Genomic DNA, 144,179 nt, shown 5'->3' on the forward strand with positions numbered 1-144,179 from the left:
TATTTTATATAGAACCCACAAATCGGGATCCGCTTTTTTGGTAAATCATCTATAGTATAGAAAACTAAGAAACACTCCTATAATGAGGACGATCTATTAAGAAAAGCTATCAATAGTACGTTTAATGTCAAGTCACTTGCAAGTTATTTTTCGATCCCTTCATTAAGAATGATAACACTTGCATATCTCTGAGTACTGCAAATAGTATCAGACATTTAAGGTGGTTATGGGACTCTATTTTATGTCACGAGGAGAAATTGCAACGTGCAGAATAGTGCCCTGGAGCTGTGGGGACCAATACAAGTTTTCGTCTTTTTCGAATTTATACCAGTGGACAATGTGTTTAGCGTTCTTTTATTAATAATACATGTTGGTGTAGCAAACCATAGTTTTGTTTATCATTACTGGGAAATACACAAGTTGCTCCCTAAACTTGTCCCATAGATTTGTTCATACATAGCTTTACAGCTAATTTTTTACCTCCTACGTATTTTTGGCCGTATTGAATTTAATACCCTTCTGAAAATGGTGAATCAATCTTCTGAGGGCCGATGTATTACATACGCCACCATCGCCATGTCATATGTCACCTCAATTATTTTTTTCCACTCCATTTTCCTTTCTTTTCAGAATGGAAGTATTTGAAAGTCACAAAGTTTACTAGAGTTAATGGCCATACACCAACTATATATTGTAATATCTAGTACTTATTAGTTTACCATCCAAATGCAGACAAACTCTGCTGACTCAACTTCCAATATAAGCTTACTCATAGTAAAGAAAACTGACAAAAATAGGCACGAGGTTACTATATGAGAGCTACATGCAGTAAGTTGCTTGTTAATGAACAAGGGATAAGCATCCAGTATCCTCTCGAACTATGATCAAAGTTGTTACGATATACTTCAACTTCACACAGGGCCTATTATCCTCTGAACTTAATTTAAAGTATTTTTGTCACCATTTTATACTGACGCGACACTTTTTTTACATAAAAAGGGTCTCATGTTAAAGGTGTCACCCAAGTTAAAAAGGTTTACATAAGGTGTCATGTTATTACAAAAGAATGACAACAGTACACTAAAATTGAATTCAGGGGTGAAGAGACCCCCTTGAAGTTGAAGTGTATCGTAGCAAATTTGGTCATAGTTCAAGAGGGTACTAGATGCTTTACTCAATGAACAACCACTCGATCAAAAGGATAAAGGATTGTTCAATTAAAATAAGCATATGAAATCTTACTCAAAACGCCAATAAGAATAGTGAAAGTGTGCATTATAACTATGAATTTCGATCACATGATATCAAACGCACATTTAGTAGAAAGAACTTATGAAGATGCAAGAGAGAATTTTTATTTTATGGATCATACAACATACAGAAGAAGGAAAATCAACCAACAATCGATTAGTACTACTACTGCTTGGTTTTGGAGGAGAGTAGAATTTCATTGATCAATTTATCTATGTCAACATAAGATGATCCTGCTGGTTTTTTACCAGCTTCCTCAGCCAAATTCTGCCATGTTGGGTTCAAGGTGTATATGTGAATGAAAAATGGAGGGAAAGAGAGACACCAAATTAGAAAGTGTACTCTTAAATTGGAAAGTTCACTAATTTTCCCACACTGGTGGGAGAAGGAAACTTTGGAGTGTTTTTAATAAGGAACACTAACTCCACATGGATAGTGAGGCAAGAACAAGGTGGTGCCTCACGCTGTTGTCGTCATTGCTTGCTCAGCTCGGATTCGGATTTGGAGTTGGCAATCAATCCGTGAGATCTACCTTTTTAGATGAATTTTATTTGAAACTTGTGTTACAAGTGAAAAAATTATTCCAAAAAATCTGATATAATTATTTTTTCTCCAAGTGCGGGCGCATTTTTGACGCCATGCAAACGCATACGCAAATGCGACCCCTCGAGGGAAAATGCACACTGTTTCGTGTTGTAGGGTGACCTGCGGGCGCAGATGCTTTGCAAGTACGCGACTTGTGGGTGCAGATGTAGCTCAGAAGCTACTGAAATTTGCAAAACATCACCTGCGACCGCAGATCAAGCATAGGTCCAGCGCAGACTGTGCGCAGGGACGTGACTGCTACTGAATAGGTGCCTTTCTGCTGAACCAATGCATCCTTTCTGAAAGAACACATTAAAGGCTATAAATACCTATATATCCCTCAGGTATAGACATGATTTTTGATAGAAAAAACACTCTTCTTTTATACAAAAATTCTGTGTGATCATTAAGTTGTTGAGTGAGTTCGAAGAATCCAACAATTTGAGGTACCATTATTGCTCGGATTGAAAGCCATTTTATCCTGGGAGGAAGATTCCACAACCTCGGGTACAGTGAGGAGAATTATTCCTTAAGGACACTCTGTGAAGTCGGGAAACTTGGCTTTACATTTCTGTTTTATCTCTTTTGTGAAAAATTAACACATTTCTTGGATAGATTACTTTTAATCTTGTTTTGAAAGTGTTAAGGAACTTCATAAGTGTTCTTTTCTTAGACATAAACTTGTGTTGAAGTTGTTGTTGCCTGTATACAGATTGTACCCAAGAACATTGAAAATAACAATCTTAAGGAATAACCTTTCAGAATCTGTATTGCTTGTTTTCTAGAGATTAAAGCTTTAAGCTTTCTACTCCGTTTGAACTTAAATAGTGATTCAAACACATAAAATCTTCATCACAAGTTAAAGATCTCTTTGTTGACAATTGGAAGTAATAAAAACTTCATCATTAAACTAGAAACAAGAGGTGTTTAAAGTTGCTGCAACTTTTTAATACGTATTTCGATATACTAAAGGTACTGTCTTGTGGTGATAGGAAAATGACAACTGATAGTCAAATGTATGGTGTTGAAACAACTATGGCGGCAACTAGTATTGCCACGACGAGTTGTACTAATGCTCCGCAAGCTATGGCACCGACGGAGAAACCCAAAAAGTTCGTGGGTATTGACTTCAAGAGATGGTAGCAGAAAATATTTTTCTACCTCACAACTCTCTGTCTTCAAAGGTTCACATTTGAGGAAGCTCCGGAGGTGCCCGAGGAAACCTCTGAATAAGAGCGCTTTGTGAATGTGGAGGCTTGGAAACACTTAGATTTTCTTTGCAGAAATTACATCTTGAGTGGTCTCTAAGATGACCTTTACAACATGTATAGTGTAACAAAGACTACAAAAAAGTTATGGGGAGCGCTAGAACGAAAGTAGAAGACAGGGTATGCCGGAACTAAAAAGTTCTTCGTTGCAAAATTTCTGGAGTACAAAATGATAAACAACAAGTTTGTTGTTTCCCAAGTGCAGGAACTGCAACTGATCATCCATGATCTCCTTGCAGAAGGTATGATTTTGACAAATACCTTTATTGAATAATTTAAAAATGTTCTTAGTATTCACATGAACTTTCTTGTAAGTTTGATTGTGAATAAAGCATTTCAAGTAGCAGAAATAATAGAGAAGTTGTCACCTATGTGGAAAGACTTCAAGAACTATTTGAAAAACAAATGTAAAAAGATGTCAGTCGAAGATCTAATTGTACGACTACGCATTGAAGAAGATAATAAGGCTGCAGAAAGAAGGTCAAGAGGCAACTCTGCAATAAATGGAGCAAACATTGTAGAAGATGACCAAAACAACTCTAAAAAGCAAAAGAAAGTTGGAAATGAAAGCAATCAACCCAAGAAGAAATTCAAGGGAAAGTTCTTCAACAGTGGCAAGATTGGCCACAAGTCTACGGATTGTCATGCCCCGAAGAAAGGAAATAAGAAAAACCAAGCAAATCTGGCTGAGTCTAAGAAAGAAATGGATGATCTGTGTTCTATGCTTTCCGAATGCAACTTGATGGGAAATCCTCACGAATGGTTGATGGATTCTAGTGCCACCCACCAAGTTTGTGCCAATAAGGAGTTGTTTTCGACATTCACTCTGACTCAAGTAGAAGAAAAGATCTACATGGCAAACTTCGCTACTGCAAAAGTAGAAGGAACAGGAAAAGTATGCTTGAAGATGACTTCCGGCAAAGTGTTGACACTTAACAATGTCTTGTATGTTCCAGAGTTATGGAAGAACTTCATTTTAGTTTCACTTCTAGACAAAAATGAATTCAAACGTGTATTTGTTTCCGAAAAAATTATACTTAGTAAAGGAGAAGTGTATGTTGGAAAAGGCTACCTCAATGAGGGCCTATTCAAAATGAATGTAATGAATATTGAAATCAATAAAATTTTAAATTCTTATTACTTGCTTGAGTCTTACGATTTGTGACATGAATGATTAGGCCATTTCAAGTACAAAACATTATGAAAACTGATTAACTTAGAAGTTTTTTCAAACTTTGAGTTCAATAAATCAAAATGTCAAACTTGTGTGGAATCAAAGTATGATAAGCATTCTCATAAGTCTGTTGAAAGGAATTCCAGTCTCTTAGACTTAATCCACACTGACATTTGTGATATGAAGTCAACACCATCTCATGGTAGAAAAAAGTATTTCATAACTTTTATTAACGATTGCATTAGATATTGTTATGTCTACTTGCTAAATAGTAAGGATGAAGCAATAGATACGTTTAGGCAATAAAAAAATAAAATTAAAAAATTAGTTAGAGAAAAAGATCAAAAATATAAGAAGTGATAAGTGCGGAGAATATGAATCTCCCTTCACCAAATTATGTGTAGAGAATGGAATTTTCTATCAATCTACGACCTCGTATTCACCTCAATCTAATGGAATTACGGAAAGAAAAAATCGAACTTTGAAGGAAATGATGAATGTCTTACTTATAAGTTCAGGTTTACCGCAAAACTTATGGGGGGAAGCTATCCTTACGGCTAACCAAATACTCAATAGAGTGCTCCATAGTAAGACACAATCAATTCCATATGAAAAATGGAAAGGAAGGAAAGCCAACTTGAAATATTTCAAAGTGTGGGGGTGTCTAGCGAAGTTCCAAGTTCTATGCCTAAAAGGGTTAAGATAGGACTTAAGATGGTGGACTGTGTGTTCATAGGATATTCTAAAAGTAGTAAAGTATGTCGGTTTTTGGTTCATAAGTCCGAGTATCCGGATATCAATGAAAATATGGTAATTAAACTAGATAATGCTAAATTCTTTGATCACATTTATCTGTATAAAACTAGACATGAACAGTCTAGTGGAGGATCTAAATGACCTCGAGATGAACTAAGTGAGGATGTACATAATGATGTGAATCCGAAACGTAGTACACGTCAAAGAATGTTAACTTTATTTGGATCAGATTTTGTAACATTTTTCTTAGAAAATGAGCCTCAAACATTTAAGGAAATGATGGCATCTTTGAACTCATTCTTTTGGACAGAGGCAATCAATAGTGAGATTGACTCAATCTTAAGCAATCATACGTGAGAGTTGGTTGATATTCCTCCGGAAAACAAACCTTTAGGATCTAAATGGATCTTCAAAAGAAAAATAAAAGTGGATGGTACTATTGGCAAATACAAGGTGAGACTTATAGTAAAAGGCATCAAACAGAAAGAAGGCCTTGATTACTTTGATACATACTCTCCAGTAACAAGGATAACATCGATTAAAATATTAATTGCCTTGGCAGCGGTATATGGTCTTGAAATCCATCAAATGGATGTGTAAACTACATTCCTAAATGGAGAATAGGAGGAATAAATTTACATGGAATAGCCTGAGGGTTTTGTGGTTTCAGAAAAATAAAATAAGGTATGTAAACTTGTTAAGTCACTTTATGGACTAAAACAAGAACCTAAACAATGGCATGAAAAGTTTGACCAAACTATGTTGGCAAACGGGTTCAAGATTAATGAATGCGATAAATATGTCTATATTAAAAACACTCCAAATCACCAAGTCATTGTGTGTTTATATGTGGATGATATGTTGATCATCAGTGGAGACATTTCAGACATAAATGTAATGAAATGAATGCTCGAGAGTGTAACACCCCTTATTCAAGTACGTGTATTGGCATATTCAAGTACGTGTATTGGTCTTATTTATATAGAATTAATTTATTTTATTTTATTTTATTTATACCAGAATTTGCCCATCGATGATTTCATGCGAAGGTTATTGAAGAAGCTTTCCAACGATATAAAGATTTCCAAAAATGGATAGGTTTTGAATATAATCGAGCATGTTCGAAAATATAAAATGGTGGCCGGGATATTTAGGAATAGTAAATGTGCAGGAAAATTTCTTGCACACAAACTACTGAGGCCAGCCGAATTTTTGGGTCAACTTCAAATGATCATAACTCCCTTAATATAATGAACTGGGAGAGCTGTGACCTATGAAAAGAAATATCTTTGAGTCTTATTTCCAATGCAATTGGTTTCATCCAAATACAACGTCTGAGTAAGGAGTTATACTCGTTTTACTTCAGCCTATCAAAACAAATTTTTAGGGTCAACTTCAAATGACCATAACTCCTTGTACAGTACGAACTGGGTGGCCTACTTTATATGAAATAAAATCCCTTTGAATTATCCTTCCAACGATACCAATTTTACCCAAATTCGATATTGGATAAAAGAGTTATGCTCAATCTACTTTAGCTTATCAAAACAGTCCACCAAAGGACAGATTTGACATTATTTAAATTTTAAAGGCATTTTGGTCATTTCCTATTATATTAGGGACGGGAATATGTGTATATATACATGTATATGATTTCAAAAACTCATTTTCATCATCAATTATTAAGAAAAAACAAACCCTAGCCAAATTTGACCTTTAAATTACTTTTGATTCACCCGTAGAAATTCCAAAGTAATCCGATAACTGCGTTTTCATCTCGAGAGCTTCAAACGACACCTATTATTTGTACAAACAGGATTGCATAATCAACAGGTGAATTCTAAGGTATGAATATTGTTTGCCTCTTTTCTTTTCCATAGGTATATGTGTGATAGAGGATTATATGTATTAGTTGTTATTGAAAGGTGATGGAAATAGGGTTTTGAACTATTTTGCATGGTTTGGTTGTATTGAATTGTGGAAGGTGAATATGGTAATTGAGTTATGGAAGGTGGATATGCTAATTGAGTTAAGGAAGGTGGATATGGTGATATACTATTGAATTGATGATTATTTATGTGTATGGCTCAATTTGGATTAATGGATTGGTTGGAAGAATAAATGAATCCAAACTTGATATTGGAGGATGTTGTATGAATATACATGGCATGTGAATGTAATTGGAGTATAAGAGGGTTAAAGTGACACCCTTTATGGTGTAATTAAGGCTTACTACTTAACCACTAGTCTGGTGAATTCAAATAATTGAATTGTGACGTTTGGTTGCTAATACTAGATTGCTATATATGTTCATTGTAGATAAGTAATCCGAAAAGACGGGAAGTCCATTTGGGACTAGTATTGAAGGTTGACAGTCAGGTATGTAAAGCATACTCTATACCATATCTTTGGCATGAAAGTAAACAATTGTTCTATTAAGAAAGTTTCCAAAGTTATTCAATAACATGTGATCCATAATGGTTTTGTATGATGTCCTACGTTACAAATGAACTTGTTTCCACCCTACAAGATGTCAAGACATTCCAATACTTACTTGTTTTCCAAATCTTACATGTTTATTGCACTAATGAATGTCAGAAGGTATCCGGTTACTCAAACAAGATCCATGTGCTATTAATGACTCCAAAACGTTTCATTGATATACCAATAAGTTCCTACTTCATTGTTATGGCATTGATGACTCCAAAATACTTCATTGATGTGCTAATGAGTTCTTACTTCATCGTCATTGCATTGATGGTCTATTTATATGTCTCTTATTGATGTATCATTGTTTCAAAGTATCAAAAATGCGGTGGCGACCAAAATAACAATCTTAAAGATTAATTGAACTAAGTGATGGAAGTTCTCTCTTATCGGGTGGTATCCCAGGGGCATAAGCCTACCATGGGTCAATCCCTATTTATGTGTTTATGGGTGGTATCCCAGGGGCATAAGCCTATCATGGGTCGATCCCAGTTGATATGTACTGGAGGCAGCCTAATGGTCATAATATAGTACAGTAATGATTACAAAGAAGATAAGAACGAAGGTAAAGTGATTGAATAAATACAATGTACAGGTTGTCACAAGTTCTAGTAAGTATGGTCCACTCCTATTACGATTTATTCACTTGTTTTTGATTTCTATTGAGATCCTATATCATATGTGATTATCTACAGCTTTACATACTCAGTACATATTTTGTACTGAAGTCCCCCACGGGGGACCTGGATTTCATGCTGTAGGCACAGGTACCTTACCTCATACACCGCACAAGTAGGAGCCAGGATGTCCAGCTGGTTTTGGTGAGCTCCAGTTTTCTTCGGGGCTTTTCGTGTCATATCCAGTAACTTTTGGTATTGTATAGAAGTTAGTTATATGGCGGGGTGTGTCCCGACCTTAGTTAAACTCTGTGTATTTTCTAGAGGCTTTGTAGACCTAATGTACAGTCAAGGTGGTGTTTTGTTAATAGACGTGATGGCTCCAACGGCCAAGTATTATATATACATATATATGTGTGCTCGAGCTTATACAGGTGATTATTTCCTTTTATATGCGACATGATGCTGTCCGAATTTCGGGTTGTCATAGAGGTATGCATGAGAAGTATAAGGTTATGAGCTGGTTCTCCCGGGCCTCCTCGGTTACGGGTGCCAGTCCACCCCAATAGGATTTGAGGCGTGATAGAGAGCAAGTTCGATATGAAAGACCTTGGAGTTGCGGATGTGATCTTAGGAATAAGAATCCATAGAACTCCACAAGAGTTGGAATTTTCTCAGTCTCATTAAATCAAAAAGTACTTGAAAAATTCAAGTATATGGAATTCTATATTGCCAAGACTCCACTGGATGTGTGCTTTGCACTTCAAAAGAATAAAGGTGAAAGTGACTCACAATTAGAGTATGCAAGAGTATTGGGATGTTTAATGTATATAATGAACTGTACATGACCAAACATAACATGCGCTATAAGTAAGTTGAGTCGGTACACGAGTAATCCTAATAAAACTCATTGGATGGCAATAAAAAGAGTTTTGGGGTATCTTAAATACACTCAAGACTACATGTTGCATTATAATAAATATCTCATGGTACTTGAAGGATATAGTGATGCAAATTGGATCACCGGATTGAACGAAGTAAAATCACGAGTGGATATGTATTTACTATTGGTGGAGGAGCGGTCTCTTGGAAATCATCTAAACAAACATGTATTGCCTGCTCAACAATGGAATATCAATTTATCGCATTGGATAAAGCCGGTGAAGAAGCAGAATGGCTCCAGAATTTCTTTGAAGATATTCTTTATTGGCCCAAACCAGTGGCACCAATACGTATACACTGTGATAGCCAAGCGGCAATAGGTAGGGTAGGGAGCATGATGTACAACGGTAAATCTAGTCATATAAGATAGAGATATAATACCATTAGAGAACTTCTTTCTAGTGGAATTATCACTATTGACTATATAAAGTCAAAAGATAATGCGTCGGATCCACTTACAAAAGGCCTATCTAGAGAAGGAGTTGAGAGGACATCCAAGGAAATGGGTTTAAGTCCTAGGACAAGTCAGCATGGTGGTAACTATAACCTAGCAGACTGGAGATTCCAAGAGCTAGGTTCACGGAGATCAAACAAAGTTGTGTCTGACAGGTTCAACATTCTCAATATACCAACCCATTCTCATGATGTAGAAAATGTTTAGTAAATAAGGATAAGAATTAAGGTGAAAAGTCTTTTAATGATTATCTAAAGTTGGCAGATTTGACCAAATAGTTTAATCTGTAGGATTGAACATTTAGAAATCACCTATGTGAGGGCAAAATGGAAGCCGTTTCAAGGAGAATGTTAGTAAAGTCCTATTTTCTAAGCTCTCATAAAAATGGGACGTGTTCATGGATGAAAAGAACAAAACCATGAGAACCATAAACAATAAAAGACTAGTTATGTGATATGTGTTGTCTAGGTGTATATCAAAGCTCAACGGTTCAAATATATCAAATCTATCGATTGATCGAGTGCATCCGATGCATGTTCACTACGAAAAGTTCAAAGGGAAACCTATCTATCTAGATGCAATCACTCTTTGCTGAATGATCATATGCTTGTCCGTATCTTTCTTCAAAATATAGCCATTTCCCATTCATATAGGGGATTGTTGGGTTCAAGGTGTATATATGAATGGAAAATAATGGAGAAAATGAGAGACACCAAATTAGAAAGTGTACTCTTAAATTGGAAAGATCACTAATTCTCCCATATTGATGGGATAAGGCTACTTTGAAGTGTTTTTAATAAGGAACACTAACTCCACATGGATAGTGAGGCAAGAACAAGGTGGTGCCTCACGCTGTCGTCGTTGTCACTCGCTCGGCTTGGATTTGGATTTGGCAATCGATCGATGAGATCTATCCTTTTAGACAAATTTTATTTGAAACTTCTGTTTTAAGAGAAAAACTTAATCCAAAAATCTGATATAATTATTTTTTCTCCAAGTGCGAGCACATTTTTGACACCATGCAAATTCATACGCAATGCATCACGAAGGGATGTGACCCTTCGAGGAAAAAGGCACATTTTTTTGCACTGTAGGGTGACCTGCGGGCGCAGATGCAGTGCGGGTACGCAACCTATGGGCACAAATATAGCGCAGAAGCTACTAGAATTTGCAAAACATCACCTGCGGATGCAGATCAGGCACAGGTCTAGCATAGACTATCGCAGGGACGTGACTGCTACTGTATAGGTGTCTTTCTACTGAACCAATGAATACTCTCTGAAAGGACATATTAAAGGCTATAAATACCTAATATATATCCCTCAGGTATAGACATGATTTTTTACAGCAAAAACACTCTTGTTCTATTCAAAAACTCTGTGTGATTATTAAGTTGTTGAGTGAGTTTGCAGAATCCAACATTTTGAGGTACCGCTATTATTCGGATTGAAAGCCATTTTATCCTGGGAGGAAGACTCCACAACCTCAGGTATAGTGAGGAGAATTTTCCTTAAGGACACTCCATGAAGTCAGGGGACTTGGCTTTACATTTCTGTTTCATCTCTTTTTTTAAAAAATAACACACTTCTTGGATAGATTACTTTTAATCTTGTGTTGAAGGGGTTAAGGAACTTTATAAGTGTTCTTGTCTTAGACTTGAACTTGTGTTGAAGTTGTTGTTTCATATATACAGATTCTTGTGCCCGAAAACATTGAAAATAACATTCCATTCCAAACCTTTTTTCTTCATCTCTTTGCCTTTCTTCCCTGTCTCTCAAGATTTTCAGGGCTAGTATGCCAAAAGGACACTTTTGAAAACTATTTTGCCAAAGTGACACAAATCTTGAAAAATTTTCCAAAAAGACAATTCCACCTCACCACCAACTTTTCTAAGTTAACAATTCACCCACAAATTTTATAATAATTTACTTTAACCCAATACTTCCAACTTAATAAATTAATCCACAAGTTTTAAATAATACACTTCAAACCACTGCATCATCCACCATTATATATACAAGAATATCTAGGTTTTTAAAAATATTAAATAAAAAAAAATCAAAAGCTAAAAATAGAAGGTTGTTGTTTTTCCCTCCAAAAGGCTCTGATTTCGGCCACTTTTTTGGTGTTATTTTTTGGCAATAAGCTCGAAATCAGTCCACAAACATCATAAACTTGTCCATTACATCCAATACCATCCTATTTGTTTGGTATCTTCGCAAACACACTTTCCACCATTGTTAAAAATCTTGAAACCACTCACATTACTCAAAACTACTTTAGAAAGTACATTACAGCAGCTTAGGCGACTACAAGTTCATTTTTCTATTTCATAAACCCAACGATCATTGATTAGAAGCAATATTTGCAATTTTAAGGTTTTCGTACGGATAGCTGCCCAGTCATCGACCACTGATCGTCATTCATCGACCGTGAATATAACCCGACCTAGACCATAAGCATAATCTACCATCAATCAAAGCCTAATTCTAGGATATCTATTGTAGAATTTGTTCGATTTTTTGATGATTTCATGGGAGAATGGGTGGAGACTCCGAAATGTTGAAAGTGGAGATCTTTTACCAAGGTGACAATGCGCATTGTTGTTCGCCACAACAGTTCGTACGATGACTTGGTTGCAAGCGTAATGTAGAGCGAGGATCTAGATTGCACGTCGGGCGATGTGGTGATTAGTTATCTAATGCATTTGGGAGAAAAGGTGAATCCTACGATCATAAATAGTGATGTAAATGTGTGAATGTTCATTATGGATGTTGATGCAGATGGCTTTAGACCTATTTTGAGGATAAATGTAGTTGAGAGGTCTTTCGAAGGACCGGTAAATTCATCAGAACCCCCACCTCCACGCCTGCATGTCGATGATAATTTCAGTGATTATGAGAACAATGATGATTATCCTATTAATATAGAAAAAGATTCTATGCATTTTGAAGATATTTCATCGGACTCGTAAGACGATGAAGAAGACCGTGGAATAGGATCATAACCAGGACATTTCTTCCTCGATGGAGTCAATTTCTATATTGATCAAACATTCGCCGACAAGAAAGAGCTCAAAATGCTACTAGACGCAGCAGTGATGAGGTAGTATTTTGATTATTGTTTCGAGTTCTGCCTCTTCACTATGATTTTTTGCTGCTGCGTAATGACCTTAATCAGCTTTTCTAAAGCCTGGAGAAAATTGAACATACTTGGAGCGTGAGCTCTGATGTATTGCTCATTTCCTCCGAGCAATTCTGTAGAGGCTTGGCATGAACGGCAATGACTACATCACCCCCCCCCCCCCAGCATCCCCCTAATTTAGTTTAGGTTTTTATTTTACTTTATGTTTTAAAGTTTTTTTGTATTGTTCATTGCTGAAGAAGCTTTCGTCATAGAATTTTGTTACAATCAATTTTTTTGCTTAAAATCCATGTAATGAAATGAACAAGTTCAATCAATATAAGTATTTTCAGTTTGTACATTATGTTTTTCCTCTTTTTTGTGACTGTTATTTTTTTGTGGTTATTCTTTTGTACAGACAATATTTCAAAAATTTTTGCATTGTTAGATCGTATAGTCTATTTAGTCTATCATCGATCGTATACTCCATCAGTCCTCGACCTAACATAGTAGTCGATTGTCGACTATGTGAATCGATGGGCCATGTTTTGGGACTGGTGGAATAAAATAATTAAATTAAAAATGATATAAGCAGATAATAACATATTTTTGGACTGATGGAATAAAATAATTAAATTAAAAATGATATAAATAGATAATAACATGTTTTGGGGTTGGTGGAGTAAACTAATTAAATTAAAATGGATTTAAACTGATAATAACATGATTTGGGGCTGGTGAAGTAAAATAATTAAATTAAAAATGATCTAAACTGATAATAACATGTTTTGGGACTGGTGGAAGAAAATAATTAAATTAAAATAGATTTAAATAGACAATCTTGAGGACGTCACACATGGACTCAAATCCAGGTTGCAAATTTTATAACTGTGCAATTACGAAGGTGAGCCTTGTATGTCTTTTGTATAATGTTAAGTTAATAATTATGAAATTATAATTTATTTTCTAGGATAATGGCGCATGCTCGGCTCAATGAGCTATCACTTCCAAGCAATCCATCAACATTGAGTCCGGGACTCGAGACATCAAAATTTTGTCGCTTGGTAAAATTTAATCTAATACATAGGCTCCAAGAATGCGAAGAAAATAGAGATTTTCTTATGACTTTTTTCAAAGAAGCGGAAGAACAAAGGGATCACCTTAAAGTATTGCTACATGACACCCAAATAGATAGGGATCAACTAAAACAAAAATTAATTTTGGCCGAAAAAGGGAAATGGCCTAAAAATGATGTTATGTTCTATAATGCTAGTATTCATTCTTTGAAAAAGTGTAACATGGATGTAGTGATATTGAATAAATAATAATACTTCTATTTTTCTACAATGCTAATACTATTTTTGATACAATCATAGTCGATCAATCAACACCTCAACTTAAAATCGAGCAGCAATGTAATGATAGACTATGCAAGCAGTATATAAAAGATTAAATATTAATTCTATGAAATAAAAGAATGTTTCAAATATCCTACCAACAGATCATTCAACACATTAACAATATTAACATTCAAACATTTTTTTTTTCCATTTTCTTCATCATCTACATAGGTATTGTTGATTTCATCAACGATATCCATGAACCTAACTTTTTTGTCTTCTCCTCCTTCTTTGTCTGTTATTTCTTCCATTACATCTTCAACTTTATTTCCTTCATTTTCAGCATCTGTTGCTGCTGCTTCTTTCTAAACTTCTTTTTCTTCCTCAGTTTCTTTTTTTTTCTTCACCTTCAACAACTGATTCTTTCTCACCTTCCTTTTTTTCCTCAGAATGGATGATTTTCTTACCCATTTTCAACATAATCTACACCTGTTTCATAGACCATAAGTTTATCAACAAAAATAACTCAATGCTCAAATGAAACCTCCCCCTCCCCTATAAAAAAATAAAGAAATACCCCATCAAAATCCAACATACAGTATCATAATCAAACTAGTGCACCTAACCAAACTAATTAGCTATTAATTTTTTAATTTTCGTTATTTCATCCATCATATTTTAAAAAAATTTCATACGTCTAAAAATTGATTTCAATTTAGGGCATTCTCATTTCATAGACCACGGGTCTACGGACAGAAACAGGTCACTGTTCGAATCAAAAAGCTAAAATAAGTCTTCCACCATCAAACAGTTCACTACACACATCAATAACTGAACTAAAATCTAACATGCAGTATCAAAACACACCAATTGCTAAAAATCAAACTAGTGCACCTAATCAAACTAATTAGCTATTGATCTTTCAATTTCTACTATTTCAGCAACCATATTTTAAAAGAATTTCATACATCTAAAAATTAATTTCAATCTAGGGCATTCTTATTTCATAGATCCCGAGTCGATTTCATAGACCACGAGTCTATGGACATAAAAAGTTCACTGTTCGAATCAAAATACCAAATAACTCTTCAAATAATGATTATCCCACCATTCAACACTTTTTTGCTAAAAAAATTTGGAACTAAACCAAAACTCCTTAATCAACCAAATTTGAAAAAAAAATCTTACATCACTACGAATCGATTAGCAAAGAAACTTGTTTAAATGAATCTACAAATGATTGAAACATGATTTTAACTAACCTTATGAAGCAACAATGAGCCCTTAGTAGCTGGAGAAGAAGGAGAAACAAAAATAGCATTTGGGAAGAAAAGTTCTTGAAAGCGGGAGTTGGGAGACAATTTAAGAGGAGAGAGAAGGGTTTTTTTTATATTGGAAGCAGATGGATGTTAGTGTATTATGTTAAATTTGTAAATTTAGAAAAATGATACAATGGTCCCTTGGCCCATATACGTCCCTACTTTTTCAACTTTTCTGCACTTTTTACACTCTAACCCTAAAAAATAATTCAAAAAGAAATTTAGTGTCCATTTGGCAAAATAGTTTTGAGAAAGTGAGGTTTTGCCAATTTTTCCCAGGTTTTCAACTTTGTCCCTCTTCATATTACTGTCAATCTCCATTCCAACTCCCCATTGCCTACAACAGAACCAACAATTTGTCTGTTGTTCTACAAAGAATGGCCAACAAATCATTGGCACCCCACTACTAAGGCTTTTAAGTATTGAATTCCATCCACAATGAGTCAAGAACCCTCCAATAGCAGGGTGACTAAGGACTTGTTCTCGTAGACACCAACTTGCTAGCATCCCTCTTTCTTTGGTTTCTTCAAGGAATTTAAGTGAAAAAACTATTTTTTCGCCCGATACCATATCAGGCCTAATTATCCATAAAAAATCTAGTTGGCTATTGGAAAGTCCCCAGGCGAATTCTATAAGTTGGTTTGGAGTGATGGGAGTGATACTTCTAAAATTGACATAGACAACAAAATTTCATTTCTTGGAATTAAGCCAGTCTAGACACTTTGCTTCTTCTTTCCAAAGATTTGATCCTAAGTCCTCCATATTCTTGTCCTCAACATATTTCACAAGAAAATGCAATGGCCCAACAACGTAGATTGGAGGAAGAAGGGCCTGGAGTCATTCAAGAATTTCCCTCTCTAATGGTTCAAATGTATTAAGAATAATAGCTGAAACCTTTTTGCTTCTCTCGGTTTCTTGGAAAACGTACTTGATCATATATTCATCAGGATTTGTAGTTCTAATGAAAGTTGGAAGATCCCTCAAATGTATTCCTTTCATGCCCGATATCCAGTCCAAGGTTGTATCCAAATACCTATTTTTCAAGTAACTTTCATCTATAATTATCCAAAAAGATTAACCAAAGATATTATAAACCAAATTTAAAGCCCCAACAAACTTTAAAAGAATAACATAGGGAGATGGAGGTCATTTTAATATGGGAAAAATATGTATACCTTTAAGTGGAGTGTATCCTTTCTCAAAAAGATCGTGGTAACTGGCAATGCATGTAACTTAATAAACGACAAGAACTTGGGGTCCACAAGAAATCTTGAGGGATGCCCAAATCTTGATCAACAAAGAAAGTGGAGCTCATTGAACCATCGAAAATGATGCGTGAGATGCATGGCACATTAGTATTTTTGAGCTTTGTAAACAACTCTTCGAAAGGACCTAAACAAGAAGTGGTGGTAGACTCATAAAGAGAAGGAATGTATTGGGTGGAATTTAGGTCACATGGTGAGAGGCTATCAGGAATGGTCTCAAATCGAAAAGATGGTAAGCCATTGAGGCCATCAGGGCCACGAGACTTAAAGAGACGCTGATGGTTTTATTCATTGTTGACAAAGGTGATATGAAAGCCTTTATGGTGCAAGATTTTATCCAACGTCACCATTGGGTTAATGTGGCCTTAGGCAGAAAATGGTATGCAAACTGCATGAGGTTTGTCTAAATTTATTGCAGTAATGGAACACACCTATTTTATGATTTCTTTATCGAGCGTCTCTCAAATAGAATTCGTATAGTATTTTCATGAGGTTTAGAAATGCATACATCTTTATAGACGATCTAATTAAGAAAAAGTCAAATATTAATAAATATTTTAACATGAGAGGTTAAATTTAGTACTATGAATAGTGGCCTAATTACTATTGATTTTGTTCAGATCTGCAATGACTTATGTTGAGATTGTACAAATTAGCATTAGTTAAATAGTTAACAGTTAACATTTTTTCTGTTTCATTGTATTGGTTTCTGTTGCATTGCCTAACCGATTGGATGAGCTGGTTGAAGTTAGTTGTAACAACTTGCCAGCTCAGCTAGCTAAGAGGATGTCAACTAGGTAGCTTCTAGATGATTCTAGAAGGATTAGTTATACTCTATAAATAGTTCCTAAGTCACTCATATGAGAGATTGAATAACTGTATTTTCCTTCTACATCAATAAAGATTTCTGATTTCTCTCTTATTCTTCCCTCTTCTCTTAAACTGTAAGAACCATATATACGATGGTAGTGTAGTTTTCAACATGGTATCAGAGAATCTAGGTGATTTTAGGTGCAAGGAGATTGAGATTCAACTGAAGAAGAGTTTAGATCTCTGAATTCTTAGCTGAAGCATCAAGTGGTTAGATCTCTGTTTCGTTTATGTTCATCTGAGTTATTTTGTCTGCAATTATATGGATAGCTTAGGCTATTGAGAGAATAGATTTGATTAGTGTGGAATTCAGCCATTTTTTTTTAAGAATGACAATGGCAACTAAGATAGACTCTAGTGATCCATTGTACATAGGGCATCAGAAGTTTCTGGTGCTATATTGATCCCAATCAAACTTACTGGTTTAGAAAATTATGGAGTATGGAGTTGTTTAATGCAAATTGCTTTGTTAGGAAAGAGGAAATTTGGCTTTTTAACTGGAGCATATATTAAGGATAACTATAGAGAAGAACTACATGAGAAGTGGGAAACTTGTAAACAATTGTGCTCTCTTGGTTGATGAGCTCTGTTAGTATAGAATTATTATCTAGGATTGTGTGTTCAACAAGTGCATTCGAAGTGTAAAAGGATTTGGAGAGATTTGACAAAGTGAATCATATGAGGTTACATTAACTACATAGGGAAACCAGTACTTTAGCACAAGGAACTGATTCTGTCGCAACATACTTCACAAGGCTGAAGAACCTATAGAATGAGTATGATCCAATGGTTCCAGCACCATCATGTAATTGTCCAAAATTGAGAGACTATGCAGATTACCTATATGAATTAAGGCGGATTCAATTTATAAGTGGTTTAAATAATTTATATGGCTCAGCCCGGAGACAGATTTTGCTGAAGGGTGTTACACCAATACTTAATCAGGCATATGCCATGATAATGGAGGATGAAATGCAACACTTGAATTGTGGAGATACTTCTTTGAGAAGACAGATCCTATATCAATGTAGGTAAAATAGGACAGAACTCAATAAGCACAAGTCATGGACATCAAGGATACAATGGAAGGAAATATGACTACTGCCATTTTACTGGACATACAAGACAAAATTGCTATAAGATGATAGGCTATCCAAATGACTGGAAGCAAAAGAGAAAGAACAATTACAATAATAGAGGATCAAGATGATATAATCAGGGATTTGGAAGAAACAATGGACATGAAAATCAGTATACAGGTCAGTTTAATTCACAAACTAACTTTACTGATGCAGGATATCATGATTCACCAGATCATGAACGTAGCAAAGAAATCAAAAATACTCCTTTAGTCAAGGGACGGGCTTTCACTGATGAAGAATTTAAGTAGATTATGAATATATTGAACAAAGATTCCCTAGATGTAAAGGAAGCAAACGTGTCAGGTATAGATGCATGTTCATTATCTTATATTACATTACAACACTCGATAGTAGACTCTGGTGCTACTCATCATATAGATGCAAATGAGGTTGTGTTGTCAACTAGAAAAGTAGCTAGAACAGGAATGGACAAGGTGAACTTACCTAATGGTGCTAAATATGAGATTTCACATACTAAAAATGCTATGATTTTTCAGAATGCAACCTTGAAATATGTGTTGTGTGTTCCTAATATCAAGCTTAATTTATTGTTAGTATCCAAGATCACTAGACAGTTGTCTTGTTTTATATCCTTTTACCCTAACTTTTGTGTGTTCCAAGACCTCTACAGTGGCAGGGTGAGAGGGATTGGTAGAGAAAGAGGAGGCTTATACATCTTGAGAAGTGAATGTGAAGGTGGAGACTTATCAGAGGGACAAAGAAAGAAAGGAAATCTAGTAGCAGAGGTTGTTATGAAGGACATCAACCTTTGGCATAGAAGACTTAGACATCCATTTATTCAGGTACTGAAATCCTTAGATCTTGTGCATCATAATAAGGACATAGAGTTGCTGAATAAGTGTCACATATGTCCATAGGTTAAACAAACCAGGTTGACATTTCCTATTAGTGATTCTAAATCTACTGCATATTTTGACATTGTATATATGGATCTTTAGGGACCTTATAAAACTCCAACTTTTGATAAGAAGTTCTATTTCTTAACAATTATGGATGATTATAGTAGATACACTTGGGTACATTTGTTGCAATTGAAATTTGAGACTATCATGGATCTTAAAGATATTGATAATGACTAGAACTCAGTTTGGGACTATTGTCAAGACCATAAGGTCAGACAATGGGACCGAGTTTTTTTAACTCAAAATGCCCAGACTTGTTCACTTCCTTTGGTATTTTGCATCAAAGTAGTTTTCCTCACATACCACAAAAAAATGGTGTGGTTAAGAAGAAACACAGATAAATTTTAAACATTGCTAGAGCCATTAGGTTTCAGTCTCATATACCTATCAGGTTTTGGGGAATACTTATTCAAAGTGCAGTATATTTGATGAACAAATTACCATTATCTTCTATTGATGGTAAGAGTCCTTATAAATTGTTGTTCTCCAAAGTTCCCTCCTTAATGCATTTAAGGGTATTGGTTGCCTATGTTATGCCTCAGTTTTACCCAAAGGAGACAAGTTTTCTAAAAGAGAAAGACCTACAGTGTTGATGGGATATTCTACCTTACAAAAGGGTTATTTGTTAATAGACTTAAACACCAACAAGTTATTTGTAAGTAGAGATATTGTATTTTAGGAGAGTATGTTCCCATTTTGCACTAAGCAAAGTGATGACAACATGTCAGATTTCCTTCAATCATATGAGGATGATACTAGTGAGACAGATTCAAATATATCTATAGCCCAAGGTGCAGAAGAATTAATTCAAAATGATACAAGGCCTAATCACTTTAGTGAAGTATCTCCACAAGTGCGGTTAGACATATCTATGCCAGTCATCACAGAAACTAGTGATTCCCATCCTCCACTTAGAAGAACAATAAGAGCCACTAAAGGGCCTATTTTGTTGAAAGACTATGCTACTGCTGGAAAGAAGAAAGGCACTAGATATCCTATTGAAAACTATATATCTTATGATAACACTTCACTCACATATCAATGTTATGTTAACAATTTTTCAGCTCTAGTAGAGCCATAAATGTTCAGTGAAGCTGCTACAGATGAGAGATGGATTCAAGCTATGAAGTTAGAAATTTAAGCTCTTAAAAACAATCATACCTGGGAGGTAGTTTACCTACCACCAGGGAAAAATTCCATAAGATCAAGATGGGTGTACAAAATCAAGTACAAAGAAAATGGGGATATTGAAAGGTTCAAAGCAAGACTAGTAGCAAATTATTATAGTCAATAGGAAGGTTTAGACTATAATGACACCTTTTCACATGTTTCCAAGATGGTAACTGTTAGGTGTGTAATAGCTTTGGGAGTATTAAAAGGATGATTTTTGTACTAGATGGATGTATACAATGTATTTTTGCAGGGTGATCTAGATGAGGAAGTCTATATACAGGTGCTAGAAGAATTCCAGCAAAAAGGGAAAACAAAGTATGAAGGGTGCTTAAGTCATTGTATGGGCTTAAACAAGCCTCAAGACAATGGAATATTAAGCTCACTTCATCCTTGTTGAAGGCTGGTTTTACCCAGAGTGCATATGACTACTCTCTTTTTACATTAAAGAAGACAGAAGGACTGGTGACCATCTTAGTTTATGTGGATGATTTGCTCATCACTGGTGATAATAAATCCATGATTAAGAAGCTAAGGAAGCACTACATAAGTAGTTCAAGCTCAAGGATTTGGGTAAGCTCAAATATTTTCTAGGAATTGAGATATTAAAATCAAAACAAGGAATTATCTTGAATCAGAGAAAGTACTTGCTTAAATTGATCTCAGAGACTGGTCGTGCTAGAGTCCAATATTAAGCTGACATCTACAAAGTTTGATAAAGCTGCAGGAATAACAAATGATGTAGTTTTAAAGGATGCTTCTCCTTATCAAAGATTGATTGGAAAACTCATGTATGCTACAATTACCAGACCTGATATTAGCTATGCAGTGCAACCTTAAGTCAATTTATGCAGATGCCTAAAAGATCACATTTGGAGGCTACACATAGAATTGTTAGATACTTGAAAGGCTCAATAGGACAAGGTATTTAGATGAAGACTTAGAATACTGTAGGGCTAACTTGTTGGTGTGACTCTGATTGGGCAGCATGCCCCAATACTAGAAGGTCTGTCACTGGTTATGTGGTACAATTTGGTGAAACTTTGGTGTTATGGAAATAAAAAAAACAATACACAGTTTCCAAAAGCTTGACTGAAGATGAATATAGAAGCATAGCTTCAGCAGTAGCTGAACTAACTTGGCTGGATGGTTTGTTCTCAGACTTAGGTGTTCCTATTTCCAAACCTATCATAGTGTTAAGTGATAGTAAGTCAACTATCCAATTGGCAGCCAATCCTATATTTCATAAGAGAATAAAACATATAAAGATTGATTGTCACTTCATTAGGGACAAGATCAAGACTGAACTAGTCAAGACTATGTATGTTCCTACACAACATCAGGCAGCAGATCTATTGACCAAGAGCCTGAGTCATGAGCAACATTCTCATCTTCTTGGCAAGCTTGGTATGTTTAACATTTTGCACCCTTCAGCTTGAGGGGCTGTATTGAGATTGTACAAATTAGCATCAGTTAGCATTAGTTAAAACAGTTAACATTTTTTCCGTTTCATTGTATTGGTTTCTGTTGCATTGCCTAACCGATTGGATGAACTGGTTGAAGTTAGTTGTAATAACTTACCAGCTCAGCTAGCTAAGAGGATGACAACTAGGTAGCTTCTAGATGAGTCTAGAAGGATTAGTTATACTCTATAAATAGCTCCTAAGTCACTCATATGAGAGATTGAATAACTGTATTTTCCTTCTACATCAATGAATATTTCTGATTTCTCTCTTATTCTCTCTTCTCTTCAACTGTTAGGACCATATGTAAGATGCTAGTGTAGTTTTCGACAACTTATTGATACAACATCATAATGTGACATATTTCTGACTCATACTGAATACATTTAACGAGATATCATGCTTTTGGCCAGAATCCCAACCCCACCACGTGTTGAGAACTACTTAGGAAATTGTCCACCCTGTTGCCAAACCCTAATGCTTCCCCAAAAATGTGAAATAGCAGTTTTACGGAGGCATCTCTTGTTTGGATAGCATTAGTGACAGATACATATGGCCTAAATACACGAGACTTCATAATGGACTCAACCAATCCGAAACATGGCACGGCCAACCATTACGTATGGTTAACTATGTTTAATTGGCCTTATTTCTGAAAGCATTTTTTTTAATTAGGTTATCATTCAGATTCTGTCCCTAGTTTTAAACTTATGTAAATATAACTTTTGAGACTGGACAAATTAAGTTAAAAACACTAGACTGTCATCTAACTTGGATTAATAGCATCAATGAAGGTCTTCCTCATCTGCATGTTAATACTTTTCACGAAATGAACAATTAAGTCCTCGATCACAAGCTTTATCTGTTTTGCCTAATTTTAAAGATTATCAACCTGGATACGAAGAACTAGACTTGTAAATCTTCATTAATGGAGAAGATTTGCAACTCTAATGAAGTTTCTTGGAGGTAATAGCGGTAAAGCAGGGGCGGATCTATCATATGAGGCTAGGGTTCTCGGGAGCCCCAAACATTTTCATAAATCTTGTCATTATATCAAAAAATCAAAATATGAATGTTTAGTTAGAAACCCATTAACAAAGTTGATGGTTGGTGCAGCAGCAAAAATGAGCCTTTCGAAGTGCTTCCCACATGGGAAACTGGGTTGTCCCCCTAAACGACCATTTTTAACTAATTAGTTTATATGAAACTCACAAGCTTAAAATCGTAGATTTGCCTTTGCGGTAAAGCATCTATAGTAGAGAAAACTAAGAAACACAAATGTAATGAGGACGATCGATCAAGAAAAGCTATCAAAAGTACGTTTGATGTCAAATTTAATGATAACACTTTGCATATCTCAGGTACTGCAAATGGTATCAGAACATTTAGGGTGGTTATGGAACTCTACTTTTTGTCACGAGGAGAAATTGCAAGGCGTGGAATAGTGCCCCGGAGGAGTAAATTTCGTTGTGTTCATTATCAAAATTCATTATAATTATTTTGTTATAAGGTTATTTAACTTTATCTCATCCTTCATAAAAGTCACTTTGACAAAATTTGATTAAAATATGTGATAGATAAATAAATAACTAAAAGATCCATTATATTTGACGGTAGGTTCAAAATAGATTCTCAAATATATTTTGAGTAGTTTTGATATTTTAAGCTTTCTAAATGTGAGTACATGACTTTTATAAAATACTTAATAGAATTTAATTGTTAAATTTTACAAAATTATGAAAAGATTAATATTATATTGAATCGCATTTAGAGATGTATTCTTTGCAATTTTTATTTTTTTGGTTTAATGGAGGATTTGGTGTTGTTTTCTAGATTAATTTATTTATTTGTAGAATAATTTCATAGACCTCTTCACAAGTTGCTTTTCAGAATGTTAGTCTCTCATGTTACATATGATATCATACCTTTGATTATTTTGATTTCTTTGTAACAATTTCTTCAATTTATTTATCACTGATACAAAAATGTAGAATTATATTGGTATAAATTTAAAATTTTCATCATACCCCAATTTTCAACTAATTTCAACTAATCTTTCAACTCTTTCCCTAGCCCCTCAAAAAATCCTAGCATCCAAAACTTTTTAACTTTCCTTTAAGTAACTCTATTTACTAAAAATATTACAGTTTACTCCGCATATTCAATGTATTGATAATAATATTCATAGAAATTACTATAAAATAATTTGAAAATCATAATTATTTACTTAATAATCTACTAAAATTATGTAACAAAAGTAAAGAAAAATGTCTATAAATTAATCAAAAAATAGTGTAATAGTAAAATAAAAATATAATTATTGCACATTTATGATAAATAAATTTTCAGATTTTTTGGTTTTACTTTTTTCCAATTTCGTTAAATTTGATCGGTAGACTTTGTCAAACAAACGTAAAGAAAAAGGCTTATTTTAACAATATAGTGAATCAAAATTGCTCAAAAGTATATTTGAGGAGCCATTTTGAATCTACCATCAAACATAAGAGTATCTTTTTTATTTCATCCCACATTTTAGATAGTTTTTTAACCATATTTTGTAAAGTGATTTTTGTGAAAGATGAGATAAATAACTTTTATGTAACAAAACAAAACAAAGAATAGTGACTTTTGGGTATTGAAGACAAGTTGGAAGACCACCCTGTGGAGATCAATACAAATTTTCTTTTTTTCAAATTTATACGACTAGATAAATTGTCGAGCGATCTTTTATTAATAATACACGTTGGTGTAGCAAAATATAGTTTTGTTCATCATTACTGGGGAAATACATAAGTTGCTCCCTAAACTTGTCCCATAAATTTGGTTATGTTATAAAACAATAAAGAACAAGAAGAAGAGTAGAGAGAATAGAGAGAGTGATTTTTATTTCTTCTCTTGAGGGATGATTTATAATGAAGAAAACCCTTCTATTTATAGGGGGAATTTGCCCCTAGTTTCACACTAAAAAACAAATACATCAAATCATGATAGACATCAAATAGATCTTGATAGACATTCACTATAATTGATATATATCATAACACTCCCCCTTGAATGTCTAACAATACGCATATAGGTTGCCTCATTAAAAATCTTACAAGGAAAACCCAGTGAGACAAAACCTCACAAGGGAAAAAGAGTACAACGCGTATTAGCTCCCCCTAATAAGAACTTTCTTGAACCTTTGCATTCCGATATTGTGCACCATCTTCTTGAAAGTTGCAGCTGGAAGAGACTTGTTGAATAAGTCAGTCACATTTTTACTTGAACGAATCTGTTTTACGTCAATATCACCCTTCTTTTGGAGCTCATGTGTATAGAAGAGCTTTGGCGAAATGTGCTTCTTTCTGTCTTCTTTTATGAATCCTCCTTTAAGTTGTGCTATGCATGCTGCATTATCTTCATATAAAATCGTGGGTAATTTGTCACATTTCAAGCCACATTTTTCTCGAATGAGATGTATTATGGACCTCAACCACACACACTCTCGGCTTGCTTCATGAATAGCTATAATCTCAGTGTAATTCGATAAAGTGGCTACGATAGACTGCTTTGTTGATCTCCAAGATATGGCAGTACCCCCATATATGAATACATAGCCTATTTGAGGCCGATCTTTATATGGTTCAAATAAGTACCCAGCATCCGCATAACCAACAAGATTGGAACTGCAATCTTTAGAATAAAATAAGCCCATATCGGTAGTCCCCTTTAGATACCATAATATGTATTTGATCCCATTCCAATGTCTCCTAGCAGGAGAAGAACTATACCTTGCTAGAAAATTTACTGAAAAGGCAATATCAGGCCTTGTAGTAATTTCAAGATATATTAGTGCACCAATTGCACTAAGATATTGTATTTCAGGACCAAGGAGTTCCTCATTCTTTTTTTGGGGTGAATGGATCCTTATTCACATCAAGTGATCAAACAACCATCGGAGTACTTAATGGATGTGCTCCATCCATATAGAATTGTTTCAACACCTTTTCTGTGTAGGGAGATTGATGGACAAAGATACCGTTTATCAAATGCTCAATTTGCAAACCAAGGTATAACTTTGCCTTTCCGAGATCTTTCATCTAAAATTATTTCTTTAAGTAATCAATTGCCTTTTGAAGCTCTATTGGCGTTCCAATAAGGTTTATGTCATCAACATAGATAGCAAGTATAACAAACTCCGACGTTGTTTTCTTTATAAAAACACATGGGCAAATTTCATCATTCGTATAACCTTCTTTAGACAAATATTCACTAAGATGGTTATACCACATTCGTCCAGATTGCTTCAAATCATATATCGATCTTTGCAATCTAATGGAATACATTTCTCGAGGCTTTGAACTATATGCTTTCGGCATTTTAAATCCTTCGGGAATCTTCATGTATATCTTATTATCAAGTGATCCATATAGATAGGCTGTTACCACATCCATCAAATGCATTTCAAGTCTCCCATGGATAGTGAAACTAATAAGATAACGCAAAGTTATTGCATCTATAACTGGTGAATATGTCTCATCATAATCGACACCAGGCCGTTGTAAAAATTATTGTGCAACAAGGCGTGCTTTATACCTTTGTATTTCATTTTTCTCATTTTTTTTCACACAAAGACCCATTTATAGCCAACAGGCTTTACACCATTAGGTGTTTGAGTTATAGGTCCAAAAACTTCACGTTTGGCAAGTGAATTCAATTCAGATTGAATTGTTTCTTGTCATTTTGGCCAGTCATTTCTTTATTGATATTCTGTGACAGATCGAGGTTCAAGATCCTCGCTATCTTGCATGATTTTTGTTGCAACATTATATGCAAAGACATGATCCATTACTATTTCAGATCGAATCAAATTAGTTTCAACATCACTTGAATTTATAGATAGTTCCTCATTTTATTGAGTCTCAGGCTCATTGATCCCTTCAGGGATATCAACATTGCTCAAATCTTGAGTTTCTATATAAGGATCTTTCGTAGTGTCATCTTGACCATTTGTTTTTGTTTTTCTAGGATTTTGATCCTTAGAACCTAATGGTCTGCCACGCTTCAAGCGTGCTTTAGATTTATTATCTATGACACTAGTGGATGGTATTTTAGAGACATCAATTTGAATTGGGACATTCTCTACAAGAATATGAGATTTGGTAATCCTTTTCAGGTCAGTAAATAAGTCCGGCATTTGATTTGTAATTTTCTACAGATGAATAATCTTTTGTACTTCTTGCTCACAAATAGAAGCATGTGGATCAAGATGAGATAGTGATGGATTTTTTTACAAAATTTCTCTTTTGATATCACTATCTTCTCTCTCTAATTTTGGAAAAAGTATCTCATCAAATCGATAATCTGCAAATCAAGCAGTGAATATATCTCTCATTAATGGTTCAAGATAGTGAATAATAGAGGGTGATTCAAACTTCAAGATAGAGAATAATGGAGGGTGATTCAAACCTAACATAAATTCCTAACCTTCTTTGGGGGCCCATCTTGGTGTGATTTGGTAGTGCTATAGGAACATATACACTGCACCCAAAAGTTCTCAAGTGAGATATATTAGGCTCTTAACCCAAAACCAACTGCAACGGAGAAAATTTATGATAATTTATCGATCTAAATCGAACAAGTGTTGCATCATGTAAAATTGCATGACCCCAAACAGAAGTGGGAAACTTAGTTTTCATAAGCAAAGGTCTTGCTATCAACTACAGACATTTAATTAATAACTCAGCAAGGCCATTTTGAGTGTGAACATAGGATACAGGATATTCCACTCTTATCCCAATTAATAAGCAATAGTCATTAAATGCTTGGGATGAAAATTGTGCAGCATTATCAAGGCAAATAGACTTAATCTGATTTTTAAGAAACTGTGCGCGTAATCATATTATTTGTGCCAATAATTTTTCAAATGCCAAGTTGCGAGATGACAATAGGCACAAATGAAACCATCTAGATGAAGCATCTATTAGGACCATAAAGTATCTAAATGACCTACTAGGTGGGTGAATGGGTCCACAAATATCTCCATGTATGCGTTCCAAGAATGCGGGGGACTCAATCCCAACTTTTGTTGGCGATGACCTCACAATCAGCTTGCCTTGATAACAAGCATTGCATGAAAATTCACCATTCAAAAGAACCTTCAAGTTCTTTAATGGATGCCCATTTGAATTTTCTATGATTCATCTCATCATTATTGATTCTGGATGTCCCAGGCGATCATGTCAAAGTACAAAAGTATTGGAATCAGTAAACTTCCAATTTACTATAGAATGTGCCTCGATTGCACAAATCTTTGTCCAATACAGGCCAAAAGATAAAGCAGGGAACGTTTCTATAACACATGTTTGTCCAGAGACATTCTTGGTGATACCAATACATTCAAGATTCGTCTCTTCAAATGTCTTTATATGATAACCATTTTCACGGATATCTTTAAAACTCATCAAGTTTCTCCGAGACTTGGGAGAGAACATAACATTATTTATTATAAGTTTAGTTTCCTTGGACAAGATTATCATGGTTTTTCCGAAGCCTTCAATCAAATTAGCACTACTAGAAATTGTAGTAACATTAATCTTGTCCATGTTTAGATGAAATATTTCTTGTCTTTGAATATCGTATGTGTAGTGCCAGAATCAATCAAATATATATCTTCATAATTGGACAGCTTATTTTGAAAATTATCCATATCTTCAAATAAAAAAAATATACACAAAATAAAAATATCCTTACACAAAGTAAAAATCATTAATAAATTAATAATTACCTTTTATTAAGTAATTAATTACATAATAGACATTTTTATATATTACGAGATAGTGCATACAAAACCTTTACTGCAATAACATAGTAATATAGCCTAATAGCCCCACAATATATTATACTATTATTATCATTGTAGGAAATATTCCAAACTAGAAGTTTTTGCAAAATATTAGATCTATGAAATTGTAATACCCCACAAAATCGCGTGTCAAATTCAGCTCGTAAAGCTCCATGAAAGATACCAAGACTTAGAAAAATTTGCTCCATGAAAGATACCAAGACTTAGAAAAATTTTTCTAAGTGTTCAAGATTCAACACTTAGTCTTATTTTAGACCTCCAAACTTCGAGGATTTATTCAGCGACCTTTCTGACATCCGTTTTTCAATTTTCAAGTTGTGTTACGATCGGGAAAGCTCATAGTAGATCCCGGGTGAGTTTTAGAATTTTTGGAGTAGCGTAAGGGCACGTTTGGGTGCCCAAAACAGAAGTCTCGGGCGATTAGCCCGCGCCGCCTGCTAACTCCAGTGCTTGCCCAATTTTTTTTCAGCATTTCAGGGTCAACTTCAAATGATCATAACTCCCTGTATATAATGAACTGTGAGGGCTGCTATATATCAAATGAAATCTATGAGAGTATTATTTCCAATACAATTGGTTTCATACAATTTGGGAATCTGAGTAAAAAGTTATGATCAATTTACTTCAGCCTGTCAGGCAGTCAATAGAGGGACAGTTGTGTCTTTTTTTCTTTTCTTAAGGGCATTTTGGTCATCTCCCACCCCATATATACCTATAAACACGGAATTAACCCCATTTTCAATCAAAATATACTCTTTTCTTCCATTTTCTCTCAAGAACAAGAAGATGGTTTTCAATTAGGGATTTAATTTCAAGAATTTTTCCATCAATCTTCCAAGAATCACGAACTAAAATATGTGTGTGTTGATTTATGGATTCCTTTCATCCATAAAGCTCAAAAAAATTATTTTCTAAATTATGTATTATGATATTTATGATGTTGATGGTTGATGATCATGTTTTTGAAATTTGATGATGCCCAAGATGAGATCTTAGTATGTCTGTATGAAATTATGGTGGTATATGATGTATAAACATGTGAAATTGGTGGTTGAATACTTGTAATCTTGATGAATCTACCTATGCTGAAGATTTGCATGTAAGGTGTTTGTGAAAATACCTAAGAGACTAGAAATCATGCTTTTATGACATAATAGGTCCTAAATGACTAGTCCATGTTCTATGCTTATGTTCAACATGATTTCCATGCAAATTGTTACGCATTGTTGTTGTAATATGGAATGCTCATGAAATTGAATTTATGCAAGTATTTACATGTTATATGCATTCCCTTTTCATGACCAAGAATATGATAGCCATGTCTAGTATGAAATTCCCTACTTATGATATTGTGAATTGTGGACTCTATTCTTATGATCAAGTCAGTCATGTGTGTCAATTTCCTTCCATCGAGTCCTGGGGGTACTTGTACCCAAAAAATATAGTTGTGTGCCTAGAGTCATATTATGTTGTTACGATATCCTCAGTCAAGCCACGCTCAGTAGAATTCAGTCAGTCATGTGACTCAGGAAATCGCAGTAATCTCATGAACTCAGTCAGTTACCAGACATCAGTAGTAATTCCGTCAGTCAATGGAAATTCAGTAAACTCAGTACCAGTCCAGTTCTACTCAGTACTCAGTAACTTCAATTCTCTCAGTCAGTCCTCAGATCTCAGTGGTATTCCGTTAGTCAATAAAACTCATTAAATTTAGCTTAGCTCAGCTAAGCAACACTATCTGTCCAGTTAATTAGTTTAGTCAGTCATACTCAGTGTCTATTTAGATGGGAGTAGAAGTTAGCACCGAGTGAACCCAAGGATGAGAACACACACTGTCAGATAAGGGTGTGATTCTTAGCAGTCATTCTTGCATTCCAGAACTATGTAGCCATCATAGGTTGAGACATCAACACTGCCAGCTTGAGGGTTGATGAGGCAGACATCCGCCGTTATCTTTTGGGGACACTGCCAGATTTGAGGGTCACTCATAACTTGTCTTTACCCGTGGCATGGTATTGACACCCTTCCAATCAGGGCAAGGATTGGACCCCAGTTCAGCTATATTAGCATATATAGGGCATGTCGGTTAAACTACTACCTCCCATAATTTCAGTCATTCAGTGTCAGTAAAAGAACTTAGATAGTTCTTTAGAATATCAGGACTGTCAGATACAATCAACTCAGATATAGTACGGAACTCAGATAGTTCCATCAGATTTAGGACTGTCAGCTACAGTCACCTATGTTATCAGTATCCAGTATCAAGGCTATCAGATATAGTCACTCATGTTATCAGCTATATCAGCTATCAAAAATCATTTTCTAGTCATATTAGATTTTAATAAACTCATGCTATCAGTACTCAGTTTCAGGACGGTCAAATACAGTCAATTAGACCAGTCTTTCATAATCAGGATTTCTAGAAATAATTATTCCTTTATCAGTAATAAAGTATCAGTCTCCTAGTATTCAGTAATACAGTATCAGTTCCTCACTTATTAGTGATTCATAGATCAATATCAGTAAATGTAGTCATTTAGTAGCTCAGAACCGGTAAACTCATGTTGTCAGTACTCAGACTCAGTAGTCAGTATCATCACGAGTTCAGTAGCAGTTACTTATGTATGTATGTGTTCTCATATTCATATCAGTCAGCATTGTTCATGCATACAAACCCTTTGCATTTAGCCTATCTCACTCGTATACTCAGTACTCTCAGTTGTACTGACGTATTCGCGCTATGGTGTTTTCTTTTATGTTACACCATAGGTTCAGATACATAATTTCTAGACCAACAGTAGCAGTAGCATTTCAACTGTCAGAGTTTCAGTAGTGAGTCCTCGTCTCTCGAGGGCATGATCAGTACTTATGTTATGGTTTATTTCAGTTCAGTTTTGCTGGTCAAAGTTAGTTGGGGACATGTCCCATCAACTCCCTATTTGGACAGTCATGTTAGAGGCTATTCAGATTAGTATGTTTAGACTTCAGATAGTATTACAGTTGTTTTGGGTATTCTATACCCCACTCTCATGTTATGATTATTCTGTTTTGAACCTTATGGCCTTACAGTATTACGTATTCCGCATTTATGTTCTATATTATGCAGTGTACAGGTACAGATATCAGCCATGGGTTAGTTTGTGGTCCCTCGGGGTCATGGGCACCGTGTAGCATTCCAGTTCAGCAAATTGGGGCGTTACAAACTTGGTATCAGAGCCTAAGGTTCAACAGTATCCCAGGAAGTCTGAAAGCCGCATCTAGTAGAGTCTTGTACATGCATGTGTTGTGCACCAAACTTATGTGCAGGAGGCTATGAGGTGTTTAAGAAATAGTTTCCCTTCTTTCATGTCTCAAATCATGCTAAAGAAAGGTTTTCTAAGAAAACTAATGTAGATTCTCATCATGCTCCACGCATGTCAACTCCACCTTATTTTTAAGGTAACAAAAATAGTGAACTTAAGGTCCTAAAGACAGGGCTTTCTCAGACAATCCCTACCGTCAGTTATGGGATTGGCTACAGACTCGGCAATGCCCTATCAGTCCAGTTCTATTCTAAAGTTATACAGATTTCCTTCATGATTATAAGAACTCCTTCTCGCACCTAAATTTAGATATGACATCAGATCCCTTCTCAGAATGCTATGATAGCATAGACCTAGAGTTAGAAGCTTAAACTCAGAAGCTTAGCAGTAGTAGAGTTAGGATAGTATTATTCAGATTATCAGAGCATGTATTCATGGGGATAGTTATACTAATCAGTAGGCTTGAATAGTGCAAGCAAAAATGTAAGTCTATTAACTTAAAATTAGGTATGAAAGTGTGGATGTGATATTAGTAGTATATGAGGAAATCGCAGCAGATGATGTGTTTAGTTAGACAGGCAGGTGTCGAACAGAATGTAAGTATGTAATAGTAGATCAAGTAACCAAGTCAGACTCTCAAATTCCAGTGATAGTGCCAGTATGAATAGAAAGCAGTAAGGGCAGACGATTCCTGACCCATTCTCATCTCAGTGCAGAGTTTTGCACCTCAGCTATCACAAAACCCACTCAGGAGTTGCATGTCAACTCTATGGTCACGAAATATGCTCATTCATTTTTTTCCCATAAATCATGTATGATTTCCATTCCCAGCATAAGGAGTCCCAGTTTACTCCACAGTACGAATCATGTTTCATGAACATAACTTACTTTCATGCACTTTCCACGGGATCATGACTACCTTTAGTTCCCAGAATAGGGGGTTCAATTCCAGCTCCCTCAGTGTTACGAATCATGTCCCATGAATGCAGAAACTCCAAACTCAGGTCATGCAGCTCATGACTCATGTACACATGTCACGCTTTATAGTATACTCAATTTTCATGACTCATGCTTTACCCCTATAGATTAGATAAATTCAGATTATGTCATGTATACTCTTAGTTCATACCTTCTTGGTAAAAAAATATGTTGTTGATATTCTATTTCTTAAAGTTTTAGTCATGTTTCAAGATCAGCTAGTATCCATTCATACTTCAGGTCCTCCTGATTTAATCCTTCAGAAACCTTTCCTTGTGAAACAGTGTAGTGATAAGTAGTTGCTTAGATGAAGGAGATTAAATGTTTCATGTTAAGAAAAGATTGTTGCATGCTTGTTTTACACGAGGGTATAGTTATGCAGATAGCCTTGAACTTCATGTTAGTATGCATGAAATTGGCTAACAAGGGGTTGTACTTAGAAGTTGTAAAAGTGTAGAGTATGATTGTACGTCCAGATCCTTAACTTATGTTAGGACCCCTCATGTAACTATCAATAATTTAGTTACCAGTTACTCAGCTATCAGTGCTTCAGCATCTCATTCTATAGAATGCTTAGTCCACGTGATCCATGTTACGCTCCTAACAATCACATAAATTCATAATGTGTCATACATACTCTTAGTTTAGATTCTTCGGTGAATTCATGGGGTAGATGTTCCATCCCCCAATCCTCAGATACAGTGTCAGCTCAGTAATCAATATTTAGTAAAGGACTCAGACGGTCCTACAAGACTATAACTATCAGTAATCAGTTACTCAGCCATCAAGATTCAGTACTTCAGTATTAGTCTAAACTTCAGTTATCAGTATTCAATTATTCAAACCCAGCACCAGTATGGGTTCCAGTTATAGCATTAGTTAGGATGTCAGCTTCAGATCAGTGCTTAGCTCAGAAACTCAGTTTGGTTTCAAACTTGCTTGACCACAGCGTACAGTTATCATCTACTCAGTTATAGGTATTTCTATACCTCAGTCTATGAAATGTTTTCAACTCATGTAATACGCTTGGTCTTGCATTTTCAAACAATATATCTTTTAAGAAATCTATGTTCAGTTACCTCATGTTACTCCGTCAGTCCCTTCTTATACCTATAATACTCTATGGCCTCAGCCTAGCTATTTAGATTAAGTACAATTCAGTCTTCCATACCCAGTATTGAGCAATCAGTCCTTCAGTTAATCAGATAAGTTAGTGTATTTATGCACTCGTGGTTAGCTCAATTCATGCATCATGTCTCAGTTTTAGATCTCAGATATTCAGTCACGACTCAATTTGTAAGTACCTTTTGCATCACCTCAGCATCTCAGTCAAGTCAGTATTCTTCAAGGTATATAGTGTCCCAAGGGGGAGATACACTATAGCCCTCGAGCTTTCATGATTTAAACATGTTATTTTCTTTGATGAATCTATCTTGGAGGAAGGGTTACTTATGAACCGACCTTCTAACTCCAAAACTCAGCAGTAAGCCATGTACTCAATGGCTCAGTTTAATCCACGATACGATACTCCATCCATGTCATGCATTACAGACTCAGTTCAGTTCATGTATCATGTTCCAGGCTCAGTTACATCCTCATGTTCCCGCTCTTGTATATTAAGTAATTGATCTCAGACTCATCGGTATTTTCAGTTCAAGGTAACAGTCTTTCTTGAACTTACTCGTTCCCATGTTTAGATTTTAGTACCAAACTTGGTATTTAGTTCTATGCCCAGTTTTTTGTTCAAACTTGGTGTCTTTTACCATTGCATGTTCAATCGCATGTTCAAGAGCCAGTTCAGTCATACATTCACATATCATATATGCGTGATCAACTTTCAGTGCTTTCAGTCATGCATTCACGTATCATGTCGGACACATAATCATGCATCAGATATGCATGGATTCAGCTTGTCAGTTATGCATCAGATATGCATTCTCATTTTGAGAAACTCAGTTCATCAGAGCACATAGTCCTGCATTCATAAACTATTAATATGCTCAGTTTTCAGTCATGTCAGTCATGAACTCATGTCTCAGTAGTGAATATCTTGTACGTACTCCAATTTATCATTTTTCCCCTCTCAGTCAGTCTCATTCGAGGACGAATATTCCCAAGGGGGAGATATTGTAATACCCCACAAAATCGCATGTCAAATTCATCTCGTAAAGCTCCATGAAAGATCCCAAGACTTAGAAAAATTTTGCTAAGTGTTCCAGATTCAACACTTAGTCTTATTTTAGACCTCCAAACTTCGGGGATTTATTCGGCGACCTTTCCGACATTCGTTTTTTAATTTTCAAGTTGTGTTACGATCGGGAAAGCTCGTAGTATACCTCGGGTGAGTTTCGAAATTTTTGGAGTAGCGTAAGGGCACGTTTGGGTGTCCAAAATAGAAGCCCCGGGCAATTAGCCCGCGCCGCCTGCTAACTCCAGTGCTTGCCCAATTTTTTTTCAGCATTTCAGGGTCAACTTCAAATGATCATAACTCCCTGTATATAATGAAATGGGAGATCTGATATATATCAAATGAAATCTATGAGAGTATTCTTTCTAATTCAATTGGTTTTATCCAATTTGGGCATCTGAGTAAAAAGTTATGATCAATTTACTTCATCCTGTCAAACAGTCAACAGAGGGACAACTGCGTCTTTTTCTCTTTTCTTAAGGGAATTTTGGTCATCTCCCACCCCATAAATACCCATAAACATGGAATTAACCCCATTTTCAACCAAAATACACTCTTTTCTTCCATTTTCTCTCAAGAACAAGAAGATGGTTTTCAATTGGGGATTTAATTTCAAGAATTTTTCAATCAATCTTCCAAGAATCACGAACTAAGGTATGCGTGTGTTGATTTATGGATTCGTTTCATCCATAAAGCTCAAAAAAATCTTCTAAATTATGTATTATGATATTTATGATGTTGATGGTTGATGATCATATTGTTGAAATTTGATGATGCCTAAGATGGGATCTTAGTATGTTTGTATGAAACTATGGTGGTATATGATGTATAAACATGTGAAATTGGTGGTTGAATACTTGTAATCTTGATGAATCCACCTATGCTGAAGATTTGCATGTAAGGTGTTTGTGAAAATACCTAAGAGACTAGAAATCATGCTTTTATGACATAATAGGCCCTAAATGACTAGTCCATGTTCTATGCTTATGTTCAACATGATTTCCATGCAAATTGTTACGCATTGTTGTTGTAATATGGAATGCTCATGAAATTGAATTTATGCAAGTATTTACATGTTATATGCATTCCCTTTTCATGACCAAGAATATGATAGCCATGTCTAGTATGAAATTCCTACTTATGATATTGTGAATTGTGGACTCTATTCTTATTATCAAGTCAGTCATGTGTGTCAGTTTCCTTTTATCGAGTCCTGGGGGTACTTGTACCCGAAAAATATAGTTGTGTGGCTAGAGCCATATTATGTTGTCACGATATCCTCAGTCAAGCCACGCTCAGTAGAATTCAGTCAGTCATGTGACTCAGGAAATCGCAGTAATCTCATGAACTCAGTCAGTTACCAGACATCAATAGTAATTCCGCCAGTCAATGGAAATTTAGTAAACTCAGTACAGGTCCAGTTCTACTCAGTACTTAGTAACTTCAGTTCTCCCAGTCAGTCCTCAGATCTCAGTAGTATTTCGTAAGTCAACGTAACTCATTAAATTTAGGTTAGCTAAGCTAAGCAACACTATCTGTCCAGTTAATCAGTTTAGTCAGTCATGCTCAGTGTCTATTCAAATGGGAGTAGAAGTTAGCACCGAGTGAACCCAAGGATGGGAACACACACTGTCAGATGAGGGTGTGATTCTTAGCAGTCATTCTTACATTCCAGAACTATATAGCCAGCATAGGTTGAGACATCAACACTGCCAGCTTGAGGGTTGATGAGGCGGACATCCGCCGTTCTCTTTTGGGGACACTGCCAGATTTGAGGGTCATTCACAGCTTGTCTTTACCCGTGGCACGATATTGACACCCTTCCAATCAGGGCAAGGATTGGACCCTTGTTCATCTACATTAGCATACATGAGGCATGTCAGTTAAACTACTACCTCCCACAGTTTTAGTCATTCAGTCTCAGTAAAAGAACTCAGATAGTTCTTTAGAATATCAGGACTGTCAGATACAGTCAACTCAAATATAGTACGAAACTCAGATAGTTCCATCAGATTTAGGGCTGTCAGCTACAGTCACCCCTGTTATCAGTATCCAGTATCAAGGTTATCAGATATAGTCACTCATGTTATCAGCTATATCAGCTATCAAAAATCATTTGCCAGTCATATTAGATTTCAGTAAACTCATGCTATCAGTACTCAGTTTCAAGACTGTCAGATACAATCAATTAGACCAGTCCTTCATAATCAGGACTGCCAGAAATAATCATTCCTTTATTAGTAATAAAGTTTCACCCTCCTAGTATTCAGTAATACAGTATCAGTTCCTCACTTATTAGTGATTCATAGATCAATATCAGTAAACGCAGTCATTTAGTATCTCGGAACTGGTAAACTCATGTTGTCAGTAGTCAGTATCGTCACGAGTTCAGTAGCAGTTACTTATGTATGTATGTGTTCTCACGTTCATATCAGTCGGCATTGTTCATGCATACAAACCCTTTGTATTTAGCCTACCTCACTCGTATACTCAGTACTCTCAGTTGTACTGACTCATTCGCGCTATGGTGCTTTCTTTTATGTTACACCATAGGTTCAGATACACAATTTCTAGGCCAGCAGTAATAGTAGCATTTCAACTGTCAGAGTTCCAGCTGTGAGTCCTTGTTTCTCAAGGGCATGATCATTACTTATGTTATGGTTTATTTCAGTTCAGTTTTGCTATTCGGAGTTAGTTGGAAACATGTCCCATCAACTCCCTATTTAGACAGTCATGTTAGAGGCTTTTCAGACTAGTATGTTCAGACTTCAGATAGTATTACAGTTGTTTTGGGTATTCTATACCCCACTCTCATGTTATGATTATTCCGTTTTGAACCTTATGGCCTTACAATATTATGTATTCTGCATTTATGTTCTATATTATGCAGTGTACTGGTACATATATCAGCCATGGGTTAGCTTGTGGTCCCTCGGGGTCATGGGCACCGTGTAGCATTTCGATTCAGCAAATCGGGGCGTTATAGGAATAGAAAGGATGAAGTAGTAATGATAATAATGTGTAAGACAGTGTGTTGGGTGTGCAACATACATACAATTTGCCTCAAATCGTTGCTTTTTCCTTTTGTTTTAATAAATAATGATAAAATTGAAATTCGTTTCTATTCAATAATAAATAACAATAATGTAATTAAACTTATTAATATTATCAAAAACTAATACTCATGCAAACAACTACTTTTACATGATTCTTTATTTACTAACTCTTAATAAAAATAAAATTAAATTAAAAATCATTCATTCTTTCATGTTTACGGAACCATCACCAATCAAGTGATCAATCTTTCCTTCGGGGTGCTCGTAAAAGTCTGCTACATCCAAGCATGTGATGTCAACATTATTTTCATAGAGAAAGTTAGCCTTGAAATTTCCCTCTTTCTTCTTTAATGATGCTTGATAAAGATCAACCAAGTGCTTGAGAGCACGACAATTACGTGAATAATGTCCTTTTCAACCACATTGAAAATAAGTAATTGTTTCACATTTCTCATCTTTTCTTCTTTTGTTAGATGAATGATTAACACTCGGAATAAGGTTATTTTCTTGGTCATCATGACCACGACTACGACCACGTCCACGACCAGGGCCGTGACCTTTTCCACGCCTAGCATGGTGAGCGTGCACATCATTCCCCTCAGGGAATAGTGCAGATCCAGTTGGTTGGTTCTTATGATTTTTAATCAACAAATTATTATTTTGTTCAGCCACGAGAAGATGAGAACTCAGTTCAGTATATTTCTTGAAACTTTTTTATCGATATTACTGTTGTAATAGCACATTCGAGACATGAAAAGTGGAGAGCGTATTTTCCATCATATCATTATCATTGACCTTCTCTCCACAAAGTTTCAATGTAGACGAAATTTTGAACATGGCAGAATTGTATTCATGAACAGACTTGTAATCTTGAAATCTTAGATACATCCACTCATATCGTACTTTCGGGAGGATGGTCATCTTTAAGTGGTCAAACCTTTCTTTTAGGCTATTCCACAATACGAATGGATCCTTAGTAGTAAGGTACTCAATTTTCAGAACTTCGTCAAGATGATGACGCAAGAAAATCATAGCCTTAGCACGATTTTGACTAAATGCTGTATTTTCATTCTTTATGGCGTTTCCAAGACCCATAGCATCTAGGTGGATTTCAGCATCCAACACCCATGAAATATAGTTCTTGCCCGAACTTTGAAGGGCAACGAACTCACACTTCGTAAGATAAATAGCCATATGGAAAAAGGAAGAAATAAAAAAAAATTCCTTAGCCTTACCCTTCAAATTTGAGACAGTCGAGTCTCGTGCTGATAATGTGTTATAAAATAATAAAGAACAAGAAGAAGAGTAGAGACAATAAAGAGAATGATTCTTATTTCTTCTCGCGAGGATGATTTACAATGAAGGAAGCTCTTTTATTTATAGGGGGAATTTGCCCCTAGTTTCACACTAAAAGACAAATACATCAAATCTTGATAGACATCAAATAGATCTTGATAGACATTTACTATAATTGATACATATCATAACAGATCACTCATTCTAACTTTATGGTCGATTTTTTACCTCCTATATATTTTTTTCCGTATTGAATTTAATACCCTCCTCAAAATGGAGAATCAATCTTATGAGGGCCGAATGATATTATTTTAAAAAGAAAAAATTTCAATCACCATCATCTCAGAATGATTTTATAATATTATTCCAGCAAAATATCTTTCAAAACTTTATAACACACTTGAACGCAGAAAAACATGAGAAAAAAAGTGATATCCTAATGGAAAAAATGGTGTTGGCAAATGCTAAGCCAAAACTTTCAATATTTAATACTCTCTCCATTTCGAATATCTACTTTGACTTGCACGGACTTTAAGCTAATAAAGAAGACTTTTGAATTTGTGGTTCTAAATTAAAGTTATGTCAAATGTATCAAAATGTCCTTTAATCTTGTGGTCTTAAACATGTTATGGGGAAAATTGAAAGTAAAATATTGCCAAAAAAGAAAAGAGATCATTTTTTTTAAAATAAATTAAAAAAGAAAGTAAGTCATTCTTTTTAAAACAGAGGGAGTAGAATTTAAGTTTTCTTCATGGCCAGTGTATTAAATACTCTATACTATCAGGTAAATTTATTCTAGAAATAGCAGGTTACCCAATTTTTTATTTATTTTTATATTAAAACTTGAGTAACATTGCAGGTTCAGTTTACCTGATAGTGTAAAATATTTTGTACACTGACAGTGAACAAACTCAAAATTAAAAAAAAAGGTAAAAAATATGAACTACTTAAAGAAGGGTTCAACATCAATTATTTATATAAAAAAAATAATTTTAACCATATATAAATAATATAATTTTTTTTGCAAAAGAGGATCCACAAGCTGGCTACTGAAAATTTTCCCTCAACCTCAATTTTATTCCTCCTGTTCTCATCCCATTCTGTTTTATACTTTTATACCAAACTACCAATGAATTTCTCTACAAAAATAAGGTGTATCATGTAGATTAATTGTTACATTGCCGGAAACTACTCGATCTGAATATGTTGTCTGTTTAGTGAGGAAAAGGTTACCGGTAAAAAGACGAATAAGAAAGAGGGAGGAAAAGCCCCAAAGGAAAAATGAAGAAAACGAATAAGAAAACCTAAAAAGAAAAATATATTTTAACACACGAATCTCTATTATATAATAATAAAGTTGAGTATAAACACGCTGATGTGGGATGCCTTATTGATTAGTATTACTATTTATTTTTTTCTCATAATTTTGATTTTTTTTTCTCTTTTTCTATCCAAAAATCTTCAAAGATAAAAGTTATCTCTTTTCGCATTAATTGTATTTATTAAATATGAACACGTTACCAAATGAGGAGTCTCTGAAGACAATGCAGAATTGGACTAATAAATCATCATAATAAAGAGTTTAGAGTCATTTTGAAACTGATCAAGAATTTAATTAATTTTCATAAATTTCCTTTCTTCCATTCTAACGTTTTCTTCTCCAACAGGAGATGCTTCTTTAACAAAAGTGGCAGGATAGACAATTGGTGCTTCCACGCAAGCTTCAGAACCTTGAATACAATTTTCCAATCCAAATATGCTTTCATGAAGAGCTTTCTCCTATCGGGAAATAGGCCTTAACAGTTTCCTTGCCTTTGTTTAGCACAGGTACCACAAGTATCTCTGTGTCAACTAAGAATTGCTCGTATGTAAAGCTATGTACATGTTCATCTTCTGGATAGAGAAGCAAGAGATGTCGACAAATTGTTAGCCCTTTCTGATAGGCTTGCTTTGTTGTCGTTGTTGTTTTGTTTGTTTGGTTCAATTTTCATTAATTTAAGTTGGAATGTTATGTTGTTGATCATTGTTTAATATTTTTACTAACTTAATTAGGGAAATATGACTATTAAATGTGCTTAGACTGTTGGTTGGTTTGATCTCGTGTTTCATTTTTGTAATTTTTTTCCTCATAATTTTTATGTTTTATTAATTTTAGGTTTGTTGATCTGTCACGATCCGAACCGAGACCCAGGCCGCGACGAGCATCCCGAATCATGAAGGCCCGGGCACCCTTTTACTTTCTGGCAATCATGCTCAATATTCAAACAATATAAAGAAATGCAGAAGTTTTAACATACAGAAATATGGTCAATTTCATAATTCAATTGGACAATACGAAAGGAAACTCTTAACATTCATAATATCTGACACCAATCTACGAAATCTCTACCAATTACAAGAATCAGCATCTTCCTAAAGCAAAACTGGGACAAGGGCCTTGGTCAGACCATGAATCAAAATAAATAACAATGCCTTATAAATCCGACTTTCTAGAATAGGGGAGGCTCACCAACTGCAAATCTCAGACACACCAATCTACTGCTTAGCAGGACTCTGGAACTGAGCCTTAGATCCTGAAATATAGGGGGTCAATAAAATTATACTGGTATGTGAAACAACACCAAATAACATGTTTTTATACAATATAATGAGAGCATTTTATAAAACAATGAGCATAATGCATAAGTGAAAACACATGGGCATACTGAAATGAACTTCAATAACTCTCGGAAATCGTGACTCATTCTCTATTTAATTCTGGGTTAGATGGTACGCCCTACAATCCTTATCATCCCACGGGCTATATAGGATTCCCCCTTAACTCGACGGCCAAGCCCCAATTCAAGTTTGCCGCAAGGATTGTTGTATTAGTAAGGGAGACACGCAAGACCAAACAAAATGGTGTCATATTCCCAATCAAATCAACATGTCATGTTAGTGCACTAGTCCACAAAGCAGGGCTCCTAACCTTAGTCCCAGGTTAGTAAGACATGAATCAAGGTACACTAGACCACGAAGCAGGGTACCGTAACCCCGTGTCGTCAAATCACAATTTTCAGCATTGATTCTCACTACTCGTGCTTTTTTCAGGTAACCATCTAACCCCCTCTTAGCCCAAATTTTCAATTCTTTAAAACCATGTTTTCATGCCTTCACAACACTCAACATTTATTTCATTAAGGGCACACTATCATCGGGTATCGTCATACCCAGACTTGCAAGTCATTCATATCAATTCCAGAGCCCATTCTCATTCCAAACATGTAAATAACCACCCAAAAGATTTATAACTTAAACATGTGGTGGCCATGTAAATTATTTAACCTTATGCAATTCTTTGTTTTCATGCAAGGATATAGCTAAAACAAAATGACCCCCCTCTCATCAATTTACAAACAATCTCAACCCAAGTATGGATAACTATCAATTGACAATGAAGTTCAAAACATGCAAGTGAATACCACATATCACATAAATCAAGAAAAATCCACATTGAGAGGGAGGTCTTATAAATCATGCTCTCTATTAAACCTTTCACTACAAACGAAATTATATATATATATATATATATATATATATATATATATATATATATATAAATAAATATAAATTTCACGAAAATCAATTCAAAACAACACATGCTTTCATTAAGACAATTCCATGATACAAGATTTTTGAAATATTCTCAGACATTCTTTGTAAACAAAATTATATGCCTTTGATCTTGATAAAAACAAGAAAACTTATGTCCATGGAGTTTAGGGTAGTTCCACATACCTTAGATTTCTTAGTTCAAAGAATAGGACCCGAATCTTGACTTGTTTCTTGAAATTCTTGGCTTAGAAGCTTGATTCTTGATCTTTGGGAAAGGGTTGGGGTTTTGATTTTGAGAAAAACTGATTACTTCCTTATAAACGTTTTAATCTTCAGTTTTCACGACTTGGGGCTGTAGGGATAAGACGAGACTGCCCCTCGATTTTAAAACTTTCAGCAGAAACCTGATTTGAGGCCCTACTGCAACGCGCCAAGTGGCTTACCGCCATAGACACCGCGACACGGTGCAATTGCGGTGACCTACTGGTTTGGGAATCCAATCACGTCTCAAACCTCGTTCGAAAAATTTGAAACTCCCCTGAGACATCCATGTTACACCCCCGAACATGAATCAATTAAAACATCTACGTCTCGGGGTCGGAAAGATCGATTTAGAAATTATTGAAGTTAAGGGCCTAAAATATGACTAAGTCCTTTTTAACACTTAGAAAAATTTCAAGATGCTAGCTCTTTAAGCATGCTACTAAGTGAGGTACTAAGTCGAGAATGTTACAGGTTGTTACATGATCATTGCAGGTTGTTCTATTGTAGATTGGCTGGTTTGAATTATTTTATTTATTAGAGTTATTCTTAAAGTTATTTTGCAAGTGAATATTTCAAGTTCATTCAAAGAAGGATAATTGTTGCATCACTCATTACCTTTTGAAAGGGCTAACTTGCTTTAGTCTTTCCATGGTGACATTCTTCACAAAACTGTACTATTCAGTGATTAAGCATATGCTACTAGCTAGACACATGACAAACAGGTAGCAAGGCTTCCAAACATATTTTGTAATTTGAAGTTGATGTTGTTAAATTTTAATTTCAAACAAATATTTGTTAGTTTTGTTTCGTTGTGCATTCTGCAAGTTACCTTGTAGTAAAGTATAACATGATTAGTAGGTCCTAATTCGAGCATTTATTTAAGATTTGAAATAAGTAATCAAAAATCATGTTGTGACAATCATGTAATATTGTAAACCTGAAAGGCATGTAATTCTTACTTTAGCGTTATATTATTTATAAATGATACTATCTTTCACTACCAAAAAAGATGAATTGTGAAGGTTAAAATTGCAATTTATGGAGGCTAAAAACCTACATTGTTTGCTGACAACATAGCAAAGGCTTATAACCTCCGCAATTGTAGTTTCAAGCTCCCACTATTTACCTTTTTCTTTTATAGTGTTCTTTGAAAGCTTAATTAGATTGACTTGGTTTTTATTGTTCTTTTATTTCCTATTTTATCCCGAACACAATGCTTTTTGAGAGCATACCTGGACAACATAGTGTAGAACTGGTCTTGTTTATTTTTAAAAAGATAAAATTATTAAAAGCTTTTCAAGTCAAACAAATTGAATTATTATTCTTTTATGACAATGATCTAAGACTATTTGTATGTCTGATATGAAAATAATATTGCAGGGATAAAAATTAAGCTTATGAAGAAGGAGACAAAGGGCAAATTAAGCTTATGAAGGAGAGGTCGGAAAGAGGTGCGGGAAGATTTCAAATTGCAGGTGTCTATAATACTAATCCTTCACGTGTTTATATTATGATGCCCTTTTGTGTTCTCTGTGTTAGTACTATCTGTAAACAAAATTTATCATAAATATGCAAATGAAACCTTAAAGTGTTAAATAAGAATAGTGAAAGTGTGCATTATAACGATGAATTTCGACCACATGGTATGAAAAGCACATTTAGTAGAAAGAACTTATGAGGAAACAAGAGAGCATTTTTGTTTTATTCATCGTATAACATACAGAAAAAGGAAAATCAACCAGCTATTGATTAGTACTACTATTGCTTGGGTATGGGGGAGAGTAGAATTTCATTGATCAATTGATCTATGTTAACATAAGATGATCCTGTTGGTTTTTTACCAGCTTCCTTGGCCAAATTCTTCCATTCCGATGCTTTTTTCCTCATCTCTTTGCCTTTCTCCCCTATCATCAATTCTCTCACAAGATTTTCAACTTCGTCCCTCTTCACATTACTGTCAATCTCCATTCCAATTCCCCATTTCTTACAACAGAACCAACAATTTGTCTGTTGTTCTGCGAAGAATGGCCAACAAATCATTGGCGCCCCACAACTAAGGCTTTCAAGTGTTGAATTCCATCCACAATGAGTCAAGAAACCTCCAATAGCAGGGTGACTAAGGACTTGTTCTTGTGGACACCAACTTGCTAGCATCCCTCTTTCTGTAGTTTCTTCCAGGAATTCAGGTGGTATAACTGCTTGTTCGCCTGATATAATATCAGGCCTAATAATCCACAAAAATACCATCTGGCTATTGGCAAGTCCCCAGGCGAATTCCATAAGTTGGTCCGGAGTCATGAGAGTGATGCTTCCAAAATTGACATAGACAACCGACTCTGATTTCTTGGAATCAAGCCAGTCTATACACTTGGTTTCTTCTTTCCATAGATTCGATCCCAAGTCCTCCAAGTTCTTGTCATCAACGTGTTCCATAAGAAGATGCAAGGGCCCAATGGAATAAATTCGTGGAAGAAGGCCCAGGAGTGATTCAAGAACTTCCCTCTCTAATGGTCCAAATGTATTAAGAACAATAGCTGAAGCCGTTTTGCTTCTCTGCATTTCTTGGATAATGAACTTGATCATATATTCATCTGGATTTGTAGTTCTAATGAAAGTTGGAAGATCCCTCAAACGTATTCCTTTCATGCCCGGTATCCAATCCAAAGTTGTCTCCAAATACCCATTTGTCAAGTAACTTTCATCTACAACCATCCAAGAAGATTAACCAAAGATATTATGGAGTATAAACCAAATTTAAGCCCCAAGAAACTTTAAAAGAATGATACAGGGAAACGGAGGTCATTTTAAAATGGGGAAAACATATATACCTTTAAGTGGTGTGTATCCTTTCTCAACAAGATCGCGGTAATGCATGTAACTTAATAAACCACAAGCACTTGGGGTCCAAAAGAAAACTTGAGGGATACCCAAACTTTGAGCAGCAGAGAGAGTGAAGCTCATTGAACCATCAGAAACGATGCACGAGACAAGTGGCACGTCAGTATTTTTGAGCTTTGCAAGTAACTCATTGAAAGGATCTAAACAAGTAGTGGTAGTTGATTCACAAAGAGAAGGAATGTGTTGGGTGGCCTCTGGGTCACATGGTGGGAGGCCATCCGGAATGGCCTCGAATCGAAAAGATGGCAAGCCCTTGAGGGCATCAGGGCCTCGAGACTTCAGGAGACGCTTATGGTTGTGTTCTGTGTTTACAAAGGTGATATGAAAGCCTCTGTGATGCAGGATTTTTGCCAACTTTAGCATTGGGCTAATGTGGCCTTGGGCTGGATATGGTACGCAAACTGCATGAGGCCTAGGTTTGTCTAAATTTTCACCACCAATGGAACACATTTTTACTTTGTTTTCTCTGAAACAGAATGCTTATGGTATTTGCAAGAAGAAGAGAATGAATACATTTAATGATGATCTAATTAAAAAGAGTCAAAATCTTAAGATAAGTATTTTAACACGGTTAGTTAAATTTAGTAGTATGACATTACTATGGCCAAACTATTGGTTTTGTCCAAGTCTGCATGTTGCTACATCATAATGACATATTACTAACGGCAAGGAATAAGGACAAAAGCATACTGAAATATATTAACGACGTATAATGCTTTGGACAAGAATCCTCACCTCACCACGTGTCGCAAATTACTGGGTAGATTGTCCCCAAAAGTTTGTAATAACTGTCAAATCATATTAGGCTAAAGCCATAAGCAGCCTCTTAAAACTTGATCGCATCTTTTATTTTGACAGTCCTATTTTTTTTTTTACCCACTTTGATCTTATAAATGCATTTAGGCTAAAATTATGAGCAACCTGTTACACTTGTTCGTATCTTTTACTTTAACAACTCAATTTACCTATTTTTCTATCATATATTATAATCTTAGCAAATATAAACATCTCATGCAAATGTGAAAGAGAAAGTGATTACTTATGGTTAAGTACGTGAATCAACTTTGTAAAATATTTTTTATTTTTGAATTATAAAATTGCTCTTTTTTCTTTTTCATTTCAATTTTCCCCCTTTCTTCTATCAGAATGGACTCCGCTTGCCACCACTCCACCATCGTAAGTCCACCATTTTCGATCTCCTTGAACTTCATATTATCGCTGTTCATCCACCAATTTATCCGGTCACATCCTAACAAACATCATATGAGTATCATAAGTTTTCATTTTGTCTGCTCTTGATTTCTTCGTAGAATGAAGATAAAATTTTGATTAAAGAAAATTTTTAGAGAGTTTATTCAAGAAGGGAGATTAAAAGAAAATTTAAAGGAACATGCTTTTAATTAGTTACTAGTTCCACCTAGGTCGTGCTAAGCCCGAGCCCAAATTCAAAATAAAAAATAAAACATTAATTTATATTATATTTTTATCTTATAATTAATCTTATTTAATGAAATATTAAACATATCTTTTTGATAAGTATTCATAATTATTTAAGTTCATAATCATATAATTGTATAATTTAAATTAGAATATTATTTTTGAGAAATAATTATATTTTCAGAGAATTAGATATATAAATAATTCTTGAAGATAAATAATTTTTTAAGATAAGTATAGAAATAATTATGATTCGACAAAAATAATAAATAAGAAAATACGGTACTTTTATGAATTTATTAGTATAGATAAAGTAATTTTATTAATGAATTTTTTTTCTTTTTATAGAATTATTTAATACAACAAATATTTTAATGACTTCAAGTTTATATTAAAATAATTAGAATATTAATTTAGAGTCTTAACACAAATTAACTTAACAATGATGAATAAGGACATTAAATAGTAATTGAATTATAGTAATACATTACCCATTACTTGTCATATTTATTTTCTTACATGCCTTTTAAAGAATAAGCTTTTCATCCCATTTTAATTATTAATTTACTTTTTTTAATTTTCACTAAGAAAAATAATAAATATAAGATATTATTTATTAAGTTGCCCTATTTAGTACTTATATTTTTTAAAAAAAATAAATAAGTTTTTAAAAATATTTCAACGGTGTAGTAAAAAATTATTGCAAACTTTAATTTCGTATTAAAAGTTATTTTGGCATAATTTTCTTCAAGTTAAAGTAATTTTTTTTAATAAATAAAAGAAGTTATAATTAAAAGGCAATCCAATAAGTAACAAAAAGAAACCAATTACGAAAGATCAAGTGGAGATGGTCTTAACAAAAAAAGAACAGGGAAAAAATAAAAATATACAAGAAAATAAAACCATTAATACACTACAAATTTGACATATATAGCAACTTTACTTTACAAAAAAAAAAAAGTGAAATATCTAAAAAGTCCTTGAGAGGACTACCAAAATTATGATTCTCCCTTATCTATAAGTATAACTAGTTTCATGAGGCCCGTGCTAAGCCCGGGACTAAACTCATGATATAAAATATAATAATTTAAATTCAAAAAATATAATTTATATTATATATTTTACTTTATAATTAACATAATCTAATGACCGGCGTATTAAATATATTATCATTATAATTTTTATAATTATTAAAGTTCTTAATCACATAATTGAATAATTTTAAATAAATTTTTATTTGTGCAGAAGAAAGTATTATTGGAGAATTAGAATATATCAAAAGGCCACAAGTAATTTAATATTTTATAAAATAACATGATGATATATTAATAATGACAATTCAATGATGATCATAATTAAAAAATATTGATATTTTAATGAGTTTGTGAGTATGTAATTTTTCAGTTATAAATAGAAATAAATTTGTTTTGATATTTATTTTTTTTATTTTCACCTATAATTTTATGTGACAAGAGTTTTTGCAAAATTTATTTTTTTTCAATCTAATAGAATAAAATATTTCAATGACTTTAAGTATATAAAAAATAGTTACAACCTTAATTTAGAAGATTTACATAAACCAACTTAATAGCGATCTATAAGAATATTAAATAATAATTAAATTAAATTAATAGATTGTTCTATTCGGTCCATTTACTTGTTGTCTTTATTATTCACGCGCCCTATAAAAAAATATTTTGTTCACCCTATTTTAATTATTGATTTATCTTTTTTCATATCCGCTAAAAAAATAATAAAGGCAATTTACTATTTATTATTTATTAAATTATCCTATTCATTATATATTTTTAAAGAATTGAACATTATTTACTATAAGGGTGTAGTTGAAAATTATTACTAACTTTGGTATTATATGAAAGTTATTTTTGAATAATTTTTTTGAGCAAAAGTGATTATTAATTTAAAATGAAGGTAGTTTTAATCAAAAGATAATTTATTAAGTGATAAGAAGAGACCAATTACAAATACACAAGTGGGAATAACCTTATCAAAAGGAATAAGGGAAAAAATGAAAATATTTACAATAGAAAACCATGAATTGCCATGTGTATTCTCTTAATTCACTTAGCCAAGGAAGTGAAATACCTAAAATGCCCTTGTGAGGACTACCAAAATTTGAGATTCTCCCTTATATATAATAGTAATATAGGTCGAAAAATAATATTTCCTTTTTTTAAAACTTAATTTTTTTTTAACGTTACGTGTCTTTATTTGATTCCCAATTTCACCACATTCGAATTGTCCTAAAAACAGCAACTCAAAAAACTTAATGTAAAGTTACTAAAATACCCTCAATTCATTTATTTTAAATGAAATTAATCAAATTCCAAAAATACTCCCATCACATTTATTTTAGACTACGTTTTTCAACCCTATGCAGTCACCTTGCAAAGTTACGAATAGACACCAACAAACACTTCCACCAAGCGCCTCAACAGTTGCATCATCTACTCTTTAAAATCCAGATTCCTATATGCCCTGTTACTTCTCAGTTATGAAAAATTCAAGCTTTTGCGATTAAAGATCTACTTCAAACAGTTTATTAACTATGAATATAAATAAATTTGGTTTTGCAGTAGTTCGAATATACACTAACAATGACTTCTGACCAGACTCTTCTAATAATCAGACCTCAATATATGCATAGAAACACGGTGACACTACCCCAAAAATTTCCCTCTTCTATGTTAACAAAACAGGTGTGCCTTATTTCTTCTCAAACACCATTCTTTCAATCTCTTGCTATTACTGGTCTATTTCAAATAATATGCCAATGTTATTTATGTTCAGATTTCTTCTCTGTTGTTAAAGTTGGGGCAGATTATTAGTGCAATTTATTCAAGAATTCAAGTTGTAAGTCTCTTTATGTGAAACTTCTGTAGTAAAGATAAGGTCTTTTCTCTCTCTCAACAGTCCTCATCGAGTTTATTCTCCTGACTATACAGTCTCTATGGTTTCTCCATATTCTAGTACATTCAAAAATTTAACTTCAATACTTTTGTGTTTTTTCTCTTCTCTAATTTTTGAATCCAAGTATTGGTCATAAGATCTTTATTTCATGCTAAGCTCTTAGAAAAACATGATTATCTGAATTAGATGTACTATCACACAACTGGCTTCTTGTAACACCAAGTATGAGAAAACATTGTTCAAGATAATGCAAAGAACACTAATATCCAAGGAACAATAAAGTTACTAGACCAACCTTGTTCCTTTTTATAAAGCATTGGAATGGTAGGTATGTATATGCGAATGATCATACACGGATTTCACATACTCTTAAAGGCAGTGAAATTTTCTTCTCCTCCCATCGAGTCTGCTATGCACTGAACACTCCCATCAATCATATGTGGCAACTGTAAAAACCCCAATTTCACAACACAACTGTAACACATATTACATTTCCAAATCAAAATTACAATTGAGAATTCGAGTAACAAAGTAATAATGAACAATACAAATTGGAAATTTAAGAATAGCAGAGGAAGAAGGTAACTAGTAGGAGATTAGAGGACTTAGAGTAAGTTGGTGACAGTGTTTGCCTAAACATAATCATAATTTGCATTTCTTTCTTTACCTTATACTCTGCTATTTATCTATTATTTCCATCTCACATCTCCATAGGAGCGAATACATCCACTTTGTTCAAAATAATACCTCCTTCCTAAAAAATAACCTTGTCCTCAAGGTTCGTGTAGGATAGTACTGAAATATTAGCAGAACCTTGTGTGTATCGTTTATTTTTCTTGGAATTAACTTGCAAGTTCAGAATTCCACCAGGATCAAAAGTAAATGTAGATGAATCCACAACAATGCTCAGGATATTTTTGTGTAGCTTAGCATGGTGAAATTGGTTGAGTACTTGCATCTGTAGGTTCTAGTAAGACTTCCTACGTTCCAACCCAGTACCGCATAAAAACATTCCCCCTAGATTAGCATTAAATACGAATAAGAGAAACTCTATTATAGACATTTCTGTACATTCAATGTACTCTATGGATAGAGGAATACATAGATTTAAACATATAAAATAAGAAATTAAAAGGTTTCATCGAAATTTAAAATTTCCTGAAAAGATTATAGTGACATGTTATTATGTTATGAATTTTCACCTCCTTCAACATGACATATCATTATGTTATGGGTCGTCACCTATTTTGGCATGACATCTTATTAAGTTATGTACCGTCACCTCTCTAGTGTACTCACCTTTCCTATTTCAGTTTCAAAGTAGAGAGTGCACAACATGTTGTTGTCCACTTGGTTCATAAAAGCAATTGATTAATCTCATTTATAAATCTATTAAGATCATATTCATACCTGCAATTTTATGTCATTTAAGAAATGCTGAAGTTAGTGACAGAGAGCTATTTAATATTCCCTAGCGGATATGGCTTGTCAATCTCACAAGAGATATTTGTATCTGTTGAAGAGATATACTAAGTATGTCAAGTGATCATCGATTAATACCCAAATCATGTTTGTCTTGAGAATATGGCCTGATAAAAGCCTCACATTTACTATTACTCAGAATCAAGGTAGATTTTAATTTTTACACAATCTCAATAATGGTGTCATGAGGTGAATATGAAAGATGTCAAGGTTCGCAAAAGGTATTGTATGTCCCATAAAATATATCTTGTGTACATGGCTGAGGTTCTTCTGTTCTATTACGTCGGACATTGAAATTAGATAAAAAAATCTTGAAGATTTGGAATTATTTTGATCGCCTTTTCAATATGAGATCCTTCCAAAAGGATTTCATTCATCCTCGATGGTTTAAGAAATCTTGCAGGAAATCCCAAGTTGGCTATGCCACATCTATGCTTACTTTTTATTGTGAATGACTAGATTTTCTCGTTCTTCTATAAACATATATATATATATATACCAGTGAGTAGGATTCGACAATGTGTTTTAGTCGGCGATTGTAAAACTTTCCTTTATTGATCTTGATTTACGAACAAATTCTAAAACTATGTACCTAGCTAAACCAGAGAGCTAGATAGTTTCTATGGAGATCGTGGTGGATGAACATAGCTTACGATCACCGGCTTTGATCATGCAACTTAGCAGATAAGGAAGAAGGACATTACTACGTGAACATACAACTTCTGGTAATTTCCCAAAAGATAGGTGGAATTTTATACCTCGGACTAGGAAATGAGGTAAGGCAAATAGTGACAAGAGCGCAAATGTTTGATTATGTGAAAAAAATAGTGGATGCATAATAAGAGATCATATTAATGAAAATATTGAGGCTAAAAGAACTGAAATCTAGAAAGAAAGAGGAAAACTCTAAAGAACAAAGATTATAAACTGAAACATCCAATTACTTCGTTTTGTCTTATGGATTATTCTTTGTTTTACATTGTTCTTCTTCACTTTTCATTGCACATGAAAGCATTTGTGAGAACTGTTTTAGACTCAAAATATGCCTTCAGCATCTTCAATGCCCCCCAAATGAATGGAAATTGTGGTGAACTAATTAATTTTATAGGTGATGTGATAGAGTTAAAGATTATATACACAGAGAAATAGAAAAGGCAAGACTTGAATAATTAATTAGAAAAGAACAATCAACTTTGAAAAGACAATTATACTTAGGAATGACTGATATTGTTGTTGATGAAGGATACCGACAAGGAAAGATCTTGCTTTCGATACATCTATTGGAGAAATCAGGTTCCAAAATTCAAATATAACAATTTTTAATCGTGTGAAGACTAAACAAATCGCCTAAGGAGAAAAACTTGAAAACAAATACAGAATTAATTATAAATAATGCATTTTAACTTATATCATAGAAAATGTTACTCTAGATGTTAGCGTTTTAGTATACTTAAGTTGCATCATACTTTATTAAATTTTCCCAATTATGTATGCATTAACTATTAAGCATATCTATTTAGTAAAAAAATATGAGACACACGTGCAACACACATGCTGAGAGACTGGTTGTAGACACCTAATTTTATCCCTCCCAAGTTTTATTTTATTCATTTTTAGCTCACATTACCACACACCCACATCCATGTGATTATACTCTCCATAAAATGACAAAAATAACAACCCTTAACAAATTTTACCTTATTTTAATCTTAACCTAACAACCTCTCCAATTAAAAGTGAACACCTCACACCTCACCACCCCATACCCCTACCCTCACCTACCCTACACCTACCCCCTCACCCCCCACTTACGTGTCCCACTGGAATCACACCAAAAGGAGAATCCATTTTTTCATTATCATCATCATCTCATCCTCTCCATAAGAAAACTGACCATCGGATTCTTTTTGGTCCATACACACGGCATCACAGAACACACTCCATCACGACAAAAAACATTCTTCTTCACACCATTCATAATCCTCATGCACAGACCAAAAAACAGAGATGAGCGCACACTCACATACCAATATTACTAATACACACACCACCGGAAAAGGGAGTTTGAGTGAGAAAATTGAGTGTGAGAGAGAGACGGAGATTTAAAATAGAGAGATTTAGAAATCGAGAATGAGAAGGATTTGAGAGATTGATTGTTTTTCTTTGGATTTCCAGTGAAATCTCGCCTGAATTAGTTTTTGATTCATCATTTCCATTTGGTCCAGTCCTTGAATCCAAAATTCTTCTCGTTTCCTTTGATTTCTAGGTAGAATGGGTTGGAAAACACTAAGTTTCGTGTACAGGGTGGGTTCTGTGGCTGTTTTCTCAATTTGGGTTCATCTAGATTCATTACTGGTTTGGAATTCGGGTCCCACTCGTATCGATCTTCTTGTCGCCATTATCTTCGGGCTTCAATTTCTCAACTACCGAGTTGAATTTTAGTTTGTTGTCGAGTTATTCTATTCGAGATTCCAAGTTCGGGTCATCTTAAACATTATTATAAACGAAATTGGTTCTTAAAGGTCCATTTCTAATCTTTACTCTTTTGACCTCCTTGTTTATGATATTTGGTGCATGGATGTCATGGTAGTGCGTTGTTTGTTGATTGAATAATTTTGTTGATAATTGGTGTTTTTTTACTTGAATAAGTAGTTGTAAGCATGAAATCAATGATGATATGGATGGATAATTGTTCTTGTGTTTAAACTGTCATGTATAAATTTAGGGATGGGAATCGGAGACTAATGAAGTAATTTGAATTGGTTGTTTGACTTGAAATGGATAGTGATGTTGTTGAATTCGGATTGATTTTCATTCATTATGTTGAACATAATAGTAACATAAGATAGGTCATCCTAAGGATTGGCAAGTGAAAAGGGGTACGCAAAACTTAGGAATGATGTTTGATTTGAATGCGTAGAATGTTGAATGTGTTAGATATTTTCTAGTTTATCACATAAAATTGAAATTGTAATCATTTTCCGAGGAATGCCCCGAAGGAATTATATTTATTCACCGGAGAATGCCCCGAAGGATCATATACTTGAAGACAGTGCACGGTCAAAGCCCGAAATATCGGATGGAGTTTAGTTTAGGAGTAGTTTAGGATTAGTTTAGAGTAGAGTCGGTCTACATTTTCGCACTTTTCTATTTTGGACTGTATAATTGGACTGGACACTGTTTTTGAATTCTCTTTGTTTTTTTGGTTGCTTGTTTTAGGTGCTTCTGTGTGGTTTATAAATTCGCAGTGTCGAAACAGCCAATACGCTCCACCAAGATACCGTGATCAAACCACGGGATCGAGGAGTGTCTAACACCTTCCCCTCGGTCAACAGAATTCCTTAGTCGGAATCTCTGTTCGCAAACCAGTTTCTAAAGAGTCAAATCATTTCAAAAAGGATTTTCCAAAGGTGACTTGGCACACCGGATTATGTCAAGTGGCGACTCTGAGTTTAAATATAAATAATTCTTTTTTGACATAAATTTCTTCATTTTGTCACTTTAAATAAAAACCCTTTCGAACTTTAAAACTGATCTTTTTGGTTGAAAAAGGGGTGTGACAGCTCTGGCAACTCTGCTGGGGATTTTTCAGAATTCTAACTTATTTTTTAGAGTTGTATCGGCTTAGTTTGGCACTATAGGTGTATATACATTTTGTTTGTATTGTTTTGTGTTATTGTTTATCATTGTTGAGTGCCTACGTGCTCTTTGTTTACAGCTTTTATCGTATGTGTTATTGCTTTATATCTAGCATCATGTGCATAATCTGAGTCATTCTTTCTGTAACAAGTCCTGGAGTGCACGTCATGCACACAAACTCTAGTTGAGTCACCCTTATTTTAGGAGGGAGAGCCGTCGGACGTATGGAGTAGGTGGGAAGCAAAGCAGCCACCATCGACCATATGCTCCCCTGAATAGCCTTGTTAGTAAACCCCAGCGTAGGTCATCCTTTAGGTCATGCTTATCTGCATCATATTGAGACCTAGTGGTACCCACGTGACCCTTTATAGGATACTCACCTCTAAAGAATCTCTATGTGCTAAACGTTGTATCTTTAAAGGTAATATGGTCATTTGATGGATTTATTTGGGGGAAAGCTTGTGCTAGAATTAAAGAAAGTGTATAGGCAAGGAAAAATTGAAAAAAAAAAAAGAGGAAAAAGAAAGAAAAAGTGAGTCGAAAAGAAAAAAAGAGTTTCGTAGTTTTTAGAGTTCTTTATGGTTTTTGTTTTTCACAATACAAAAATTCAAAAATATTTTTTACCTTTCACACTCATTTTCTCAAAAAAAAATCAAAAAAAAATTTCTTTTGTTCCGTTAGTAAGTATTCATAATTCAAAAATTTTAAAAAGATTTTTCATTCATAGGAGTTTTTACAAAAGAAAAATTCAAAAAAAAAAGATTTTATCTTCATCGTTGTAGTCATGTCTCTCAAGTCAAGATTTTGTTTGTTCTTTAATCATTAATTGTCTAATCTGAACGAACTACGCACCCTGATTCTCCTCTCTCAGGAGTGAGATACGTAGGAAGTCTATTTTAGATTCGGGGATCTTATTCAAAAAATCCAAAAAGATTTTCTTCACTCTTCACTTAGAGTATGTGTTTCATATACATCCTTAAAAGAAAATCAAACAAAAAAGATTTTTCTTTAATAGTTTCAAGTTTCATTTTCGTATGAAATTTAAAACTGAAAACCCAAAAAGATTTTCTTTGGTAATCATAGATTTCATTTTGTATAGGGATTTTAAATCTGAAAATGCAAAAGGATTTTCGTCAATTCTTTTGACATTTTGTTATTTTCTTTTCTTTTTTAAAGTTTCAAGAAAAAGAAAAAGAAAGAAAAAAGAGTTTAATTGGCCATTTTGGTAAGACTTCACGAACTACGCACACCTGACTCTCCTCTCTCGGGAGTGAGATACGTAGGCGTCCCTCTTGAATTCGGTGACCTTTTCAAAAAGAAAAAAAAAGTTTTGAAAAAAATTGTTGAACTCTAACATATTTGTTGTCTCTTGTTCAGTTAGTTTAAGGTGGTTGGTTTGTGGCTTCCTGGCTGGTCCTCCATTCACACCAAATCCAAAGGGTTAGTTATGTCCAACAAAGATACAGAGAGTGACATCATGGATCAAACAAAGAATCAGGAAAATGAGAGTTTGAAGTAAGAGATTAGGAGGCTAAGACAACAAATGACAGAAATGTATCGAGCTTGGGCCAGTGGGTTGCCTCGTCCTCCGTTTCCCTTTATTGATTGTACAAATACCTCGAGTTTTCCACCAAAATCTCAAAGTCAATTTTCTACTGTTGTTGATGCACCGCAACATGACTCAGAATTCATTACAAGCCAAAAGTATCTCAATACTTCCACCACTTTTCCTCTAGCTCCTCAGCATAAGCCTGCTACATTCACAACACCACATGTCATCTGTGATCTTATTGCTCAATCCTCTACTGGGATTTCCACATTGGCTCACCCAATGGTTGTGCATCCCCATGGTGCTAGTGAACCTATATTCAATACTCTTGGTGATCATTGTTATACTCCTGAGCCTGCTTTTAAGTTAACCGGACCACCAAAATTTCTTAACAAGAAGTCCAGTGTGCCAGAAGAGTTGGAGAAAATGGTTGGAAAAATAAAGAGTGTAGAAAATGCTATGAAAAACTCTCTAGGACTTGCGGGTAAAGAAGATGTTTCATACAAAGACTGGGGCATGCCTTCAAGTGCTAACCTTCCTCCAATCTTTGAGATGTCGAAATTTGGAAAGCAATGAGTTAAACATGAGGACCAAAAACTAATTTGTTGAAGGAAATGTATTTGATCGTTGTGGAAGTTCTAGTTATGCTGATATGTAAACCAGTGGCTAAGTTGTCAGGCTAAGCAATTGAGAAGTCACCCCTCCCCCTCTTACAAAGAGGTCTGGTAGTTTGTTTTATTTTTTTTCTGTTATTCGAATTATTTTAGGGTTGTAGTTCGGGATCTATCTTGTTTTGTCCATTTGTCGTTATGTTCAAACCCTTCTATCTTTCATTTTATTTAAATAGAGTGTTCCTTTTTCCTTTGTGTTTTAAATATGTTTTTTTTATTTTCTTTCCACAGTACATATTATGTTGACTCTAGTGATATGACATGCTAACAGATTTTTCAGCCAGATCTTAAAATCCAGTTTAAGTATGAACATTGAATCAGAGGTTTGAGTTAGTAAAAGAGAACATCTGAGGAAATAGGTAGAATGCTGAGACATTTGGTGACAAGTTGAAGCCTTCTTTAAAAATTAAGGCACTTATTTTGAGAATCACAAGAATAACTTGATCATCAATTGAAAGACATGTCTCAAATAGGTCAAATAGTGGTTGCGTGAACAGAACAAAAATCAGCTCCACAAAATCATGAGTCATTTAATGTGAGGAATATGCAACAAAAGTGGAGTTGTATGCTAGAAAAGCGCAGAAAAAATAGTGACGCACAGACTCAGTCAAAGTTAATGTTGCAAAAGTCGTCACAAATGATCTTCATCTTTCACTTCCATATTGCATGATATGTACTTGCATTTTTAAGGATTGATATGAAGAAGGCATTTCATTCTACTATCCAAACATTGTGTCATCCTTTGTTTACCCCATTTGAGATTTAGTCCTATTTTCTTTCATACCCCTCTTTTGGAATCAAGATAGAGTCAGTAAAACTCAAAAGAAAAAAAATGTATCCAAATGGAAAGAAAAGAGAAGAGTGTCAAAATAGGGTTTAGAAAAAAAATCCCAAAGAGAAAAGAAAAAAAAAGAAACAAAAATCAAAATCAATCAAAAGAACAACCTGCCAAAACTATGTGTGACCAGATTCTCCCCTCTCGGGGGTGACATACGTAGGTTACCCTGCTTCGGGATCAGTTCAACCAAATAAACAATTTAGAATTTCCCTATCAAAGAAACTAGGGCATGAGTTAATCCTCATTGTTTGAGTCGATTCCAAAAGTTGTAAGTCCTACCCCCCTTCAAGTGTCGTTTGAGCCTCATCCTATCCAAAAGACAAGGTACAACTAAAGAAAGACCTTCAGATCAATCTTTGAGAATGTTAAGGCTAAGCATGCAAGGGATATGATGACGCATTTTCAGAAATACTTATCTTCATCAGCAAAAGGAATCAGGAGAGAAATAAAAATGAGAGTCTTATTGGTGAAAACCCTCACGGGCACCATAAGGCTATGGTAAGTCGAGAGTGATAAAAATGAGAGAGTTTTATCGGTGAAAACCCTCATGGGCACTGTAAGACGACTGTGAGTTAAGACAAATGAAAATAAGAGTCTCATTGGTGAAAAACCCTCACAGACACCATAAGACAATGGTGAACTGAGAAAAAGAGAATGAGAGAGGCTTGTTGGTAAAAACCCTTCAAGGTTTCACTAACCGAATGATGTCTTAAATGCAATTGACCTAAAGAAAAAAACTCAATTTCATGGTCATTAACTCAATAACAATTGGTAGAAAGTTTGGATAGAAAGATCAGGCAGCTTAATCCAAAATGCATGGCCTAATCATTAGAGTTGACAGTCATTTCAAGATAAATTTTTTATTTCTTTGTTTCAAATGGGGACATTCATTATCTTTTCTTTCTTCTTTTGTTTTTATTTTGTTTTCTTGAGTCAGTTGTCCAAATAAAACTCATCATTTTTCTCTTGTCTTTGAGTCAAGTCCATGTCAAAACAAGTGAGAAAAGATTTCAAAACTGGCTACCAGCTTCTTCAATTGCGCAAAATAAGACAAAAGGCCAACACATGAAAGATACATGATTGTGAGCCGAAATAAGACATGCAGAAATTTTTGTCAAATAACAAGTCTGGAAACTCATGGAAATACCAAGGTTCAAAGGTTTATCTGAGAAGCACGACAAAGTAGAGATACTGTGTTTGTTTCAGAGTCACTCTTGATAATCTAAATTTGGTCAATGATACAGCAAGTTGCTGACATATGATAATGGTCGGAAGCAAGGTTAAATGTGATGAGGGCAAGAGCAATTACCGTGAAAGCTAAAGCCACAAACCAGCCACCATGTTTTAAACTCACAGGTTTTCTTTGTATGAAACAGGAACACATGTCACATTCAGATCAAGGATTTCAGAGCCTACACATCAAAGACCGTAATTTCTCACTTCTACAAATGCAAGAGGCAATGTTGTTGCACAAGTTTGGTAATCAAAACCATGGTAAAACTCATAATTCAAGATCTCTAGGAGACACACTTCTTTGTCAAGGAGATGCATTTCCTTGAAAAATTCAAGTGACATTTGTAAGGATACGCACTTTCTTGTTTGGGTAATTCAGGCAGCATTTATAGAGAGACGCACTTCCATATTTGGGTAATTCATGTGGTATTTGTAAGGAGACGCACTTCCTTATTTGGTAAATTCAATAGACATTGGTAAGGAGACGCGCTTTCTTGGTTTGGTAATTCAAGCGGTATTTGTAAGGAGATGCACTTCCTTGTTTGGTAATTCAAGTGGTATTTGTAAGGAGATACACTTCCTTGTTTGGAAAATTCAAGCAACATTTATAAGGAGACACACTTCCTTTTTTTGGTAATTCAAGCAACATTTGTAAGAAAACGTACTTCCTTATTTGGTAATTCAAGCGGTATTTGTAAGGAGACGCAATTCCTTGTTTGGTAATTCAAGCGATATTTGTAAGGAGATGCACTCCTTTTTTGGATAATTTAAGAAACATTTGTAAGAAAATGCACTTCCTTGTTTGGTAATTCAAGCGGTATTTGTAAGGAGACGCAATTCGTTGTTTGGTAACTCAAGTGGTATTTGTAAAGAGATGCACTTCCTTGTTTGGGCAATTCAAGCAACATTTGTAAGGAGACACACTTACTTTTTTAGACAATTCAAGTAACATTTGTAAGGAGACGCACTTCCTTGTTTGGGTAATTCAAGCAGCATTGGTAAGGAGACGCACTTCCTTATTTTGATAATTTAAGCGGAATTGGTAAGGAGATGCACTTCCTTTTTTGGATAATTCAGGAGGCATTGGGAAGGATACGCATTTTTCTGTTTGGGTATTTCTAGCAACATTTGTAAGGAGATGCATTTCTTTGTTTGGGTAATTCAAGCGGCATTTGTAAGGAGACGTACTTCCTTGTATGGTTAATTCAATCGAAATTTGTAAGGAGATGCACTTTCTTGTTTTGGTAATTCAAGCAACATCTGTAAGGAGACACACTTCCTTGTTTGGGTAATTCAAGCAACATCTGTCAGGAGACGTACTTCCTTGTTTGGGTAATTCAAGCGGCATTTATAAGGAGATGCACTTCCTTGTTTTGATAACTCAAGCAACATTGGAGCCCGCCTAAAGCACAAGGACAATAAATGTAAAGTCAAGCAACAAGGTGAAACAATTGAAAGGCACGCAACAAATTGAAAAATTGCAAGTCAGGAGTCCGCCTGAAGAATATGGTGATGAAACTTAAGTCAAGAGTTCGAAAGAAGCTACATAGATAGGACTTTTGTAATTTTATTTATTTTTTTAACTCTTGTAATTTTTCATTTTTTGATGTAATAACAGTCACGACCGAAACCTCGACGGGACCTCACTCGACTCTCAAACTCGATATTGTCCTTCTCTTTCCAATCCTTTGAAATACCCATGACTTGATTCCCTCATAACTTGGGTAGGTAGGATGTCCTAAGTCAAGACTTGGAGTTCCTCCTTCCTTTTGTTTTATTCTTTTAATAATAGTCGGGACAAAATTCTGTCTCGTTGTCTACTTCTTTGTCTGGAAACACTTCATGTTTACATTCAAAGGGGGCATGCTGTAGACACCTAATTTTGTCCCTCCCAAGTCCAATTTTATTAATTTTTAGCTCACATTACCACACACCCTCATCTATGTGATTATACTCTCCATAAAATGACAAAAATAACAACCCTTAACAAATTTTACCTTGTTTTAATCCCATCCTAACAACCTCTCCAATTAAAAGTAGACATATCACACCTCACCACCCCATAACCCTACCCTCACCTACGCTACCCCTACCCCTACCCCTCAACCTACTCACGTGTCCCACTGGAATCAGACCAAAAGGGGAACCCATTTTTTCATTATCATCATCATCTCATCATCTCAATAAGAAAACTGACCATCAGCTTCTTCTTAGTCTATACACACGACATCACAGAAGGAGAACACACTCCATTATGGCAAAAAACAATCTTCTTCACACCATTCATAATCCTCATGCACAGACCCAAAAACATAGACGAGCACACACTCACATACCAATATTACTAATACACACATCACCGAAAAAGGGAGTTTTAGTGAGAAAATCGAGTATGAGAGAGAGAGAGATTTAAAATAGAGAGAGATTTAGAAACTGAGAATGAGAAGGATTTGAGAGATTGATTGTTTTTCCTTGGATTTTTGGCGAAATTTCACTAGAATTGGTTTTTGATTCATCGTTTCTGTTTGGTCCAGTCCTAGAATCCAAAAATCTTCTCGTTTCCTTTGATTTCTAGGTAGAACGGGTTGGAAAACACTAAGTTTCACGTACAGGGTGGGTTCTGTGGCTGTTTTCTCGATTTGGGTTCATCTAGCTTCATTACTAGTTTGGAATTTGGGTCCCGCTCGTATCGATCTGCTCATCGCCATTAGCTTCGAGCTTCGATTTCTCAAATACCGAGTTGGATTTTAGTTTGTTGTCGAGGTATTCTATTCAGGATTCCAAGTCTGGGCCTTCTTAAACATTATTATAAACGATATCGGTTCTTGAAGGTCCATTTCTAATCTTTTCTATTTTGACCTCCTTGTTTATGATATTTGGTGCATGGATGTCGTGGTAGTGCATTGTTTGTTGATTGAACAATTTTGTTGATAATTGGTGTTGTTTTACTTGAATAAGTACTCGTAAGCATGAAATAAATGATGATATGGATGGATAATTGTTCTTGTGTTTAAACTGTCATGTATAAATTTAGGGATGAGAATCGGAGACTAATGAAGTAATTTTAATCGGTTGTTTGACTTGAAATGGATAGTGATATCGTTGAATTTGGATTGATTTTGATTCATTATGTTGAGCACAATAGTAGCATGAGATAGGCCGTCGTAAGGATAGGCAAGTGACAGGGAGTATGCAAAACTTAGGAATGATGTTTGATTTGAGTGCGTGGAATGTTAAATGTGTTAGATGTTTTCTAGTTTATCACATAAAATTAAAATTGTATCCATTTATCGGGGAATGCCCCGAAGGAATTGTATTTATTCACAGGGGAATGCCCCGAAGGATCATGTACTTGAAGATGGAGCACGGTCAAGGCCCGGAATGTCGAGTGGAGTTTAGTTTAGGAGTAGTTTAGGATTAGTTTAGAGTAGAGTAGGTCTACATTTTCGTACTTTTCTATTTCGGACTGTATAATTGGACTAGACACTGTTTTTTTATTCGCTTTGTTTGTTTGGTTGCTTGTTTTAGGTGTTTCTGTATGGTTTATACATTCGTAGTGTCAAAATAGCCGATAAGCTCCACCAAGCGACTGTGATCGAACCACGGGATCGAGAGGGGCCTAACACCTTCCCCTCGGTCAACAGAATTCCATAGTCGGAATCTCTGTTCGCAAACCAGTTTCTAAAGAGTCAAATCATTTAGAAAAGAATTTTCCAAAGGTGACTTGGCACACCGGATTATGTCAAGTGGCAACTCTGAGTTTAACTATAAATAATCCTTTTTCGAAACAAATTTTCTTCATTTTGTCACTTTAAATAAAAACTCTTTCGAACTTTAAAATCGTTCTTTTTGGTTGAAAAAGGGGTGTGGCACTAGTATATATATATAACCTTAGAAAAGTGACTTGAACTTTTTACCCTTCATCAAAAAACTTTGTTTTAGACAAAATTGTCTTTTCACTATTTTTCTACTTTTAAAAAATTAAAAATTCATTAAAATCTAGTTATCCTTTCCTCATTTAAATTATGTACCTAAAATTTATGACTACAAAATCAATTAAACTATATTTTAGGTAAACTTTTACCACTTTAAGATCCTTTAGGTTTAGAACTAGATCTCTATATAGAAAAGAAAATAAAAAGCCCCTTCAACGTGTCAAAAAGAAAGTAGCAATAGACAAAATCATCTTTTTACTATTTTTTTTAATGATAATTGATTTTAAAATATTAAGTTAATGATAATTGATTTTAGAGTCCTTTTCCTAATATAATTTTAATAGACATACCACAATAGACAAATCAGGTAAAAGAAAAAAAAAGAGAGTAATTACACAATAGAAAGAAGAAGGAAAATCACATTAAAAAATAAAGGAAATAAAGAAAGAAAAACATGGAAAGAAAAATCTTGTAAAAATTTGCATAAATATATGTCAATTTCAAAATTTTGCGAAAAAAGATCTGCTATCTCAGCTCACTTATTTAGTTAACGTTAAATATATAGGTATACGCGTAAAGCGCGTACACTAAATTAGTATATATATATATATATATATATATATATATATTGTTAATTTTAAAGTGTCTAGTAAAAAAATATATTGAGTTGTCAAAGTAAACAATGAGAATAAATTTAGAAGGAAATGAGATTTCTTTGTCCTTTTAGAAAATAAAATAGAAGAAACATCATTTTTTTTCAAATCTCTTGATAACTCTTGTCAAAGGCCATAAACTAAAAAAATAAAATTCTAATTAAAGATTAAAAAACAAGTTCGCTCGGGTGGTTGATTGAGACTTTAGCCTGCATATTGTTGACTAATATATATATAGCCAAAATTCATGACTCGACTTCTTGAATAATCACGACAGTTTATTCACCAATCCATTAACATCGCTGATGGCATGGCCAACCATTACGGTTAACAATACGGTCTAGTTAGGGTGCCGAATACACAAATATATCTCTTTTTAGGTTGTCATTTAAATTTGTTTTTATTTCTAAAATTATGCAATTATGACCTTTGAGTATAGACGGATTTAGGATTTCAAACTTGTGAATTCCTAAAAAAAAAAAAAGAGGCTGAAAAGAATTAAATGAAAAAAATAAGCACCTCCACCGGGAGTCAAACTCACGTTCAACTACCCAAGAAAAGAATTAAATGAAAAAAAAATAAGCATCTCCACTTGGAATCAAACTCAAGTTCAACTACCGAAGAGACACGCTGCTAAGGGGTTCCTTTCCTACCACTGAGTCATCCCTTGATTTGTTTATGGGTTTCCATCTATTAATATTTATATATTTTGACATTTTTTCTCATGTAATTATAAGCCTTATGATAGCGGATGTGGGTTTCCGAAAATCCACACCCGCTATCGTAGATCCACCCCTGCCTTTGATATGGACAAAACATTAAAATTAAAAAAGTGACAAGTATTTTAGAATTAACGAATTTTGTATAATAATTTCATATCATCCAATAGAAAGATGATACTTTCTTCGTCTCGAATTACTTGGCATATTTGTTAAAATATTTTATCTCAAAATAGTTGTCATGTTTAAAAATTCAAGAGATAATTAACTATAATTTTTATCTAACAATACTCATAGTAATTGAAGTATGAAGAAGACTTATCTAATCAAGATTAAATAATGTCATATTAGTCAACATGATTGATCATTTTTTCTAATTATATTCTTATTAATTGAAGTGTGAAGAGGATTTATCTAATCAAGATTAAATAATGTCATATTAGTTAAAGTGCACCCTTTATTAACAGTTATGCAAAGTCAAATATGTCAAGTAATTTGAGACAGAGAGAATAAATGTTAAGTCTTGGCTGCTTTTAGTATTTCTTTTTTATTCTTTTCACGCACAGTTAGTGTTGAGTCTTGGCTATTCTTTCCATGCATTTTTTGTTAGCCCCATATTTACATATTATGCTTTAATAAATACAAACTAATAAATAAATATGTGCAAGATACATTATTGAAGATATGATCACATCAAAAAAGATCTTCTAGGAGCAAATTATGGAGGCATATCTTGGGTGATCCTTATCTACAAGAAAGCTAGTGCTAAATCTGGAAGCATATCAATCAAGACCTCATCAGATCTAAAAGTATAAGGAAGGTGACTACCAATTAATCACAACGGCATACCACATGGAACTATGCAAGGAAAAAAAGATCACGCTCTCTAAATGTACACATCTGATATGAACATGTATGACCTTGAGATCGTATTCGAGAAAAGAAGACTGCATCACATATATGGACATATTATATGGTGTAATTCCTTAATTAAGGAATCAGTTCAAATCCTTAATTAAGAAGAAATCCCTTGGATTTCCTTATAGAGCAAGAAGCCAAATCAACTGAAGGCTATAAAAGAGAAGATTCGAGACCGAAGACCTTACACAATTTCATGAGAAATTCTTAGTGTGTCTCAATCTTAGTCTCAATAAAGATTTGTACTTCTTAGTTTGAAATAGTTACAAAATAGAAAGACCGAGTCAATAGTCATATGAGTTGAGGCTGAGTCACAAGATCTGAATCACAAAATAAGCTTCAGAACTTGTCTACTATATTTGTACTCTAGTTGTACTTTGCAAGACTCTAAGGAAATTATTGAAACCCAAGGGAACTGAAAGTAGGCACCACATTGGTATTCCGAACTAGGATAAATTTTTGTGTCATTTACTTACTTATTTATCTGCTTATAAATTTAAACTTAATTTGTTGTGTTTAGTACTCTATATATTCTGCAGGTGAGTTGACTATCAAGGCTCACCAGTTGACTCAGGAAATCATTAAAACCTAAGGGGACTGAAAGTAGGCACCACATTAGTGTTCCAGACCAAGATAAATCTCTATGTCATTTACTTTCTTGTTTATCTGCTTATAAATTTAAACTTAATATGTTGTGTTCAGTCCTCTATATATTCTGCAGGTGAGTTGACTGTCAAGACTCACCAGTTGACTCAGGAAATATTTTTTCACCCTCCCCCTCTTGAATTTCACTTTTAGGCTATTTGATGACACATTCTTTGTCAAGTCACCTCTCAAAAAGTATTAAATTCACTTTGAACAAAAATAGATAGATAAAGAGTCAATCTTAAAGTTATCACGTCTAACCGAGTTTGCGGGGACAAGTTTAGAGTGAAGTTAAATTGATGACTCAACTTCCATAAGCCTACTCATAGTATACTAGAAAACTAACAAAAATAGGATGAGGACATCAGATAGTTCAATTGAAAAAACGCAGTGAAAGTGAGCTTTCTCAGTATGAATTTCGACAAAATGGTGTGAAGAACACACTAATTAATTAGTAGTAAAAGACATGCTGAGGATGCAAAAATGAATTTTTATTTTGTTTATCATATGTAAAAGAGGTTGCTATATAAGAGCTGCATGCGGTAAGTAATTGCTTGTCAATGAAAAATAGACAGGACGAAGGATAGTTCTATAAAATACTCACTTTTATCTAGTTTATATAGCACATTTTATTTTTTTAGTTTGCTTAAAAAGGAATAATGCATTTCTTTGTTTAGAAACAATTTGACTTTAAAATGTCAATTTTATAGTACTTAATAAAATGATTTATATTCAAACAAATATTATGACTTATTTTAAACCATAAATTTCAAAAGTTTGTCTTTCTTTCTTAAACTCCATGTCGAATCAAATTGTATCACATAACTTGATACGGAGGGAGTAAGCAAATGGATCTTGCTCAAACGTCAATAATAATAGTGAAAGTGAGCGTGCCTTACTATTCCATTTTGAGTTTCGACCAAATGAAATAAAAAACACACTTAATAAAAGACCTTTTGAGGATGCAAGAGAGCAATTTTATTTTATTTATAGTAGAATGACATAACGAAGGAAAATCAATCAAACAATTGATTATTACTAGTGTTGCCAATGGTTTTTGGAGGAAAGAAGAATTTCAATGATCAATTTGTCTATATTCGCATAAGATGATCCTGCTGGTTTTTGAGCAGCTTCCTCAGCCAATTTCTTCCATTCCAATGCATTTTTCTTCATCTCTTTGCCTTTCTCCCCTGTTAACAATTCCCTCACGAGGGTTTCAACATCGTCCCTCTTCACATAATTGTCAAGCTCCATTCCGATTCCCCATTTCCTGCAACAGAACCAACAATTTGTATGTTGTTCAGAGAAGAATGGCCAGCAAATCATTGGCACTCCACTGCTAATGCTTTCGAGTGTCGAGTTCCATCCACAGTGAGTCAAAACCCTCCAATAGCAGGGTGGTTAAGGATTTGTTCTTGTTGGCACCAGCTTGTTAGCATCGGTCTTTCTTTAGTTTCTTCAAGGAATTCAGGTGGAAAAACTGCTTTATCGCCCGATACCATATCAGGCCTAATTATCCACAAAAAATCCAGCTGGCTATTGGCAAGTCCCCAGGCGAATTCTATAAGTGGGTTTGGAGTGATGAGAGTGATACTTCCAAAACTGACATAGACAACAGAATTTCGTTTCTTGGAATCAAGCCAGTCTAGACACTTTGTCTCTTCTTTCCATAGATTTGATCCTAAGTCCTCCAAATTCTTGTCCTCAACATGTTTCACAAGCAAATGCAAAGGCCCAATGGCGTAGATTGGAGGAAGTAGTGTTTGAAGTGACTCAAGAACTTCCCTCTCTAATGGCTCAAATGTATTGAGAACCATAGCACAAGCATTTTTTGATCTCTCTGCTTCTTGGATGGCAAATTTGATTACGTATTCTTCTGGATTAGTTGTTCTAACGAAACTTGGAAGATCCCTCAAACGTATTCCATTCATGCCCGGTATCCAATCCAAAGTTATGTCCAAGTATCCATTTGTCAAGTAGCTTTCATCTAGAGTTGCCCAATAAGATTAACGAGCCCATGTTAAGGAACAAAGATACTTCAAAAGAGTTTATGAAATTAAAACAGGAATAAACATTGTGTTGTATATATATACCTTTAAGTGGTGTGTATCCTTTCTCGACAAGATCGCGGTAATGCATGTATCCTAATAAACCACAAGCACTTACGGTCCGAAAGAAAACTTGAGGGATGCCCAAATCTTGAGCAGCAGAGAGAGTGAAGCTCATCGAACCATCGGCAACGATGCATGAGATGGGTGGCACGTTGGATGAAGAAGTATTGTTGAGCCTTGCTAGCAACTCTTTAAAAGGACCTAAACAAGTAGTAGTTGTAGATTTACAAAGAGAAGCAATGTCTTGGGTGGCATCAGGGTCACATGGTGGGAGGCCATCAGGAATGGTCTCAAATCGAAAAGATGCCAAGCCCTGAAGGGAATCAGGACCACGAGACTTAAGGAAACGCTTATGGTTGTGTTCAGTGTTGACAAAGGTGATATGAAAGCCTTTATGATGCAGGATTTTGGCCAACTTTAGCATTGGATTAATGTGACCTTGAGCAGGGTATGGTATGCAAACTGCATGAGGCTTGTCTAAATCTTCAGCACTAGTGGAACACATGATTCTTGCGTTTCTTTATTGAGTTTCTTTCAAATATAAGTGCGAGAGAATGCATGTTTTTGCAAGAGGAAGAGAGTGGGTACATTTATAGATGATTACGGTCGTTTCTCTGGAAAATTTATGTCGGGATTAGTTACTCCACTTGCAAGGTGGGATAAAAATAACATTACAATTTCAAAATAACTAATCATGAGATAAGTTATCCCAATCAAATATGGATAAGCTCATCCTAAAATTAATTTAGTAATTAGTTATCCTTACTCATTGTACCAAACGACCCCTTCAAAGTAAAAAGAGTCAACATCTAGTATTGGCATAATACATATACATGTCATTTAACTTAACCTCAAATCACATGTATGACCTCCAACTTTGGATGTGTACAAGTAGACACTTAAGCTTGTATAAAGTTGAACAAGTAGGAAAACACATCCTATGTGACATAATACACGCCGGATGCCATGTGGGACAAGAATAGGACACGTAGAATGTCACATAGGATATATGTGTCTACTTGTTCAACTTTATATAAGTTTAAGTGTCTATTATGCACACCCAAAATTGAAGGTCCTAAATACAATCTAAGATCAAACTAAAAGTCATGTTTATGTATTGTGCCTCTAGTATTTTAACATTAAATGTTAAATTCAGCACTAGCTATGACATAGTGGCCTTAATTTTGATTTTGTCCATATCTTTATTTTTTGGGTAAAAGATTTTGTCCAAATCTGCATCATAATGAATAATAGTAATGACATATTACTATGGCCCAACGGCACACAGTAGGTGCTATTGAAGTTTCTTAATGAGGTATAAAATTTGGTATGAGATATGTCATTTAAAATATAGAAGCATTCATATGCATCAAGCCAACAAAGCTCCCCTATCACTATTGGTTCAAGGTCAAGAACCAAATAACTTTTATTTAAAAATTTAAATAAGAAAATTCCTGGCTTAGATCCAAAAGCAGCAGTCCATTAGTTGGCGGTCAAGAATAATGCTTGTCCTGTTAAGTAAGTCCAAAGATGCTTTAGGCCAGAGTTGATTCCATTGATTAAAAATGAAGCTAACAAACTCATTGAAGCTGGTTTTATTTGTGAAGTCAAATATCCAATGTGGATTATAAGGCTTTGGCCAGAATTGTCACCCACCAACCCACGTGTTGAAATTTTTTGGGGGGATTATTAACATGTAGGTACGGCTGTTCAAACCAAAACAAAAATATCGCAGCATATTAAAAAATTAAATCAAATCGATTAAATATATATTGGTTAGGCTTGGCTTGATTTGATCAGAATAAGCCTTGGGGCGGGGGGTGGGGTTGGTTGGTAGGCCCAACCAATATATCTATTAAGAGTTTTTAGATAAGGCATTAAAAGATGAGAGAAAAGTTGAAATATGCAAATGTTCTACTGAAATTGAGTTAATTAATGTTAGTTGTTGTACTAAAAGTTGGGACCGTTTGACTAATCTTCAAGGGATTTGATAGTTGATTTAGAGGTGAGTATATAAAGTACAAAATTTTGTTTAACAACTAACATATTTGAGAGGAGTTTGAAAATAAGTTGGTGTATAGAATTAATAAAGTGTTTGATTTACAATTTAGAAATTACATAACTATTATATATAAGTTATGAGGGCTCTATATATTATTTTTTAGTACCACTGACTCACCCCTTGGATATTATGCATGTATTATCGGGATATTTATTACAACTCATATTCTTTATAAGGGATAAATGGATAATTTATCATATATTATTCATCTCAATTAATAGAATTAAAGTGAGCAAGTCAAAAATTAAAACTTATTCACTTGTCAGATTTTAAGCCACATTTTAGCGATTAAAGCTATAGAAAATTAGGAAAAATTAATTACCTTATTGTGAAAGAAAGCAAGAAATGCACGGAGGAACTTCTAAGCAACTCTTTATGCTACTGTTTCTTGTTTCTAGTGACAAACATCAGGTAAATTGATATTAAATTATATTTTCATGGGAGATGCAAGTAGTGATTTTAATCCCCACCTATATTAACATTGATCAATGATTAGTGGATAATGGAAATTAGTCATAAAATATTGATTTTGAAAGTTGATGTAGAAACTCTCTTTCAGAGGCGGATCTAGGATTTTAAGGTTGCGGATGCCATGTCATTTTTAATGTTAAAGCTACTACTCAAAAAGGATAATTTTTATAGGCGTCCCACTGGAATTTGACTTGTTAGTAAGAGATTTTTGAAGGAAAATTTCTTTAAAACATTATCGAAGAACCTAATTTTTACGTATTCAGCTGGAAATCAATTAATTTTTTGCTTTACATTTTGCTATTTACGTTGTCCCAAATAAGCCAAATATTTTGTCGATTTTATAGACTTTAGGTTTCGATTTGATTATTTGTCTTTTCAATTTGTATAGACAAATAGATCAAATAATAAACATATGATTATTCTTATAAATACTATTGAAAACAACCTTTCTACTTCTCTAGAGGTAGTGTATGGACTGCATACATTTTACCCTTCTCGGACCCCACTATGTCGGAATACACTGGGTTTGTTGTCGTCGTTGTTGTTATTACTATAAATTGTGTAAACAAGAGTTAAATTCAACTTATCAGTCAGCGTGAAAGTACAAAATAGTTGCCAACATTCAATGGATATTTCCAATTCTATTGTTAAGAAATTATAACATCATGCCAAGCATCATTATTATGATTTACGAGGAGAGGTTAACTATAAATTTGAAGGAAGAAGGAATCTTCAATTATGTTCTACACTTAAGTTAAAAATTCTTAAACAAAGATTACCCAAAAAAAAGGAGTTAAACAAAGATTAAGTCAAGAGGAAAAAAAACTTATAGAAAATAGAATAACGAACAAAAAGTAACAAAATACTGTTGGCGTCTGGACTTGAACTCTGGTATACTACGTGAAATTTCAGCGCATTTGCCATTGACACTACTTCCTCAACTGCTGCATCGGGTGACACTTAAATAATATACCAGTTTTATTCAATATATATATATATACACACATAGTTATCCGATTGAAGTTTGCGGGTGTCATGCCACCTGTGAACCCCTGTAGATCCGCCCCTGCTCTCTTTATCCATCACTGATTCATATCTTAATAGTGAGGTTAAGATTTTTCTTTATCTTTAATTCATAGGCTAAGATATGAGATATTAAGATTTAGCTTTAAGCTTGAAAAAAGTTACGAATATTGAGAAGTTGACATGACTAGTATGACTGATATCTTTAATTAATGTTTTTGTATAAATTGAGGTCATTAGAGGTTGTTTCGTTGGTGTTCTACGCATTGTAGGGTTGAAAAATTTGTTATTAAAGAGGTAAGCGGAACTTTAAGCTATGGGTGCTTGCTTTTCAAATTTATTTTTAAAAAATACGTTTTGTCCGTCCGGTTCATGTGTTGGGACGAAGGTGAGCTTGGCAGAATCGGTGGTCTTTAAGCCCAATCGCATATACTTGATGTTCAAGAATACTAAAATTCCCTTTATAAACTATTTTGTAATGTGATACGATTATGTACTATGAGATTGGGACATCATGTATGCTTTCTTGAGTATTGTGCATGATTCTTGATTCTACTGGGCATTGTGTATGCTTTCCTTGAGTTTTGTGTATGCTTCTTGATTTGATATGGGACATTGTATATACTTCTCTGAGTATTGTGTATACTCTTGATATATTTGGTGCATTGTGTATGTTGTCTGAAACTCCTGGCGTTGGTTAATTACTTTAATTACAAATTATGAAAAGTACTTAGTATAAACTGTATTGAGATATATAGTTCCTAATAAATGATTGTTGGATCTTGTTGGTCATTCTATTAAGATATAGTTCCTGTGTGTGATATTTTTACGTTCTTGGAGCTGTTGTGGTTTCTAATACTTGTTCCAAAAGTATTTAAAGTAGCGAGCCAATGATCTTAATGAGTTATATTTATATATAGCTCACTTCTTATTTTCACATCTAAAGATACTACCGCGCAAGGAGAAACTAGTGGGTGACAATTTCTTCGTAAGGATTCTATTACTAAGGTGAGCCTTCGCATTGTTCGTAGAGGTATTCGTTTCAACTTTAGCTATCTAGTTTATGTTTCTTTTTATTGGGTTTGCATGCCAAAGGTTAAACTTATGTAAGTCTATTTTAGATTCTTCATGATCTTAACGTGAGATTTGGGATAAAGAATTAATTAAGTATCGAATGATTGTTAAATTTATAATTTGATTATGAATTTTCTTTTAATTTATTCGTTATTTATTGATGTGTTAGAATTGCACATACCTATCTTAGTACTTATTAATTAATGAAGTGTAAGAACAAACGGTTCTCTCGACGGATAGTAATAGCAGGTGCCAGTCACACCTCGATGCTATTTTGAGACGTGACAATATTTTCTGAAAAAAGGAAATTGGGGTCCAACTTAAGTATCTATTATAAAGAAAACTGAAAAAAACAACACAACTAGACAAGCAATAATAAGTTCCTTTGAATAGTTGTGGGGACTATTTGTTGTCACGAGGGGAAATTGCAAGGCATAGAATAGTGTGATGTTGGAACCAATAGACAATGAGGTAGTAAAAGGTACTATTCTTCGTCCATTCACTTTTAGTTGTTCACTTTAAATTTTGTCAGCCCCTTAAAGAAATAATATTTGATAAAAATATATTTACACAATATTCATATCAATTAATGTATAGTTTCAGGACTTAGGAAATAATTTGGAGAATAACTATACAATATTAAGGGCAAAATAAGAAAAAAATAACTATCTTTTCTTGATATATTAAAAGTGAAAAGTTAAAATAAAAAAAATTATTTTTAAACTATTAAACAAGTAAAACTAAATACAGGTGGTATTTATCTTTGTCATTATTACATCGTTTCATAGTAACAAGTTGCAATACAAGAAAAGATAGGACATGAGGATTAAAAGATGCTACAAGATCTATACATGAAAGTTAAAAGTCAACCACCTATTATTGCTAATTAATGCCTAATGTTTGTGTAAGAATTGGAAAAATATTGATCGTATAGAATGCATTTTTATGTAATAAAAGGACGTATATATACAAAACTTCTAACCGACTGAATATATACCTACCATATTTACCCTATAAAAAAATGTAGACTTAATATAAACCTACCATATTTATCATATTCCTAACAATAAGTATGGAAACAAATAAAGTTGTTGACTTGGATACAAATTAGGGAAATAAAATCGTAGCTTCCATAAATTATTCATGTAAAATTTTTTTTTTCACTTCATTGCTTTTGCCGATAAAACTCCTCTTCCTTTTTCTACCGTAAAAACTTGGTTGATGTCTGAAGTGGAGATTGTGGTTCCAACATCCCCCCTCAAGTTGGAGAGGAGGAAGACACACCCAACTTACCTAAAATACGATGGTGTTGCATACCAGAGAGAGACTTAAATATGTCCGCAATTTGGCAAGTCGATGGAACAAATGAGACAAAAATGAGACCGGCAAGGAATTATTGTCGGATGAAGTGACAATACAAATCAACGTGTTTCGTTCGTTCATGAAAGACCAAATTTTTAGCTATGTGAATTGCAGCTTTGCTATCAGAATGAAGAGAAATGGGAAGAGAAGGATTGACAGATAGATCAGAAAGAAGACGAACAAGCCAAGTAAGTTCTGCAACTACTAGTCGCATTGATCTATATTTAGCTTCGGCATAAGAAAAGGAAATCGATGGCTGCTTTTTGGACCTCCATGAGATGGGAGATCCCCCAAGGTTAATGTAAAAAAACAATCACTAATCTACGTGAATCGGGACATGCTCCCCAATCAGAGTCACAAAAAGCAAGCAATTGAAGGGAAGAATCTGAGGACATGAAAATTCCAAGATCGAGGGTCGAAAGAAGATACTTTAAAAAATGTAAAGCAACATCAAAATGGGGACGATGGGGATGTTGCATAAATTGGCTTAGATGTTGCACAACGAATGACAAATCAGGTCGGGTATGGGTCAAGTAATTAAGTTTGTCAATGAGTCTCTAATAAATGGTAGGGTCTGAAAGAAGATCACCTACATCTGCACGAAGCTTGCAAATGGGATCCAGTGGAGAGTTAACAGGTTGGAGATTAGTACAACCAAACTCAGAAATCAATTCTAAAGTGAAGTTTCATTGACTCAGAATTAAACCATGTTGTTCCCGAATGATTTCCATGCCAAGAAAATAACTTTCCAAGCCAAGATCTTTGATTTGAAATTTTGAATCAAGAAATGCTTTCAAACTTAGAACTTCAGCAGGGTCGTTGCCAGTGACCAAAGTATCGTCAACATAAATAGCTAATATAGTGATCCCAGAGTCAAATTTCTTATAAAATAAGGAGTAGTCATTTAAAGAGTGAGAATATCCTTTGAAATTAAGGGTTACTTCATCCCATACAAAGATTTGCTCAACCTGAACACATGATTAGGACTAGGAGCACACAATCCTGGAGGAAACTTCATATAGACCTCTTCTTCTAGGTCTCTATGAAGAAAAACATTGTTTTGTAGACACCAAATTTTGTCCCTCCCAAGTTCAATTTTATTCATTTTAGCTCACCTTACCACACACTCTCATCCATGTGATTATACCCCATAAAAATACAAAAAAAATAACAACTCTTAACATAATCCCTAACAAATTCTATCTTGTTTTAATCTTATCCTAACCAACTTTACACCTCATCCTAACAACCTACCCACGTGGTCCCCACCACTTACCCTACCATGTTCCCTTTTAAAGTTTTTTTCTACAAGACTATATTTTCCATTTTCTATTGTTCATACACACAAACCAATAGAAAAAAACCCACATAAAATGATTCCCATTTAATTCGTAATTGAATTTTTCCATCATCACTCATCCATAGCCAACAAACATAAGGGGCCCACAGATTTTCTTCCATTTTCCACAATACATATATACATAGCAAATCACAAAAGTGGGGGATCAGATTTTCTCTTAGAGAGGAGATTATACACAGATCTAGGGAGGTCTATTTTTTTCCCCATTTCTTTACTACTTCTCCACGACGGACATCACTCTTTCTCACCAAAAAATAGATGAACACACACATAAAAAATGGGTTAGAGAGATTGACTAACAGAGAGAGAAGGCAACGAGTGAGAGATAAGGGTGAGAGATTTCTTTCTTTTTCAGGTGAATTCTCATCGAAAAACGCCATAGCCGTCGTTTTTCTCCGAAGGGTCGTTACTTCTAAGTTTTCCAGAGCTCAGGCGAGACAAAAAGGACGTCACCAGCTAAAACCAACTCAAAAATCATGTTGTTCACATCTAGCTTAGATTTGGACGTCGCTGCTTCGTGGTTCACCTGTCTTCGTTTTCTTTGTGGGTTTAAATATTTCTGATTGTAATTTCTGAGTTGATTTTGCTCGTCATTGAGGCTTTGTTGTTCGAGGCATTTTGGTCGGAGCTCTAATCAAATATTTTGAAGAATCAGAATAAAAATTGAGTTTCGGGTTGCTGTTTCTCTATCTGAGTTGGATTCGTCACTATTAAGGTCTATTCAAAATTTCAAGTTCGGGTTTTCTTATTATCAATAGAAATCAATTATCGAAAGGTCTATTTCTTTAACCCGTACTCTCTTTTTTATCTTAATTTTTTGAATTGGCTTGTTTGAGATTGGATGATTCGAGGATTTTTGATGTCATTTATGTGAAATTCGTATGATTACCATGCTTTAATTGTTGTTATGTTGATGTTGTTGATATTGGATTCTGCATCAAAAAATTGAATTGATAATCGAAGCATGTGTTAATCTTTGATTGAGAAAGGAAGTTGAGGGGTGGAATTAAAAATTGACGAAAAGGTTAGATTCGGATAAATTTTGATTGATTGTTGATATGAAACGTATTAGATTTATGATATGTTGAAATGGATAGGCAAATGTAGGTTCGGGTATGCAAATTTAGAATTTGTGTTTGGTTGAATGTTTGAATGTGCTGTGTGAATGTTTCTTCCTAGTTTATCGTATTTTATTTAATTGTATTCATTTGACTGGGGAATGCCCCGAAGTTTCATGTATTTAATCATCGAGGAATGCCCCGAAGCATTTCGTACTTGGCGAAAGTTGATCGTGATGAAGGTCTGAGGCATCGGGTAAAGCATTGGAGCATAGTTTAGGATTAGTCTAGAATAAGATTTCTATTTTTGTATTTTTTTATTTTTGGACGGTATAATTCAAACTGGACATTATTTTGGTTTTGAATTTTGTTTGATTTGTTTGTTTGCTTATTTTGTGCGTTTATGTGATTTTATATATTTTATAATGTCAAGTTAGAAGATACATTCCACAAAGCGTCCGTGGTCGAACCACAGGATCGAGGGGCGCCTAACACCTTTCCCTCAGTCAACAGAATTTTTTAACCAGAATCTCTGGTTCCAAACCAGTTTTAAAGAGTCAAACCACTTTGAAAAGGACTTTCCAAAGGTGACTTGGCACGACTGATTATGCCAAGTGGCGACTCTGAGTTTAAATGTAAATATTTCTTTTCGAAACAAATTTTCAATCTTTTGTCACTTTAATAATAAAAATCCTTCGAACCTTAAAATCAATCTTTTTGGTAGAAAAAGGGGTGTGACAGCTTTGGCGACTCTGCTGGGGACTTTTCAGAATTCGAGCTTATTTTTGGAGTTGTATCGGCTTAGTTTGACATTATGGGTGTGTAAACATTGTTTGTGTTATCGTTTGTTGTTTATTTTATCATTGTTGAGTGCCTACATGCTCTTTATTTATAGTTTTTCTCTTATATTTTGTCGCTTTATAACTGGCATCATATGCATAACCCAGTCAATTCTTTCTGCAACAAGTTCTGGAGTACACACTATGTACCCGACCTATAGTTGAGTCTACTCTAGGAGGGGTAGCCGTTGGCTGGTATGGAGTAGGTGAAAAGCAAAGCAACCACTATCGACCTTACGCTCCCCCGAACAGCCTAGTTAGTGAACTCCAATGTAGGTCAGCCTTTGGTCATACTTATCTGCATCATATTAAGATCTAGCGGGACCCACTTGGTCCTTTATAGGAGACTCACCTCTAAAGCATTCCTACGTGCTAAATGTTGCATCTTTGAGGGTAACGGGGTCATTTGACAGGTTGATTTGGGCAAAAGCATGTGTTGGAAGTAAAGTGTGTAGGCAAGAAATTGTTGAAAAAAAAAAAGAAAAAAAAGGAGTGAAAAAAAGAGTTTCATAGTTTTTTAGAGTTCATTATGACTTTTATTTTTCACAATCAAAAAATTCAAAAAAGATTTTCTTACCTTTTTGACACATTTACTCACAAACAAAAAAAACTCAAAAAGATTTTTCCTTTATCTCCTTTAGCATGCATTCATAATTCCAAAATTTCAAAAAAACATTTTTAGAAGTTTTTTATAAAAGGAAAATTCAAAAAAGATGTCAAAAGTTTTGTACATGTCGTATAACGAAAATACCAAAAAAAAAAATTCATAGTTGTTGGTGTGAGTTTGATGTGAAGTGTCACACTGAAAACTCAAAAAGATTTTATTATTTTTCATTTTCTGTTTGTGGTTGCATCTCTCAAGTCAGGGTTCAGTCGGTTATTTAATCTTTAATTGTCCTATCCGGACGAACTACGCACCCCTGATTCTGCTCTCTCGAGAGGGAGATACGTAGGCATCCTATTGTGGGTTCGGGGATCTTATTTAAAAAAAAAATTTCTCCACTCTTCATTTAGAGTAGGTGTTTCCTATGCATCTTTAAAAGAAAATCATAAATAGATTTTTTGTTAATGGATTCAAGTTTCATTTTCGTATGAAATTCAAAATCTAAAAAGATTTTCTTTAGTAATCATAGGTTTCATCTTGTATAGGAATCTGAAAAATTCAAAAAGATTGTCTTCACTCATCTTGTAGAGTAAGTGTTTCATATACATCTTTAAAAGAAAACTTCAAAAAGATTTTTCTTTAATAGGTTCAAGTTTCATTTTCATATGAAATTCAAAATCAAAAACCCAAAAAAGATTTTTCTTTGGTAATCATAAATTTTATTTTTGTATAGGAAGTTTAAACCTGAAAAATGCAAAAAGATTTTCTTCAATTCCTTTGACAATTTATTATTTTCTTTTCTTTTTAAAGTTTCAAGAAAAAGAAGAAGAAAAGAAAAAGAGTTTAATTGGCCAATTTGGCAAGACTTCATGAACTACGCACACCTGATTCTCCTCTTTCGGGAGTGAGATACGTAGGAGCCATTCTTGGGTTCGGTGATCTTTTTTTTCTAAAAAAAAAAGAAATAAGAGAGGTTTTAAAAAAATGTTGAACTCTAACGCATTTGTTACCACTTGTTCAGTTAGTTTAAGGTGGTTGGTTTGTGGCATCCTGGCTGGTCCTTCATATCACACCAAATCCAAGAAAGTGTTAGTTGTGTCTAACAAGGATATAGAGAGTGATATCATAGATCAGATAAAGAGTCAAGAAATTGAGAGTTTAAAGGAAGAGAATTTGAGACTAAGGCAACAAATGATGGAAATGTATCGAGATTGGGTCAGTGGGTTGCCTCCTCTTCCATTCTTTATTATTGACCCCAAAAATACCTTGAGCTTTTCATCACAATTGCAAAATCCATGTCCTAATGCTATTGATGCACCACAACATGGCTCAGAATTTATTCCAATCCAAAAGAATCTCAATACTCCCGCCACTCTTTCTCTAGCACCTTAGCATAAGCCAACTACATTCACAACACTACATGTAGTCTATGATTTTATTGCTCAATCCTCTGCTGAGACATCCACATTGGCTAGCTGCCCAACAGTTGTGCTTCCCCATGCTGTTAGTGGACCTATTCTCGATACTCTTAGCAATGATTGTTATACTCCTGAGCCAACATTTAAGTTAATTGGACCACCAAAATTTCTTAACAAGAAGCCTAGTGTGCCAGAAGGGCCCGAGAAAATGGTTGAAAAAATGAAGAGTCCAGGAAATGCTGTGAAAAGTTTCCTAAAACTTACGGGTAAAAAAGATGTTTCATACAAAGACTGGGGCATGTCTCCAAGTGTTAACCCTCCCCCAAGCCTTGAGATATCAAAACTTGAGGAACAAGATGGATAAGAGGAATCCGTGAAACATTTGGGACAATATTGCAATCAATTAAAGGAAACTGGAGGAAAGAAGAATGAGAAAGATACGGTTGCTATTGTAGTTGGAGAATGGGCCCATTTAAGAAGACCACGCCGTCGTTACTGTCAGTCTCAAGCCCAAGTTCATACCCAAGCTCTCTATAATCCCTCCCAAAATCCATTATACTCTATTTCCCCACCTCCATATCTAGTATACTGCTCACAACCATATGTTCAACTCCCTTCTTACTCACAATGGCGTGCACCAACTCTCCAGACTCACTCTCCGACTCCACAAACCTACAAAAGCCCTTCTAGGCCCGATTTTGGATCCAAGACAAACAATGAAATGAGGCATAAATTGAGGGATAGCTTCACACTAATTGGAGAGTTGTATGCCAGCTTATTTTAAAAATTGATACAATGAGGCATGATCACTCCTCTCCTTGGGCACATCTTAATCCTGTTCAAGAAATTTTGATCCTAATACATGATGTGCGTATCATTCTGACGCTCGGAGTCATAGCATTGAAGATTGCTGAGATTTGAAAAGAGAAATTGAAAAAAATAATTCAAAATGGATTAATTATGGTGTAGAACATTGACAGTGAGAGAAGCTCTAGTCATGCTGATATACAAATCAGTGGCTAAGTTGTCAGGTTGAGCAATTGAGAAGTCACCCCTCTCCCTACTAGGAAGAGGTTTGGTAGTTTATTTTGTTTTCTTTTCTGTTATCCGAATTATTTCAGGTTGTAGTTTGGGATCTATCTTGTTTTGTCTTTTTTTCGTTATGTTCAAACCCTTCTATCTTTCATTTCAACTAAATGGAGTGTCCCTTTCCCTTTATGTTTTAAATAGATGTTGTTTGTTAATTTGTTTTTCAATAAAGTTCATTTTATGTTGATTCTAGTGATATAACAAGCCTGCGGAATTTTTATTCAAATCTTAAAATCCAATTTAACCATGACACATTGAATCAGAGGGCTAAAGTTAGAAAAAATATCTGAGAAAATAGGTAGAGTTTTGAGACATTTGGTGATAAGTTGAAGCCTTCTTTGAAAATTAAGACAATTTTTTAAGAATCACAAGAATAACTTGGTCATCAATTGAAAATCATAGCTCAACTAGGTCAAATAGTGGATGCGTGATCCCTATATCAAAAGGAACAGAAAGAAAATCAGCTCCACAAAAGCATGAGTCATTCGATATAAGGAATGTACAACAAAGGTGGAGTTTGCTAAAGAAGTAGCGTCGCACAAGATCAGTTAAAGTTTGTGCTGTAAAAAGTGTCACAAATGATCTTCATCTTTCACTTTCATATTGCATGATATGTACTTGCATTTTTAAGGAATGATATGACGAAGGCATTTCATTCTGCTATCCAAACATCGGGTCATCCTTTGTTTACCTCATTTGAGCTTTAGTCCTATTTTCTTTTATACCCCTCTTTTAGAATCAAGATAGAGTCAGCCAAGCACAAAAGAAAAGTGTCGAGCAAAGCAATAAAGTTAGAAAATTTTCAGAAAAAAGAGAAAAAAAGAAAGAAAGAAAAGAGTTAATAAAAGAGAAAAAATAAGAAAAGAAGTCAGAACCAAGAAAAAGAACAAGCTGCCAGAACAACACTTGACCTGATTCTCCTCTTTTTGGGGTGAGATACGTAGGCTGCCCTACCCGAGGCTCGGTCCAACCAAATAAACAATTTAGAGTCACCTAGTCCAAAAAAACTGGGGCATGAGGCAATCCTCATTGTTTGAGTCGATTTCAAAAATTGTAAGTCCCACCCCACTTCAAGTGTCATTTGGGCCCCATGCCATCCTTTCTTTCTAACCCTATCTAAAAGCCAAGTTACAACCAAAGCAAAACCTTCAGATCAATCTTTGAGAATGTTAAGGCTAAGCATACAATGGATATGATGATGTATTTTGGGAGCTACTTGTCTTCCTCAGCATAAGGAATCAGGAGAGAAATGAAAATGAGAGAGTCCTATCGATGAAAACCCTCACGGGCACCGTAAGATGATGGTAAGCTATGAGAGACTCTTATTGGTGAAAACCCTCACGGACACTGCAAGAAGATGGTGAGTTAAGAAAAATAAAGATAAGAGAGTCTCATTGGCGAAAAACCCTCATGGACATCATAAGGCAATGGTGAGCTGGGTAAAAAAATGAGAGAGGCTTGTTGGTAAAAATCCTTCAAGGCGCTACTAGCCGAATGAGTTCTTAAATGCAATTGAACTAAGGAAGCAACTCAATTTCGAGGTCATTAACTCAACAACAATTGGTAGAAAGTTTTGGATGGAAAGATCATGCAGTTTAATTCGATATACACGTCATAATCATTAGAGTTGACTGTCATTTTTAGATAAACTTTTCTTTCATCTTTTTTAAGGGGGACATTCATTGTCGTTTTTTCTTCTCTTTAGTTATATTTTTATTTTCTTGAGTTAGTTATCCAAGTAAAACAAAAATTGTTGTCATTTTTCTCTTGTCTTTAAGTCAAGTCCATGCCAAAACAAGTGAGAAGAGATTTCAAAACTGGCTACCAACTTCTTCAATTGCACAAAGTAAGACAGAAAGGCCAGCGCATGAAAGAGACATGATTGTGAGACGAAAAAAAGGGCATGCAGAAAGCTTCGTCAACATGCAAATCTGGAAACTCATGTAAACACCAAGGTTTAAAGGGTTTGTCTGAGAAGCATTTCAAAGAAGAGATACTGTGTTTATTTCAGAATCACTCTTAATAATCTGAGTTTGGGTCAATGACGCGACAAAATAGGGGCAAGTGCCAGCAATCCGAAACAAAATGAAGAGAATGGACACTAGAGCAGGAGTCGGGACAACCAAGCGCTTCAAGCCACCACTATATTTTGAACTGACAAATTTTCTTGGTTGAAACAGGGGCAAATACACTCCACTTAATTCAATTGCCATTGGAAAAGCACATCCGTGAAAATTTACTTTATGTTCAGGACCCTCCTGAAAATGGAAATTTACTTTATGTTCAGGACCCTCCTGGAAAATGGGAATTTACTTTATGTTCAGGACCCTACTGGAAAATGCGAATTTACTTTCTGTTCAGGACCCTCCTGAAAAATAGAAATTTATTTTATGTTCAGGACCCTCCTGGAAAATGAGAATTTACTTTCTGTTCAGGACCCTCCTGAAAAATGGGAATTTACTTTGTGTTCAAGACCCTCCTGAAAAATGAGAATTTACTTTATGTTCAGGCCCCTCCTGTAAAATGGAATTTACTTTATGTTCAGGATCTTCCTGGAAAATGGGATTTTACTTTCTGTTCAGGACCCTCCTGACAAATGGGAATTTACTTTATGTTCAGGACCCTCCTAGAAAATGGGGATTTACTTTATATTCAGGACCCTCCTGCAAAATGGAAGTTTACTTTATGTTCAGGACCCTTCTAAAAAATGGGACATTACTGCCAAAAAAATGAAATCTCTCTTTATTATAATCTTTGTTTGGGATAATTTTCATTTTAGTTTTGATTTTGATTTCGGGAGCTTGCCTGAATAACAGGGTGATAAAATTGCAAGTCAGGAGCCCGCCTGAAGAAAAGGGTGATGAAATGGTAAGTTAGAAGCCTGTCTAAAGAATAGGGTGACGAAATTGAAAGTCAGGAGCCTGCCTAAAGAATAGGGCGATGAAATTGCAAGTTAGAAGTCCGCCTGAAGAATAGGGTGAAGAAATTGAAGGTCAGGAGCTCTCCTAAAAAACAAGGGCGAATAAATGGAAAGTCAAAGCAACAAGGTGAAGAATTTGAAAGTCAAGCAACAAGGAGAAGAAATTGAAAGTCCACAGATTGAAAAAATAGCAAGTCAGGAGCCTGTCTGAAGAATAGGGTGTTGAAACTCAAGTCAAGAGTCCAAAAGAAGCCGCATAGATAGGAATTTTATAATTTCATTTATGTTTTAACTTGTAATTTTTGTTTTTGATGTAATGACAGAGCCACGGATCGGAACCTCAACAGAACCTCTCTCGACTCTCCAACTTGGTATAGTCCCTCTTCTTTCATTCCTTGGGGATGGATACCTGTGACTTAATTCCCTCATAACTAGGGATGTGTATGATGTCTAAAGTCAAGACTTGGTTTTCCTCCTTGCTTCTTTTTCATTCTTTTTGAATAATGGTCGAGATAAAATTTTGTCTCGTTGTCTACTTCTTGTCTGAAAATACTTCATGATTACATTCAAAGGGGGCATGTTGTAGACACTAATTTTGTCCCTCTCAAGTCCAATTTTATTTATTTTTAGCTTACTTTACCACACACCCTCATCTATGTGATTATACCCCACAAAAATACAAAAAAATAACAACTCTTAACATAATCCCTAACAAATTTTATCTTGTTTTAATCCTATCCTAACCAACTTTACACTTCATCCTAACAACCAACCCACGTGGTCCCCACTACTTAACCTACCATGTTCATTTTTTAAGTTTTTTTTCTACAAGACCATATTTCCAATTTTCTATTGTTCATACACACAAAACAATAGAAAAGGACCCACATAAAAAAATTCCCATTTTTTAATTCATAATTGAATTTTTCCATCATCACTCATCCATAGACAACAAACATAGGGGCCCCACAGATTTTCTTCCATTTACCACAATACATATATACATAGCAAATCATAAAAAGGCGGGATCGAATTTTTTCTTGAAGAGAAGATTACACACAGATCTAGGGAGGTCCATTTTTTTTCCTTCTTCTTTACTGCTTCTCCACTACGAAAATCACTTTTTTCTCACTGAAAAATAGATGAACACACACACGAAAAAATAGGTTAGACAAATAGAGTAACAGAGAGAGAAGGCAGCGAGTGAGAGATAAGGGTGAGAGATTTCTTTCTTTTTCTAATGAATTCTCATGGGAAAAAGCCATAGCCGTTGTTTTTCTCCGAAGGGTCGTTACTTATGAGTTCGCCGGAGCTCAAGCAAGACAAAAATGAAGTCACCAGCTAAAACCAACTCAAAAACCGTGTCGTTGTTCGCATCTAGCTTAGATTTGGATGTCGCCACTTCGTGGTTCACCTGTCTTTGTTTTCTTCGTGGGTTTAAATCTATCTGATTGCAATTTCTGTGTTGATTTTGCTCATTATTGAGGCTTAGTTGTTCGAGGCATTTCGGTCGGAGCTCTAATCAAATATTTTGACAAATCAAAATAAAAATTGAGTTTTGGATTGTTGTTTCTCTATCCGAGTTGGATTCATCGCTGTTGAGGTTCTATTCGAGATTCCAAATCCAATTTTTCTTATTATCAAGAAAAATCAATTATTGAAAGGTTCATTTCTTTAACTTGTCCTCTCTTTTTTATCTTAATTTGTTGAATTGTCTTGTTTGAGATTGGATGATTTAGGGATTTTTGATGTCATTTATGTGAAATTTGTATGATTTCCATGCTTTAATTGTCATTATGTTGATGTTGATGATATTGGATTCCATGTCGAAAAATTGAATTGATAATCGAAGCATGTGTTAATCTTTGATTGAGAAAGAAAGCTGGGGGGGAGGGGGTGAAATTAAAAGTTGACGAAATGGTTAGATTTGGATCAATTTTGATTGATTGTTGGTATGACACGTAATAGATTTATGATATATTGAAATGGATAGGCAAATATAGGTTCGGGTAGGCAAATTTAGAACTTATGTTTAGTTGAATGTTTGAATGTGTTGTGTGAATGTTTCTTCCTAGTTTATCACATTTTATTCAAGTGTATTCATTTGACCAGAGAATGCCCCAAAGTTTCATGTATTTAATCATTGAGGAATGCCCCGAAGTGTTTTGTATGTGGCGGAAGATGATTGTGATGAAGGCCCGAGGCATCGGGTAAAGCATTGGAGCATAGTTTAGGATTAGTCTAGAATAGGATTTCTATTTTTCTATTTTTCTATTTTTGGACTGTATAATTCAGACTATACATTATTTTTGTGTGTTTATGTGGTTTTATACATTTTATAATGTCAAGTTAGCTGATACGTTCCACTAAGCGACCGTGGTTGAATCACGGGATCGAGGGGTGGCTAACACCTTCCCCTCGGTCAACAAAATTCCTTAACCGGAATCTCTATTCACAAACCAGTTTTAAAGAGTCAAACCATTTTTAAAAGGACTTTCCAAGGTGACTTGGCACACCGAATTATGCCAAGTGGAGACTCTGAGTTCAAATGTAAATAGTTCTTTTCGAAATAAATTTTCAATCTTTTGTCACTTTAATAATAAAAACCCTTCGAACCTTAAAATCAATCCTCTTGGTAGAAAAAGGGGTGTGACATTGTTCACGTATAATTGATTCAAATCCCATCCCTTTTTAACAGCGATAGCCAGAATGCACCGAACAATAGTCATCTTAACTACGAGGGAGAAAGTCTTGGTGAAATCTATGCCTTCTCGTTGAGTATCTCCCCTAACTACCGGTCGTGCTTTATAGCTTTCAACATTTTCATTAGAGCGATATTTAACCTTATAAACCCACTTACAAGGTAATGCTTTGTGCCCTTTAGGTAATTCAACATCCCATGTTCTATTAGATTCCAAAGACTGAAACTCTTTAGCCATTGCTTTCTGCCAACATGGGTGCAAAACAGCTTGGGAAAAATAATTAGGTTCAACAATGCTGGAAAGGGAATGAATAAGGGACTGATTAGTGGAATTTAGAGTAGAAATAAGCAAAATCGAAGGGTTAAGGGAACCGTCAAAACAAGAAGATGTGAGATTAGTTAAGTACACATGATTGCACACATAATTCTCCAATAGGAAGGTTTAGTGTCCGATCTGGTGGATTTCCTTGACGCTGGTTGTGTAGAAGGCATAATAGGAGTAGTACTTGGTATAGAATCTGTAGGAACTTGTTCAATCAGATTGACAGGAACATGAATAACTAGATATGAGTAGATTGGATAGTGTGCTTAGGCAAGAGAAAATCAATAGGAGGTTTGATGAATGGAGTGGTAGAGTAATTAGGGAAAATTGGAGTGGAAATAGATTGATCTGAAAAGGAAAAAATTGTTTCATAAAATATTACATCCCTAGAAATAATAATTTTCCTAGTAGTTAAATCTAAAGGCTTATATCCTTTTTTCCCAAAGGATAGCCCAAGAGAACACATTTCGTAGATCTAGGATCAAACTTTGACCTATGCAGAGATGAAGTGGATGCATAACAAAGACAACCAAAAGGCTTGAGTGGAGCATAAGAAGGTGGTTTCCCAAAAAGTATTTCATAGGGAGATTTAAGATTTAAAACCTTGGAAGGAAATCTGTTTATTAAGAAAGTTGCGGTTAATATACAGTCTTCCCAATATGCAATAGGAAGCTTGGATTGGAAAAGTAAAGTTCTAGATGTATCAAGAAGGCATTTGTGCTTTCTTTCCACAACACCATTTTATTGTGGAGTGTGGACTCAAGTAGTTTGGTGTAGGATCCCCATAAAAGAAAGATATGCCGACGTAAGTGAACTTGTACCCAATTCTAGAGCATTATCAAATCTAATAGTTTTAACTCTTGTTTGAAATTGTATTGTACCATGGACAAGAATGATTTTAAAATAGAGAAAGCTATGCTCTTGGTTTTAAGTAAATAAGTCCAGGTAGCTTTACTAAAATCATCTACTATAGTGAGAAAGTATCTAAAACCATTATAAATAGTTGATTTGTATAGCCCCCAAGTGTCAATGTGAATGAGCTCAAAAATAGAAGTAGTGGACATATGATTTGATTGAAAAGGTAATTTGCATTGTCTAGCTTTAAAACAAACATCACAAGGAGTAGAAGAATTAGATGGAGACAAAAGATGTAAACTTGAAATATTCTTCATATTCGAGAGGGGCATATGCCCTAATCTCATGTGCCAAAGGCTTGCATCCGAACCTAACTTAGAAACTGAATGAAAAACTTGAGAATCACTTTGACTAATACAACTAGAAGAAAGCTGAAAAACTGGCTAAATAATTGTCTTAGAAAGTGGATGTTGCTTGATAGGGAATGACTTGAGCAAATATAGACCATCTTTCACTCTACCAAGTACCATGGTCCTCTTTATTGCAGGGGCCTGAAAGAGTGCAACAAAGGAACAAAAGAGTAAGTAATAATCAAGAGTTTTTGTTAGCCGATAAACAAATAAAAGATTGAATCTAAAATCTGGAACAAACAAGACATTTTTTTAGTGTTAAAATTGGAAGAATTTTGACCATTCCTATTTGATTTACTCTGACCTTTTGAGAATTTGGCAAATTAACAAAGACAGATTTAAGTAAAGGTCTAATATCAAAGAGAATAGAATTATCGTATGTCATGTGTTCTGTAGCTCCTGAATCCAGGATCCAGGAACTAGAATTAATACGTGAAAAGCATGAAAGAGGATTAAAGAGAGGCTGGATTATACCAGAATAATTGGCATTAGAATTAGAATCAGAGGTATCTTCTCTCTGTTGGCCAGACTTCACTTGTTAAAACAGTTGAAAAAGTTGAGAAAACTGCTCTTGTGTGATGTTTTTCCCTGAAGAATCTGTGCCATACATTGGTTCTTTTCCTGTTTCCTCTGAAGCTATTGCTTGGTTACTGGACGACCCTCCTTGAAACCTCCTAGGCTTAGTAAATTTGAAATTAGGAGGGAATCCTTTTAACCTGTAGCAATGGTCGATTGTGTGATCAAGTTTCTTGCAATAGTTACAAAACATATTGTTCTTCTTTTCCTCAGAATATCCTTTAAACTTGTTGTCTGGCCTATTATTTTTATGATTTCCTCCTTGTTGATTTTCTGCTAGGAAAGCTGATTCAATGCGATATTTACTCACGTGTATCTCACGTTGTTTTTTTTTATCTTGGATAAGAAGTGAGTAAGTCTGATTAACACTAAAGAGTGGCGAGATCATTAGAATATTTCTTCGAACAAAGGAATAGGTGTTGTTAAGACCCATTAAGAACTGGATTAAATGACCATCCAGAAGTGATTTGAGGGTTTTGGATTTCCCCTCGCAGGTGCAATCACAAGTGCAATGCACATAAGTATTAAGAGCATCAAGCTCACCCCAGATCCTTTTTACCTTAGTGTAGTATTCAAGAATGTCAGAATTTTCTTGAACCAGCCCGCTTAATTCCTTTTGAAGCTGATAGAGTTTGGCACCGTATGATTGTCCAAATTTGTCTTCTAACTCGTTCCAAATTTTATGTGTTGTTTTGGAGTACAACACACTCTCTGCGATATCTTTTGACAAAGAGTTTAAGATCCACGAGATTACCACGTCGTTACAGCGGCTCTATGGTTGAAAAAGAGGAGAAGAGGAATCTGGTTGAGCAAAACTCCCATGAATGAACCCTAGCTTATTTGTAGTAGACAGTGTGATGCGTATAGCTCTTCGCCATCCTCCTTAACCCTTTCCATCAAAAACTGCATTCACCAGTATTATTCCTGGTGAGTCAGAAGAGTGAAGGTAGTTCGAGTGGGTGGAATCAGTCAAGGTAGAGTGGTTGTATCCTTAGTGCTACCAGTAGCTACTGCTATTGTATCATCGGTTGTTGGATTCTCCATTGTCAAAAAGATGAGAGAAAAGGGAGAAAAAATAAAAAAGATTGAAAATGATATGAAAGGAAGGATCAAACCTAAGGCTCTGATACCATGTAAGAATTGGAAAAATATTGATTGACGTGAATGCACTTCTCTGTAATACAAGGATGCATATATACAAAACTTCTAACCGACTGAATATATACCTACCATATTTACCCTATAGAAAAATATAGATGTAATATATACCTACCGTATTTATCATATTCCTAACAATAAGTTTGGAAAGAAATAAAGTTGTTATCTTGGATACAAATTAGGAAAATAAAATCGTAGCTTCCATAAATTACCCATGTAAAAAATTATTTTTCACTTCATTGCTTTTGTCGATAAAACTATTCTTCCTCTTTCTACCATAAAAACTTGGTTGTTGTCTGAAGTGGAGATTGTGGTTCCAACAGTTTGAGGAGAATTTCCTTGATCATTTTATCAATATTCATGTGAGATGATCCGGTTATTTTTTTAGCAGCTTCTTCAACTAGTTTCTTCCATTCCAATGTCTTTTTCTTCATTTCCTTTCCTTTTTTGCCAGCCATCAACTCTCTCACAAGGCTTTCAACTTCATCCCTTGTCACATTATTGTCAATCTCCACTCCAACTCCCAATTTAGTGTAACAAAATCAACAATTAGTTGGTTGCTCTGTGAGGAATGGCAAAAAATCATTGGCACCCCACTACTAATACTTTCAAGGGTTGAATTCCACCCATTGTGAGTCAAGAACCCTCCAATTGAAGGGTGATTAAGGACTTTTTCTTGTGCACACCCACTCACTAGCATTCCTCTTTCTTTAGTTTCTTCCGAGAATTCAATTGGAAGAACTGCTTGTTCACCTGATACAATATCAGGCCTTATGATCCACAAAAATTCCACCTTGCTATTGGCAAGTCCCCATGTGAATTCGATTAGTTGGTTTATAGTCATGACAACAACACTTCCAAAATTGACATAAACAACAGGATTTGTTTTCTTGGAATCTAGCCATTCAAGACACTTTAGATTTTCTTTCCAATGATTGGATCCCAAGTCCTCTAAATTCTTGTCGTCAACCTGTTTCACAAGCAAATGCAATGGTCCAATTGCATACACCTTTGGAAGAAGTACTTGAAGTGATTCAAGAACTTCCTTCTCTAATGGCTCAAATATATTGACAACGATAGCTGTAGCATTTCTATATCTCTCTGTTTCTTAGAGGAGATATTTAATCATGTAATCATCTGGATTCGCAGTCCTAATAAAACCTGGAAGATCCCTCAGATGTATGTCCTTCATGCCTGGTATCCAATCCAAAGTCTTCTCCAAGTAGCCATTTGTCAAGTAACTTTCATCTACAGGAAAAATAATGTAATGAGAAAGAGTGAAACATGCGATTTTAAAATGTGAGAAATCAAAGCACACACCTTTTAGTGGGGTGTATCCTTTCTCAACAAGGTTGTGGTAATGCATGTAGCCTAATAAACCACAAACACTTGTCGTCCAAAAGAAAACTTGAGGGATTCCCAAATCTCGAGCAACAGAGAGAGTGAAGCTCATACAACCATCGGAAATGATACACGAAACTGGTGGCACGTTAGATGTGGAAGTACTATTGAGCTTGGCCAGTAACTCTTTGAAAGGACCTAAGTAAGGGATTCAGATAGAGCAGCAATATCTTGGGTGACATCACCATCACATGGAGGGAGGCCATTAGGAATTGTCTCAAAACAGAAGGATGACGACCCCTAGGGTCGGACCTACGTGGTATCAGGTGGGTTCAACTGAACCCGCTTCATTGAAAAATTTATCATTTATGTAAGAGAAAAACATAGTAAAATTTACGAATAAAGATCATCTAAACCCACTTAAAATATCAGCAAGATAGTGGAGAAGTGATAAAGTGGGGTCAAGCCCGCCCTCACCACTTAGGTTCGAGCCGCATCTAGCTTTTTATACACTTAAAACTTTACTGCTTTTGGGTTGAGCATGCATTGGATATCACTTGTACAGTGTATACGGTAGGCCAAATTGGCTTATAACCCCCCAAAAAAGTATTGAATCATGTTTTTTTTTAGTAAAAATAATATAAATCCTAACCTTATTAGAATTATATACACTCTCTCACTTTCTTAATTACTTTACTCTCTCCCGATTTAAATATATAACAAGGCCAACATATACATAGAAACTTTTGTATATGACAAGGCTGACATATACATAACAAGACCGATTCATATACATAACAAGTATGACAAGACCGACATATACATTACAAGGCCGACATATATATAACAAAGTCGATTCATATACATAATAGAGCCGACATATACATAGAAAGCTATGTATATATGTTTTTAGAGAAAAATGAGATTTTTGTAATATGTTTGGAGAGATGAATTTTTTTGTAATAAGTGGAACTTAAGTTGTAGGTTTGTGTAATTTTTAGTATTTTATATACTAGTCAATACTAACTACAAAATTTATCACCTATATTTTCTTTCTCTCTTAATTTTTCTTTTTTTGTAGAAAAAAAAATTCTTTGTTTATTTTGTGTCTTGTCACTCAAATTTAATAAAAATGTAAAATCTATATTACCTCAAAACAAAAAACAAAAATTCACCTTTCTATAATAACATTTTGGTATCTCTTTGATAGATTTTTGCAAAAACATGCAATTTGTTTTGTTGAAATCATATATGGTATCTTAGTTTTCTATAATTTTAGTTTTAAAAACATTTAAATTGATTCTTTGCAAATTTTTATATTTTTTCTCGAACTTTCTAAATTAAACAAGTGTTGAGTTTTTTTTTTTTTTTTTTAAATAATCTTATTTTGATATTATATTATTAACAAAAAAAGGACGATAAAAGAGCAACGAGAAAATCATTTGTTGTGCTCAAGCTGCGTACACTATTTGCTAACATCATCGTTCTTTATTTACTATTTGAACCCACTCATATCAAATTTTGGGTCCGCCACTGGCAACCCCTCGAGAGAATCAAGGCCTCGAGACATAAGGAGACGTCTATGGTTATATTCGGTGTTGGTAAAAGTGATGTGAAAACCTCTGTGATGGAGGATTTTGGCTAACTTTAACATTGGGTTAATGTGGCCTTGAGCAGGGCATGGTATGCAAACTGCATGAGGCTTTGTCAAATTGATCAGCACACTTTGAAGTCAATATATTCTTGTTCTTTCGATTCTCTCAAACCGGGAAAACAAAAGATATTTATGGCTTTGAAAAATGGATGAGATGTGGATACTTATAGATAACTTGTGTCAAATTCTTCTATTTTTTCTTAAATTTCTAACACGACCAAACAGTGCTCGAAAAATGTAGATCATACTTTAACTATTCAAATAAGCGATTAATGGATGGTTAACTCACAAATAATTAATTTCACTTGCCTTGTGTACGAGTAATGTTATTAACTCCAAAAAGTTATTAGTAGTTATGTTAGCTTAGTACTAATTATTAGAATTTTATGCCTAAGACATTTACGAAAAATCACTAGCCGCTATAGCAAGCTAGCGACCAAACTCCCAAAAATAGCGATTTTGACTTTGATTTTCTCGTTATTGAAGGTACTAGGTAAATCTAATATACTCACACTATTCACTTTTACTTGTCCAGAATAAATTTTGCACTTTCTTTAAAAAATAATAAGCGAAGTGCATATTTTACAACAATATCCATGATTATTGTAGCATTTCCAGAAGTCTAGGAAAATGAATTTGGAAAACTAGAAGTTAACTAGTTAATATTAATGGTAAAATAAGAAAAAATACTTTTGTTGATATGTTAAAGTGGATAAGTAAAACTGAATATTAATGTTTAGTACTATAATAGATAAGTACAAGTGAATGAGGGAGTGGTAACTGCTGTAATTTGATTAGTCCTAAGATTCCTAAAAGATCCATTAGAAAAAAGTAGCGAGATCAAGCTATAATAAAGTGTCTAAGGTAAATAGAATTATGGGTAACTGGATTTTTGGATTAATCTCCTAGGTTCACTCAATTTTCATTTTATTGCAACAAAATTACAAGAATTTTTGTTTCTCCAGCACATATACTTGATCAGTTTCATGCTTCAAGACTAAATAAACTTAGCAACAATATCCTTAAAATATGACATGGTTAGCATGTACCACAAAGTTGAAGACGCTTGTGATTACAAACGTCATCTCAACAAAAATAAAAGTATGCATATCAATGGTTGTGCATATAACTAATATAATCAACCTAAACGAATTGATAGAGCTAACAATAGAAATCGTATGTCAAAAGCTCACAACATTTTCAATCTTTAACGAATTAAGATTAACTCAAGTCTAATGAAGTAAGGCATGTACGGTGTATGATATCCACATGGAGCCGATCTTCTGTCTCATCATCCTTTGGCATCCGAAAATTAAAAATACAAGGGGTAATGAGGATGTTCCTATCAATGAGAGCTACCTTTAGTATTTGATAATTCAAAAACAGAACAAGTTGGAAAATTTTCTTGGGACAAATGACTTCGATGTAGTTCACATATATATATTACAGCACCGAATTATATATATAACAAAAAAGGGAAACAAGAATTAATGGATCTGACAGTACGTCAATACAGGAAAAATGAAAATCAACCACTTAACGTTTGAGGAGAATTTCATCGATCAATTTGTCTATGTTCACATAAGATGATCCCGATGGTTTTTTAGCAGCTTCTTCAGCTAATTTCTTCCATTCCATTGCCTTTTTCTTCATCTCTTTGCCCTTCTCGCCGACCATCACCTCTCTCACAAGACTTTCAACTTCTTCCTTTCTCACATCATTGTTGATCTCCATTCCAATTCCCCATTGGGTGCCTTTGAACCAACAGTTAGTCTGTTGTTCTGCGAAAAATGGCCAGCAGATCATTGGCACCCCACTGCAGATGCTTTCAAGGGTCGAATTCCATCCACTATGAGTCAAAAACCCTCCAATAGCAGGGTTACTAAGGACTTGTTCTTGCGGGCACCAACTGATCAACATCCCTCTTTCTTTAGTTTCTTCCATAAATTCAGATGGAAGAATTGCTTGTTCCCCTGATACAATATCAGGCCTTATGATCCACAAAAAATCCAGCTGACTATTGGCAAGTCCCCAAGCAAATTCAATAAGTTGGTTCGCAGTCATGACAGTGATGCTACCAAAATTGACATAAACAACAGAATTTGGTTTCTTGGAATCAAGCCATTCTAGACACATTGGATCTTCTCTCCAAAGATTGGATTCTAGGCACTCCAAATTCTTGTCCTCAATGTGTTTTACAAGAAAATGCAGGGGCCCAATCGTGTATATCGGAGGTAGAAGGGCCTGAAGTGATTCAAGAACTTTCTTTTCTAATGGATCAAATGTATTGATGACAATAGCAGAAGCAAGTTTGCTTCTATCTGTTTCTTGGATAAGGAAATTGAACATAAAGTCATCTGAATTTGTACTCCTCACGAAAGTTGGTAAATCCCTCAAACGTATACCTTTCATGCCCGGTATCCAATCCAAAGCCATATCCAAATGCCCATTTGTTAAGTCATTTGCATCTACACTTTCCCCAAGAACATAAAAGAATAAAGGTTAAAACACAAACATATTTAAAAGTGGGCCATTACAAAACAAGGAATTTCTTTTAAAAAAAAAAAAGACTAGACCTTTAAGTGGAAAGTATCCTTTTTCAGAAAGATCGCGATAGTGCATGTAACCTAATAAACCACAAGCACTTGGGGTCCAAAAGAAAACTTCAGGGATGCCCAAATCTTGAGCAGCAGCTAGAGAGAAGCTCATACATCCATCAGAAATGATGCATGAGACGGGTGGCAGGTTGGATGAAGAAGTATTATTGAGCTTTGCAAGCAATTCCTTGAAAGGAACTAAACAAGTATTGGTAGTGGATTGACCCAGAGAAGGAATATCTTGAGTTGAATCGGCATCAGATGGTGGGAGGCCATCAGGAATGGTCTCAAAACGGAACGATGACAAGCCCTTGAGGGAATCAGGGCCGTGAGACTTAAGGAGACGTCTATGGTTATATTCAGTGTTGACAAAAGTGATGTGAAAGCCTTTGTGGTACAGGATTTTGGCTAAGTTCAACATTGGACTTATGTGGCCTTGGGCAGGGTATGGTAAGCAAACTGCATGAGGCTTGTCAAGTTCATGACTAATTCTAATGGAATCCATTTCTTATTTCTCTTAGCTTATGGTTTAATTTGTCTTACTAAAGAGGAAAGATTATTGGTCTGATTTTTGTTGGAGAATGTGCAGGTATTTATAGAGAAAATAGTGAGATGAAACTTGTAAGATTTGAAAGTTAAAAGATTAAGAAAATGAAGCAGTAAATAGAGTTGTGCTTTGTTTTTCCTCTGTGGCCCCTTCTTAAATTTTCATTCGCTACATTTTATAATTTTGTGCACAATGTGTACATCATGAAGGTCTATGTCGACTCCTAAACTATGATAGGATGATGATTCTTAAAATAACTTGTGCACAAAATATCTTGATTCTCTTGGCCGGCTGATTGGAACTTGTTGCATTTATTTAAGAGAATACTTTGTATATAACGATAATTTCGCCCCAAATTATAAAACATAGCAATAGTTTGTGCATATATGAAATCTAGTAATAGTTTGTTCAAAATGTAGCGGAAACATTGTATTCGTGGACAACCGAAATACATTGTCTCCGTGTGCATACAATATCTCTCTCTAATAAAAATTGTGTGGATACAAGATCAACTTACATACGATTTTGATATATTTTAATTTAAATTTGTTACCCCCAAAAAATGCCACACATACACTTTAATACATACAGCATACACTCTTATGCCAATGAAATTCACTGTATCATACTTCTTTTATTTGATACACTTGTATCATCATCTGAAGCCACCGTCACCATCTCCAAAAAATACTTGTATATCACTGTATGACACTTGTATTTAATGAGATACATTGGACATACACCTTATATATATATATTCAACAAATACACTTTAGTTGTATATATATTGTCAGAGATTTGGTCGGAGAAGAGAAAGACGTCAATGACAAACAGATGTCACCAAAATAGAGGAAGAATTGAAGCGCAACTCACAAGTCACATCTATGTCTCTATTACGATAAAAATAGAGTTTACTTGGAGAAATAAAGTCACAAAGAACCTCATTAAAATGAAGGGTAAATATTGAAAAAAGTCTCAATATTTCTCTTGAAACCTCATAATGCACATGCAAATTGACAAAATCGAAATCCACAAGGATATACAAGTACCGAATTCAGATCCGTGGCATTATTAATTATTTCTCCATTACCATAATATTGTTATACCGAGCTTAATATTGCTAAACTTTGTCAAAATATGTTTGGAAGAAAATGCAAAAGAACTTGGGATTTTAGGCTGTTTGCTTCTTATTTTTAATGTTATATTTGAGTATAAAAAAAAGTATCATATAATATTTTGATGAGATCTTTCGAGACTGCATGAAGTCCATGTCTATGGATTAATGAATTCATAACAACAATGCACGGTTGGACAAGAAGCAAAACTTAATTAATTGGAGTTTGAACAATTAGGAAGGCCTTGCACCACAGAATTCACCATTATTCAACATTAATAAAGGATCTGACAAGAACTCAAAACAGGAAATTAAAATATGAAGAATTAACCACTCAATGTTTGAGGAGAATTTCATTGATCAATTTGTCTATATTCACATAAGATGACCCCATTGATTTTTTTAGCAGCTTCTTCAGCCAATTTCTTCCATTCCATTGCCTTTTTTTTCATCCTTTTGCCTTTCTCGCCAACCATCAACTCTCTCACGACACTTTCAACTTCCTCCCTTTTCACATTATTGTCGATTTCCACTCCAATTCCCCATTGGGTGCATTTGAACCAACAATTAGTCTGTTGCTCCACGAAAAATGGCCAGCAGATCATTGGCACCCCATTGCTGATACTTTCAAGAGCCGAATTCCATCCACTGTGAGTCAAAAACCCTCTAATCGCAGGGTGGCTAAGGACTTGTTCTTGGGGGCACCAACCTGTCAACATCCCTCTTTCTTTAGTTTCTTCCACAAATTCAGATGAAAGAATTGCTTGTTCCCCTGATACAATATCAGGCCTTATAATCCACAAAAATTCCATCTGAGTATTGGCAAGTCCCCAGGCGAATTCAATAAGTTGGTCTGCTATCATGACGATGATGCTTCCAAAATTAACATAAACAACAGAATGTGGTTTCTTGGAATCAAGCCATTCAAGACATGATACAAGAATAATCACGGAGATGAACTTATGAGAGTGCGCGTCGAACCCGAGACTTGAAGTGTGCAAGTGAAGTGCAAAGGAACACCATATCACACACCAAGAACCGAGCATACACTACACTCCATAGGCACCTTTTGTCTTCCCTTCATTAAGGGTTTTTGGGATATTTCACTTATGTTTGTAATAAGTCTATAAATAGACTGGTTTTAGGTCTTTAGTTGTTTATTGATATTGAAAGTTGTAACACTTGAATCAAACTCTCTGTAGTGTGAGGAGTGTACCACCTTAGTTTAGGGCTTGGAAAAGCCACCAAATTCGAAATGAGGGTGATGCTAGGGTGGAATCGCTAGTATTGCCAAATATTGTCCGAAACCTTGGTGCTTGAGTGGTTCAGGCCCTCTTGTATCATTGTAAGAGTGTTGGTGTTGTCTATTACAAGTATCAAGGGTCTTAATGTGTGACATACACTTAGGTTCTTAGTTCTTGTGAGAGTTGATGTCTCACTTCCTATCCTTACACTTCTTGTAATCGTGTTTGTGTTCTTATTCTAGTAAATTCGTGTATTGTTGTTATCTTATTGTTGTTGTCTTATCATCTTGTGTTCATCTTGTTATTTTTGTTTATGGTGTAAAATACACCTTGTATCATCTCGTTCTTGTGGTATTATTGTTGGCCGAGACTTGTTCCCCTTTTGGTCCTCAGTTTGTCTTGTGTTTTGTGTCTTGTTTCCGTGTTATGGGTTGATTCTGTTATCATTTGATATCAGAGCTAAAGCTGGTTTTGTTCCTACACTACCAATCTTGGGCTTTCTAAGTCAAAAAATCAATAAAATAAGTGTTGAAAATCCAAAAATTCTAAAAAGAAACAAATTTGTCCATTCTTGTTGTCTTGGCCGAAATTGTGTCTTATTGTTGTATTGGGCCGAGATTTGTGTCTAGATTTAGGTGTGTTTTTGTTTTCTTAGTAGTTTCTTGTGTTAGCTTGTTGTTCACTAACACCCCTTGAGTCTAAAGTTCATGATTTGAGCTCTTGTCAAAGTGTTGTTGAAGGGTGGACGGCTAAAAGGTTGTTATTGTTCATATTGTTCTTGTTGTTATTCATATTGTTCTTGAAGTGGAGTTCAACAAAAGGATTTGTTTGATTTTGAAAAGAGAAGAGAGAGACAAGGCTTTGTGTTTGTCTTGGGAATACTTTCAAGACAACACCAAAGTGGTAAAGAAACAATGGACATCCAAAAAGCTTAGTTACTAAAAGGGTGACAAACACTTTTCAAGAAGAGCCAAAAGAGGAAAGAGACAAGGCTACTACAAAAAGGTGTTTTGCCAAATTAGTGCAAGTTGGTGAAAAGTTGATGAAAGCCTTTGACTCTTGAAAAGAGAGTCCAAAGCCTTGTCCACCTACACTACAATCGAAAATTCTTCATCAAGGAGAGAGATTGAACAACTCAAGTTTAAAAAACATCATACTTCAACTACAACAACAATATGAGTTTAATTTGTGTTGTATTGTTGTTTGCGGTTCAAGACTTGAACCTTTGTTGGTGTTATTGTGTGTGACATTTTGGGACTATTTTGTGTCCTTTGTTGGCTATTTTTGTGACATTGTGGACTATTTTGGAGCAATGGAACCCAAGACCTCATTCCTTCAACCCACAGTGGACCACAATGCTACAAGTACCATTTTGGCCCTCCTTGATGCTATGTCCCGATACCTTGCTAAGGCGAATGCGGGTCTTGAAAAATTGGCTCGTATGCGGTAACTATGAGTGAGAGGTTGGATCTAATGGAGAGTCGAAGGAACTCTTGTGCTTTTACTCCCGACACTTTACTTCCAATGACCAATCCTCCAAGACCATCACCTAATGTCGCAAGCCAAGCTCCAAATAGCCCTACAAAACGAGACATAACTAGGACATTTTCCCCATAATTCGATCAAGTCCAACAAGGACTTGGACGCCAAATGCCTACACTAAAATCGAACCCTCCCATCCAAGATCCACTTAACTAAAGGCGTCAACTTTCACCAATTCAAATTTCTTCTGTCCAAGCTCCACAACCGAAGCTCCGCTTCACTAAACCAACCCTCTTGACCGAAGCTCCACTTTACCAAAATCGATATGTCCATGTAGAGGAGAATGGTAGAAAGGAATATGAAGGATATGGGGTCTACAACAATGCTTGTATGATGGTAAGAGACTTGAATCGGATGAGATTGAAGGTAAAGCTAAAGATAGAGAGGAAGCTAAGATTCAAAATAAAGATATCGGCCGAGACTTATTGTTATAGAGCTTACGGGTTCTCCCTGTTTTGCAGACTATTTTGAGTGGCTTCCTTTAAGTGTCCAATTGAACGAGGTGAAGCCGTGAATTTATGGGTAAATTTCTCGCAAGATGGAGAGGATGATACAAAAATAATCACAGAGATGAACTTATGAGGGTGCGCATCGAACTCGACACTTGAAGTGTGAAAGTGAAGTACAAACGAACACCATATCACAGACCAAGAACTGGCCACACACTACATTCTATAGGCACCTTTTGTCTTCCCTTCATTAAGGGCTTTTGGGACATTTCACTTATGTTTGTAATAAATCTATAAATAGACTAGTTTTAGGTCTTTAGTTCTTTAGTTATTTATTGATATTGAAAGTTGTAACACTTGAACCAAACTCTCTTTAGTGTGAGGAGTGTACCACCTTATTTTAGGGCTTGGAAAAGCCACAAAATCCAAAATGAGGGTGATGCTATGATGGAATCGCTGGTATTGCCAAACATTGTTAATTAGAAACCTTGGTGCTTGAGTGGTTCATGCTCTCTTGTATCATTGTAAGAGTGTTGGTGTTGCCTATTACAAGTATTAAGGGTCTTAGTTTGTGAATGAACTTAGGTTCTTAGTTCTTGTGAGAGTTGATGACTCACTTCCTATCCTTACACTCATTGTAATTGTGTTTGTGTTCTTGTTCTAGTAAAGCCGTGTATTGTTGTTATCTTGTTGTTTTTGTCTTATCATCCTGTGTTCATCTTGTTGTTGGTTGTTTTTGGTGTAAAATACACCTTGTATCATCTCGTTCTTGTGGTATTATTGTTGGCCGAGACTTATTCCCGTTTTGATCCTCAGTTTGTCTTATGTTTTGTGTCTTGTTTCCGTGTTGTGGGTTGATTCCGTTATCAAGACACTTCAGATCTTCTTTCCAAAGATTGGATCCCAATAACTCCAAATTCTTGTCCTCGATGTGTTTCACAAGAAAATATAGGGGGTCAATCATGTAGATCGGAGGAAGAAGGGCCTGAAGTGACTCAAGAACTTCCTTCTCTAATAGATCAAATGTATTGATTACAATAGCAGAAGCAAATTTACACCTATCTGTTTCTTGGATAAGGTATTTGAACAAAAAATCATCCGGATTTGTACTTCTCATGAAACTTGGTAAATCCCTCAAATATATGCCTTTCATGCCTAGTATCCAATCCAAAGTCGTCTCTAGATACCCATTTGTTAAGTCACTTGCATCTACAATTTCCCCAAGAACATCAAAGAACAAAGGTTAAAACACAAAACACATTTGAAAGTGCATTTGGAATGGACCACTTTAAAATAGGAAAAATTAAATAAAGTATACCTTTAAACGGAAAATATCCATTTTTAGCAAGGTCATGGTAATGCATGATACCTAATAAACCACAAGCACTTGGGGCCCAAAAGACAACTTGAGGGATTCCCAAATCTTGAGCAGCAGTTAGAGTAAAGCTCATAGAACCACCGAAAATAATGCATGAGATGGGTGACACGTCGGATGAAGAAGTGTGATTGAGCTTCACGAGCAATTCCTTGAAAGGACCTAAACAATGGCAGTGGATTCACACAAATAAGGAATATCTTGAGTTGCATCGGCATCACATGGTGGGAGGCCATCAGAAATGGTCTCAAATCGAAAAAATGGCAAGCCCTTGAAGGAATGAGGGTCGCAAGACTTGAGGAGACGCCTATGGTTGTATTCAGTGTTGACAAAAGTGATGTGAAAGACTTTGTGATGAAGGATTATAGCTAACCTTAACATTGGGTTAACGTGGCCTTGGACAGGGAATGGTATGCAAACTGCATGAGGCTTGTCAAGTACTTCATGTTTTCTAATGGAACCCATATTTCATTTTAAAAAAAATAAAATAATAAATAGCTTACGTTTTGTCTCAATGAGTACTAAAGGGTCTGATTTTGAAAGTTGAAGAATGTGCAAGTATTTATAGAGAAAAATAGAAAATAGTGTGGTGAAATGAAACTTGTAAGAATTGAAAGTTACTCGCTCCATCTCATTTTATATGGCAAACTCTCTCCCTTTTATTCTGTCCCAAAAAAAAATAGCTTATCTATATGTAGAAAAAAGTTTACTTTAAAATTTCTCTTATACCCTTAATAAAATGAATTAGAACCACACAAATATTCAAGGTCTATCTTAGACCCCAAGATTCAAAAAAATTTATTTTACTATTTTTTTTATTGTTAAGTCAAAGGGTGTCACATAAAATGAGTTAATAACTTAAATGGTCACTCAAGACTTTTGTTCCAGAAAGTCACTCAACTTTGGATTTTACTCAGAAAGTCACTCAACTTTAGATTTTTTACTCAGAAAGTCACTCAATCCATTTTATTATTTTTTTAAATTAAACTTTGCTTATGTGAAATTTTTTTTAATAACAAAATTTTGAATAATATAAAATATTCATTTAATGACCCTTTAACTCTTTTCTTCATCTCGCTAATTACTTTACCTTTCACAAAAAAATTAAAACTTTTGCTTAAACATAGCTCAGGATTCTGAAGGAGAAAGGATGAGCTAAGCCCTTTGATTCATTAAAGAGAGTTGCACTTTACATTCGAGAAAACTGCTGCCAATCCATCATGTTAGTAAAATAAATTAAGTTTGAGCTTTAATCAGATTATATGTACATATGAAACTGATTATAATAACATATGGAAGCAACTGAGTTGCACCACTATGACCAATAGAGAGGTAGAAGAATGTTCTATTTGTGCACAGACAAAAGAAATGTTATGTCATGACCCAATTTCTCAAGTCGTGATGGCGCCTACTTTAACCCACCAGTAGGAAAGCCAAGCCATAGTCCGGAATGATAGGTAATGGGCTAACAGGCAGAGACCAAATCAAAGATCACATATAATGATAACAACAACAATAATAAGTGAAAACTAAGAAGGGAGCATACATATTATATCAAAACGAGAGAAGGAAAAAAAAAGATCAACTATACAAATGAATCCCTCTCAAAACCTGATAAGGTCAGTACTAGAGCCACTACTAACAGATATCAAGAGTACTAGACAAAAATATAAAATGAACACAATGTACACAGGTAGTCTTGAGTGCGAAAGACTAACTAGAGTAGATAGAGGAGGATCAGTCTCGGACGATAGTAAGCTCACTCTGCTCTGAATCAGTACTAGAAGGTAGGAATCACGTCAATGTTGACGGCTAGTACCCAGATCTGCATTAGGAAAAAGATGCAAAAGTGTAGTATGAGTACAAAAGCAGTAGGCAGCATCGGCCGACTGAGTTCAATTCAGAAAAGGTATAACTACAATGCGAGGATGTAATCCAAGTCAACAGTAAAAAGGGGAAAGAAAAGGTAAACAACTGCCAAGCTACGCCAATGAGATAAAGGAATAAATATAAGTGATACAGGAAATAAATAATGCAGTAATGACAGATAAATCAAACATAACCTAGATGGGCCCCATAAGCCCTCTAGACACACTGAAGAAGACAATTAACCCATCCATACCCCAATAAGCTGGTGGGACACACAAGTAATGAAAATAAACATAAATAATCTATAACTGCGCCGATCTCAATAAATCATAATAGTCATCCAGATTTGCACCGGACTTGAACCGGCACCAATGGGTAGTAACGAAAGGCCAGGCACCGGACTCAAACCGGTAGTATGGATAATAACAAGAAAACACGTGTCGGATTCAAACCGAACATAGTGGGTAATAACGATAGGCCACATATATAGAACTCATAATCAGATGCCGAACTTGAACCGAATCTCATAGTATCAATAATAATCAAATGTCGGACTCGAACCGAAACTCACAGTAATAATAATAATCAAATGTTAGGCTCGAACCGGAACTCATAGTAACAATAATAATCAAATGCCGAACTCAAACCGAAACTCATAGTAACCATACCCAACGATAATATTAAAATCCATACCATACCATAACAATGTCAATGTCTAAATATTCATCTGTCAATCTTAATTAAAAAGGGATAAATTCAAGATTTTGCAATTTAGTTTCACGTCCTAAAGTAATTAAAAGATAATATTCCAATATTTACTAGAACGGGGTCCTAATCCGGAAAAATAAGACAGTTTATATAAATCAAAAAATATGTATCTACAAGCACTTATCCAAAGCTAGCATAATAGTTTATAATTTCAATAAATAGGCTCAATCTAAAGGTAAGGTAAACCTAGCCTACCTGGACGCCAAAGTTATAATATCTTTTCATGAAGCCTCCGAATAGTGACTTGCTAGAGTCTGAACTTAAATAACATCAAAGAAATTATTTTCCACAACACCTCTTAACTTATATGTAACTTGCAAGACTAACTAAGAACTCTAACCAATTAAAAAAAAAATGAGAAGCCCCCAAATATGTAAAGACACAGATATATGTGCATATATATATATATATGCTTACTCAAAACAATTCGCATTTCTTCTCCCCTTTAAAAAGTCAAGGCTATCAAATATGATATATATATATATATATATATATATATATATAAGTAAGTAAATTAGGCCAAAAATTTGTAGGCAAGTGGCGCTCATCCAAAAGTGGTCCACCCTTTTCCCATTTACACGTGTGTGGTGGTGGTGGCCACAATTAATAATTTTTCTACATCGCGTATATATTAGGGTACTGTATAATTTCGCGGTAAAATAATTATAATTTTTGAATATATCATAATTAATAGAAAATTATTTCTAACAAAACCTCTATTATATTCTAATAATATTTTTAACATTTCTAAATTTACTATCTCAGCTTAAAATGTTAATAAATCATAAAAGTCTATTATAAAGTAATATAAATATAACATCACTTAATGAATTTTATATACATCAAAAATATTCTAGAAGGGTACTAAATTATATTTCGACCAAATGCCAAATTAAATTAAATAATTCACGATACATTTAGATAGTACTAAAATTATATGAAAATACAGAAAAATGACCGTAAGAGTCATTACAACATCCACTACTAAAAGGACTTTCGTTCGCGAAAGTAAAAGATAAGGCCATACCTAAAAACTCAGACAGGTAGGGATATTGGGCGTGCATATCACGCTCGATCTCCCAGGTAGCCTCCTCAACTGGATGGTGACGCCACTGAAACTTAACTACCGGAATGTCCCTGGAGCGCAACCGCCTCACTTCCCTCGCCAATATAGATGTTGGCTCCTCTACAAATGTCAATCCCTCATCGAACTGAATGGAGTCCCACTGAAGTACGTGTGACTCATCTAGAATATACTGCCGCAATATAAATACATAAAACACCAGGTGAATGGCTGAGAAAGAAGGTGGAAATGCCAACACATAAGCTACCTCTCCAACTGTCTGTAGGATCTCAAAAAGTTCGATATATCTAGGGCTAAGCTTGCCCCTCCTCCCAAACCTCATCACACCCTTCATGGGCGATACTTACTGGAAGACCCTATCAACAACTCTAAAACTCAATGAACGACGTCTGTGATCAACATAACTCCCCTGTCTGCTCTGAGCTGCTCGTAGCCTATCCTAAATCACTCAAACCTAGTCCAACGAATCACGAAGCAAATCTGTGCCATGAGGCCTAGCCTCAGAAGTCTCAAACCAACCAATAGGAGATCGGCATTTCCTACCATACAATGCCTCAAATGGAGCCATCTGAATACTTGAGTGAAAGCTGTCATTATATGCAAACTTTCGTAAAGGTAGAAACTGGTCCCACTGACCTCCAAAATCCAATACACAAGCGCGGAGCATATCCTATAAAACCTAGATAGTCTGCTCTGACTGCCCATCAGTCTGGGGATGGAAGGTTGTACTAAGGTCAACCTGGGTCCCCAACTGCTCTTGAAATGTCCTCCAAAAGTTGGAAGTGAACTGAGAGCCTCGGTCGGAGATAATGGACACAAGGACCCCCTGTAGGTGAACCACCTTCTGGATGTAAACACGAGATAACCTCTTGGTACTGTAGGAAACTCGAATGGGGATAAAATATATAGACTTGGTCAATCGATCCACGATGATCCAAATACTATTAAAACCATGCGAAGTGCAAGGCAATCCACCTATGAAATCTATAGTAACTCGCTCCTATTTCCACTCGGGAATGGGTAGCTGCTGAAGCAATCCACCAAGCCTATGATACTCGGCCTTTACCTGCTGACAATAAAGACATCATGTCATAAACCCTGCTATATCTCTCCGGATAAAGTATTTGGAGCTTTGAGCCTCACGAAGAATCAACTGGATCAAATCTCCAGCCCTTGGAACACAAATAAGACCGTCAAACCTCAATACACCCTAAGAATCTAAGGTAGCCCGCTGAGACTCACCCCTCAACACCTGCTCCCGAATGCCCTACTATCCTCGAACTGACGACTCTTAATCTTCTCCAACAAGGTAGATTTGGCCTCAACACTACCAATGATTCTCCGAGGGTCAGAAATATCCAAACGTACCATCATGTTAGTTATGGACTGGATATCCAAAGACAACGGCCGCTAAGAATCTAAAATAAAATCTAAGCTACCCATACTTATTGACTTCCGACTCAAGGCATCCGCTACCACATTTGCCTTGCCCGGATGGTAGAGAATAAAGATATCATAGTCCTTCAGTAACTTAATCCACCTACGCTGCCTTGAATTAAGATCCTTCTGGGTCAGAATATACTAAAGATTTCGATGATCAGTAAATATCTCACAGCGAACCCCATACAAATAATGTCTCCAAATCCTAAGCGCAAATACTACCACTGCGAACTCTAAGTCATGAGTGGGGTAGTTGTGCTCATGCACCTTTAACTGTCTTAATGCATATGCAATAGCATAGCCACACTGCATCAGAACACACCCCAAACCAACACCAGATGCATCGTAATAGATAGTAAAATCCTCACCCTCAACACAAAAAGTCAGAATAGGAGCTGAAGTAAGAAAATCCTTGAGCATCATAAAGTTGGCCTCATAACTCACAGACCACTGAAATGAAACCCTTTTCCTAGTTAATCTAGTCATAGGGGATGCTATAGAATAAAAACCCTCAATGAACCGCCTATAGTAACCTGCGAACCCAACAAAGCTGCGAACCTCAGAAGATGACGTAGGCCTAGCCCAACCATGAATAGCCTCAATCTTGGTTGGGTCTACCATAATACCGTCCTTGGACACTACGTGCCCTAAGAAAGCTACAAAATCAAGCCAAAACTTACACTTTGAGAACTTGGCATAAAGCTTATGGTCTCTTAAAGTACGGAGTACAGTACTCAAATGTTGCTCGTGCTCCTCCTTACTCCTCGAATATACTATAATGTCATCAATAAATACTATCACAAAGGTATCCAAATATAGCCTGAACATACGATTCTTCAGATCTATAAAAGCTGCTGGAGCATTGGTCAACCCAAAAGACATCACCAGGAACTCATAATGTCCATAACGAGTCCTGAAGGATGTCTTAGGGATGTTCGCAGTCCTAACTCTCAACTAATGGTAACCAGACCACAAATCAATCTTAGAAAACACCGTCGCACCCTAAACCTGATCAAACAAATCATCGATATGAGGCATAGGATACTTATTCTTCACAGTCACCTTATTTAACTGCCTGTAGTCAATGCACATATGCATGGAGCCATCCTTCTTCTTTACAAATAAAATGAGAGCACCCCAAAGAGATACACTCGATCTGATAAAGCCCTTACCCAAAAAATCCTGAAGCTGATTATTCATCTCTTTTAACTCAGCAGAGGCCATACAATATGGAGCCATAGAAATAGGTTGGGTGTCTGGCTCAAGGTCAATAATAAACTCTATATCACGCCCAGGAGGAAGGCCAGGTAGGTCGATCGAAAATACATTAGAAAACTCGCGAACAACAGGGACAGAGTCAAGCTGTGGACTATCAGCACTAACATCCCGAACATATGCAAAAAATAACTCACAACCCCTCGATATCATTCTCCTAGCCCGGATGTACGAAATAATCCCCATCGGTGTGCGGATAACAGAACCCTGCACATAATTGGGGTATGCCAAGAAAAGTTAAAGTTACGGTCTTAGAAAAACAATCCAAGACTGCATGGTAAGGAGACAACTAATCCATGCCTAGAATCATATCAAAACCTGTCATATCTAGGACAATAAGGTCAATCTGAGTATCAAACTCCTGAATAATCACCAAAGAATATCTATATACCTAATCCACTACTGAGGAATCATCCACTAGGGTAGCTAAATGTATTGGCACAGATAAGAACTCCGAACATAAACTCAGTCGCGATACAAAATAAGAAGAAATATATGAAAATATGGAATCGGAATCAAACAAAGCAGAAGCTAGCTGATGGGATACGAAGATCATACCTGTGATCACGACATCTGAAGCCTCAGCCTCTGATCTACTTGGTATGGCATACAAATAGGCCTATCCACTACTGCACTGGGTGCCTGCCCGATCGCCTGCCCTACCTCCTTGTGGACTACCTTTACGACCCTGTGCACTACCTTTGCCTAACGACGACACTGATCTGATTGGCTGCACAGCCAGAACTGAAGGCTTAATCATCCTACTCTAAGGACATTCATGGGTGAAATGACCAACAACCCAATAGTCATAACTTGCCCCAGGCACCCTGCTCTGTTTAGAAGGTCCGACAGATCCAGAATGGCCACCCTTACTCGACGATCCTGACTGAATAACCTTTTGCGGCTGGTTGCTGCTCTGACCACTAGAACTACTATAGACGAGCTGACCCCTGTCGGACATCTAAAGCGATGCCTGAACTGGCCGACTAGGCTGACCCTGATACTGAGAAGGCTGCTGATGAGGGTACCTACCATGAAATCATCAGCCTGAGAATTATGAACCGGTGTAACTGCCCTGGTAGCGTGGTCTCTTATCACCGCCCTCTTAGGCCTCATGATCTATCTCTTTTATGGAATAAATATGCTCGACTATCTCTAAAAAATACTTTCCTAAAGTCACCAAACTCTGTGTATCTCTATGAAGCGATAATCTCAATCTCTTGACAAAGCATCGAATCCGCTTGTACTCCATATCCAGAATCATAGTGGCGTGTCTAGATAACTCATGAAATCTCGCCTCATACTCAGCCACATTCATAAAACCCTATATCAATGCCGTAAACTCATCCTGAAGATGCTCACACACGCTGCGGGGCATATACTTCCCTAAGAAAACCTCAGAGAACTGAGTTCAAGTCACTGGTGGAGACCCAACTATCCTGGAATCAAGATAACCCCTTCACCACCTCCTCGTTGCCGTATAGAACAGATAAGAAACAAAGTCTACTCCTCGTGCCTCAACTAGCCCTAAATTCTACAATCATTCCTCGCAACTAGATAGGAACTCATGAGTTTTCTCTTCTGGGGTCCCGACAAACCTAGGTGGAGTCTATCTAAAAAATCGATCCAATATCTTCTGCTCCTCTGTAGACATAACTGGCTGGGCTACTGTCGGCTATGGGACTACGGGTGCTGGCAGAATCTCTACCCTAGGCACCGCTGCTGTAGGATTTGCCCCTAAATCAACACCACCCTGTGCTGCTAGCTGAGCTCCTACGGCCAGTGGACCACCAAATAACCCCAATAACTGTACCAATACACCCCGAAGAACCGTATAAGATATAAAGCTGAGTGGAGCCTGGGATGCCCCTGTCCTACCTGCTGATGTGGCGAAATACCTAGAGCTCTCTCAATCCTCGGAGATATAACAGGATCAGGTCATGGATCCCTGGCCTGATCTTGAACAGGCGATGCTGCTCTACCCTGACCCTGATAGCTGGGTCGACCTCGACCCTAAGCTAGAACTCTAGAAGCAGACCCGAGGTACCGACCCCCTACTCTCGAACCTCGCATCATAGCCATCTGCGTAAAGGGTGAACCAAATAAAAGATTACAACTAACCTAGACTCAACGCATAAAAATTGATCAAGAAAATGAGATTTTTCCCTAAAAATTCTTAGTACCCTCCCAAGGATAGGATACAGACATCTCCGTACCGATTCGCAGGACTCTACTAAACGTCGGCTCCAGTATTAATAATACTAGTGTGAGCTGCGCTTTGATACCAAGCTGTCACGACCTGATATCTCAAGTTGCGATGGCGTCTACTTTAACCCACCAGTAGGCAAGCCAAGCTATAGTCCAGAATGATAGATAACGGGCTAGCAGGCAGAGACCAAATAAAAGATCACGTATAATGATAATAACAACAATAATAAATGAAAACTAAAAGGGGAGCAAACATATTCTATCAAAATGAGAGGAGGAAAAAAAGGAACAACTATACTAATGAATCCCTCCCAAAACCTGATAAGGTCAGTACTAGAGCCACTACTAACAAGTACCCAGAGTACTAGACAAAAAATCTAAAATATACACAATATACACAGGCGGTCTCGAGTATAAAACAATAACTAGAGTAGATAGAGGAGGATTAGTCTCGGACGACAGTAAGCTCACCCTGCTCTGAATCAGTACTGGAAGGTAGGAATCATGTCAACTTCTAGTGCCCGAATATGCATTAGGAAAAAGATGCAGAAGTGTAATATGAGTACTAAAGTAACGGGTACTCAGTATCATCATTGGCTGACTGAGCTCAATATAGAAAAGGTATAACTACAATGCCAGGATGTAATCATAGTCAACAGTAAAAAGAGAAAGAAAGGGTAAACAACTGCCAAGTTATGCCCAAGAGATAAAGGAATAAATGTAAGCGATATAGGAAATAAATAATGCAGTAATGATAGACAAATAAAACATAACCTAGTCATCCAGATGTGCACCGAACTTGAACTGACACCAATGGGTAGTAACGAGAGGCCAGGCACTAGACTCGAATCAATAGTGATGGATAATAACAAGAAGACATGTGCCGAATTCAAATCGAACATAATGGGTAATAACGATAGGCCATATATATAGAACTCATAATCAGATGCCGGACTCGAACTGGATCTCATAGTATCAATAATAATCAAATGCCGGACTCGAACCGAAACTCATAGTAACAATAATAATCAAATGTCGGGCTCGAACCGAAACTCATAGTAACAATAATAATCAAATGCTGGACTCAAATCGGAACTCATAGTAACCATACCCAACTATAATATTAAAATCCATACCATACCATAACAGTGTCAAAGTCTAAATATTCATCCGCTAATCTTAATTAAAAAGGAATAAATTCAAGATTTTGCAATTTAGTTTCACGTCCTAAAGTAATAGATACTATATTATATTAAAAGATAATATTCCAATATTTACTAGAACGGGGTCCTAACCCGGATAAATAAGACAGTTTATATAAATCAAATAATACGCATCTACAAGCACTTATCCAAAGCTAGCATAATAGTTTATAATTTCAGTAAATAAGCTCAATCTAAAGATTGGGTAAACCTAGCCTACCTGGACACCAAAGCTATAATATCTTTCTGTGAAGCCTCCGAATAGTGACTTGCTAGAGTCCGAACTTAAATAACATTGAAGGAATAATTTTCCACAACACCTCTTAACTTATATGTAACTTGCAAGACTAACTAAGAACTCTAACCATTTAAAAAAAAAAATGAGAAGCCCCCAAATATGAAAAGACACAGATATACGTGCATATATATATACTAGATGCATAGAGCCCTGCATGCACGGGCCCAACATAGATTTTTTTTTGTCTTAATGTATGTGATATCATTAAATTTTTAAGAGTTAATTAAATTATTTGAATAATTTTTAAATATTTTAAGTTATTAATTATTCTGATGATACTTTATAATTTTGTAGATAATATATGCTACTTTTGTTATTTCAATAAATATGACACCAATGAAATTTGGAGAGACAATGAAATTTTTAATATAATTTTTAAATTGTCGTGTTGTTTTTAAATATTTTAAGTTGTTAATTATTGTAATTTATAATCCTTTTACATAATTTTCAAATAACATATTTTGCTATTTCTATTTCAATTTATATGCATTGATAAAATTTAAAGAGTCAACCAATTTTTTATATAAAGTTTCTACACATTTTGATTTTTTAATTAATGTATTTTATAGTACTTTCTACTATTTTTCACACAATATATGTTACTCCCTCTGTTCCAATATATGTGAGTGTGATAGTATTTAACAAATAAATTAAACTTTTATATGTGGTTAAATAATTTAAGTTGTACATCTTTTAAATTTTTTAAGTTGTTAATTCTTGTGATTTATAATAATTTTACGTAGTCTTTTAAAATATATAACTGATTGATTATTTTAGACATTTTAAAATGTTAACTATTATAATTTATAATATTTTTTATGTAATTTGCAATTAATATATGTCACTCTCCTTATCCAAACTTTTATGGTATTGATAGTCAATTATATATTTAAAATAATTTAAGTTTTTAATTATTGTGATTTATAATATTTTTTCTTCCATTCCAATTATGTGACACTGATATAATTTTAAGATCTGTCAAATATTTTATATCTTTAATTTTTTTTAAGATGTTAATTATTGTATTTTATAGTATTTTTTACTTATTCATTTGGTCACAACTCATCATAATTTTCATCGTTATAACCATCATCATCGTAATGAACCTCCGACCTTGCCAGTTATTAATATCTTATCATAGGATCCTCCGACCTTGCTGGGTATCAATGTGTCAAAATAGTATCCTCCGTCCTTATCAGGTATTAATATATCTGTAAGACCCCACAAAATTTCTAGCTTAATTCAATCCTTTAAGCTTGTTAAGGAGGTCCCAGACTTAGAAAATTCTAGCTAAGTTTTCATACTTAGTTTATAGAAAATTCTAGCTAAGTTTTCATACTTAGTTTATTTTTGACCTTCGAAAGTTGGCAATCTCATTTTGCGACCTTAATGTCCTTGAAATGTCCATATTTTAGTTAGTTTATGATCAGGAAGGTCAATGGGTATTCTCGGACAACTTTTGGACTGTTTGGACCTCGTTTAGACCATGTTTGGAATCCCAAAATAGTGTACCAATGCGATCTTGGCGTGCCACATCGCCTATCGCATTGGTTGATATTTCCCCATCTACCAACATGCAATTCTAGTAACTCGACGTAATTTTAGCGTGACGCGTTGGATATCGCATCGACGCCATCGACGCGCCGCGTCGGATATCGTAACGGTAGCCCAGTTTTTGCTCATTAAAACATTGCGTTCTTGGGGGTATTTGGGTTTTTTTCCTCAATCTTCAGCCCCCAAAACACAAAATTTAGCCCCTTAATACAATCATTATTCATAAAATCCTCAAGAATAAAACCCTAGGGCTATCAATTCAAGAGATTTCACTATCAATCTTTCAAAATTCAAGTAATAAGGTATGTAAAGTGTTCATCCAAGGGTCCCTTCCATCCTTGGTGTTCAAGAAACTTCTTTTAAAAGCATGAATTGTGATTTCCATGTTGTAGGTTTAAATGTAATCATGTTGATCTTGTGTTGTGTGTTCCAAGTTGAAATCTTTATGTATTTTCGAATTTTATGATAGCATGTTAGTGGAATTTTTATTCTCTTATATGGAAACCCTTAAATTATGAAGTCATGATGTATTATCATTATTGTTCACGCCCAACTATAAAGCTATGCCTACCATGTGTTTGATAAAAATGCTAAATTGAGATTTTGGTGCTTTTATGATTCTTTGGTGGTCTAAATGATGAACTTATGCTACATCCACATGTTCACAATGTCCTCCATGCTAAAGCTATACCTTGTATGTGTTTGATGGAATGCTCATGAGATTGGTTTAATGAAATTATGATGTGTTAGCATGCATTCCTAATCATGTACAAGTTCATGACTTTCGAGTGGTTGATGAAATGCCTCATAGATTATATTGTGAGTTGTTGACTATTGTCAAGTATTCAAGAATTGTCATGTCTTATTACTTTCACGCTATCAAATCCTGGGGGTATTTAATACTCGATAATTTAGCTATGTGCCTAGATCCAGTGTCAGTTACAGAACAGTCTCAGTCATGTCACAATCAGTAGTACTCTAGTTTAGTTACAGAACTCAGGAAAACTCAGTAAACTCAGTATCAATTCAGTCCCATTTAGTATTCAGTCCAGTCCCCAGTAACTCAATCAGATAACAGAACTCAATAGTATTCCGTCAGTAAACAAAACTCAGTAAATTCAGTTTAATTCAGTTGGTCAGTACAATCAGTAACTGATCAGTCCAACCTAATATGAACTAGGAAATTAATTCAGTGTCTATTCAGTTGGGAGTAGGATTCAGCACCGAGTGAACCCAGGGATGGGGACACACCTACTAGCAGAAGGTGTGATCCTTTGAAGCAGTCCGTGCATTCCAGAACTACGTAGCCAGCATATGTTGAGACATTAAAACCTGCTAGTTAAAGGTTGATGAGGTATCTTAACCTGTCAGTTGAGGGTCCCACTATTCTCATTTAAGAACCTGCCAGATAAGGGTATCTCTTCAGTGTCTTTACCCGTAGCACGGTACTGATACCTTTCCAACTAGGGTTACAGGTTGGACCCCAAGCCTATTAAGAAAAAGAGGCATGTCGGTTAGATGATTACCTCCCACAGTATAAGTCTCAGTATTCAGTAAATAACTCTGAAAGTTCTATAGATTTTAGCACTGTCATATACAGTCACTCAGCTCAATACGAAACTCAGCTAGTTCCATCAGAATCAGGACTATCAGACATAGTCACTCAGTAAATAGTATTTCATTTATCAGTTACATCAATCAATCAGTATTCAGGCTCAGTATTTAGTATTATCTCAATTTCAGTTATAGTTCACGTATTCATGCGTGTACTCATGTTATTCAGTTGTTATTGTTCATGCATATAAACCCATGCATTCAGCCTTACCTCACTTTGCATACCAGTATATTCATACGTAGTGACACATACTTTCTTTTGCGCTATGGTGTTTTATACCATAGGTTCAGACGTACGGGCTCTAGAGCATTCTTAGTAGATTAGACTTTCAACAGACAGACTAGCAGTGACTCCATATCATTCGAGGATATTCTTTTATTTAATTATCTCATTAGATTTGGTATTTTAGTAGATGGCGTTAGTTGGGAAATTGTACCATCAACTCCTTATTCAGATAATTTAGTTTTAGATGCTTTCCAGACTAGATGTTCAGACAATATTTAGTATTTTAGATTCTGATGTTTTATTAGATTTTATCATTTCTCTTTATCAATATTATAGGTTTGAACCTTATGGCATTTCAGCCTATTATTCTGTATTATACAGTATTATTACTCAGTTATTGCAGCAGGTACCAGTCATGGGTTAGCTTGTGGTCCTTCGAGATTATGAGCATCATATAGCATTCGGGGTACCAGACTCGGGGCATTACAAACCTAGATCAAATCCTAAGGTTCAATAGAGTCCTAAGAAGTTAGAAAGTCGCATATAGTAGAGTCTTATGCATGGGTATGTAGCACATCATACTTATGGGCAGGAGGCTATGATATTTTTTAGGAACAATTTCCCTTCTTTAAGTATTCATGTCGTGCAAGTAAGCATGATCTCCAGTTAAACTCTCTTTCTAATCTAATTTTCTCTTTCATTTACAGAAAATGCCTTCAAAGAGGACTCAAGGAAGAGGAATAGGAGATCAGTCAACCCCTCAGCCCGACCAGCCTAATTCTTTGAGCGAACATATCTCCCATGCGGAGTTCAGAGAAGCATTCACCACCCTTGATTATTCTATGGAAGCCTAAAATGAATGCCCAGCTATCGTTCTGACCAACCTAGTGGCCAATACTGCTTCTTCCAGGATTCAAGACTTTACCTAAATGAACCCTCCATCTTTTACTGGGTTTAAGTCAGATGAGGACCCTCAGGAGTATCTTAATCAGGAGCAAAAAATTACAGATATTATGGGGGTAACTGCTAGTAAGGATGCTAATCTAGCTGCATATCAGTTGCAAGATGTGGCCCACACAGGGCTGCAGAAGCAAGGCCCATTGAATGGGAGGAGTTTTCCACTGCTTTTCTAGATAGATTCTTTCCCCTAGAGCTGAGAGAAGTTAAGGTGTTAGAGTTTATTAATCTGAAGTAGGGAAATATGATAGTGAAAAAGTATTCTCTCAAGTTTACTCAATTAGCTAGATATGCTCCTCATGTGGTAGCAGATAGCAGATCCCGAATGAGTAAGTTTATATCTGAAGTGAATGATTGTATGGTCAAAGAGTGAAGGACCACAATATTGATTAGTGAGATGGACTTGGCTAGGCTTATGATCTACGCTCAATAGATAGAGGTGCAGAAGAATAAAGAAAGAGAAAAGCAGATCAAGAGAGCTAGAACAGGTAGCTTCAACTTTGCTCAACCTAAGTCAGAGGGTAAGAATCGCTCTCAGTTCCAACCAAAATCCTCAGTTCCAACTCCATCCTCAGCCAGTGCTCCAGTGCTGAAATTCAGAGACCGCAATCGAGATAGGGTGCTAGGTTCTAAATCTCAGGGTAGTGTCAATAGTGCTCGAACCAATCCTCTTTGTCAGACTTATGGAAAGAACCATCAGGGTATTTACAGAGCTGGAAGTGATATTTGTTTCTGATGTAGCAAGACAAGCCAGAGAGTCAAAGATTGTCCCCAGTCAGGTTCTCAGGGTCAGTAAAACCTTTCTCCAGCTCAGTCTAATCGCCCGAATCAGCAAGGTGCCTCATTCAGCGCCACAAGTGGGCAACGTCCAAACAAACTCTATGATCTTCAGTCATGACATGATCAAGAAAGTTCTTCTAATATGGTCACTGATACATTACAGATTTTTTATATACATGTTTATGCTTTACTAGATACAGGATCTTTCTTGTCTTTTGTTACTCCTTATATAGCTGTTGATTTTGGAGTCAGTCTAGAAATTCTAGCAGAGCTATTCTCAGTATCTACCCTAGTGGGTAAATCCACATAGCCCGACGGGTATACAGGAACTGTCCGGTTATGGTATCTTAGAAAGTCACTTCAGTAGATTTAGTCGAATTAGAGATGACTGATTTTGATGTTATTCACGACATCGATTGGCTTCATTCCTGCTATGCCTCAGTCGACTACAAAAATAGAATTGTCCAATTATAGATCCCAAATGAACCCATCCTAGAGTGGAGGGGTAGTACTTCAACGTTTAGGGGTTAGCTTGTTTCTTACCATTGGGCGAGAAAAATGATATCTAATGGGATGTGTCTATCACCTTGTGCGAGTCAAGGACTCCAGTTCAGGAACCCCTACTCTTGAATCAATGTCAGTACAATGTGAATTCCCAGATGTGTTTCCCAAAGATCTTCCCAGAGTTTCTCCAGAAAGGGAAATTGATTTTGGAATTAATATTCACCCAGATACTCAGCCCATATCTATTTCTCCATACAGAATGGCACCTGCAAAACTCAAAGAATTAAAAGAACAGTTGAAGGATCTCTTAGATAAGGGACTCATCAGGCTCAGTATGTTCTCTTAAGGTACACCAATTTTATTCGTACGTAAGAAAGATGGTTCTCTCAGAATGTCCATTTACTACTACCAATTAAATAAAGTCACGGTCAAAAACAAATATCCCCTTTCCAGAATTGATGACTTTTTTGACCAACTTCAGGGTGCTAGATAGTTTTTAAAGATAGACCTTAGATCAGGCTATCATCAGCTCAGAGTCAGTGAATGTGACATCTCAAAGACAATCTTCAGAACTCGGTATGATCACTTCAAATTCTTAGTCATGTCCTTTGGTCTTACCAATGCCCCAACAGCCTTTATGGACTTGATGAACTGGGTGTTCAAGCAGTACGTGGACATGTTTGTCATAGTTTTCATAGATAACATCCTAGTTTACTCCCATAGTGAACATGATCATGCAGACCATCTAAGAATAGTATCACAGACTCTCAGAAATAATCAGTTATTTGCCAAATTTAGTAAGTGTGAATTATGGCTAAGGTCAGTGGCATTCCTTGGCCATATAGTTTCTGGTGATGACATTAGAGTTGATCCCCAAAAGACCAAACCATTGAAAAACTGGCCCAGTACCATCTCTCCATCAGATATCATAAGTTTTTGGGTTTGGTTGGCTATTACAGATGGTTTGTTGAGGGATTTTTGTCTATTGCATCCCCTATGTCCATATTGACTCAAAAGAAGATTGACTCAGAAGAAATTTAAATTTCAGTGTTCAGATTCTTGTGAGAAGAGTTTTCAGGAGTTGAAGACTCGACTTACCTCAACCTCAATCTTATCTTTACCAGATGGTTTAGATGGCTTTGTTGTGTACTATGATGAATCCATAGTAGGTTTGGATTGTGTCCTCATGCAGAATGGTAAGGTCATAGCCTATGCCTCCAGACAATATAAGCCCAATGAGAAGAATTACACTACTTATGACCTTGAGTTAACAACAGTAGTCTTTGCCTTAAAGATTTCAAGGCACTATTTATATGGGGGGCACATTAATGTGGTCACTAATCATAAGAGCCTCCAGTATGTAGCCTCTCAGAAAGAGCTAAACCTCCGTCAGATAAGGTGGTTAGAATTATTAAAAGACTACGACATGAGTGTCCTTTATCATCCGAGCTAGGCCAATGTAGTGGTTGATGCTCTCAGTAGACTATCTATGGGTAGTGTTGCTCATGTTGAGGACAGTAAGAAGAAGTTAGCTCCAAAAGTACATCCGTTATCCCGACTAGGTATCCGCTTAGTCGACTTAGCAGAAGATAGTATATGGGTGCAGTGAAGTTCAGAGTGATCTCTAGTTTCCTAGATGAAGGAGAAATAGGAAAGAGATCCCTATTTAGTCAAGTTGAAAAAATCAGTCAAAGATCGGAAGGTTGAGGTATTCTCCCAAGGGGGAGATGGCGTTCTGTGTTGTCAAGGTCATTTGTGCGTGTAGGGTGTTGATGACTTAAGACAAAAAATTCTTGCAGAAGCGCATGGTGCGTGTTACTAGATTCATCCAGGGTCCATTAAGATGTACAGCGATTTATGGGGGATCTATTGTTAGAGTGGGATTGAGAGAAATATTGTAGAATTTATGGATAAGTGCTCAAATGTTAGCAGGTTAAGATTGAGCATCAGAAGCCAAGTGGGTTCACACAGGAGTTCAATATTCCTACTTGGAAGTGGGAAAAAGTGAACATGGACTTTTTGATGGGTTTGCCTCATACTCGTCATCAGCATGATTTAGTTTGGGTCATTGTAGATAGGATGACCAAATCAGCTCATTTTCTTCCAGTTTATACCTCTTATTCAGCCGAGGATTATACCGAACTCTACATCAGAGAGTTGGGCAGATTACACGATGTTCCATTGTCCATCATCTCAAATAGAGGTACCCAGTTCACCTCTCATTTTCGTAAAGCATTCTAAAAAGGTCTTAGAACCCAAGTTCACGTCAGTAAAACTTCTTACCCTCAGATAGATAGTCAAGCAGAAAGGACCATTCAGACTTTAAAGGATATTTTGTGAGTGTGTGCAATAGATTTTAAAGGTAGTTGGGATGACCACTTGCCTTTGATTGAGTTTGCATACAGCAACAGTTATCCTTTCATCTTTAAGATGGCTCCGTTTGAGGTGCTTTATGGGAGAAGTTATAGATCTCCCATTGGTTGGTTTGACGTGGGCAAGGCTACAGTGGTAGGTCCTAACTTGGTATTCAATACCTTAGAGAAAATTCAGTTGATCAGAGAGAGGCTCAAGATAGCTCAGAGCCGATAGAAATCGTACGCAGATGTGTACAGGAAGATCTCAAGTTCGAGATTGGTGACTTTGTATATCTGAAAATCTCTCCCATGAAGGGAGTGAAAAGGTTTGGCAAGAAAGAAAAGACCATTCCCCGATATGTTGGCCCCTTCAAAATTCTCAATTGCTTCAGCAAAGTAGCATATAAGCTCAAATTGCCTTCAGATATATCTTAAGTCCATCCAGTGTTTCACGTCTCCTTGCTTAAGAAGTGCATAGGTGATCCAGCAGTCGTAGTCCCTATAGAGGGATTAGATATTCATAACAGCCTCTCTTTTGAAGAGATCCCAATCAAAATCCTTGACTATCAGATTCACAGACTGAGGAACAAAAAAGTCCCTAGTTAAAGTTCTTTGGCAGAATTAGTCCATTGAGGGAGCTACTTGGGAAGCAGAGGCAGATATGCAGACTAAGTATGCTCACCTCTTCTCCGCTAATCCAGACTCAGCCCAAGGTAATGGTTTTCCTTAAGCTTATTCAGTTTCATGCTCAAATTTCAATTACAAACTTGGTATCATTTACCATTGCATGTTCATCCATATGTTCATGAGTCAGTTCAGTCATGTATTCATGCATTAGATATACATAATCAGTATCAGAAAACTCAACTTATCAGTACTCCCAGTCATGCATTCATGAATCAACTCAGTTATGTACTCATGCATCAAATATGTATGTTCAGTGTGATAATTCAGTATATCAGTAATATTAGTCCTATAATCATATTCTAGATATTTATGTCCATAAGTAGGTTCAGCCTACTAGTACTCTCATTTCAGTCAGTCTTATTCGAGGATGAGTGTATCAAAGGGGGAGATATTGTAAGACCCCACAAAATTTCTAGCTTAATTCAGTCCTTTAAGCTTGTTAAGGGGGTCCCAGACTTAGCCTTTGAAAGTTGGCAATCTCATTTCGCGACCTTAATGTCCTTGAAATGTCCATGTTTTAGTTAGTTTATGATCAGGAATGTCAATGGGTGTTCCCAGACAAGTTGGGATTTTTCAGACATCGTTTAGACCATGTTTGGAATCCCAAAAGAGTGTACCAATGCTACCAACATACCATTCAAGTGACCCGATGCAATCTTGGCACGACGCGTTGGATATCGCATCGATGCCATCTACGCGCCACATTAGATGTCGCGTCGGTAGCGCAGTTTTTTCTCATTAAAACACCACATTCTTGGGGGTATTTGGGTCTTTTCCCCTTGATCTTCAGCCCCAAAAATATGAAATTTAGCCCCTTTAGAGGGATAATACAATTATTATTCATAAAATCCTCAAGAACAAAACCCTAGGGCTATTAATTCAAGAGATTTCACCATCAATCTTTCAAAATTCAACCAATAAGGTATCTAAAGCGTTTATCCAAAGGTCCCTTCCACACTTAGATTTCAAGAAACTTCTTTTAAAAGCATGAATTGTGATTTCCATGTTGTAGGTTTAAATGTAATCATGTTGATCTTGTGTTGTGTGTTCCAAGTTGAAATCTTTATGTATTTTCGAATTTTATGATAGCATGTTAGTGGAATTTTTATTCTCTTATATGGAAACCCTTAAATTATGAAGTCATGATGTATTATCATTATTGTTCACGCCCAACTATAAAGCTATGCCTACCATGTGTTTGATAAAAATGCTAAATTGAGATTTTGGTGCTTTTATGATCCTTTGGTAGTCTCAATAATGAACTTATGCTACACCCACATGTTCACATTGTCCTCCATACTAAAGCTATACCTTGTATGTGTTTGATGGAATGATCATGAGATTGGTTTAATGAAATTATGATGTGTTAGCATGCATTCCTAATCATGTGCAAGTTCATGACTTTCGAGTGGTTGATGAAATGCCTCATAGATTATATTATGAGTTGTTGACTATTATCAAGTATTCAAGAATTATCATGTCTTATTACTTTCATGCTATCAAGTCCTAGGGTATTTAATACCCAATAATTTAGCTATTGCCTAGAGCCAGTGTCAGTTACAGAACAGTTTCAGTCATGTCATGATCAGTAGTACTCTAGTTCAGTTACAGAACTCAGGAAAACTCAGTAGACTCAGTATTAATCCAGTCCTATTCAGTATTCAGTTCAGTCCTCAGTAACTCTTTTAGATAATAGAAATCAGTATTATTCCGTTAGTCAACGGAATTCAATAAACTCAGTTCAATTCAGTTGATCAATACAATCAGTATAGATCAGTCCAGCCTAGTATGAACTAGGAAATCAGTTCAGTGTCTATTCAGTTGGGTGTAGGATTCAGCACCGAGTGAACCAAAGGATGGGGACTCACTTGCCAGTAGAGGGTGTGATCCTTAGAAGCAGTCCTTGCGTTCCAGAACTACATACCCAGCGTAGGTTGAGACATCAAAACCTGCTAGTTAAGTGTTGATGAGGTGGATTAACCTGCCAGTTAAGGGTCCCACCGTTCTTATTTGAGAACTTTCCAGATGAGGGTATCTTTTTAGTGTCTTTACTCATGGCATGGTACTGAGACCCTTCCAATTAGGTTACAAGTTGTACCCCAAGTTTATTCAAAAAAAAGAGGTATGTCAGTTAGATGATTACCTCCCACAGTCTTAATCTTGGTCATTAGTAAAAAACTCAGATAGTTCTATAGATTTTAGGACTGACAGATACAGTCACTTAGCTCAATACGAAACTCAGCTAGTTCCATCAGAATCAGGACTGTCAAACACAGTCACTCAGTAAATAGTATATCAGTTATCAGTTACATCAGTTATTCAATATTCAGGCTCAGTATTCAGTATTATCTAAATTTCAAATACAGTTCACGTATTCATGCATGTACTCATGTTATTTAGTTGTTATTGTTCATGCATATGAACCCATGCATTCAGCCTTACCTCACTTTGCGTACCAGTACATTCACATATAGTGACTCTTACTTTTATTTTATGCTATGGTGTTTTATACCGTAGGTTCAGACATATGGGTCCCAGAGCATTCTTAGCAGATCAAACTTTCATCAGACAGACTAGCAGTGAGTCCTCATCATTTGAGGATATTCATTTATTTCATTATCTCATTAGATTCAGCATTTCAGTAGATAGAGTTAGTTAGGGGATTTTTCCTTTAACTCCTTATTCAGATAGTTCAGTTTTAGAGGCTTTCCAAACTAGATGTTCAGACAGTATTTGGTATTTTAGATTCTGACATTTTATAAGATTTTATCATTTCTCTTTATGAGTATTATAGTTTTGAACCTTATGGTATTTTAGCCTATTATTCTGCATTATACAGTATTATTACTCAGTTATTACAGTTGGTACCAGTCATGGGTTAGCTAGTGGTCCTTCGGGATTATGAGCACCGTGTAACTCTGGGGTACCGGACTGGGGACGTTACAAACTTGATATCAGAGCCTAAAGTTCAATAGAGTCCTAGAAAGTCTGAAAGTTGCATCTAGTAGAGTCTTGTGCATGGGTGTGTAGCACGCCACACTTATGGGCAGGAGACTACAAGATATTTTAGGAACAGTTTCCCTTCTTTTAGTATTCATGTCATGCGAGTGAGCATGAGCTCCAGTTAAACTCTCTTTCTAATCCAAGTTTCTCTTCTATTTATAGAAATTGCCTCCAAAGAGGACTCAAGGAAGAGGAATGGGAGATCAGTCAGCCTCTCAGCCCGACCAGCCCAATTCTTTGGCGAACATGTCTCCCACGCGGAGTTTAGAGCAGCATTCACCATCCTAGCTCATTCTGTGGCAGCCCAAAATGAATGCCCAGCTACCATTTCAGCCAACCCAGTAGCCAATACTGCTGCTGCCAGGATTTGGGACTTCACCTGAATGAACCCTTCATCTTTTACATGGTCTACGTCAGATGAGGACCCTCAGGAGAATCTTGATCTGGTGCAAAATATTATAGATATTATTGGGGGGACTGCTAGTGAGGGTGCTGAGCTAGCTGCATAACAGTTGTAGGATGTGGCTCACACTTGGTTCAAATAATGGAAAGCAAAAAGGGCTACAGATGCAGGGCCCATTGAATGGGAGGAGTTTACCACTGCTTTTCTAGATAGATTCTTTCCCCTAGAGCTGAGAGAAGCTAAGGTCTTAGAGTTTATTAATCTAAAGCAGAGGCAATATGATAGTGAAAGAGTATTCTCTCAAGTTTATTTAATTAGCTAGATATGCTCGTCATGTGGTGGCATATAGCAGATCCCGAATAAGTAAGTTTTTATTTGGGGTGAATGATAGTGTGTTCAAAGAGTGCAGGACCACAATGTTGATTAGTGAGATAGGCTTGGCTAGGTTCATGATCCATGCTCAGTAGATAGATGAGCAGAAAAATAAAGAGAGAGAAAAGTAGGTCAAGAGAGCTAGAATAGGTAGCTTCAACTTTGCTCAGCCTAAGTCAGAGGGTGGGAATCGTTCTCTGTTTACCTCAAAATCCTTAGTTCCAGCTCCATCCTCATCTAGTGCTCTAGTGATAAAATTCAGAGATGGCAATAGAGATAGGGCACAAGGCTCTAAGGCTCAGGGTAGTGTCAGCAGTATTCGAACCAATCCTCTTTGTCAGACTTGTGGCAAGAACCATCATGGTATTTGAAGAGCTGGCAGTGATGTTTGTTTTAGATATGGCAAGACAGGCCACAGAGTCAGAGATTGTCCCCAGTCAAGTTCTCAGGGTCAGCAAAACCTTTCTCCTGGTTAGTCCGGTTGCCCAAATCAGCGGGTGCCTCATACAGCGCCACCATGGGAACTACCCAAATAGACTCTATGCTCTTCAGTCCCGACAGGATCAGAAAAGTTCTCCTGATGTTGTCACCAATATGTTACAAATCTTTCATATATATAATTATGTTTTGCTAGATCAAGGAGCTTCTTTGTCTTTTGTTACTCCTTATATATCAATTGATTTTAGTGTCAGTCCTAAAATTCTATTAGAGACATTCTCAGTCTCTACCCCAAAAGGTAAACCCACATAGCCCGGCGGGTATACAGGAACTGTCTGATTATGGTATCTCAGAGAGACACTTCAACAGACTTAGTCAAATTAGAGATGACTGATTTTGATGTCATTCTCGACATGGATCGGCTTCATTCCTGATATACCTCAGTCAAATGTAGAAATAGAATTGTCCAGTTCCAGTTCCCAAATGGACCCGTCCTAGAGTGGAGGGCTAGTACTCCAGTGTTTAGGGGTCAGCTTGTTTCTTACCTTCGGGCAAGAAAAATGATACATAAGGGATGTGTCTATCACCTTGTGTGAGTCAAGGAATCAAGTTCAGAAACCCCTACTCTTGAATCAATATCTGTAGTATGTGAATTCCCAGATGTGTTTCCCGAAGAGCTTCCCGGAGTTCCTCCCGAAAGGGAAATTGATTTCAGAATTGATTTTCTCCCAGATACTTAACCCATATCTATTCCTCCATACAGAATGGCACCTGCAGAACTCAGAGAATTAAAAGAACAGTTGGAGGATCTCTTAGATAAGGGATTCATCAGGCCCAGTGTGTCCCCGTGGGGCGCACCAGTTTTATTCATGCATAAGAAAAATGATTCTCTCAGAATGTGCATTGACTACCTCCAATTAAATAAAGTCACGGTCAAAAATAAGTATCCCCTTCCCGAATTCAATAACTTATTTGACCAACTTCAGGGTTCTAGTTACTTTTCAAATATAGACCTCAGATCAGTCTATTATTAGCTCAGAGTCAGAGAATGTGACATTCTGAAGACAGCCTTTAGAACTCGGTATGGTTACTTTGAATTCTTATTCATGTCCTTTGGTCTTACCAATGCCCCAGCAGCCTTCATGGACTTGATGAATTGGGTGTTCAAGCAGTACTTAGATGTGTTCGTCATAGTTTTCATAGATGATGTCCTGGTTTACTCCCGTAGTGAACATAATCATGTAGACCATCTCAAAACAGTATTGCAGACTCTCAGAAATCATCAGTTATTTGCAACATTTAGTAAGAGTGAATTTTGGCTAATGTCAATAGCATTTCTTAGCCATATAGTTTTCAGTGATGGCATTAGAGTTGATCCCCAAAAGACCAAAGAAGTGTGAAACTGGCCCAGACCCATCTCTCCATCAGATATCAGGAGTTTTTTAGGTTTGGCTGGCTTTTACAGATGGCTTGTTGAGGGATTTTTATCTATTGCATCCCCTATGTCCAGATTGACTCAGAAGAAAGTCAAATTTCATTGGTCAGATTCTTGTGAGAAGAGGTTTCAGGAGTTGGAGACTCGACTTACCTCAACCCTAGTCTTAGATTTACTAGATGGTTCAGATGGCTTTGTTGTGTATTTGATGCATCAAGAGTAGGTTTGGGTTATGTCCTCATGCAACATGGTAAGGTCATAGCCAATTTCTCCAGACAACTTAAGCCCCTTAAGAAGAATTACCCTGCTTATGACCTTGAGTTAGCAGCAGTAGTCTTTATCTTAAAGATTTGGAGGCACTATTTATATGGGGTGAACATTGATATGTTCATTGATTATAAGAGCCTCCAGTATGTGTTCTCTTAGAAAGTGCAAAACCTTCGTCAGAGAAGGTGGTTGGAATTTTTGAAAGACTATGACATGAGTGTCCTTTATCATCCGAGCAAGGCCAATATAGTGGTTGATGCTCTCAGTAGACTGTCTGTGGGTAGTGTTGCTCATGTTGAGGACAATAAGAATAAGTTAGCCCAGGAAGTACATCAGTTAGCCCGACTAGGTTTCCGCTTAGTCGACTTAGCAGAAAGTAGTATATGGGTGCAGAGTAGTTTAGAGTCATCTCCAGTTTTTGAGGTAAAGGAGAAATAAGATAGAGATCCCAATTTAGTCAAGTTGAAAGAATTAGTCAAAGATGAGAAGTTTGAGGTATTCTCCCAAGGGGGAGATGGTGTTCTGCGTTGTCAAGGTCATTTGTGTGTGTCGAGTGTTGATGACTTAAGACAGCGAATTCTTGCAGAAGGGAATGGTGCATATTACTCGATTCATCTAGGGGCCACTAAGATGTATCATAATTTGTGGGAGATCTATTGGTGGAGTGGGATGAAAAAAGATATTGTAGAATTTATGGCTAAGTGCTCAACATGTCAGCAGGTTAAGATTGAGCATCCCAAGCCAAGTGGGTCCATGCAAGAGTTCAATATTCCTACTTTGAAGTGGGAAAAAGTTAAACTGGACTTTGTGATGGGCTTGCCTCGTACTCGTCGTCTGCATGATTTAGTTTGGGTCATTGTAGATAGAATGACCAAATTAGCTCATTTTCTTCCAGTACATACCTCTTATTCAACCGAGGATTATGCTAAACTCTACATCAGAGAGTTGGTCAGATTATACGGTGTTCTATTGTCCATCGCCTCAGATAGAGGTACCCAGTTCACCTCTCATTTCTGGAAAGTATTCCAAAAGAATCTTAGCACTTGAGTTCTCCTCAGTACAACTTTTCACCCTTAGAAAGATGGTCAAGCAGAAAGGACCACTTAGACTTTGGAGGATATACTATGAGCGTGTTCGATAGACTTTAAAGGTAGTTGGGATGACCACTTGCCTTTGATTTAGTTTGCATACAACAACAGCTATCATTCCAGCATTAAGATGACTCCGTTTAAGGCACTTTACAGGAGAAGGTATAGATCCCCCATTAGTTGGTTTGAAGTGGGTGAGGCTAAAGTGGTAGGGCCTGACTTGGTATTTGATACCTTAGAGAAATTTCAGTTGATCAGAGAGAGGCTCAAGACATCTCAGAGTCGATAGAAATTGTACGCAGATGTGCGCAGGAAAGATCTCGAGGTCGATATTGGTGACTTTGTGTATCTGAAAATCTCTTCCATGAAGGGAGTGAAGAGGTTCGGCAAGAAGGGAAAGCTCAGTCCCCGATAAGTTGGCCCGTTCAAAATTCTCAATTGCTTTGGCAAAGTAGCTTATGAGCTTGAACTACCTTTAGATCTATCTTCAGTCCATCCAGTGTTTCACGTCTCCTTGCTTAAGAAGTGCATAGGTGACCCAGCAGTCGTAGTCCCTACAGAAGGCTTAGATATTCATAACAACCACTCTTTTGAAGAGATTCTAGTTGAAATCCTTGAATATAAGATTCGCAGATTGAGGAACAAAGAAGTCCATCTAGTCAAAGTTCTTTGGCGGAATCATTCCGTTGAGGGAGCTACTTGGGAAGTAGAAGCAGACATGTGGACTAAGTATCCTCACCTCTTCTCCACTAATCAAGGATCAGCCCAAGGTAATGGCTTTTTTTAAGCTTATTCAGTTTCATGCTCAAATTTCCATTACAAACTTGGTATTATTTACCATTGCATGTTCAGCCATATGCTCATGAGTCAGTTCAGTCATGTATTCATGCATCAGATATGCATGATCAGTATCAGAAAACTCAACTTATCAGTACTCCCAGTCGTGCATTCATGAATCAGCTCAGTTATGTACTCATGCATTAGATATGCATGTTCAGTGTGATAATTCAGTATATCAGTAATATCAGTCCAATAATCATGTTCCAGATGTTCAAGTCCATAAGTAGGTTCATCCTAGTAGTACTCTCAGTTCAGTCAGTCTCATTCGAGGATGAATGTATCCAAGGGGGAGATATTGTAAGACCCCACAAAATTTCTAGCTTAATCTAGTCCTTTAATCTTTTTAAGGGGGTCCCAGACTTAGAAAAGTCTAGCTAAATTTTAAAACTTAGTTTATTTTTAGCCTTTGAAAGTTGGCATGTCCTTGAAATGTCTATATTTTAGTTAGTCCATGATCAGGAAGGTCAATGGGTGTTCCCGAACAAGTTTTGTATTTTTCGGACCTCGTTTTAGACCATGTTTGGAATCCCAAAATAGTGTACCAATGTGATCTTTGCTCGCTGTGTCACCTATCGCATTGGTTAATATTTTCCTCAGCTACCAGCGTGCTATTCCAGTGACCCGGTGCAATCTTGGTGCGATGCGTTGGATATCGCGTCGGTAGCCCAGTTTTTGTCATTAAAACACCGCATTCTTGGGGGTATTTGGGTCTTTTTCCCTCGACCTTCAGCCCCCAAAACACAAAATTTAGCCCCTTTAGAGGCATAATACAATCATTATTCATAAAATTCTCAAGAGCAAAACCCTAGGGCTATCAATTCAAGAATTAAATTCAAGAGATTTCACCATCAATCTTTCAAAATTCAACCAATAAGGTATGTAGTGTGTTCATCCAAAGGTCCCTTCCACCCTTGCAGTTCAAGAAACTTCTTTTAAAAGCATGAATTATGATTTTCATGTTGTGGGTTTAAATGTAATCATGTTGATGTTGTGCTATGTGTTCCAAGTTGAAATCTTTATGTATTTCCAGATCTTATGATAGCATGTAAGTTGAATTTTGACTCTTTTATATGGAAACCCTTAAAGTATGAAGTCATGATGTATTAGCATTATTGCTAACGCCCAAGTTTACAGCTACGCCTACTATGTTTTTGATAAAATGCTAAATTGAGATTTTGGTGCTTTTACAATCCTTTGGTGGTCTAAATGATGAACTTATGCTACACCTACATGTTCACAATGTCCTCCATGCTAAAGTTATACCTTGTATGTGTTTGATGGAATGCTCATGAGATTGGTTTGATGAAATTATGATATGTTAGCATGCATTCCTAATCATGTGCAAGTTCAGACTTTCGAGTGGTTGATGAAATGCCTCATAGGTTGTATTATGAGTTATGTTGACTATTGTCATGTATTCAAGAATTGTCATGTCTTATTACTTTCATGCTATCGAGTCTTGGGGTATTAATACCTGACAATTTAGTTATGTGCCTAGAGCCAATGTCAGTTACAGAATAGTCTTAGTCATGTCACGATCAGTAGTACTCTAGTTCAGTTACAGAACTCAGGAAAACTCAGTAAACTCAGAACTCAATAGTATTACATCAGTCAATAGAACTTAGTAAACTCAGTTCAGTTCAGTTAATCAGTACAATCAGTAACAGATCAGTCCATCCTAGTATGAACTAGGAAATCAGTTCAGTGTCTAATTAGTTAGGAGTAGGATTCAGCACTGAGTGAATCCAAGGATAGGGGCACACCTACCAGCAAAGGGTTTGATCCTTAGAATCAGTCCTTGCATTCCAAAACTACGTAGCCAGCATAGGTTGAGACATCAAAACCTTCTAGTTGAGGTTTAATGAGGTGGCTTAACTTGTCAGTTGATGGTCCAACCATTCTCATTTGAGAAACTACCAAATGAGGGTATCTCTTCAGTGTCTTTACCCATGGCACGGTACTAACATCCTTCCAACTGGGTTACAGGTTGGACCCCAAGTCTATTCAGAAAAATAGGCATGTCGGTTAGATGATTACCTCCCATAGTCTCAGTCTCAGTCTTCAATAAATAACTCAGATAGTTCTACAGATTTTAGGACTGTTAGATACAGTCACTTAGCTCAATACGAAATTCATCTAGTTCCATCAGAATCAGGACTGTCAGATACAGTCACTCAGTAAACAATATATCAGTTATCAGTTACATCAGTTAATCAGTATTCAAGCTTAATATTCAGTATTATCTTGATTTCAGTTACAGTTCACGTATTCATGCATGTACTCATGTTATTCAGTTGTTATTGTTCATGCATATGAACCCATGCATTCAGCCTTACCTCACTTTGCTTACCAGTACATTCACACGTACTAACTCATACTTTTATTTTGTGCTATGGTGTTTTATATCATAGGTTCAGACGTACAAGCCCCAGAGCATTCTTAGCAGATCAGACTTTCATCAGACAAACTAGCAGTGAGTCCTCATCATTCGAGGATATTCTTTTATTTCATTATCTCATTAGATTCAGCATTTCAGTAGATAGAGTTAGTTGGGGGATTGTCCCATCAACTCCTTATTCAGACAGTTCAGTTAGAGGCTTTCTAGACTAGATGTTCAGACAGTATTCAGTATTTCAGATTCTGATATTTTATCTTATTTTATTATTTCTCTTTATCAGTATTACAATTTTTAACCTTATGGCATTTCAACCCATTATTTCACATTATACAGTATTATTACTCAGTTATTATAGAACGTACTGGTCATGGGTTAGCTTATGGTTCTTCGAGATTATGAGCACCGTGTAGCATCTGGGGTACCAGACTCGGGGCGTTACAATATCATCATAGTATCCTTCGGCCTTGCCGAGTATCAATATACCATCATAGTATCTTCCGACCTTGCCGGGTATCAATATATCATCATAGTTTCCTCCGGCCTTGCCGGGTATCAATATATCATCATCAATTAACTTAAAATAATAACATAAATCAAGTACTCATAACCATAAATGTAACACCATAGAGATAACTATCTTGTTAATATATTCTATCTACCCATTATTAACTAACCAGTACTCATTATTAACTAGTGATCTCTTATAACTAACCTCTTTTATTACCTAACCTCATTAATACATAAATCCTCATTTAACAACTAAGCAGCATCATAAACTTAGTCATTAATAACAACTAATCTTCACCTATGCTAAACTCGACAACACCATTAACCATGCATCAACTATCGCAAGGTACCATAATTTAACTAAGCAAGGTTCATTAACTAGTTCATTAGACTCCTAATTATTAAGCGTTATAGTCATCTAATAGGCAACTAATTACCACGTAGCTTAACCCTTAATTAGGAAGAATAGTCATAAGATCTCTTCATATATAGAATCACATCAATTATCGATATAATAATTATGAATGTACCGAATCTATGCATGCCATCACCAGTATTTAATCAGTGGAATAATAAGCATCATACCACATCTTCCTCCGTCCAATACCGAAGATATGTGTATACGCCCATACATATAAATTCATAAACTGTAACTATATCAAGGATAAACACTTCCCGGATATCCAACCAATATCTTAACATAGTCTTCAGCCCAATAATACGTCTGGAATAATCACAATAACATAATCATGGCCTTCGGCCCATATATATATCCAAAATTCATAGCTGTAATCATATTTATAAGCCATAGCATATCTCTAATCATCTCCCATATAGGAGGCATCACACATAAAGGAGATATGATCTCAATAAGCATATAATCATCTCTCACATAGGATATCTCATACCAATAGGTCACACATCATGACTATAAGGAATATCACCTCTCTAGGCCAATCAACATATCTAAGAGGGATATGGTCTCTATAGGTCATATATCGTATCTAAGACGAAATAGTGTCTCTAAAGGACCAATATCGCATCTAAAAGGAATTAGCATCTCTATAGGCCATTAATCATAATTAGGAAAAAGTCATCACAATTTATTAATTCACCAAGAAAATCTCATAAATAAGGCTCATTAGTCTCAACTAGGCCTAACATCCGCAACTAAGTCCACAAGGTCTTATACAAGTCTTGGCCTAAGTGGGCCGAATGAACTCACTTTTAATCCTCAATTTACATATTTAGGCAATCTACACCCCCCAAACTAGGCTAAGGTATCTAGTTCACTTCCAGATGTCAAGTAAGCTATGACCAATCCTAAGATAGGCACTTCATCTAAAACATGAGCATTTAAGTCAACTCTACCCAAATTATGGTTTCAAGACAACTAGACTAGCCCAACTAAGGTTAATCATATTAAAAATGATTTCAACACTTTAACCACAACCCAAACCTAGCATCATATCATATTCATGCTACAAATTAGACCAATCTTGGGAGAAGGCAATAAGATTCTAAAAGGTCATAAGCATTCCACCGTACAGTTTTGAAACCCTCATCTAATTCTCAAAAATTCAATATTCAATACCAATTCATTCTATTCATAATCAAACCTAACATTTACATTCACACGCTATATATATCACACATCATCTACGGAGAAGAGTAGACAGAAGCTTACCCCAAGGCCGAACTGCAAAACCTCAAACCATTCTTCAAGCGCCCATCTTCACTTAATAATCCCAAAATGCCATCACACTATCAAAACATAACTATACTCATCAATACGAGTCTAACGATATTCATATTGACTACTTTTGTTTTGAGGTCAAAACGGAACCCCGTAATGAGTTCCCGAAAAAGAAAGGCAAAATCAAAACTTTACTTCAAAAATGTGATTGTCATATTTTAGAAACCTACGGCTGAAAACCCAAGTCAAATTGAGTCAAAAATGAGGTTCAAATTGAAGAAAAATTATTTTTGAGCTTTACCGGGTAAAATCTTTGAAATTCGAATTAAAATCAAGAATCAAAGTTGTTTAGAAGGTTAAATTGATGAAAAACTAGTAATTCAAAGATAAAAACATTATTCAAGTGAAAAGAAGTAAAATTGGGGTTTAAAATCAAGCCCTAAGATCTTTGGGGTTTGAGAAATTAATCAAGAAATTTCTAAGAAAAAGTGAATTCTTACCTTAAATTCGTAATAGAATCAAGAAATAGATGTTAATCTAGCTTCCCGAGCATCCACCAATTTTAATTTTAAGATCTCACACTATTTTAGGGTTTAACTCTCAAGAAGAAATATGAAAAATGAGCAAAATGAGCTCAAAACTACTTTAAATAGTGCAGAAAAATCTGCACAGCTTTTTTCACTTCCGGATGGACTTCGACAAGGTGCCCGAAATTCGTTTGGAGCCCGATATAGGAAAACAAACTATGTAAACACACTAAATCCGATGCTTCAGACTCAATGGAGATATCAGATTTTTGAAAAAATATCATTTTCACAAAGTTGACCCCAAAATCCAAACGAAATTAGATTTAAAAGCCGTAACATCACACCAAATATGTTATCATACTAAAATCAATATTTCAAATCTGTTGGTGAAGTCGAATTTTGAATTTGAGGTCGTTTCAGCCAAATATGGGTCCCACACCCATATTCCCGATTTTCCAACTTTTCGACCAATAGGTCAAAATGAGCTCGGGTGCATTGGGACCCAAACCAAAGGTCTACCTAGTCTAAAATTGATATTTCATATCTGTTTGTGTATTCGAAATTTGCATTCAAGATTGTTTCACTAAAGTTTTCGATCGGTGGCCATTTTAAACCAGCAAAGACTTCAAAACAGGAAATTAGCTCTAGAAGCTAAATGAACTACCCGATAATCGAACCGTCAGTCCCAGGAAGTCATAAATGACTTGGGGCAGCTATGGAGAAGCTCAAACGATGAAAATAATCATAAATATAAAAAATGACCTGAAGGGTCATTACAACTGCTTTGTTGATCTCCAAAACATGGCAGTACCTCCACATATGAACACATAGCCTGTTTGAGACTGAGCTTTATGTGGGTCAGATAAGTACCCAGCATCATCATAACCAACAATATCAGAACTGCAATCTTTAGAATAAAATAAGCCCATATCGGTAGTCCCTTTTAGATACCATAATATGTATTTGATCCCATTCCAATGTCTCCTAGTAGGAGCAGAACTATACCTTGCTAACAAATTAACTGAAAAGGCTATATCAGGCTTTGTAGTATTTACAAGACACATTAGTGCACCAATTGCACTAAGATATGGTATTTTAGGACCAATAAGTTCCTCATTCTTTTCTTGAGGTCGAAATAGATCCTTATTCATATCAAGTGACCAAACAACCATCGGAGTACTTAATGGATGTTCTCTATCCATATAAAATATTTTCAACACCTTTTCTGTGTAGGCAGATTGATGGACAAAGATACTATTTGTCAATTGCTCAATTTGCAAACCAAGGCATAATTTTTTCTTTCCGAGATCTTTCATCTCAAATTCTTTCATGAGGTAATCCATTGCCTTTTGAAGCTCTATTGGAGTTCCAATAAGGGTTATGTCATCGCCATAGACAACAAGTATAACAAACTCCGACGTTGTTTTCTTTATAAAAACACATGGGCAAATTTCATCATTCGTATAACCTTCCTTAGATAAATATTCACTAACATGGTTATACCACATACATCCAGATTGCTTCAAACCATACAATGATCTTTGCAATCTAACAGAATAAATTTCCCAAGGCTTTGAACTATAATGCTTTCGACATTTTAAATCCTTTAAAAATATTCATTTTTATCTCATTATCAAGTGATCCATAGAGATAGGATACTACCACATCCATCAAATACATTTTAAGTCTCTCATGGACAGTGAAACTAATAAGATAACACAATGTTATTGTGTCCATAACGGGTGAATATCGTCATAATCGACATCAGGCTGTTGTGAAAAACCTTGTGTAACTAGGCGTGCCTTATACCTTTGTATTTTAATTTTCTCATTTTTTTTACACAAAGACCCATTTATAGTCAATAAGCTTAACACCATTAGGTATTTGATCTATAGGTCCAAAAACTTCATGTTTGGCAAGTGAATTCAATTCAGATTGAATTGCTTCTTGCCATTTTGGCCAGTCATTCTTTGTCGACATTCTGTGACAGATCGAGGTTCAAGATTCTCACTATATTGCATGATTTTCATTGCAACATTATATGTACAGACATAATCCACTACTATTTCAGATCAATTCAAATTAGTTCCAACATCACTTGAATTTATGGATAGTTCCTCATTTTCTTAAGTCTTGAGCTCATTAATTCCTTCACGAATATTAACATTGCTCAAATCTTGAACTTCCATATGAGGATCTTTTGTAGTATCATCTTGACCATTTTGTTTTCTTTTTCTATGATTTCGATCCTTAGAACCTAATAGTCTACCACGTTCAAGCGTGCTTTAGATTCATTAGCTATGACACTAATGGATGGTCCTTTAGGGACACCAATTCGAATTGAGATATTCTCTGTAGGAATATGTGATTTGGTGATCCTTTTCAAATCTGTAAATGCGTCTGGCATTTGATTTGCAATTTTTTGTAGATGAATAATCCTTTGTACTTCTTGCTCACAGATAAAAGCACGTGGATCAAGATGAGATAGTGATGAATTTTTCCATAAAATTTCTCTTTTGATGTCACTATTTTGTCCCCCTAATTTTGGGAAAACTATCACATCAAATCGATAATCTTCAAATCGAGCAGTGAACATTTCTCCCATTAATGGTTTAAGTAGAAAATAATGGAGGGTGATTCAAACGCAACATAAATTTCTAACCTTCTTTGAGGGCCTATCTTGGTGCGGTTTGGTGGTGCTATAGGCACATATACACTGCACCCAAAAATTCTCAGATGAGATATATTAGGCTCTTGACCCAAAATCAATTGCAACGGAGAAAATTTATGATAATTTGTCAGTCTAAGACGAATAAGTGTTGCAGCATGCAAAATTGCATGACCCCAAATAGAAGTGGGCAACTTAGTTTTCATAACCAATGGTCTTGCTATCAATTGCAGACATTTAATTAATGACTCGGAGGATGTTCCACTCCTGTCCTAATAGATAAGCAATAGTCATTAAATGCTTGGGATAAAAATCCTGCAACATTATCAAGTCAAATAGACTTAATCTGGTAATCAAAAAACTGTGCACATAATCGTATTATTTGTGCCAAAAATTTTGCAAATGCCAAGTTGCGAGATGACAATAGGCACACATAAGACCATCTAAAGGAAGCATCTATTAGAACCATAAAGTATCTAAATGACCCACTAGGTGGGTGAAAAGGTCCACAAATGTTCCCATGTATGTGTTCCAAGAACTCGGGGGGATCAATCCCAACTTTTGTTGGTGATGGCCTCACAATATAACAAGCATTACATAAAAATTCGTCATTCGAAAGAACCTTTAAGTTCTTTAATGGATGTCCCAAACGATCATGCCAAAGTACGAAAGTATTGGAAATAGTAAACTTCTTCTTTACTATAGAATGTGCCTCAATTGCACAAATCTTTGTCCAATACAGGCCAGAAGATAAAGCAGAGAATTTTTGTATGACACATGTCTGCCCAAAGACATTCTTGGTGATACCAAGATATTCAAGATTCATCTCATCAATTGTCTTGATATGATAACCATTTTCACGAAAATCTTTAAAACTCACCAAGTTTCTCCGAGACTTAGGAGAAAACTTAGCATTATTTGTGATGAGTTTAGTTCCCTTGGGAAAATTATAATGGCTTTCTCGAAGCCTTCAATAAAATTAACACTACTAGAAATTGTAGTAACATTAATCTTGCCCATATTTAGATAGAGAAATATTTCTCGTCTTTGAATATCGTATGTGTAGTGCCAGAATCAATCAAACAAATGTCTTCATAATTGGATAGCTTACTTTGAAAACTATCCATATCTTCAAATAAAATGACATACACCAAATAAAATATATATTAAATTTTTGTACAAAGTGAAAGATTATACTATAAGAAATTATTAATCACACTTTACTAAGCAATTAAAAAAAATATGTCCAATTAGTACGTGATTAGCTTAGCTTAGCATTTTATTTTTCAATAGTTTTAATAGTTTACTAAGAAAAAAATGCATTTTATTTTTCAACAATTAAAAAAAGAAAAACACGTGTATTTGTAGTATCTTTTGGCCAAAATGTTAACATACAAATAATATAATATTATTATATTATATTTGATAAAGAGAGGAATAATATTATTATAATTCAGTAGTATGGAACATAAGGAACATAATAAAAAAAGTATGAAGGGCATAGGCGGGGTCCTTGGTTGCCCAACCAACAATCAATCTTTTTTTTCTTCAGATTACCATTTGTTTTTCATTGTATCGTGTTTTTTCAATAAATAATGACAAAATTGAAATTCAATTCAATTAAATAATAAACAACAATAATATAATTAAACTAATTAATACTAATCAAAAACTAATACTCATGCAAACAACTACTTTTACATGATTTTAATTCACCAACTCTTATCAACAATAAAAAAAAAATTAAAATCATTTATTCTTCCATGTTTAAGAAACCATCACCAATTAAGAGATCAATCTTTCCTTCAGGGTGCTTGAAAAAGTCTGCTACATCCAAGCATGTGATGTCAACATTATTTTCAGTGAGAAAGTTAGCCTCGGGATTTCTCTTTTTCTTCTTTAGTGATTCTTTATAAAGATCAACCAGGTGTTTGAGAGCACGACAGTCACGTGAATAATGTCCTTTGCCACCACATCGGAAACATGTAATTGTTTCACGTTTCTCATCTTTTTTATTTTTGTTCGATGAATGATTAACATCCGGAACAGGGTTTCTTTCTTGGTCATCACGGCCACGACCACATCCATGGACGTGACCTTTTCTATGCCTAGCATGGTGAGCATGCACATCATTCACCTCAGGGAATGGTGCAAATCCAGTAGGTCGATTCTCATAATTTTTCATCAACAAATCATTATTTTGTTCAGCCACAAGAAGATGATAACTTAGTTCAGTATATTTCTTGAAACTTTTTTCTCGATATTGCTGCTGTAATAGAACAGCTAAGGCATGAAAAATGGATAACTTCTTTTCCATCATATTGTCATCATTGACGTCTCTCCACATAGTTTCAATTGAGAAGAAATTCTGAACATGGCAAAATTTTACTCATGAACAGACTTATAGTCTTAAAACCTCAGATGCATCCATTCATAGCATGCTTTTCGGAGGATGACCATTTTTAAGTGGTCAAATCTTTCTTTTAGGCTATTCCATAATACGAGTGGATCCTTAGTAATAAGGTATTCAATTTTAAAAATTTCATCAAGATGATGACTCAAGAAAATCATAGCCTTAGCACGATTTTGACTAGATGTTGTATTTTCTTTCTTTATAGCATCTCCAAGACCTATAGCATCTAAGTGGATTTCAGCATCCAGCACCCATGAAATATAGTTCTTGCCCAAACTTTGAAGGGTAACGAACTCACACTTCATAAGATTGTTAGCCATATGAAAAAAAGGAAGAAAAATAATAATACCTTAGCCTTAGCCTTCAAAATTGAGACGGTAGAGTCTCGTGCTGATAATGTGTTATGAAAAGTAAAGCAGGGAAGAACAAGAGTAGAGAGAAGAGAGAGTAATTGTTATTCTTCTTGAGGATGATTTACAATGAAGGAAGCCCTTCTATTTATAGGAAAAATTTACTCCTAGTTTTTTAGTAAAAGACAGATACTTCAAATCCTGATAGATATTAACTAGATCTTGATAGACATTCACTACAACTAATATACATTAATATCATAACACTAACTTAATTATATAGAGTTATATTTAACACAATTCCTTATTGATTTAATGATGGAGAATACACAACAACAACAAACCCAGTATATTCCCACATAGTGGGGTCTGGGAGGGTAAAATATACGCAGTCCAAATCACTACCCCCGAGGGAGTAGAGAGGCTGTTTTCGATAGACCCTCGACTTAAGACGAAGGACCGTAGAACAAAAGGCGAGCAAAATAATAAAATAACAGAGAAGCATCATCCACAAAAAAGAAGTGCAATTACCCAACCAAAAACCCCCCTCCCTCAAATCTAGAACTACCAACCAAGCTAATTTTAACCCTCCTACTTACAGACTATGACTCGACCACATACCTTAGCCCTCTAACTTAATACTCTTCCTCCAAACCTTTCTATCGAGGTTCATGTCCTCAATAAGCTGTAACTGCTCTATGTTACGTCTAATCATTCCTCTCCAGTACATCTTTGGTCTACCCCTACCCTGCTTGAAACCCTCCAAGGCCAACCTCTCACACCTATAAACTGGCACATCTGTGCCCCTTCTCATCATGTGGCCAAACCATCTCAACCTCAGTTCCCGCAACTTATCCTCCACCGAAGCCACTCCCACCTTCTCACAAATAATCTCATTCCTGACCTGTCAGCCCTCGTAAATTCGCATATCCAACACAACATTTTTATTTCTGCCACATTCAACTTTTGGACGTGAGAATTCTTAACAGGCTAACACTCCACCCCATATAACATAGGCCGCCGGACCGTAGCTCTATAGAATTTACCCTTAAGCTTGAGAGGCACTTTTTATTGCATAAAATTCTTGAGGCTAGCCTTTATTTCATCCAACTTTCCCCAATACAGTGAGAGACATCCTCATCAATCTCTCCATTTTCCTGGATCATAGACCCCAGATACTTAAAACTATCCCTCTTAAAAATTGTCTGTGGCTCCAACTTCACTACCACATCTTCTTCTTGCCTCGAGTCACTAAACTTGTACTCCAAGTACTCCGTCTTGGTCCTACTCAACCTGAATCCTTTAGATTTCAGGGTTTGTCTTCAAACCTCCAACTTATCATTGACACTTCGGTGTGACTCACCAATCAAAACTACATCATCCGCAAAAAGCATACACCAAGGTACCTCCTCTTGTATATTCCGCATCAACACATCCATCACCAAGGCAAATAAAAATGGACTAAGAGTCGATCCCTGGTGCAACCCTATCAAGACTGGGAAATGCCCAGAGTCCTCTCCCACCGTCCGTTTCCGAGTCTTCACCCTTCATACATGTCCTTAATCGAATGAATGTATGCTACAGGGACCCCTCTCGCCTCCAAGAATCTCCAAAGAACCTCCCTAGGGACCTTGTCATATGCCTTTTCCAAGTCGATAAACATCATGTGCAGATTTTTTTTCTCTCTCTATACTATTCTACCAGCCTCCGCACTAGGTGAATTACCTCAGTCGTCGAGCGACCAGACATAAACCCAAATTTATTCTCCAAAATAGGCACTATCTTCCTCAACCTCCACTCCACCACCCTTTCCCAAATCTTCATCTTGTGACTCAACAACTTAATACCATGATAGTTGTTGCAACTCTGAATGTCCCCTTTGTTCTTATATAAAGGGATCATCGTTCTCCATCTCCACTCCTCGGGCATCTTAATGGTCTTGAAAATGTTGTTACACAAATGGGTTAGCCACCTCAACCCTGCTCTGCTAGCAAACTTCCAAAAATCTATTGAAATCTCATCGGGCCCCGTCACCCTACCCCTTCGCATCTTGCGAATAGCCTCACAGATTTTCTCCACCTTAAAATACCAACAGTAGCCGAAATCATGAGATTTCTCGGTGTGCTCCAACTCCCCTAACACAATACCTTTGTCCCCCTCATCATTCAAGAGCACATGGAGAATAATGCAAGAGAAAAATAAAATAAAAATTATGGAACTACTAAAATAAGATGATAGAAAACACGAATTTGACTATTTGAACATACCTCGTATCATATTTAAAATTTTTATATTCAATACAAGACCAAATTAATGTTATGCAATGAAAGAGAAAAGAAAGAAAATTAAATAGAAACTGAATAATAACTCTTGATATTGATTTTTTTAATTGATTCAAATAGAAAAGTACATCTTTATTTATAAGAAATTAAATATAAAATAAATAAGAAAAATATGATATTTTTCTTATAGCTATTAGACTAAATATTCTGCAATTAATAAACCCTATATTTAAAAGAAAATAAATTATGTAAAATATTCTTAAACTAAAAGGAGAAATAAAAATATTCTACCATTAATGAAAATCATAAAATAGAAGGAAGGTAAATCTCAATATTACCCCTCAAACTCAAGTTGGAGTACTCCAGCTTGAGTTTGAACACTTAATTATTCTTGAAAAATTGCATTTTTTCAAGATTTTGTTGCAACAATCTAAAAAAGTTGGTCTTCCTCATGTTCATGTTCTTCCACAAACAGTGTTTTTGAATTGTTTTGAGTGTCTTTGAACTTGCATACTTTTGTAACATGATCATTTTATTTGCAGCTTCCACATAACACCTTCTTTTGTTGTTTTACATGCAATGATTTTAGAAAATATTGAATCAGCAACTGAATTTTGAATAACAATTTTTTCTTTTATTTTTTTAATTTCTCTTCTGAGTGAAGTTTGATTTCGACAGCAGAAGGATTTGAAGGAATTGATTGTATAGGTTTGTCTTCCTTTACAACTTCCCACAAATTGTAAGCTTCAAGATAAGATTTAATCTTAACTGCCCAAACTTGATAATTTTCACCAGTGAAGGTTTGTGGGGCATTGCAAGAGAAAGTATTACTTGTCATTTTTTTAAAAACAAGATTTAAAATTATATGATTTAAAAATTGATTAAAAATAGCCCTACATTAAAAATAAAAGTAAGGGTTAAAAATCATCTTACGTTAAAAATAAAAGTAAGATTAAAAGTAGGTTGAAAATAGATGTAGATTAAGTGATTGGAAGTTTTTTTTTCAATAAATTCATAGATCCATGAGGATCGATGAAGGCTCTTGATACCACTATTATGGAATGAAAGATAAAAAAAAAAGAAAATTAAATAGAAACTAACTAATAACTCTTAATAGTGATATTTTTATTGATTCAAATAGAAAGGTACATCTTTATTTATAAGAAACTAAATATAAAATAAGAAAAATGTGATATTTTCCTTATAGCTATTAGACTAAATATTCTGCAATTAATAAACCCTAGATTTAATAGGAAGTAAATAATATAAAATATTCTTAGCCTAAAAAAGAGAAAAAAAATATTCTACCATTAATGAAAATCATAAAATAGAAGGAAGGTAAATATCAATAGTTAATTCAACTAATGAAAATAACAAGAAAAACAAAAACATTTTTTTTAAAAAAAGAATAGGAATAAGAAATTTAACTAAGAACTAATTAATTAAATATTCATTTTAATTTGATAATAAAAAATTCTAAAAATTTATTGTTGTCATGTCATTAAGTAGGTACCAAAAATTATTCTTTGGTAATAATGACTGTTGACACCTAATTTTGTCTCTCCTTTTCACATAATTAATTTTTCTATGCTTCTTAGTGCAGAATACTTTACCGAAATAACGTTTCCTATTCTTCATATTGATTTAGTAATTTTTACATAAATGGAATAATTTTTCTTTTACTTATTTTTTTAATTTTATCTTATATATATATATATATATCATACATACGTTATATATATATCACAATAAATATTTAAATATTAGTTTGTTAACTTTTACTTTTAATTTTAAACGAATTTTGTCGTATCGTTATAATATTTTCTAAATATAGTTATGTTTGTTTAAATTTATATGTATACATATATATAACTCGTACATTATGAAAGTTAATTAGGACGAAAGAAGCATCGTTAAATTAATTAAGGAGATAACAATTGAAAAAAAAAATCAAACTTTCTTGCATTTGGGCTAAACCTATAATTGTTTTTAGCCTAAAATTTGCAGTCCATTGGCCCAAATTCAATCCCAAGTTCTAGCCCAATCCACTACCCACCTAAGTTGACCCAGCCTATTTACCCTAAACAAACCACAATTCTAATCCCTTTCTCTCTCACTTTCATTGTTAAAACCAGACAAACATGACTAATCCTTTCACCTCCTGTAAACGCCCA

At 35.4% G+C, this 144,179-nt stretch overlaps 2 protein-coding genes and 4 pseudogenes across 2 annotated transcripts; all 6 read right to left on the reverse strand.

The window, feature by feature from the left end:
- Positions 1 to 1,416: 1,416 nt before the first annotated feature.
- LOC107868702 lies at positions 1,417 to 18,559 on the reverse strand (annotated as a pseudogene).
- A 26,787-nt stretch (positions 18,560 to 45,346) lies between these two features.
- Positions 45,347 to 47,161, reverse strand: LOC107867480 (7-deoxyloganetin glucosyltransferase). Its single transcript, XM_016713733.2, has 2 exons — positions 46,503 to 47,161; positions 45,347 to 46,376 (listed from the first exon to the last, which is right to left on the reverse strand). The coding sequence occupies exons 1-2, from the start codon at positions 47,020 to 47,022 to the stop codon at positions 45,433 to 45,435; spliced, it is 1,464 nt and encodes a 487-aa protein (XP_016569219.1). The 5' UTR covers positions 47,023 to 47,161; the 3' UTR covers positions 45,347 to 45,432.
- A 21,021-nt stretch (positions 47,162 to 68,182) lies between these two features.
- LOC107867481 lies at positions 68,183 to 69,961 on the reverse strand (annotated as a pseudogene).
- A 20,946-nt stretch (positions 69,962 to 90,907) lies between these two features.
- Positions 90,908 to 94,228, reverse strand: LOC107868704 (annotated as a pseudogene).
- Positions 94,229 to 95,030: 802 nt separating this feature from the next.
- LOC107869530 (7-deoxyloganetin glucosyltransferase) lies at positions 95,031 to 96,834 on the reverse strand. Its single transcript, XM_016716058.2, has 2 exons — positions 96,207 to 96,834; positions 95,031 to 96,098 (listed from the first exon to the last, which is right to left on the reverse strand). Exons 1-2 carry the CDS (start codon positions 96,730 to 96,732, stop codon positions 95,167 to 95,169), a joined length of 1,458 nt encoding a protein of 485 aa, XP_016571544.1. The 5' UTR covers positions 96,733 to 96,834; the 3' UTR covers positions 95,031 to 95,166.
- A 1,388-nt stretch (positions 96,835 to 98,222) lies between these two features.
- Positions 98,223 to 102,963, reverse strand: LOC107869531 (annotated as a pseudogene).
- Positions 102,964 to 144,179: the final 41,216 nt, after the last annotated feature.

This window comes from Capsicum annuum, chromosome 4, assembly GCF_002878395.1.
Source record: "Capsicum annuum cultivar UCD-10X-F1 chromosome 4, UCD10Xv1.1, whole genome shotgun sequence".
Lineage (NCBI taxonomy): Eukaryota > Viridiplantae > Streptophyta > Magnoliopsida > Solanales > Solanaceae > Capsicum > Capsicum annuum.

Coding starts and splice junctions, on each gene's coding strand:
- LOC107869530 (XM_016716058.2), bottom strand. CDS start 96,732: ATGGATTCCATTAGAATTAGTCATGAACTTGACAAGCCTCATGCAGTT. Junction 96,099..96,206: donor AGGATACTTTCCACTTAAAG/GTCTAGTCTTTT, acceptor GGGAAAGTGTAG/ATGCAAATGACTTAACAAAT.
- LOC107867480 (XM_016713733.2), bottom strand. CDS start 47,022: ATGTGTTCCATTGGTGGTGAAAATTTAGACAAACCTAGGCCTCATGCA. Junction 46,377..46,502: donor AGGATACACACCACTTAAAG/GTATATATGTTT, acceptor GGATGGTTGTAG/ATGAAAGTTACTTGACAAAT.